Below are 144,179 nucleotides of genomic sequence, written 5' to 3' on the forward strand. Positions count from 1 at the left end.
CTGAGGGTGGGTTTAGGTAGACTGGATTCTGGGTCATCTGACTTTTCAGTAGTTCAGCTAAACCCTTATTAATGGAGTTTACAAAGAAAGTTAGGGAGCCAATTTCAACTGACCTAAATCACTGTTATTTCTGATGTAATTTCCTCAGTTAAAAAAACAAATACTATAGGTAAGTATAGCACTCTTTTCTCCTTCAGTTTATTCTTTTGCATCCCTTCTCCACCCCATTTCTACCTGTGCGGCTGCCCCATGGTTCAAACCTCACTATGCATGGGATTCCCAGCCTCCTCATCCTATGGCCAGGAGGCTGGCCCTCAGCCAAGTTAACTATTACTAAAACACTCAATAAACCTTGTCTAATACACCTAATTCTTTGGTATTATTCCTTGTGAACAAATGCGACGAAGAGAAGAAAACTGACTTGGTGTGACTCGCATGGCTGGGAGAATGGCAGCCTGTCCATGGGAATGAGGCTGATGGTACCCTCTCTCGTCATGAGGAATGAGCCAGGAAGCTGACACAAGGGTAAAGGTGGAGTACAAGAAAAGAGCACAGGGGAGAGCGAGGGTAACTGTTTATGCGTTGGAGAGTGGAAGTGGGCAAAATTAGAATTTTCCCTCCTCCCAAACTTTTGTTTAAAAACAGCATTTTGCAGAGGCAAAGTCCTACCATATTTGCCTTTCTGAATGCTATCACTTAGGTTCAGATCCTCTTTAGGGCAAACGCTAACAACACATTTTATACAGCATTTCACTTTACTGTACACATTCCTGAGATTAAATATGTTGGGTATGCTGGGTTCAGTTCCTGGGGTGCTATCTGCATGGAGTTTGTGTGTTTTTCACCATGTTCATGTGGGTTACCTCTGGTTTCTCGATTTCCTTCCAGTCTAAAGAAATACTGGTAGATTGGTTTCTGGGAAACTGGTCTTGTGAATGTCTAAGTATGTGTGTTTGTGTGCGCCCCGTGACGGACTGGTGTTGCGGACCCTGCCTTGCGCCCATTACCTGCTGGCATAGCCTCCGCCTCTCCCGCGACCCTGTATTGGATAAAGCTCTTAGAAAATGGATGGATGGGTGGATGCTATGAAACTAAATAAGTTGGCTGTTATTCAAACATTTCTGTTTTTAAAGAGCTTTCTAAAAATTATTTTTAAGTGATCAGGCTGAAGACATAATAAAAGAGATAATAACTAAAAAGCACCGGTGTGAATATTGATTTGCATGCAATAAAAAAACATATTGAGCCATTGCACAGGGCTGGTTTAATGCATTTTACATTCAACACTGTAATTTTCTTAAAATTACACATTCCACGCTAGTTTTGCGACATTAAATTCCAGGCATTTTCTAGATAAAAATGACATTAGAACACTGGAATGTATTACAAGCTATCAGATATATACTAAGTGTGAGAAACAAAACTGGAGTAGATACAGTAGAATGCCACATGACAAGACTGTTTTATCCTTTAAAACTTTTATTTTCTGTTTTTGTGTGGGCTGACTTCTAAAGTTAAGTTGGCACTGAGTGATGGCGTTACATGTCACGGCCTTTTGAGACCTTCAGGGTCCTGGATGATCTGTTGATGAAATATGGCTTCGGAGCTCTTGGCTTATTTTGGCTCTTCTGGTATCTGAATTGGTGCAATTCACTGACCTTGGTCTGTGTTCTTTGGCTGCACTTTTGTCCTTTTCTATTGCTACTAAAGTGTTTAATGGAAAAAATTGCAATTTTTTCTGACAGGGAAAAAGTAAGCAGGCTTGGATTTCCTGAACTTTAGGACGTTTGATAAGGGAAACATAATGCCTTTAAAAGGATCTAAAACTTTGGACAAATATAATATAAGCAAACTGTCTTCACATTGCAAAGCCACCTTTATTATTCTGATAAAAATGTCAGTAGGGATTAATCTGAAGGTTAAACACATATAATAATACAATTATATATACAATATTACATATTTAATTTTTAAGTATTAGTTTCCTAATTAATCTGATGCTGTGAATAAAATCTGAAAACAATGTGGTTCCATAGCAAAGGTCAAAACTGTGTAAAAGTAACACCTAAGGAAGACAGTATGAATACTTTACCTACCATTCCTCAAGTAATGTTCAGCATAACAGCAGTCAATATTTTCAACAAACATACTTTGTTCTCCAGCAGTGTAAAAAGAATAAGCATAAAAAGAGCTAAAGAAGGGTTATACTGTATGTGAGACAAGGTCATTCAGTCAATATTAACACCCAAACCTATTTTATCAAGTAGGAAGTTGGCTTCATTTGGCTCACTGTTTCCCAATTTGTATTTATAGTATTTACAACCTGCACTAAAATAATAATTGCTTTGATCCATGTCCCTTGTCTTAGTTTGCTTTTTCTTGCCTATTGTGCTTTCTTGAAACAAGAAGCCTGTTCTTGCTTATCTTGATGTACAAAGTTAACACTAAAGACATCTGTGTTGCCGACCACAAACACAGTAACCAGTGTGGAGCACATTGAAATGCCTGAACTAAAGAGACGGGAATATGAACCATGTAAAACCAGTACACAGACTATTTTCTCAATATCTCTTTTCAATGATGTCTGTAAAACTGAAAATACTAACATGCAAATGCACATATTCTCCCTCAGGTGCACCTTCAACATTGAAAATGCACATACTATATCAATGGTGTTCTGCAGAAGAAGCTTAAGTTTAAAAATATATATATATATTTTACAGGTTTTAGATGGAAAAAGTGCTACTGTACTTTTCTTTGAATGATTTCTTCAGGAAATTCTCATTTTAAAAGGAGAACGTTTTGTACAGCAGGATTTGCTTAACATAAGAGATTTCAAACACAATGAAATTGCACTGCTACAATCGACATGTAATGATATAATCTTTTTATGTGATACCTAATGTAAACTGTGAATATATATGAGAGCAATGAATCAGTTGTCTATCATTCATCTAGATTTTTTATGTCAGGGATTCCTGCAAACCTTTGTTTTTAAAGGCCATTTCATGCAATACAGGCAAAACAAAATAAAATGGGAAAAATATTCTATATTAATAGGATTTGAGAATGTAAAGACACATTTTTCAGCAAACCTTCAGAAAGTTCAGACCAAACATGATGCAAAACAAAAGGCTGCATACACAAAAAGCATACTTAACTAATTTCCTGTCTATGGTACAGATAATAAATCAGGGCTGCTTTTCACAGGACTGAAAACCAGTAAAATAGGTTGGCATTTAATCTGCGTCATTCTTCTTTTTACATATATTAAATCACAATAACTTACACAAATTACATTATCCAAATGATACACTACAAATGTTTGGACCTTGCATTTTGAAATAAAACCAATGTACAGTGATGATGGATATTTAGATTAACACACATAAATTAATATTTATCATGTCTATCATCTGACATCGATGGAGAGCTGTTATACTGGTATTATAATGTACAGTACATGGAATACACAGTTACAGTACATTTAAATTTGAATAAACCAATTAAACAACAACAACACATTTAAAATATATACCTTGTAATAGAATCATGACATACAATTTATACCAGATTGCACATTTATACATACATATATTTATATTTGTCATTTATTACCAGATATAGAGTCTAAACTATATTGGAACCCACTCCAATTTTTTTTTAAATTATACAAAAATCTTCACAAAATCTACAACAGGTCAATGTATCTTGAGCGAAACAAAAAACATGTTTGAGTAGTTGTGAAAGCTTCTACACTGACAATGTTTTGTACTTCAGGTTAAGAGACCTTGGTTTTGCAGATTAAATACAAATGCTGTAAATGGGCGATTCTTCTGTGAAGGCAAGTTTCTGCAAAGCTACAGGTTTTCCAGGTCAGTACGAATCCATTCAGTGATCATTGAAGCCACGTCTTTGCTAGCATCCAACACAAAGGCATGTCGAATCCCTTTCTCACAAAGTTGAATGTTGCCTTCTGGGAAATCTTTCTTTATGTCTTCATAATACTGTACTGGGCACCAGTGGTCATTTGCACCATAGTAAAATATGAGCTAGGACAGAAAAAAAAACATTTGGTAATGAACAAAGATATACAGTAATTGTCTGTTTCACAAGTTCATCACATAAATGACAGATAAGTGCAAATTCAGTGAGGCCTGTTTTTCTCCCCACAGTAGAATTTAATTTGTATTCTTTTTTCCTGCATCTCACACAAGTAAAGCAATTGTATGGACAAGTTTGAACCAAGCTACCTAAATGTCTACCAAATGAGCTAGATAGGCTGAATGGTCTGTTATCTGTAGCCTTTTTATGTCCTAATGTCACTAAACAAAAGGTTAACTGGAACTCCCTGACGTCCAACGGGCACCTGTCAGCTGCTGGTACGTCTCATTCAAGTGAAACCAATCAAGCTCAGCAGTTCACCATTACCAGCTGGGGAGACAGAAAAAGCTTATTTAGCTCTACTTATGGGTTCTTAGCCAAAGTCAACAAGCACTCACCACTGATACATCAACCTCACCCTCCCAATTGCATGCCTTTGTGCTTTGTGTCATTTATAGAGGTGAGGAAATGTTGGGACCTCAGTAGTGTGTGAGGAAGTAAAAATGAAAATAAAATGAAAATGAAAATAAAGTAATCAAGAACAGAGGTGTCCAGCAAAAACATATGAGATAAAAGATGGAATCTGTTACAGAAATGCACCAAATGCATTAGATACATAGCTAATTGCATTATATCCTCCTGGTTTGAACAACTTTTGTATTTGCAGTAGCACATTTAAATAATCTCATAACATGAACTAAAACATCAGCATACTGTACCTGATCAGGGTTTTTAGAGGACCACAACAGTGAAAACAGAACCATAAAAATTCCCCCCAATCCTACATATGAACACATATCTTCTTTCCAAACACACTGTCCTAGAGCAAGATAAAATTCTGTTCAGGTGTCTGCTGAAATCATGAAATAATATAAAAATGAAAATGCATTTTCTTGAAATTGCACTGGACTCTCAGGATGTGTGAAAGCCCATTTTCAACAAACATGCATATGTTGCATGTATAAGGTAGTACATGCAGGAGTTGGAATATCTCTTGCTCTGATTTCTTGTCACTTGTGTTAGACAGACTTCACAGTGCCCAAAGAATGTTTTCCAATTATACCCCACTGCTCTGCTTCATTCACTAAGCCCCTTAACTTAATTTAGCCTTCTGGCTAAAATGATAGAATCATGTATGGGTGGGACTTTCCCAGAGTGCCCAGCAATGGGACATAATCAGAAATGCCAATTACCTCCAAAATCGAAAGAACTCATTTTATCCCCATTTCAGGGTGGTTCAGAAAAATCAAATTAATAGGCTACTGAAAAACCTTTTGGGGCCGTTTTTTTAAATAGCAAGGCAAATAAAAGAAAAATCCTGCCTAATCATTCAATATATAATGAAGGGAATTCAAAAAGCCATATGCTCCTACTTGTTATCAGATAACAGAGAGAAAATGAAAAATTAAGATTTGAATTTAACAAGAATGTTCTTTAAATGCAGTGTAAGCAGCTCTGAAGTGAAACATTTCACTAAATCTTCACAATAATGAGGTCATATTCAGAAAAATTGCTGGCAGAAATGGAAAACCAAATTCAGTTACTAATTAAATTAAATCTGCTGCTTATATTTACTTGTCAATGCATTTGAAGATTTTTTTTCAATGATGGCAGTTTGGAAAAAACAGGGGCATGATTATCCATATTATAAGGACAAAATCATCAGAGCTGTTGAGTCTCTTTTGGGTGATTGTATTATGAGTTGTTATATGTAAGTTCTTGAATAGAGTAAAGAGGCTGTAAGTGGCTCTTCTGCTGTAAACTGGGTACTTTGATTCTATATGAGTTTTGACTGGTCACGGGAAAAATCTCAGACTAAATGCTAGGAATGGCAGTTAAGCGAGCTGGGGTCATCCAATCAGACTATGAAGGCCATCAGATTAGACATGCACTGAGGCTAAGGCCTATATTTTATTAAACTAAATCAGCCAAGCCAGTCTTCCCCAGGATTTCTTCCTTTTGTATACTGGCTGTGGAAGTGCCTCTTGTTCTATTTTGTCTCAAACAGAAGAATGTCACTGCATGCATCCATCACAGAGTGGACAGCCTGTTTATGTTCGATAACAATTTCATAACTTCACTCCTCAGTCAGAAACAAAACTTAATTTGCATCTTTTGTGATAGTTAATTGCTGTAAGTGCCCTTTTTACGTAGCCTTTTCATGTAGGGAATAGACAGTTCCCAATGCCCTATGCTGATGTAATTGTCAGAGACATCCTGGATGCATACTAAATGCTACAGACATGACACTGTCAGCTTGAGTGTGAGCTATGTCATTACAGGTTGGTGCCAAGGGTTCCCAGAGTGCTGAAGTGCCATTGGTGTTGGATAGCCTGGAGCTTAGCTTAGCTATGTGAACTGCTATGTTAGCAGTGAGAACAGCATCATTCATAAGTACATAAAAAAACAGCTCTAATCAAGAGGAGTTTGGCCCACTCTAGACTGTTTGGTAGTCAGTAGCTAATTGATCCAAGCATCGCATCCAGCTGTTTCTTGAAAGAAGCCAAGGTATCGGTTTTCAACAACAGGGCTGGGTACTGTAGCTTGTCCCACGACCCTCGGTGTCCAGACTGAAGCACCTCATCTAGGCTATTTCTTGAAAGAAGCCGGGGCTTCTACAAAAATGTCAGATAGGTCTATAAGTAAAAAGTGTTGGGGAGGAAGGCGGCAAGAAAACTAAAAACGTAGAAATTCCACAATAGAATACAATTAAAATAAATGTGGTATTCAAGATTCACAATTAAACAGATTTTTAATTTTCAACATGCAAGAGAAACATGGGCCTTTCCATTGAAGTCATAAGTGTGTATTTGACTTTTTAGCTGCAAAACCATTTTAGCTGGGCCCAAAAACACAGCCTTCCTGACACGAAAAGACAAACATTCCTGGGCAGTACAATCAGGAGTCTGGGAAAAGCTCACTCTCATCTCACTAAGGAGGGAATAAAAAGTCTCACAGCAGCCAGCTTGTCATCAAGTTAATTATGGTGCGATAATAAAAGTTACATTCAGACTATACAAGACACAAAATATGTAAATATGTAAATACACTGCATTACATCACCAATACTACAGCTATAGTCAAAAATTTCAACTAAGTCAAACAACCTGAAATTCAATATTAATTGGTGTGTTGCTGTTTTTTTTTTGCACAGCCTCTACAAGGTTACATTATGAAGGATGAGGTTAGCTAAGGTCAGAGTTTTAGAGAAGATAAACTTTAAAAATGAAATGATATCACCTTTTTAAATGGTGAGAGATAAACTCCACATACCCTCATGCTTAACACACAGTGCGCTGTGCTCTGCTTCATGTCAGCATTAGAACGAGCTCGTCTGTGTGAAATGTGATCTGCATTCTTTCCTCAATAAGCTCCATTCGTAATGCAGAGTAAAAGCCACACAAAGGGAAGCACCAAAGTCTCAGAATCAGCCTGATGTTTAGGGCCCATTATCAAGGTGAATATTACCAAGTGTAAATATCTCATGTTTAGGGAGTAGTAAGCTGCAGCAGCCACAAACTGTTTGTAATAAAGGACCTCTGATCATCTCTTTTAAATTACTGCATACATGATTATTTCTGCATGTGCACACATTGACACTAACACTGTTATGACTTAATAGAAATAGAAAATTGTCATATAGTGAGGAGTGAGACTTATAATGCCCTCCAAAAACATTTATGGATAGGATTGTGTGTCCTGCTGAAAAAAATGTCATAACGTAGACTTAACAGCATTGCAAATAGGAAAGTCATATTTACCAAAAATCATTAATTTAACTCCAGGAAACATGAGGGTCACAATTACTCACACTCTTGTAGTTAGTATTTTGCAAACCCTGTTTCAGCTGAATCACACTCACAAAACCCCTCCTGTAGTGTGCTATGAGTCTGTAGCAGTGGTATATTTCACCATTCCCCAGACAGAACTACTCCAGATCTTTCAGTCTCTTTAAATTTCCATTTGTGAACTGTGTTCCCAGGTTTGAACCACAAATGTTTGATTGAATTGAGGTAGCTAGTCAACCAATTTGAATGGTTTGGATCATTTTCAGTCTGGGATTTTTAAATAGAATTGGCTTCTATGGATGAAAATATGCACATAAAGTTATGGAAACAGTGAAGCTAAACAAGAGGATTACCTGTATGAAAACAATATCCTAGAGAACAGTCAAAATGTATTTAGGAAAGGTAGGTCTTGCATGACCAACTTGTTATAGTTCTTTGAATAAGTAATAAGAGTGCACACAGGGCATATGATGTGGTGTAATTAGATTTTCAGAATCATCAGCAATACAGTAGATTTAGATTTTCAGGCTTTTGATAAAACTCCTCTTAAAAGTTTAATTCGCAACCTGTAGACAGCAGACATTCAGAGAAACACAAGGGCGAGAATTTAGATTCATGTAATAAAAAAGTTTTTTATTAGATTTTATTTCAGATAAGGAGTGAAAGGACAAATTGAGTTACGATAAATTGGAGGAGTACCAAAGGGATTTGTACTATTGGTATTTATCAATAATCTAGATTCTGGTATGGTTAGTAAACCAGCCAGGTTTGCAAATGATACCGCATTATGAGGATTAGTAAACACTGCAGAAGCTACAAATCCAAATCAAATAGATTTACATAAAATGCAAGACTGGGCAACCACACGGCAGATGATGTTTAATGTAGACTAGTGCAAAGTTTTGAATGCATGTAAAAAAATATAAATTATAAATACAAAATGGGAAGCAATGAGCTACAGAAGAAAAAACCTATGAAAAAAACGTAGGTGTTCGTAAATAATTTGCATCTTCTATAAAATGTGGAGAAACAAAAAGGCTAACAAAATGTTTGTATATACAGTTAAAAGCATAGAATGTAAATCAAGGGATGTGGTGTTAAAATTGTACAATGAGCAAGTAATACCTCAATAACAATATTATGTACAATTTTCAAAGAAAATGCTGCTCTAGAATAAGTCCAGAGAAGAGCAACCAGATTATTTCCAGGGCTGAAGGGAATGCTCTGGCTGATGGAACTGATCCTTTTTAGTCTTGAATAGAGAAGATTGCCTGGGACATCATACAAGTTTTCAAAATCTACCTAGCGGACTTCTTCAGGATGAAGCGAAACAGGGCCCAAGTGAAAACTATGCGAAAATGTATTTTCGTTAACATTAATTAGGGAGGCCCGTCTTTACTGAAAGGCTTGTGGGAGTATGGAACAAGCCTATCCAGGCATGTTGTTAAAGTCAATACCCTGACTTCTTTCAAGAAATGGCTGAATGACATCCTTAGATCAATTATTAACAACCAAGTGAGCTAGATGGGATGAATGATTTCCTCTCATTTCTAGCCTTTCTTATATTCTTATTTTCTTATGGAATTGCCCATTTTGCCCTGTTCATGGCAGAGGGAACCAGGTACTTGGCCAAAATGTCCTGATATGTGTCGCTCACATTTCCAGCACAGGTAGATGCAAAATAACCTCAAATGATGTTAAACCGCCATCATATTTTATAGTGGAAATAAGTGTTTTCTCAACATGGCTCCACTTGACATTCAGATGCAGTCTGGCAAATCTGAGTCACCTCTTCTCCATTCTTCATTGCAGCCTGACCATGAATGCAGGCAACGTCAATTTTTAATTTTTTCATACTCTGTATCATGAAGATGCCAGTGTGTATCCAGCTGTTTTCTTTAGATTTCCTGCCCCACAAAGCACTTGTCACATAGCCTGTATGAGTATACTACTCATACTTATGTACATGTATATACTCTACAATGCAGAAAAGGAAATAAACCCTGAATACTGAATTTTGGAACAAAAAATTGGCCAACAAACCTGATGCACAAGAATACATTAGTATTAGTAGAAATTAGTAGTCCACGAACTGTGCCTTGTGCTTATTTTGAATATCAGTGTGTCCATTAGGCACATTTTTGTGCCTAATGAAAAGTGCATGGAATGGGTAGATGAAAGAATATGGGAAGGAAAACAGGAAAGTCATTTATACTAAGGATAAAACACTTTATTGTCCGGAACTATTCCTACACCTTCTCAGCTGTCACCTGTCTGTTCACAGAGTCATAGTTCAAGTGGCAGTGACTCAGACAACTTCCTCTACGCTGGCTTTCAATGAACTAGGGAACTGGTTAACAAACAACAGACCATTAAAACGCTAGCCCTGGGTTCTTTGCTGAATTAAGCTGTAAGCTATTTAATGGCTGGGTGCTCCTGTGCTATCACCAGCATATCTGAATCACTTCTATTCAAAAGGTTACCAAGAAAATTAACCTTTTGACCTTTGTAAAGAGTTACAGCCAAAGACAGCACCCCTCCCATCCCTAATAAAACCACAATTACTAAAGGGGAAGAGAAACCCATTTTTTGTATTTATCAAGCAAAAATCAAGGATTAATGATAAAGCATCAGTTTTCGCATCACAAGAACAATGATGCAGTAACTAGAGATGAGATTATGGTCTACAGGAAGTCAATCTTAACTTAAATGAGATTTAAATAGTGTTGCTATTGGTAGGACAGTTATAAATAGCAGACTACACCTACACTACACCTTTGGCTAATGAAGCAAATAGCTTTGAAAAAACAAAGAAATATAGAAAGAAACATTATGCATCACACAGAACTTGCATAACTGCAAAGACAGCTTTAAACTGGTACAATATCTCTTCATTTAATGATATGAAACTAAACAGATAACAATAAGTGATGGATTTAAGTACATGTACATTAAGTAAGAACTAAACATTTTATTTCTTACCTTGTCCAAATGTTGTTTTATGGTTGAATTATCTCTGTCCAAAACTTGTACCATTTCTTGGCTTCCCATATACATGGCGTTTGCTGGCAAGACAAAGAAGTACATTGTATTTTTCCAATGAAAAACATCTATCCTGAATATTGCATTGTTAAAGGGAGTAGTGGGGGGCATAGTTACAGTATATTTTCTTAAGAGGCTAAAATCTTCCGTCTTTTTAAAACTGTTCTTGAAGTGAGGTTTCAGTACTTTGTGCTTAGATGAGCTACTTATTTATTGTTTTTGTTACAACACAACATAAAAAATGTGTAAAGATGGTTGATTGTTCCCAAGGAGAGTCAGAATCTTATCAGTAGGCACTGAATTACTGAGCATATTGTAAGTTACCTGTCTCATAAATGACTATACTAACTTTTTATACTAACAGGGCACATAAAAGACAGGGCTCAGAGCGACACTGATTTTTAAGGTGTTTTTAAAAAACAAAATTATTTATTATTTATTTTGTTACAACCAGTACTTTTGGGCCAACACTGCATCTACATTTTGTTGCAAAGCCTTAATACCGTATATGCAACATATAAATACCTGCATTAAATGAAATGAAATTGCATAAAAATAAATACAGTATTTCTATCTATTTCAATCAATCAACTAACTGTCTAAAGACGTGAAAAGACCCCTTTTTATCTAAAGATTCATTGGCTAATAAAAATGATTAACAAAAGAAAATGACTTGACCTTGAGACAATGGCAACCTCATCTCATGGTACCAACTTATTATACAAGAACTGAATTAATATCCTGCCTGAACCCTCATTTCCTCAAAACTCTTCATACAGATCCTTCATTTCCATTCCATTATGGATTTGGGTTCCCTGGCTTTCTCAAATTTCCACCTAATTGGGTCTGTTACAAGATAGCTAGAGGTTTAATGTTAGCTCGAGTATGATATTTTAAAAGGAATCTGAATCTATATACTTTATTGGCTTGTGTCTTAAGCAGTGAAATACAGGATTTCTTTTTTGAAATGAGAGCAAAGCAGTTAAATATGGAACAAGGCACTCAGTTTGTTTCAGCTTTCAGATATCACAGTTTTCCTTAAAATAATTTAGTTTTTCCTTTTAAATAGCATTAAATGTACTTTGTATATACCACAGAACCTGACAGCATTAGTTTCCATGGGTGTCAGAAAGCAAGAACTACATTTCCTCTGATTTACAGGAGAAACTATTAGTGACAGGAGCAAAATGAAGTCCCTGAATACTTGTATTGTGTAAGACTGGGGTGATAGCAAGGCAGTGAAATCAAAAGGAGCTGATTAACAGATGTGAGCCACATATGTTACAAAAATATATCTATCCTTAAATTAAATAAAAAAATTATATTATATTACCACTCAGAGACGTAGGACAAATGCATATCTGTTTATCCTCTGTCTAATGAAACAGTAATTTAAATTTCATCCCAACAGAGTGAAACTGAGCTTCCTTGAGCTAAGCTTTCAAAGAGTCTGTAGATGCCTGGTCTTGAGTTAAAAGAGGAAGAAAACACAGTTAAACTTGATTGAATAATATGAAACCTTAATAGTAGTCATTTTAGACCCCATAATAACTCTGCTTCAATCAACAGTTGTAGCCAGCTACAAATCAAAGCCTATAATAAAATAAAAATCAAATAAAATGCCTGTTTTCATTTAATTTTTTGAACTACTAACTACCATTCTGCTGGATTGTGATTGTAAATGATAGAGAAAGTATTTTCTTGTTAATCTTAGTGAAATTTAATGTAAATCTAGGTTTAAATACACTTCCGGAAGTCTCATAGAAGAAATCTGTGACCCACAAACGTGCACACACACACATGCAAAAACGCAGCTGTTATAATTCTCAGACATGACATGTAGATCTTGGGATTTTTTTTTCATTTAAGACAAAAGCAGTTTTGGACTGCCATATGATACTACTCTGTAAGACATTATATATAGCAATGACAGCCCAAGAGAGTTAAAGCTTCTGTAAGAATTTCTTTTATTCAAATAATGTGAAATTCTATTATTCAGAACAACAGCCTCCTGTATTTCTGTCTGCTGTATTTAAATTATGCTCACTTTCTACAATACCCATTGGTCCAAAATTCCATCTGCAATCTTTCCTCTGCCAATAAACCTTATTCCTGGTGGCTTTCCTCTTCTTTCATGTGAATTATATCATAAGAGCATCTCTGTGCTTTCTAGGCCTTCTTCACTTGTGTTTTAAGCAAACTCTATATTGTCAAAGGTATTGCTGCATCTGTGATTTAAATTATCATGTCTCCATGGCATTTTATGATTTTTCATATGAAGTTAAACATATTTTTTCATGAAAGCAGACTTTTAAAGTAAAATTAATACAAATGTAGCTTCAGGCAATTCCTAATACCGATCTAATAAAAATATCCACCTTGTATGTTTATCATTCGGATATTAAGAAACACATCTTCTGTGAAGTATCTAAAGATATTTCCAAACATTTTAATTCAACATCTATCTAATATTTAAAAAAAAACTATTGTTTTTTAGTTCATTTATTACATTTCTGTAAATGGAGTTGCTCCCTTTAAATATGTTACCTACATTAACCAACAGTGCAATACTAAGAAAAGTATTAAAGAGGAAAATGCCAATAATGAGTCAAATGTATATTTGTAAATCCTGTCTTCAATATAAAACAAAATCCAATGATGTCCATAAAAGATTTCACCTGTCTTTTTATTTTTCTAAAAGGTTTTGAGCTAGGCTTCCTCTAAAGACACAGACAAGAGTATTGGGTAAACTGCACCTTGTCAGGACAAATATGTCATCTACACAGGGAAATAAAATTATTAGGCCACAAAAGTTAAAAATCTATAATTAGGACAGTTCAAACTTTATAGTTTTGCTGTGCACAAATACTGCAATAAACTACCAATCTTTTAATCTCTCTCTGTTGTTTCAGTTTACCTGTTTTAAACTGTTCAACTATCCAAAACATGGGGCACTTTAAGATATGTTGCTCTTGGGAATATAAATTTAAAAACAGACAAGAGGACAAAAAAGGTTTTTGTATTTTATAATATCACAAGACTTGTGCTTACATCTCACAAAGTTTGACAGGCAAAACAAAAGGCAAAATTGACAGTTATAACTGAAATGGAGAATTTTTCTACTACTAGGACAGTAGTTAGTTGGCATGAACGGTTGTTTAAACAAAATTATTACCTTTAAAGGGTGAGAGTTTATAACGGGATTTTGTTGCACAGTAAAAATTTAATGTTTAAGAGTGCCAATTCTCAACTCACCCTTAGCTGCCAAAGTGAAAAAAATTTAATTTGCTTAAGATTCATTTCCATATAGGTATCTTAAATTAGCACATGACTGGTCAACTAGGCAAGGATATAAAAACCTTATACTAAACATGCTGTTTTAGGGGTGTAGGTGTATTAAGATTACTTTTCTGTTTAAGACACAAAAATGTTAAATGGATAACATTTTGTGAAATATAAATACAAATCTTGTGATGTTATAAAATGCAAAAACCTTTGTTCTCTTGTCTGTTTTTAAACTTATATTCCCAAATGTATGCCCCAAACAAAGAGGACAAATCGTAATATTAACAAAACAGAATTTGATGGAATATAATTGTATAACACTTCAAAAACATCTTCCCTGACTGGCTTTGTAGTAAACATTCTGTACAGATTCAATTCAGGAAATGTGCAGTTCCTGTGGTGATGCTGGGGCTCCAACATCTCCATGAAACAGCTGGGCTTGTGCAACATATGATGTAATGAGTGGGGCACCTTTGATAAATAGCCCTTGCCGGTCTCCAAAACAGAATCATGCTGTTTCAGACATCTATCAGTTTCCCTGAATGTAACTCCAGGAAGTGTTACCCTCAAGCTTCTTTGGAAAGGCTCAGATATGCTCCCAAGAGTAGAAGAAACAGACACAAAATAAGCTGAATCAGACTTGGTCATGTGTCCATCAATTCTCATTTTATTTAGAGGTCTAAAGATCAGATTCAACATGAGATTTATTTTCCTCAAAATTAAAACTAATTACAGGCCACCCTCCTTTTACGAAACTGAACCAGAGTTTTCCAGTCATAAGCAGGTGTAGGTGTAGTTTCTGTTCAATATAGAACTTTTTCATGAAAGTAAACTACTTGAAACCCGCAGTCCACCTTAAAAATGTTTACGATTTATGAAACTGATCTCTATTTTTTTTACTAAAATAGATCTGTGGTGTCCAGTTTTTGTTTGGTCATTTCAGTCCTCTTGCTTACAATGAAACCAAATGTATTATTCAACAGTGCCCTTTAATTTTTAAAAATCTGATTTAAAGCACAGCTGAGGTTTTAAAAATGATGCTTTTTAGATCTCTGTGTGCTATTTTCGTAACAGAAATAAACATATGATGTGTCTGAATTTTAATTATATCTCTTACTATAAATAAATATTCCTCAGGATTTTGGCTTACGAACCCCTTGCCCCTTTTCCTACGCAGATTAACCACACATTACTCATTGTAAATGGCAGACTAATTCTGGTTTGTTATTAAAAGTGAAAGCAGAACAATATGTACACACAGCATTTGTACACAGTCCCCATTTATAAATGGGACTTTCAACATTGTGGATCACATGCACATTACTAAAAGGCTTTTGTTGAGAATGACTGAGGCCTGTTCTAATAATCAATTCCCTTCTTGAATGTGAACAACTGTGGTGAGGCACTGGTTAAAAAAAAAGACAGAACATTATCTAGAGTAGAATATAAATGGAAAACATATATTTAGGCTTCATTGGTTTTTATTGTAATGATGATTTTCAGGATTGTCCAGCACTACATTAGTCACTTTTGTAAGAGAAATGCTAATCAGTTAAAATGACTTCTGCCAAAGAATTTAATGAGCAGCAGCTGATTTGGCATTTGTTAGGAAACGGACAACATTGAACTAAACGACTGCATGACTTTGAGACAGCCTTGGCTTTGGTTTTTGATGAGTTGGTTTTCACTGAGAGCAGTGAAAATGGCACTTTCTTCAAACGGTCAAGTTTCACTGGCAGGAACTTCCAACAGGTCATGACAGAGACATTGCAGTCACTTTTAGTAGCCTCAAGTGTGTTTCGCAGATCCCAGAACTTTGAGTTTTATAACTCTGAGCATTGGAATTCAATTAGATGCACTTCAAAACCCTCAACACCCATCTACTGAAACACTGAAACATCCATGTCGCTCGTATCAAAGCTGTCTGGTTTAATCAGAAAAAAGAAAACATTTGACCAAAAAGTTGGAAATCCTAAAACCTGAAAGAAAATTCTGATGCCAGTTCTTGTATGTACAAACTCAGCAACACGGGTTGTGCAATGTTTTGGAAGTTCTTTAAAATGCTGGAAATAGTGGAAGGTGGAGGTGCCAATGTCACAAGAAAAAATAATTTTTTGCAAGTTATGCCTTCCGTGTTTTGAAATGACCCATAACAATTTGATTTACACCCTGTAGACCTTCAGTCAGCACAGAAATTATTTTCTTAATGTCAATTCCTCTTTTCTAATAACAATTAATAAATGTCTTAGCAAATCTAATTTCCCTGTAGCCATGCATGAGTTTTAGGCAGCATAGTTCATCTCAAATTCCATCTGAGTATTGCTAATCATGTTTTATTAGGTTTTACTTTTGCTAATCTACTATTTATACTAATCAATTTTGTATTTCAGATCAAAATATTAACATGAGACAAAAGTATAGAATTTCAGCTTTTATTTCTGGGTATTATTTTGCACAGTGAACATATGAGCCAATACCTTTCTAATTAGAATCATTGCAGATAGATTGGGCATCACCGAATCCACAACACAGAATGTCTTGGAATAAACAATAAAGCACTGGAGGGCTCAACAACTGGGCCAGGCCGTCGAAGGAAGAAGATAGCAGTTCATGACAGAAGAATCATAAAAGCTGTGAAGGAAAAATCTCCAGGGTGCTGGGGTGAAAGTATTTCAATTCAATGTGCGCTGGCAAATTAAAAGAGCTACACTGCAAGATATAAACCTCTCACCAGCACTAAAAACACAAATGCCAGATCTGGAACAAAGTGTTATGAAGAGACAAGACGAAGATAAACATATACAAAAGGTCCAGAAAGGCAGGTGTGGAGAAAGAGGAACTGCAAATCACCCTTAGCGCATTAGCACATTATGGCTGCCAGCAGCCATATCACCCTGCAACTCACAACTGGCAACCCTCTGAAGCTCAGCAGGTGTGAGCCTGGTCAGTACCTGGATGGGAGACCTCCTGGGAAAAACTAAGGTTGCTGTTGGAAGAGGTGTTAGTGGCGCCAGCAGGGGGTGCTCATCCTGTGGTCTATGTGGGTCATAATGCTCTAGTATAGTGACAGAGACACTATACTGTATAGAGGTGTGGCCTTTCGGATGAGACGTAAAAACCGACTCTCTGTGGACATTAAAAATCCCAGGGTGATTCTCGAAAAGAATAGGGATGTTACCCTGGCATCCTGGCCAAATTTTCCATTGGCCTTTACCAGTCATGGCCTCCTAATAATCCCCCTTTATGAATTGGCTTCATCACTCTGTTCTCTTCCCCACTGAGAGCTGATGTGTGGTGAGCATTCTGGTGCACTATGGCTGCCATCGCATCATGCAGGTGGGGGCTGCGCATTGGCGGGGGTGGAGGAGAGTCCCTATTATCTGTAAACTTCTTTGAGTGGAGTGTCCAGAAAAGTGCTATATAAGTGTAAGCAATTATTATTATAAAAATATCTAGAATAAAAGCTGACATTCTGTACTTTTGCCTTATATTTATCTTTTGAACCGAAATACAAATTTCAATTTTAGCAGCAAAAATGATAGATTTCACTGCAATGTCCCAATACTTAAGCTTCTCATTATATTAGACACTCCCACTACATTAAGCATTGCTTTTCCTGCTTTAAAAGTCCAATTGATTACATTTTAGCTAACACACCTGAATGACTGCAGCAAGTGTCCTAATCTGCCCCAACTAGAAACCTGCAATCAAACAGCATGTGATACTGAACTCATCTGCAGCAATAGACCATACGATCAGGACCAGGGTTGGGAATCTCACAACCAATGACTCAGCTGATACAAGTTAAGAGCTGAGTTGGAATGAAACCCTACATCATCCCTGATATAAACAAAAGGTAAATTGATCATTCAGAGACACTGTATTTTTACTGAACACAGCAGCATGTGGCCTCAGTGCTATTTATCTTGGTGAATGGATCACTTTTTTAAAAGCATGTACTGTCCAGGAGCTAAAGCTCCTAGCCAGACAAATATATATATAACAGAAGGAGCTGATCAGAGCAGTGATCTAGGAGACATCCCCTGATACAGTTATCTCATGAGCTTCGTCCTGGCAGACTGTAGCATTCCACCTCATCTCGTCATTCCTCAGTGAAAACGAACCACATTTATTGAAGTTCCTTGTCTTATTACACACAGCAGCACAGTCAAGACACTGTTCTTACCTAAAATATTTGTTTGTCTTAAGAAAGCAAAAACAATGAATGGTTCTAAATTTTCTTTTAAAATTGACCAAAAAATATAAATGTATTTTAGAATAAAGAAAATAAAAGGCTTTCTAAAGAGTGTACCTTCAAAAGTCAGTAAAACAAAAGGAAAAGTCCATAATCGATATCTTGAATCTGTTTAACATGCTTGGAGAGCGACTTTAATAGTTAAAAGACTAGAGAGACATCTGTGACAGCCACTTTCAGGATTTAACTGAGCACTGAGAGACTGAAAATATGTTTTCAAGACCCAATTGTTCCAAGAATAAACCACAATTTATTGAATTAAGTGTAGATTTTCTTTTCACTTGCATTTGTTTTTTGAAAATCAGTCTCAGATGCTATTTCGCATGTTATACATCACAATGACAGGAAAAGAAAAAACTCCAAAGAGTTTAGTTCTATGAACCCCAATTATAGTATAATGTAGCACCTTGAGCTAACCAATCATTTATTATTTTTAAAGTGGTAATGTAATTCAGGTCAGACAAACTCCACTTTTCCCTGAAACTATCAGCTGAGTTCCCTTTGGGCTAATCACAGGTCTTGGTGTATCTTTCCGAAAGGTCAAGGGCTGCATAGGATGAGGCTGGCCTGTTGAGTGAACTGCACTCGGTTCTCCAGACAGGAATCCCTCCGGGCCTTTTTAAGCACTTTGGCAGAGAATGGTTTGGGGGTGCTGTGTCAATAAGATACTTGCTCAGTGATCTTCTGCAGGATTTTATAGACAAGTGTCACCAAACTACAAGCACAACAGTAACATCAAAGTTTCCCACGAAAAGGTCAAAAGCACTACAAAGGTCACGTACACTATTTACATTTTAAGATTTTTATTTCTGGAAGCCCTATAAGGTTAAAAATATTAAGTTTAATAAATCCCCACGGATCACAGTTTTGGCTAACGGCACCTGTAGGAATATGTCTTGTTAATTCAGCTAGATGCCTGGGGTGCTCTTGAAACGCAGCCTGAAACGTATGTCGTATAATGAATTAAGACTCAAAGATGAGCAGAAAGTAAACATATAAAGGTAAAAATATTCAACCTCAGGCTATGAAAAATAAAACGCTTTTCAGTAGATAAAATAAACATTACATTTAGAAAAAAAACTCCTAGAATACTGCAATTTATTATATGTATTGTTTTAAAAAATGAAACATTCGATTGCAAATAGTACTATGAGTGGAGATGGCAGTCATTTTACCACATACAGTGCCTTGCAAATAATTTCAAAGCCTTCCTATGGTGTCCCATTTTGCAAAACTACAAAATAATGCATGCAAATCTGTTAAACTCAAGATTTTACTCAAAAACTGCATATTCAAACTGAATACTAACATTGTAAATGCCAGCAAAAACTAAGAGAAAAAACTGAGATACGTGGAGTGCATACATATTCAGACCTGTGAATTTATTTTGGTGGAAGCACCTTTGGCAGGCATCACAGGCACAAGTCTGGCTTTGTCCAGTTTTTGCTTATTCTTCTTGGCAGATTTGCACAAACTCTCTCATGTTGCTTGGGCTTCACTTATGGACAGTATTTATTGAAATCATTCCAGAGATTCTCAATTCAGTCAGGACTTTGACTGAGTAACTCAAGGAAATTCACTTTCTCATTATTAAGCCACTGCAGTGTAGCTTTTGCTTCGTGTTTAGGATTATTGTCCTACCGAAAGGTGAATTTTCATCCCAGTTTTAGGTCTGAAGCAGGTTTTCCTCTTAGATTTGACAGCACTTTGCTACATATGTACTTTCATTTGTCTGGATAAGCTTCCCTGTCCCTCCTAATAGGAAGGATAGGGCTATAATAATAGGGAAATAGGGCTATAACACAAAGCTGCCTCCACTTGACATTAAAGTATGTATGGTGGCAGTAGTATGACAGAAGTATAGTATAGTTGAAGTGATGCACTTTGATGGGTTTGCATCAGATTTAACTTTTGCATTTAGACTACAAATGTCAAATTGTCTCCCATCTTAGCCACTGAACTCTTTTTAAGTTTCTGTTAGCCCCATGACAGCATCCCTAAGCAGTTTCAGCCTTGTCTGGCTGCTCAGTTTGGATGGACAGCCTAATTTAGGAAGTGTTTGGGTGCCTTTTACGTCTTTATGAATAAATTTCACCATTCTGAGACACATTAAGGGCATCAGAAATGGTTTTGTACTGTTGACCTCCTGACCAATGCCTTTATACAACTTTATCCCCAAGTTGTTCTGAAAGCTACTCCTTCTTCAAAGTTGAAGCTTTGTTTTAACTTCAACTACCTGACTGAGGGACCTACAGAAACAGGTGTGTTTATTTTTATATCACATGAAACACTATTAATACACAATGACAGACACAGAGGTTAATCAACTAATTGTGTAACTTATTAAAGTAATACATTTTTACTTTTTTTATTTTGAATGTGTTGAGTAGTGTATTATATTATTACAAATATTAAATACAAATATTAATGTCTTCTCCTGTCATGACTGCAATCTTTAAAGATTCTTCGTAACGCAAAAACTGTACAAAGGTCTGATGAATTTTTGCAAGGTACTATATGCAAACTTAATTTCATTTATAAATGTATTATAGGTTAAAAATGATCATCCAATGATTGTATGAATAAATTTAAGGTCTGACGTACTGAAAACACAGTGTTATGTAGCTAATCAACAATGGCAAATGTCTGCTGAAGTGAAGCTACATTGAAAACAAGCTAGCTTGTGAAGACATCTCTTTTAATCCAACAGAAATATTGCACTCGATTTCGAGACGGCTGTGCCGACAAATACTACTTACTTGTTAACTGTGCATGCAGATTATGTCGGAACATTTCTGCTGTAAAATATCTGCTGCACAACCTGTACTTATTTGCTCGTACAGCACATTGAATTAGTCACTACAGTGGGGCCACTTCACACTGCAGTTCATGGGAACTCTCGCTCTTTGCGATAATATGGTAACTTACAGTACTTTCACAAATGTCACAATTGTCCAAATTTGAAAAAGCTTTTAAATAATTTTCCACTATGTTCATATTGAGAAGATGTTATAATATTCTTAGGACTATTATTTCTCAAACCATAATTCTATAAGATTAAATTTTAGACTTACGAAAAACTACACATAAATGATACCAGTATACTACACTGTGCACACCATTCAACCACTTTCAAAAGTGACTCACTGTCAAGTTATGATTTCACCCTGTGGATGCATTTTGATTACTTTACAGTGGAGTAATAACAGATACCAAAATAGATTAGGTTTCTGTATTTATTGCATACCTTCACAAACACCTGAGTCATCTAATAGTATAAAGACTAAAACAACAAGGTGATTACTTTATGCATTATGTGTGAAATGATTATATATGTTTATTACATCATTTCTGCATTCTGTAACGAGTTCTTAACTAGCTCAATGTTTTATTCTTTAGAAAACAGATCTTGCCTTTGGCTCTGAAATTAAAAAAAAACTCACAAGCTGAAAGTAAGAACACATGAGTAGCCCTTCAGATGTTCACCGCTCACTGGGTCAGCAGTACAGTCGCTTATGAAGACTCCATCTTTTCTAATATTTTTTTCGGTAGACTCCTATGGAATAAAACATTTTTTTTTCAGTGCGCAAGCCAAGCAGCTGGTACAGAAAGATAAGATCTATCCTTTCTTTGACATCTGCGCATGCAATAAGAAAAGTCTCAAAAACTAAAACTGAATAAACATGCAAGCATGGATCTGAAAACATCCATGCAATAAACAAAAGAATGAGTTTTCCTGCATTGTCGATGCAAGAATCTGTATCATCAACAGGACTCTAAAAACTGAAATACTTAAACATGTAAAGGTCAAACTAAACACGAAAGGCAAAACTGTGCTTTCAAGGTCAGAAGATGGTAAAGATCAGGAGAACAGAGGAAAAGAGCTGACGACTACCAACTGAAGTATTTTGTTAGCCTAGGCTTCCTAGTAACATGATTCACAAATGCAGTTCAAAACCTAGAATAGTGATAGGCCTTAAAAGGAAATATAACCAAGTTCAAAGAAGCCTGATCTTGGACACAGGGCTGTAATATAGAGGAAAGCAGAAGGGTCCTTCCACAGCTTTCTACCTACAGAAAGTATTTTCCAATAAACACTCAGGCAAAGTGTTTAATTCACTGCCAAAAGTGTACTGTAAAAAAACTAAATAAACTGAACAAGTTTAATCGACACAAAGAGAATTTCCTTTACAGTATAACATAACTGTTCTACCAAAAATGACTTTGTTAAAGTGTCAGGCAGCCATCCAGCTCAAGTAATGTTTCCTCACAAGATGTTTCTCAACTTCTACTATATTTTCAGAAGGAAAATGAAAGCATTATGGTTAAGCACAACAAGGATAGCGGAAACAAGGAAGGGAAAAAATACATTCGATAGAATCGACAGTTACCATGTTCAAATTTCCTGATAGCTGAGCTCCTTTTTAAATCCTGTTCTGTATTCTCCCTATGTTATGATGGCCAAGCTGCCCTTCTAAGGCACAGGATGAATTCAGTCATGTCCACTACATTATGAGACTGCCATAATGAAATTGTGTGCTTTTTGTTGAAAAAATAAGGTATGTATCTACAGTATCATACATCTCATTGGTATTTTCTGCATTATTTACATTTTCTGAATTCAATATACTGAATATTGAGAATACTGAATAGGGAACACTGGGCACTGACTGTGTTAAGCACAGGTGCTGAATAAACAAGATTCACTTATATCTTTACCAATATACACAGCAGGAGTCTTTTACCTAAGATATCTGAGTGAAGTACAACAGCAGTACTCCACTCGGGATTTAAATGCTCAGACTTACAGTTACAAATTCAGAACCCTAACCGCTACTCCAAAGCTCTTCACCATCCATTTCGTTTGACAAAATACTTTTTCATATGAAGTAACACTCGTAACTCTCACAACTCTAAATTAGAATTTGTGTCAATTGCAATAATTAGAATACAAAATATTTAAAAGCACTGTTGTTCATTCAGGTAGAGATATCAAACTGATTCATGATCATAGTAATGCCCAATTTCAAAGAGTCTCTAGACAAATGACAATATCTTCAGAATTAGGCATCTAGAACCCAGACTTGGTTATTATGCAAATGATCTCAGAGTCCTTGAACAGGCTTCCTGTCAGATTTCAACTTGATCTAAAACCCTTCTTTTCAAGGCTCTTCATGACATGGCTCACCAGTATCTAGCTGATATTTTTTTTTGTTCTGTTTTCTCCATGTGACCTTCAGTTAGTCTATTCTAGCTTACTACATCTTCCCCCTGTTCGTCTACACTCTGTGGGTTTCAGGAGCCTGTTGTTGCAGTGCCCCAGAGCTCTGGGACACCACCCCAAAAGAATGACTCCATTCTTGACTTTGTATTTTTACATTTTATTTTCGGCAATTTGATAAATATGTCTGGTAAAGTGTTTTGAGTTTACTGATTTTGAAGACACTATTTAAAGTAAAGACACATATTATTATTATCACCTTTAACATGGCTGAATTATATTGCAAATGTTTCCCCTCAGAAGATATTTGCCCCATACAGCAATGCTTAACCACATCTACTGTATGAACATTTATTTTTAATTTAAAATAAATTCTAAACTGCAACATATGGTGCTTAGCCACTTCTCTCAAAAACCAGGACTTTTTTTTGTTTTGGTAACTTATAGAAATGACGGTTTACCGTCTACCATCCGTAAACTGTGTAAGTACAAACTGTGTTTGAACGAAAAGAAGTAATTTGTGTTGTCTTGTGCTGTGTACATGGGTCACTGTGATATTTCCTCCTGCTGCCTACTGTTGCTACTTTTGTGGGGAAAAAAAACAAGATGTTGGCAAATCTCTTTATGACTACCTCAACCTGATCCAGCAAAAACAAGCTCTTAAAAGAGCAAGAATGAACTATATTAAATAGCTGGAAACCGCAGGTGCTACTGCTTTTAATAATGGCTGTGATTTGTAACTTAGCTAATATTATGCTCAGCAAAAAAGATTTAAACATTTCCCATTACTAAAGACAGCCACAAAAACCTAATATATTAGAGAAAGGTCAATGTACAAAATGCTTTGTTAATATTTTTTATTAAATAAATTACATAGTATTACATTGGTCATACACAATATAAAAGCTTTTAAAAAAGAAACATATTTTAAAAACAACAGTTAGCATATTTGTATTTTTGTTAAAAACTAATTTTGTTTGTAATGAATCACTTGAAAATATAATGTGCAGAACCAATGCCAATATTGTATAAGGTTTGTATAATTAGCAGATTTTTTTTCACCATAACTCAAAGTTTAAAATAATACATGGTAGTCAGAGAAAAATATTTTTCCAATCTGGATTTAACAAATTAGAATTAATGATTTGCCACGTATACTACCTTTTCCTAATGGATGAAAAAGAGTACGCAAAGGTAAACTGTGTTCTTCTGATTTATCAGTAATTAGACAAATACTTTACTTGACTTAATTAAAAGGATATGAAACAACATAATTTTAAATAAACATAGGAAGTTTAATCTGCTAGAAACACATATTGTGAAGTATGCCTGTCATCTCTCCATTAATTATAATTATACGTATACAGTATGTGTACCATCATGATAAAAAAAAAAACATAATTTATAAGAACATACTGTAAGGATACAAACAATAGGAGGCTATTCAGCCCATCTAGCCTTCAGGTATTTAGTAGTTAATTGATTCCATGATCTCATCCAGCTGTTTCTTGAAATAAACTATAGTCCATCCTGGAAAGTTCTTTTGCTGTCACAATATGAAAGAACTTTTTATTATTTATTTTAGTCTCCACTGGATTATCAATTTCTAATAGTCCTTTTTACCTGTGCACAATGCACAGTACTCTTTCTTTTTTTTATCCAGGATGCAAGGGAGCTGGAGCCTATCCCAGCAGGCAATGGTGCAAGCAGGACACACACTGGACAGGACGCCAGTATATCGCAGGGCACACACAGACACAAACACACACTCACATCAGGGCCAGTTTTCCCAGATGCCAGGTAACTATCCTGTATGTCTTTGGAATGTTGGAGGAAATTGTTGTACCTGGAAAAAACCCATGGGAACACCAGGATACCATACAAACTCCACACTGAGAGCACCCCAGGAATCAAACTCAGGGCCCTGGTGATAAATACTGCACCACTGTGATGCTGTCTTTCTCTTTATGTCTGTCCTACTTATATTCTTGAACCATCTGGGATACTGTTTTGTGTGTCAAGTAAACCACTGTCATTTATTTTCCACCAATTTCATATATATCTTATCCTATTTTACTTCTCTTAAATGGTGTCTACTTCATTTTAAAGTGACTTTTCTTGAAATTGTAATCTTTTGCGTTGGATGCAACTTAAACAGTTTCACAATATACCTCAAAGCACACTATATTATGATCGCAGTTCCCTAATGGTTACCTGACCTCTTTTTACCTCACTCTGTCTTTATTGCATGAAGAGAGAGATCTGTACAAGCATTTCCTCTTGTACAGTAGGTGCTCTGAAAAGCTGGGCAAGAAAACAGTCATTAACCATGTCTAACATTTCAGTTTCTACTGCAGGTTATTCCTATAGGTCTATCACAATTGATGCTGGAAAAGTTGTAGCTTCTCATAAATACTACTTATTATTGTAATCAACATCAGAATTTTGTGGTCTATAGCATATAACACTGTACCTTTGGAATATTTTTTTTTATTAGCCTGGACCACATAGATTCAGAGACTCCTGATTCCTCTAGCTTAAGTATCCTGAAGATGAATACTCTACTTGACATGTAGCGCTACACCTTTCCCCGTCTGTCTTTCCTATACCTATGGAATAAAGTGTATCCACTAATGATACATTCCTCTCCATCATTTTTGGTCGGCTGGGTTTCCGTGATGCAATAACACCAACATCGCTGCTAATGTGGTCACTTCTTTCCCAGCTGATTTGTTTCTGATTTTAGGCAGAATCTGTAAAAAAAACCCGATAATGTGTTTTTTTCCCTTTGGTTCTTCCTTGGTCTTTGCTCCCCAAGTAACTTCAATTTCTGTTATCTTTTGCCCCCCCATCTAAAAAAAAATTGTTATTCAATTTTATAATTACCATTCTATACTTTGATATATTTCCAAGGCTTACTGGAAATCTGATCCATACTAGTAAAAAAATAGTGAAAATATATTATGCATTATAATACAAAGTTTCTTGCACATCTCTTACGGTGTATACAAATTGAACTGCATAAACAGTAAAATAAACAAAACCGTTTACACAGAAAAGTGCCTCAGTGTGTATATACTGTATTTACAGTGTGTATATGTAGGCCAGATTAACATATTTGGTTAAATCAATCATAGTTATGTACAGAATAAGCTAAAACATATTAAAAGTTTTAAAAATCAAAGTTCAAAAGCTGTCAGTTTTGCCTTCTTCAGTCAATTGATTCAATCCAAGTTAGTCTTTTAAACATACAAGAGATTAATCAATTTAAATAAATTTAAAATGGGCCAAAAAATGTTTTAAAATGGTTTTCATGACAAAACATAAAATAAAAGCACCACAAAATTCAAACCCTATAAACAAACCATGCAGGGAAAAGTCATCTTTTGACACAGGACGAACAAAAAAAAAACTAAAAAATTTCAATCATGCAAGCGAAATGTTGTGTCTTTTTTACTCTTAGTAAGTATCTTGACAAAAACTTCAACGACATTAACATTTTACAAAATCCTTGGAAGAGAATATCATTGATCACTTAAATTCCTCCAATCCCTGCACTGTCGACTGAAATACACTGTTAGCTAGAAAGTGATAAAAGTTTTAGTACCTTGCACTAGGCAGGGGATAGAAAATGTACAGTCAGTCAGTATTATAATATCTGAAAAATCTGACAGTGATTTAGAATTGGGAGTTATTTTGGGAAAAAAAATAGATTCCAGTCAGAATTATCATATAATTATAACCATCATGTGTCATGATATTGAAATACATCTTCACTTATCAAAACCATAAAGATATCTATTTTTCTAGGAGGTTTGTGAATTTATCATTTACTTAATCTTTGAAAATGACTTATTGCCTCATAAATATGTCATATAAAATGTCCATTTCCAGTTTCTCCTACTTGCAACAGAGTAGATTATGGTAAAGTGAAAGCTGTCCCCCATATCATTCACTGACATGAATGCCATAAGACTCTTGGAGTGTCATTCAAGATTTTCAATGTTTAGAAAGAGGGTAACATTAAAAATTGTAAAAATTACAATTAACTACAGTATGCCTCAAGGACTAAGTAATTCTAAAAGGTTTTCCCTTCAGTGATAAAGGAACACCTGAGATGGTGCTTTGCCTTAATGATTATTTTCTAAATGTGAACAACAAATGAAAGGAACAGATGGAAAATGAAATAAAATGAAAACAGACTGTAGACAAAATCAGACTTTAGATGAAAAGGAACACCCAGTACCACACTGTCTGTTGGTTAAACATCTGCAGCCTACTTTTCAGAGAAAAACAACTGGTCTAATTGATTGCTTCCTTTACAAAAACATTTTGTTTTACAATTAACATGCTAATCTGTTTTTGACAAACATATGTAGTTGTGCCACAGCTGCAATGCATTTAATTATGAAGGTGCCTGAAGAAATAATCCTAAAACGTATTTCTTTGTCATGCTCAGCCATTTCTGACAAATGCACTCTCTTCTCTGTGCTGACACTGAAAACAAAATAACTATAGTTTTGAGACTTCTACTACTGTGCTCATTATTATAGCAGAAAAATGATTTCCATCACAACTGATAATAATTATAGTACACACAAATGTAGAAATTAAAGAAGAATCATACCCAAGACAATATACAAAAATATGAAGCAACTCAAATGGTAGATGCTAAAATATGAATTGTAACAATTATGCAGAAATAGTAAGCATCACTTTCCAGAATTCCTATCTGAATCTCTGTCTACTGCTGTAACTATAATCTTTTTCTTAGTGCTATTATTCGTAGCTACAGGAATTCCTGAAAACAAAACTATACGTTTATATACTGTACAGTACATGTATATTACTATACACACTAAAAAATCCTGATATATACAGTACATTCACTGTATCTTTCTCATCGAGTGCCATTTATTGAGCATTATTAATGCAAGGAATCGTTTGTACTGCAACAAATTACTGTACATTTTTGTGAAGTTTATAAGCTAAGCTAATTCCAGGCTTCTTGCAGGACTTCTTCCAGGTTTAACAACTAAAAACAGAAGAGTAATGTAAAAAGTTAATTCAATACTATGAACGCAATCCCGTAAATTCTAAAATCCCATGACCTCAAATCAAGATATTATTCTTTAGTGTAAAACATAAAGGAAACAAACTTCATTTTCATTTTTTCCATAGAGTAGGTGTGATTTTCACAACTGTCTGTGTTTGGCTATTGAATCAGGATAATGAATATACTGTACATACAGTATATACAGTGACATGATAAGGTAAGAGCACCTCAGAGCAAAGCAACAACCGCCTGATTGACCCACAAACAGAAGGGGAGTGCAAAGCCCTTGCTCTGTCTGAGCCAGCTTACCTACGCAGTCCACGCTGAAGAGGCTCACGGAGGCCGGCATGGTAGACTCATCCAGAGACTGCAGGCCTCGAAGCGCCAGCCTCACCATGGAGACTTTGAGGCTCTCGGGCAGGAATGAGAGTAGGAAGACAGGGACATACATGGCATACCGCAGTCTGCAGAGAACGGGCGTCATTAGCTTGCCTTGGGGGGAGTGGGCCATGCGTTCAATTGTTGGGAACAGGAGCACCGACTTTAGAACCTGAGGACAAGAAATAAAAGCAACACAGTTTTTTTTCCCTCCAAGGAAACACAATGCTGCTGAACTGCTTACACTTACCTATTATTATGGACGTCTGTAGCACTATTTCAAATGTAGAGACCTTCTTTTCTTTACGTGAAGCATGGCTTGTCATATACATTAATAAGTTGAAAGGTAATTACATGCTGCTTGAGATTCCAGAGTAGCTGCAGAGTGGTAGCTTAGCAGCGTTTGAAACAAGCCTCAAATTCTACTGACATGTGCATCCGGATTGCTGGTGAACCCACTAGAGGGAGCTGTTTGGGAAAGGAATCTGACTGATGGGGATGACTCAGGAGGATACAAATACAGAGATGGTAATCCTTCAAAGCAAAAAATAAGAACAGCAGTATGAACTGAATGTAATAACTTGAGAAGAAAGCTACTTTGAAGGTTTACCAGGGAAGAATAAAATGACACCTTTCATTCAGAGATGACCTGATATCAGAATTTAAAACTCTTTCCTATGTGTCTGATATTTTCATTATTTTAAGAAATGCCATCAATTATACAACCAGTTAGATTTCTTGGAATGTCCTCTAGTCATTGCTTGAGCATTCTTCAAGAATTATTTTGACATGACCATACATCATTATAATTAGTGGCACCATTATTATGTCTGTAAGTGCGTATAATTCAGTTTCTGGAATGGTACAATAATCCTTCTCACACCGAAATACAAATTTATAAACCAAATACTACTACTAAACAAACTGAAGAAAAGAATTAGCAAGAGCATGCACATTTTCAATCACAATATGAATTAGTTTCTGTCCAAAAATGATTATAAATAAACTTGCAAGACAAATTTACCAATGAGATGGGAAAAGGTATACAAAAGTATGTGCTATGAGGCAGGAATTCAATTTTGATAATTTTTACCCTTTTTTATTGTTTGAGATGGCTTTTATGACTTAACATTAGTTCCACAATTATTAGCATCACTAAGCTAGATATACATATGTACTCCACATACATACTGTATACAACACATTCTCCATAAAAATGCACTTTGCCATGCCAGACAACACATAAGTTGTTGAAAAAGTCTTCTGTTTTCCTGAAACTGCACAGAATCTTCTCCAACAGAGGTCTGGACCAGAGTGAACACCCGAGCTAGAACACAGTGATCAGATTACAGGTGTGATGACTGCCACATAAACCAGCATTACAGTAGGTTTCTCTTCATGACCTTGGCCAAGTGTCGAATTTTGGATATTTATTCTTGTAACCTTCTTCAACAGGACAGGACTAAATCAATCAACCCCTTGGGTGGATACATTTCCATAAGCAAAGTTTTCCACTGATTATCAGCCTCTTTCACACCACCTCCCATGTTTTTCTTGATGATCCGTCTTGTCCAGATTGGTTCTGGCCCAGTTTAATCTGCCTTTTGTGTGTTCAACTTCCAGCTGGGGTGTTTAAGAGTCAAGCTGGAACAGGGAGCACAGGAGTGAAAAAAAAAATGATGGACCAGGGACAGTGATAAATCTGCCCATTACTTTTAAGTTCACTTACAACAGCTGGAGGGCTGGTCTTGGGATTATGGCTTTTTATTTTCCAAATTTATATCTGGCACAAGTACTCTGTTGGCCTTCCTTGCCCTCCTCTGACTTGATGTTTTCTGAACAATCTCGGTGTTTTCTCATTCTCAAACTGACACCTTCTAAGGCAGTGGTGAAATTACATAAATAACATAATGTGTAAGGATCTTCAAAATACTTATCTTAAGGGGCACCCAAGCCATTAAATATTTGAAGAACAAAGCTAACAACCAAATAAATCAAAATTAAGTTACTGAAGACTCTGATTTTTTTTCTTTATAAAGGTTTATAAACAGTCTTCCAGAGACAAGTATTCCCCAAATGTTATTCATTGTGTATTAAACTCAGAACAAATGCTGTCACCTTTTAACAAACAAAAATATATCTCTTCTTTTTCCCTGCCTAACATGTAACAGGTTGATTTTCAATTTCTATGGAACATAAGAACACAAGTGTGAAGAAGCCATTCAGCCCATCCAGCTTATTTGGTAGTTTATAGTTAATCTCTATTTAAAACTAAGAACAGCAGGCACTTCTTTACCAAAACATCTGTTGGAGTATGGAACAAGCTCTCAAGCCAAGCTGTTGAAGCCGATACCTGGCTTCTTTCAAGAAATGGCTGAATGACACCCCTGGATCAATTAACTGCTATTAAATAAGGTAGATGGGCCAAATGGCATCCTCTCATTTATAAACTTCCTTATATTCTTATTTTCACAGTATCTGAGCTGGTCATTAAGTGGCTTTTTGGTTCCATTTTGGTGAAATTGATCCATGGACTTGGACTGCTGATATCGGCTGCAGAGGGCTAGAAATGATGGTTGGTAAAAGAAAAGATGGAACTAAAGGTGCATGATGCACCTGCCAATGTCTGGACTATGCTGCAGCAGCACACAACTGCACGAGACATCAAGGAAATATCCCCCTGCATTTCATTAATCATTAGAGTATAATGAGGTGTCTTTAACTCATGAAGTTTAAAGTTTTAAGTGTCACCACAACCAATTAAAAAAAAGTTCATAGTTTGTCCAATCTGTGTAATATCAAGAAAGGAAACTTGATTTCATTGGTTATTTTCAGGGTAATTAAACATTCACAGGGCCTTCTCTGTTATGCATTCACTAAATTAGGATATTACGATTTAGAACAGCACAGTGAGTATAAGAGGAAGTAAAGAGTATTACTTAAGCTTTGAGATATACAGTACCTTACCTTTTAAACTAAAAGGTTCAAGAAAATGATATTCTTCTAGAGGAAAACAGCCAGCCCTACTGAATTACACCCGCTTTGTTTAATTTCACTTAGGAAATATGAAACGACTACAGGACATCAGCTGCTGCTGAAATCAATTGTTCCACACAAATTAAAATTTTGTGCAAAAACGTTGGACAGTAAAGGATAGACAGCACAAAAACAAAAAGTACAGTGAGCTAGAACTAAATCACAATGGATAAAAATAATTCTAAACAGCTATTCTTAGTCATATACTAATTTTATCGTCTCTGTGCAATACTACACTTAAAGCATGCTCCCTTCAATGGGAATGAAAGAACAGCAGTTGTTTACCTGTCACGTCTCACACTTACATCGATGTATTTCAGTGAGCTGCCGTAGCGGACTTTTATTTTTCATGTTTTTGCCCTTGCAGAAAGAAAACCCATCATCTGTCAGGTGAAACCGACCACATTTTTCAAAGATAACATGATAATGCACTTAATGGTGATCTACAGCGCAAATCTGACAGAATGTCCCATTAATCAAAATTTCTCTTTCAGGCTGTATGTTAGAACTTGCAAACAAAATCTGTGAGGTCAGGGATATATGCACTATTAACACAGCTGTGCCGAAAAGGCATCCAAGGTACCGTAGACAATAAAGCAGAGAAAACTTTCTATGTTATTCGCTCATCAAAGTGGGCACCTTGAGGCATCATCCTGACTGCTTTCAAACAACATATCTAGATAACACTAAACCTACTGTATATGCCTGAACTCTCAGAAGAAACTAACATTACCACCTTCGACTGAATGCGAGCAAATGTATTGCATAAATTAAAAAACGAGACAGTAAAAGCTTGTCAACATTTTATGCAAGGCAATGTCTAGGTGTGTAATTACACAGATCAGAAAGAATGAGGTATTACGGTGCATATTTCACTCTTCTCCTGAGATACAAAAAATGAGCAAGAGAGTGGGCAACAGAGCACAGTGCCCTTGCTAAGAGAGACAATGTACATACCCAGCCTCTTCATAAACAGATCAACTCTTACCCTGAACTCCTGGTACATCAGGACATAGCCAATCATCCAGAGCTATGCTTGACATCCAGAAGCTTTCTAGGAACACACAGCTATGCAGTCATCTTAGTGGGGACCACAGTACAGGGTACCTGCTGGTTTTCATTCCAGCTGAGCTATTAAACCACCGGTGCTAACTCATGTCTTAATTCATCAGCTTGCTTGCTTAACAGTTTTTGCAATCGGTCCTTAGTTTAAAAAATACCCTATTTTGGTCATCCATCCATTTTCTAACCACTCTTCCAATTTGGGGTCGCAGGGGAACTGAAGCCTATACCCCTCATTCAACATACAAGACAGGATACACCCTGGATACACGTTGGATGGGACGCTAGTCCATCTCAGGGCAAACAGACACAGACACAAACACACACATGCTCACACTCACAGGTAGGGTTAATTTTCCCAGAATCCAATTAAACTACCAGTATGTCTTGGGAATGAGGGAGGAAACTGGAGCACCTGGAGGAAACCCACTAGAACACAAGGAGAACATACAAACTCCATGCAGATAGCACTCCAGATGCAGAATTGAACCCAGGACCCTGGTGCACCAAGACAGCAATGCTAAGATCTGCTCCATCATGCCACTCTGTTTTAATCATACTGGCCCCAATCTGTCCTTAGATAGACTTTTCTTCCTTAATGCTGACTAAACAACTCCTAATACCCAGGAAGGTTTACCTTGTGTTTCTCCAGGACCAGGGTTAACTACTGTGTTAGTAAAATGGATGCAGAAAGGGTAAAAACTCAATTATACGTAAACTGTAGCGAACAAGAACCTGGTCACTGACACATCTATAGATCTACCTGGTTTTCTTTTACAGTGCAAATTTTGAACTTTCGTAAACAACATTTGTACATCACATGGTAGGTGCGGTCTCTTACTTACCACAGTTAAGGACTCGCCCTTCTGCAGATGTTTTGAACTACAGCCCATGTGCCCCATCACCATCGATTGCCCAATTCAGTCCACAGGGGACTGGCAGAAACCTAATTAGCTATACCCGAAGTCATCATCTCACTGTAACACTGTTCCCAACCACGTCTAGTAAAATGCTATATACAAGACAAGGAAGAGAATGAATGAGCACTGCACCTTTTTCCAGGGCTGAAATAATGAGCAGTTTAAGAGGTATACAGGTGCACTACTCATGTGAAAATTTTAAACTAAAACATTAAAATTTTAAGGCAGCAAAGTTAGGATTGCTGTCTTGCAATTCCTGGGATGCTATCTGTGTGAATTTTGAATTGTTCTTCCCATGTCCACATGGGTTTCCTCCTGTAGTCCTGACATGCTTGTAGATTAACTGACTTCTGGTAAAATTGGCCGGGTGAGAGTGTGTGCGTGTTTGCGTCTGTGTGTGCCCTGCAATGGACTTCCATCCCGTCCAGGGTGTTTCCGGCCTTGTGCTCAATGCATACTGGGATAGACTCCGGGCCAATGTGACCCAGAATTGTATACACGGTCATTGTTGTAGATGATGGCAATTACAGATGTACCGAATCAGTCTGTAAGGCAATGTGTCCTGGCTTTGGTGCTTGATGACTGCAGTCCAGTGAACTCAGAGAAGAGAGAAGGAATTAAAGTGCTCTAACACAGTCGTAATTGACTAGGCTTAGATGACCCGCAGAAGTTCACACATGAAGAACAAGGAGCTGGGAACAATCCCTACTTTTATCCCTTTCTTATGGACAACCAGCAGCTTTACAAAATAAGTACATTAAAAAATGTTCAAAATGAATGTCTGCCTCAAAAATGAATGTTTTCTGAGACCAGAAGGAGCAGCTGACTTTTATGTGGGGCAACGTTCTTGTAGGGTATGAACTGTTTCACAAATCCATGCATCTGTATAGCTTCATCCCTGCTGCCATCCACTTTTTTAAATGCTGTCAATTCTATGCAGGCTTGCATGTCTACAGAAGTACATTTCAAAAATGTAGAAATGCTCAAAAAATCTGTAAAGGTCACAGTAAATGGCTAAGCCGATGTGTGTGTGCGCATGTGTGTGTGTGGGGGGGGTGACATGTTTGAGAAATGAAAAAAGGGTGTGGAGAGACACAGATTAAAGGGAGAAAAAGAACATCCTAAGTAATTACGATAACTTTGTCTTATTTACTAGAAGATCTTGGCTAACAGCTCCTGTGGTGGAGTTTTGCAGAGGTGAAGGAATGCACGACATGGGACGCAGGTGATCTTTTGATGTGTGAAGCAGAAGCTTTGATGAGAAACAGTTCATCTCCAGTGGGCTCAAGAATGCAGCAAGAATGCAAGGGAAGTGGTCAGTCCTATGAAGGAAAGCCTCCTTGGCTAAGAGCTAAGAGAACAGCATGTGTAAAGTTATGCAAGAGTACAAAACATTTTTCTAAATCTTTTTTTCTCCCTCGAACACATACTTCGGAAACAAAGCTTTTTCCTTGCTCAGGTCACAAGAATGCTTAAATTTCTCCCACTGTTATTTAGCATCTTGCCGCTCACCAAAAGAAAGCAAATGAAGTATGAATGTCATAATAAAAGGGTCGATTTCTAAAGACCCAGGATATAAATATGACAAAAAAGGAATTTTAATGCTCTGCAGATGCTTTGTGGTGCTACAAAATGACAGACAGCACAAGGGTGTTTAGATGTTCCTCAACATCAGATGAACTCCGAGTCTCATTGAGCCAGATTTGAACTGTGTGACACCACATTCCACTTGTCTGCAGCGATTGAAGCTTGCCATTAATACGCAGGCGAGCCAAGGCCACCAGTAGCTTTTGGTACCTAATGTCCTTGTTCGCCTCAGAAATGGTTGTTTTTCGAGACCAAGAGAAGAAGTAGAGTTTTCTGTGGAGCTACCCTCCTGTAGTTCGTATACTATTTCACAAATTCATGTGTCCCTGTAGCTTCATCCCTGCTGCCATCCACATTTTTAATGCTGTCATTTCTGGGCAGGTTGGCATATCTATGAAAATTATTAATATACATTTCCATTTCATTTACCACCACCTAACATCTTTTTGAAGACAGTCCTGTTGAAATGTGAGTTTTGTCTTGTAGTGCCTCCTTCATTCATCCAAGCACAGTAGTGCGTATCATGACTGACATTTGGCAGGACAACTAAGTAAAATGATAGACAATGTTTTTGTGAATGATTTACAGTTGCAGTCAAATTTGCACATTTTTATAGCTGTTACATGCTCTGAGTTCATAAGTAACATTTTATTTGAGAGGATAACAAACATTTGTGACCCAGCTAGGGGGCTGAATTAACATGTTTAAGAACTTCACAGGAACTAACAAAGCACACGAGTGTAAAAAAAATATTTGTGTTCATGTTTGCCATTTTAGACACTTTCATAATGTACATCTCTACTGAATGAATGTAGGGTGGATTCATCGCTAGGAATTTTGTTCTGATCACAAAAATGGGGGATGAGCTAATAACTTAAATGCTCAAGGGATTCACTATAATTTGAAAAGGTTATAAGAGACAGCAAACAGTCATTCTGTCATTACAGAATCTCTAAGCAATTTCTCTCTACTTAAAAAGGAAAAAAAATGTTTGAGCTCACAAATGAAATACTTGACTGCCCTCTTGACGAAAAAATACAGAAAAATGGTTCTCAAACACTGTAACACGATGCATTGAAGAAGTTGCAAATGAATGATTAACAAAGCAAGCGACAGCAAAAGTAGAGCTGAAAAACAAATTATGTAGCTTTGTGATATGATCCTTTTGCCATTAGAAATAAGTGGAACATAAAGTGGAAAGTCTGATGCAAGGATCACAATGTTCCTTATAAAAAAGTTATTCCAAATTTCCTTTATTATTTAAAATATATTAATACATACTTTTTCCTAATGAATGAAATAGAACTCAAAGTTATAGATAGCATAATTACTTAACACGTTCATATTCAAAACTGAATAAACCTTTTTACCTGAAAGACCCTGACTGCACTGTTTCATATATTTCACAGGCACATAGAGGTTATAAAAACTGCCTGAGCTGTTCCCTAAGGAACTTTGATTATCTTCATTCTGTTAGTTCTCAAACAGAGCTACAATATTCCCTCTCAGTAGAGTGGTCTGCAGTTTATTGTTAATTCCATTTTATACATTTTACTTGACTTTAACTAGAATGTTAGACTCTACGTTTGCAGCCTGCTCTTTAATTAAAAAGCCGAAAGGAATTTGTTTAAGGCAATCTGCACTATGTTTACAAAAAGTAGCCTAATTCAAACTAGTAGTTATTTTAATAATAAAATACCAGCTGTAGCAACAAGGTAAATAGGATTAAAATATTATTTATATATACACATAACAGGTATGCCTTTAAGGAAACCTTTAGGGAAAAAAAAAACATTTTATTCTCAATTCATCATTGCCATAGGCAAAACATTTATTGTCCTGAAATATATAAAGAATCCATTAGTCACATTTATTATATTAAGAGGCAGTTTAAAGTTACAGCACAGTTTTATAGACGTTCGGTGAAAGGAAATTCTGATCCTATTTCACCAATTTGTGGATGCTTGTCAAGAACTCCAGAGACTTTTCGTCTTTTTGTGACAAATTTGATAGAGTTTTTTATGAAGACCTATAACTTCAGATTCTGAATAACATCACTTGCATATGCAGCATACAGGTATGTGAATTTTTCATTCAAAATATTAGTGATTAAGGATGCCATTGACATTTAACAATTACTTGGTCAGTGAATCACCCAACCTGACAAAGTCAATTATTCTGTACAAGGGTGTTCTACTATAAATGATCCAATATCGTATATAAAAGATATTTGCAACAGGCAGAAATCTGGCCTTATTGCCCAATCTCATCACATCTCAGAATCTAAGGAAAACTGGGCCTGGCCAGTACTGGGAGAGAAATATCTATCTAAAACAGGTTCCTGCAGAAAGTGGCATTATTGGACACAGTGCTGTATAAGGTGTCACTCTTTGGGAAAGATATTAACTTGAAGTACTGACTTCTTTTTATTAATGAAGCCATGGAACTATTGTTAATTTCACCATTGTGTGCTGTCTAACTTTCTTCCAAAACTTAGTGAAGTGGTTTTTCACTTCTTTACCCGATTTGCTGCGTAGCTGTGCATTCTACAATTCACAGGTGGATAATGTTATTAAAGTTATTAACTAAACATTAAATGCTGATTCAATTGACCATGGAAAAATACCAACACTAAAAGGCAATTTTGTCCACTGTATATTTTGCAAGCTGCAAGCTCCTGTATATAAATCAACTCCTGTTGGAAAGCCACTGAAACTGATGCTAAAACATCTATGCAATGGAAATTTGATCTGTTCCAGCATATTATTAACTCATTAACCACATAACTTGATGACTGCATATTCTGGCCCATTAAGAACTTAAGATGTACTGCAACCAGCTGTATAATGAACTTTGGGTTTATAAAATAAAAGACCGTCATATTCTATCAATATTGTCCTTTAGCTCCTCACAGAAATATTTAATTACACAGTACAACAGATCAAAAGGAAACACAAATTTCCCTGTACAATGTCCTGGAAAAATATGCTTAAAGATTGTTAATATGACTTTTATAATACTACATATAGCAAAAGTATATTATATGTGGTGTTATAAAATTGATGGCAAACACAGAGAAACTGTGAAACCAAACAGCTGTAAGAACTGCTCACTTCAATATTAGGGATTTCATGATGGACAGACATACCACACCCAGTGTAATTTGGAAAACACTTTAAAGCAGAAGCTCAGCAGATGTACAGCATATTGCATGACTGTTAAAAAGGGCGTTCTGAAAGAAAACAAACACCTTACTGTCTACGAAGCAGTGTGTTTATAAGCCTATGATCTATTAACAATTCTCATTATGCATGGTGTTAGAATAGGTAATAGTGCCAAATAATTAAAATTGGGTTGGGTAAGGGTATCTCACTGGAACAGAAAATGATCCCAAAAGGTAAGGAGCTTTGTGATGTTGGGTGGATATTTATGTTCGAAAGCTGTTAGGATTAAAGTTTCTTCCTTAGAAAGAAGTCTGGCAGGCCTAAATGAAAAGTCCAATATCGTTATCAAAAGGGCAGATTTAAAGCAAAGACCTCAGCACAGGAAATTCTGAACTGTGAGAGATTCGAGATCCAACAGAAAATTAAAACGGTAGTAAACTGATCAAACATTTGTGAAAAGGTTATTAAAAAATGACAAGAGATGCCAACTATTACACATACATTTTAATTAATGAAATTGAGCATGATGGTATTTGGTATTCATATCTGTCGAGTCTCTAACCATCTACTACATTTTATTTTCTGTGGAAGGTAAAAAAATATGTTTAATAAGTAATTGGATGTCTCTGTGAACCAATACCTACTGTATATCTTGCTAAAATATAGTGCATATTAAGACAGAATATTGTATTGTAGATTGGGAATATATACCAAAAACCATGAGCACTGCCCAGTGAGAAAAAAGGACATTATATAAACAGTATCAACTGACCCTCAAACAGAACCTAAGAACTGGAAGTGGGACTCCAGCCCGTTTTCTGGAACTGATTGCTTTAAATTTATTATTTTATAAATCCTGATTAAAGTCATCCAGAGAATTACAAGTTTTGGGGAATACAGACTTCTTTTCAACAACTAATGAGTTCCAGAGGAACGGGAACCTCAAAACTCTCCAAATGTTCTATGGTCTTTGCCCAAGCCTGTGCTAATGCAATTTAAGTCAGATGACCAAACTTTTGCAAACAACTTAAAAATACGAATAATTTCGAAAAAGCTGAAAAGTACAGTATACCACATTTCACCAGATACCAACAAATTCCTTCTGTATTCCTTACATGGAACCACAAATTACAGTGCAAGTGGCTTAATTCTTCTTTTCACCTCTGGGATTAGTTTACCCGAGAAACTAATTAGTTCCCTACGCATCAGTTCCTGCCCTTGGTTTACACACCTAACTCCAAAACCGTGGCTGTGCACTCTGCCTTTGTCCTAGTTTATCCTACCCTGATTCCCACGATAACATCACTTACTTCACACACTGCCATTAACAATGTTTATTTGTAGCAGAATGCAGCTTGTAGACACATTCGCCCATCTGTTAAGAATCTCAGTATGAAAAAATAAACTTGTCACTCAGGAGTCATTGGGAATGTTATAACTAGCAGAGGACAATCACAGAGCCTAGGTTTATTTCTCGAAGTGTTTACTGACTGGAGGACACCTATGTACATACAGATCTGGCTCTCAGATACTGTGTTATTCATAACCAATCCAAATTGTTACTCATTTTTGTGGATCGACTAAATAACGAAGCAGAAAACCTTCAGGTAGAAAATACAATCAAAAAGAAAACTATTTAAATTCTAACCTACAGTATACACCTGTTCAGAATATGCTTTCATTCTGCAAGATGGGATGGAAATACTATTCAATTGGAAGTATTTACTCACTGCAAATAGAAGTTTAGGTTGCCTTTAATGGCTCAGGTTGCACACTAATGCCCTTTTAGTGTGACTTAGTTTTCAGTTAGCTGAAACAGTGCTTAAAATGACAAAAAAAAAAGAAAAATGACAACAGGATAAGAATGTTTTTTATTTGTGCATTCCTGATACTCTCACACAAACTGAGATCATCAAAATCTCACGTGAGAATGAGAAACAGTTGTGATTCAGGCACCCTGAACTGTGACTAAAAAAAGTTAAGATTCTATAAACCAAACACCCTGCATCATCAGAATCATCATGTTTTATTCAGAAACATATGGAATTAGACCTACATAAGCCAGTGAAATACTTTTAATGAGGTGAGAATAAAACTGCCTAAGTTATATTTTTTTCTGAGAGTGCCCATCTATTAAAAATACTCCCGTGCATCCTAAAACAGCATCATACATTATTATGCTTCTAAAGTTATGTGTAAGCAAATGTTTCCTTTAACAGTTGAAAGTTAAAATTGCATTAGGCTTGAAAGGTCAGCACTCATGTAACTTCATTCCCACATTTTTAAAACAAAGACATTTAAATCAGCATTGAAGTAAAAGGTAGGAAGCTAGAGCTAATGTATCACACAACAAATATATAACATTCTGTTTAAATACCAAAGCCTAACAGCTGTCCTCTGCTGACTTTTCAGTTTGTCTTCAGTGTTCTTTACATTCTTTTTTTTACCCCTGTTTTATGACTTTCTCTAATTTTTCATGCTTAATCAGATTAAGGCAAGATAAAAGCACTCTTTGACACAATGCTGTCTGGGAATAGCTGGGACACACAGGGGCTGAAGCCATACAAGTGTTACAGCAGTAAGGTTAAATTGATTTCCTTCAGAACAAAAGCATCCTTGTAATATATTCCTCATGAGGGACCCCTGCTGCAGCAGGCATGGCTGATGTGCCTGTAGGCCAGTCTTCAGACAGTACTCTCCCACTGAGTTTCTGCTGGTGTCCATGGAAGATGAGCATTGAAACACCCCTTAGCAAACGATACCAGAACACCTCTCGGCTTGGGACAGGGACACTGAATCTTTTGTTTGTGACAATGTTGCAAATGCACATTACAACCATGGACACACGGCTTCACACCATTTGCAGTTGTGCAGACCTTTGTCCTTTCTGTAACCTGAGAATTTTGTAATGTTACACTCTTAGTCGAATATGCCAAAAAAAGTTTGTGTCTGTCTTCTTTTATCACAATGTCAGTATTAGTTTTGTGGCACTCAAAATGATGTTGTTGTTATTATTTAGTCAATATTAACAAATAGAGGGAAACACTAGTCTTTTGAAGTAAAATATATATACTTTTTTTCTTTTAACACAGCACACCTTACCAACTCCCAGAATGTCTGATCTAGAAAATATTTTAAAATGTCAATACTACCAGAAATGTCAAAACATTTAAAATGCCTCCTATAAATGATGCTATGGCTAATGTTAAGAGATGTTCTTTCTTACCTCTCTTACCTGAAAACCAAAAAACAATCAATTATTTTGTTGACAATTGATCAAGACCTTTCTGCTCAATATGTTCAACAGAAAGAAGTTTTCCTTTTTCTAGTTTTTCTAGGATTCTTACACTGATGGGCGATAAATTGATTTTTGCCCTAGCTGAAAGTCCTGTTTTAAAAATTCAGATCTGTGAAAGATCTGTTTGGGCTGAGCAACATCAGTTGTTTGAGAAACCCAGTTTTCCTAAGCAAAAGCTGCCAAAAATAAGGGATGTTGTCATGGCTAGCTATTTCAACAGGAACTTCATCTAATCTTTTCATTATTCTTTTAACTAATTTAATGTACATTAGGTTAAGAGTTTAATTTCTGCTGGTAAGATGGTAAGTGAAATTATGAATAAGAGAATTACCAGCTTGTTTGTCAGTCTAGTACATCATATAAAATATATCAGGTCAAGCTAAACATCTGCCTGCATACAGCAAGCTATTATTATTTGGAGTGAAACTCAATGTCAGGAACAGATAAATGTAAAAAGGTCTTTGCATGTAACTTTCTGTAGGTATTTTTGTGCTAATGAATGGATTTACTGATTCACGTACATTTTTATACTTCTCTGTATTGCTAAGTCATAATAGAATATTAATCGCACAGAAACGTGTCCAGCTTCCTTTCTCGCATTCTTTTCTATTTGCTTGCAATTTATGTTTTTTTTTTCCTTGTCTTTACCTTTATGTAAAAGAATACACACTTTTCCCAGTTCAGGTACAATTACCACTCAGAGTGTATTCTACACATGCCATTTCCAATAATCAGCAATATAGAAGGCATACAGTAGATGGAAAAGTCTGTCAGAAGCCTGATAACTCTTTTGAGTTCACAAGTAAGTCAGCTTCAGGAATCAAAGTGCCATAAAAACTTTGCACTTATAATTGCTTTCATGGCCTTCACTTCTAAATGACCCAACAATTTGATGAAACTGAAATAAGAGGGAAGATAGTATTGTATCTTTTTTAATAGTGTTCTTTTGGCAAGTCTCTTTCATATTGTGCTGGAGAGTTAGATGTTGGCTATCATCAGTTTTTCTGAACTGTTGCTGTGCATTTTAATGACGTAATTTTCTATTTTTTTTATGACATACAGAAAAAAAATCACTTCAGAAATACTCCTGTTAATGGTTTCTTTAAAAAACATACAAAAATAAATCTCTCAAAAGTTTATTTTTTGTGACTGTGGCCCAAGGAATTCCATCTTACCAAGCATGGTCTGGCATGATGAGTAATGTGGGATAAGTAATTTGGGAAAAGACGATGATGTTTTTACAACGAATGAAAACACTCATCTACCAATTATGACAACCATAAACGTGTATTTTGTAAAGGTCACACTGACCGCAGGGCAAAGGTACCACAAAACCAGCTCTGTTGCTCTATAATAATAATACTTCATCTATATACCTTTATTGCACAGTATATAATTGCACACATCAAATCCACATATTAAATCAAGGGAATTTAGTGAACAAATCCTCCTTTCTGTAGTTTTCACATTTACAGTAAAGTGAATGACAAATAATATAATGGGGTATCTGTAATAATTTAAAAAAACACACACAGTTCCTTACAGTGCAGAAGGAAAAAATCCCATAATGTCAATTTCTGTGGGCTTTTACATTACGAATATTGCATCATTGCTGTTAGTCCCGTTAGGAGCAAAGTTAAGAACACTGTTCTACTTAACTCATAAATGTGATCAGATTTTAAAAAGTAATTATTATAACTGCAAAGGAACAAGTAATAGGTTTATTCCATGCTGAAAAAAAGAAGAAAGAGAACACAACGTTTCGGCCGTGGAGCCTGACACACCTGAAGAAGGCTCCACGGCCGAAACGTTGTGTTCTCTTTCTTCTTTTTTTCAGCATGGAATAAACCTATTACTGGTTCCTTTGCAGCCTACGCATGCTGACGCAGCTACCCACCTGAATTATTATAACTGGACTACTATGCAGTGGAAGCCTACAGTAATTGTAAGGAACATTTTTGAAAAATTCTTGTGAACCACTGCACCAGATAAAGAGAAACCTGGCAAGTTTCATCACCAACAATCAACGGCTTCGAGAAGCATATCCAATCACACAAAGTGCTCCTTCTCAGATATTTACTTGGTTAATTAACTCTACAAATATGGTACCAACTGTACAACTACCAAGAGCATACATACATTCAAAAATAGGATTCCTGCATAAATAATTACAAATGCCTAATGACTATTTCTCTCTGTTTATTGGTGACAAGCAGCTTGTAGCACTTCTTTGATATAAAATTCATTTGGCCAATTAACACCAAGCACTGGATCTTTCTAGTGAGGATACCATTAATATCTGACACACTACCATTCCCAAGAATGCCACAAAGACAACATTTTAATCTCACAATTTAAACAGTGAATCACAACGAACAACCAAGCTCAAAATAAGCTGATGTGATCAATACCCAGCCAACAGTGAGTCATCACCAACTGCCTGGAGAAATGCAGCTTCATATGCAATATGCTCCTGTTCAAGGACTGTTTGGCTAACAAATCCCAAATTTGGTAGTAATCATTCTAGTGGGAATATGGTTAATGTGGTGAAGTGGGATTTCTGCATAAACCACAATTGCCACCTTTTTATTCAGAAATTTCCACAATGTTCAAAAACAACGTCTATATTGTTCAGAATGTTCTAACTGCTATTGTCTTGTAAACCACTGTCCTTATTGACTTGAAACCACTTATTAGGTTTCATTAAACTCTGACTTGCTTCAGAATTGTGACTAATAGATTGCAGCAATACTTTATACGCTCATACAGAGCCATCACATTTGATTCATCTTCAGAAAATGCATGGCCGATTAACTTATGCATGTATCATTCTATGCAAAATAATGTTAACCTATTGTATTGGAACAACTGTTTTTTTTTCCCCGGAACAATCTCTTATACAGTATATATATTTCTGTTTCATAGAAGAAATGCCCCTTCTTTTTCCAGAAAAAAATCCTGTCATGTTCTTGGTTTACAAAAAATGTGTTTTTACAAAAAAAAACCCTCTCCTATGTTTAAAACAAATAGTTTTAGCGGGAAGTTCACAGGCTTCTGTAAAAATCTGGCCCTGGTGTGAGTGTGAGTGTGTGTGTGTGTGTGTGTGTGTGTGTGTGTCTGCGTTTGTGTCTGTCTGCCCAGCGGTGGACTTGTGTCCTATCCAGGATATATTCCACCTCTTGCCTGGTGCTTGCCGGAATAGGCTCTAGCTTCCTCATGATCCTGTACTGGGTAAAGATGGATGGAAGTTTGGAAAGCATGTTGCCAGTCCCTGTGTGGCTGCCATTCTTTTCCAGAACTTAAAACTAACACTGTCTTAGTAATACTACAGTGACTGGCTTGAAACTTTCATTATTCTAAAACCTGCTTCCGACTAGCACTTCCCATATTGCAGTGACAGTTTTAATGACTGACCATTAGCTCGGGGCGCACTACAGGATTTTTGAAAACCTTCAAAATGGGTGTAAGTCTTCTAGTTTTCCTTTTTAACAATTTATTTGGTTGATGCGATTATGAAAAGTAATATATGTTTGTACTCATGTACATAGCTGAGGCAATCTGAGTGAAGTACTGTACCTTGTTCTGAGGTACAACAGCACTAGCACCACCTTGGAACTGAACCCCCAGGCTTCCAGTAATGAATTCAGAAGCCTGACTGCTGCTCTTCACTCCTGCCCAAAATAACTGCATTGCTGGCCAGATATGACTGGGATTGACAGTAGCAGCAGTGAACAAGCCTGGGTATCTCTGGGACCAGTGTAAGCAAAACAATTTATAGATCCTTCTGTAAGCAGTATACCAGGGACTTGTGACTAGATGAGCACCTGCAAGACAATCAGGTGTCTGTGCAGCTGCAGCTGACATCTGGAGGACACTCATACAGCCATCTCAATCTCACGGTACATACTTTAAAAAGAGATGTCTGGTTTGTCTAAGGAAACTGCATTAATATTCACTTTACAAAGGTTACTACAAAAGAACAGTAAGAAGACATACTGTAAGTATCAAATGATACATTCTTATATAGAAAATATTTGTTACCAAGATAATTTTCATCAAGAGAAAAAATGCAATTAAAATGGCCTTGTTTTAATTAGTCTCTAATTTTATGTCCTTTGCTTGATCTTTGATCTTTGCCCTTTCACCTTCTTGCAAGGTGTGTGTAAAAAGACAGCAGAGTATTTTAAGTGAATACTAAGTGCTTCTGCATTGCCCCTTTAATCATTATACCACCAACAAAGCAAGAACACCAATCTGCCTAAGAGTGTAGGTGATTACACAGCCAATCCTTTAGCAAGGGCTGTGAACCAGTGGCATCCATTGTTTTCATAAATCCTTTCTCCTTCGGATCAGACTCGCATTCCTTAAGCATACTTCTGCTGACCCTTGGGCTATCAGCAATTACAGGCTTCACTTTAGACATTTCAGAGTGTCCTTTATTCTTGTCCTTCCCAGTTCTCACGGATTGCTGAAACTGAGCTCTCTCCACAGCGCCGTGTCAGTCAAATGGTTAGGAGTGCATTACTGAGATCCCACAGTAGCACGAAGAGGCACTGGATGTTTGACACATTATCACTGGAGGATTAAGTTTTTATCACTCATCTGTTATGGTACATTACGCCTGCTTAGCTATGATTACAGTACATGGTGTGAAACTTACACTGGATAAAAGACAGACTTGGCACATTTTAACTCTCAACTGTGGCATTCCAGGAAACCACCCTTTCAATTACAGTATTAAAAGACATTTTAAGTAATGAAAGACGTTAATTTTATTACTGCAACAATCCACATGGTGAAACTGGAGAGCCCCTATGTTAAATACATGTTGTGCTGCTGGATATTCTTTTTTATGTACGAACATGACACTACTAATGTTATTTTATTATTATATCTGATTTCCTCAACTACATCTACTTTAACAAAGAAAATGTATGCTTCATATCAATGTATTGTTTGGCTTGAAAGTGACTCTTTCTTTCAGAAACGTTCACTATAATAATGCTTTACCTGGGATTTCTTTTTTTCCTTCTAGAAATAGAGGATATCCATTTGTTTCACATATCAGTGTGACAAAAGTAATAACAAGAAGATTAAAAAACAAACTTAATCAAACACAGATATCTCAGTGAGGTGAATACACTGCCGTTCACCTTTCTGAGGCTGGTAACTGAGACAGACCAATATCAGTTTCTGTCTACACATTGGTGATGACCTCAGTTAGTTTCAGCTTATTAGTCAACCACATTGTTTGACTGCTTTTCTGCAGTACGCATGAGGCTAATTAACCCAGAAAGTATACAAGATCTGAATCGGCTAACAGCCTTGAATTGTGTGCCCAGAAAAAACAGAGAGAACAGCCCAGACAGAGTTCCAGAATCTCATTTAAATGCCAGGCAGGATGCCAGGGCCTTTAAGTATGATAACCAACCCCTGGGCAGCCCCCTGAAAATACAGTGAACTCTGGGTCTTTCCGTCCATAAGTGCTGTCAAATCCAGCCACCGATCCATACCTCTATGCCCAAAGCCATGAGGGAATCCATTAGTCCAAAATAAATATCTAGACTGAGGGGAACAGGAGTTTCTTATTATCGCACATCATATGTTATAGAACATAATCATTTATGTTTGTTTCTTGGCAGCATGCAATCTTCAGCAAAGCAATGTGGCTGGAGCAAGGATTTAAAATTCACTGAGTGATGCACTACGCCAGACCTTACGCGGTGCTTTGGTTCACAGGAACTGGAAGGAGAACGCCTTTAGGTTGTGAGCCAGGCTCTTTAAAGATAGTGTTTATTAGACCAGGTGTACAAAACACAAGCTCACTCAGTCTGCGACTTACAGACAATAAAAATACTTAATTTTATAGGTAATAGTTTATAATAAAGAACGACAACAGAATATCTTTTTTTTTCTTTTCTCACTTATATACAGTAGGAAAACTGTTCCTGCTGAGAAGTATCAATTGGGAAGTGCCAATGACTTAAAAAACCACTAGATAACCAGTCAAAGAAACCAGTCTTTCTTTTTCCTAGAACAAAGATTTCCAAAGATGTAAGGCTACTGAAATACTGAAACAAAAAGACGCACAGGAATAAGACCTCCCTACCCGAAGTCCAGGATCCCTCTTCATCATTTCCAGAATGATGTAGCACCCGATGGAATGGCCAATCAACACCAGCTTCACATCCCTGGGAACATGTTGCTTCAGAAAGGCCAGTTTGTGCTCAATCTGCCCATTCAGCCCGAAGACATCCTTTATCACCATTGTGTCGGTATCTGGCAGAGCATGGAAAAAAAGGCATGATGACACAATGTATGAAGTTTCTTTAGCCTTTCAAACTAAATTCCTTAACTATGCTTGATAATTTCTGATACATACAGTTTAGATTTGTATCAGAACAGTGTTTTTATGTACAACAAAATCAGAATTAATAAGGTATTCAATATAAATTATTATATTATATATTATATACTTATTACAGTATATATTATTATATCTATACAATTATTATACTCGATATATTAATGAAAGTTCCTCAGACAAGTTCCTTAACATCAGCAGAAAAATGATTATTCTATTTTAATACAGTAATATGAATTTCTGCATTCTGCCTACTGTTTTCAATGACTAACAAGGGTTTATTATAAAGAATACATGTAATGCCACAGCAGTCTGTGGAATTTATAACTATCATTTTCCTAGTAGACGTCATGAGCAGTTTATTCACGTTGCAATCATGATATTATAATCATAAAAACACATTTTTTCTACCAAAAAACACTTTTTTTTGCTATGTTGCATATTAATACTTTTGAAAAACATAGCGTAAATAAAATACAGCTGACCCAGATACTCACTAATGTTAGATACATGTTTAGAAGCCTGAGTTATTGGCACTTCCTTTATTATTCTAAATCAATGTTATTGACAGTTATGTCACCATCGCTTCCATTAAAAATACTCAAAATCATTTTTGCATTGCTGCATTCCAGTTCATGCCCAGCAACTATTCTCAATGTTGCTTGAAGACTGACAACAAATAACCCACACATCTGGATGAGAACTGTGGGATTATTCTTCAGAGACCCTAAAAAACCTCAGATTAAAGTGTTGTTTTGTTTGTTGATTTGTTCCATAAAGGTCAACTTGACATAAAACAGGCAACACACTGTAGTAAACCCAGTTCAGCAAGCGCTGTCCTTCTTCTGAAAGTCAGCTTTATGACATCCTGGAGGAGCAGAAATGTCTGTAATACAGATAGTGTTGCAGTGGGTTTCCAGCAACATACCTTGATATACTGTATAATCAAATAACAATTTACCACCATTTTCATTCCTTTAGCACCACTTGAAATATCATCAGCTTGCAAATTAAGTGATCACGTGTATGAAAGAATTCTTAAAAGCTTTGAGGGCCCCTTTTCGGGTTTCACATACAACATACAACACAACCAGCATACATTCATAGCAGTAAAAAAAAAAGATTCCAGTCCCCCCATATCTAAATAATTCCAGACCTCCTTCACAGAGACTAGTTCTCAATTCAAGCCATTGAAAGCAAACTTCTGAAGGATATGTCTTGTGTTTCTAATGTTCTTAGCATGTAAAAATGGCTTAAGCAAGTTACAGCAGAGTTGGAAATTAATGCTGGCGACAGGAAAACATGTTAGAGGTCATTCTAATGGTGAACAGTAACGCTGAGAACTTAAAACAAATGACAATCCCGAAACAACTGTGTAACACCATGCAATTTGATTTATCAAATGGGTTAGCTGGACCCATGGGCTCCCCCCTCTCCTTTGTAACCTTTCTTTTGTTCTTCAAATTGTTTTTATGTTAAGCAACCTAAGAGAATATGTTCAGGTGGGTTGCTGCATATGCTCAGGTGGGTAACTCATCCTGAAACTAGGTTAACATCATCCCCCTTCTCTCAATGACCGACTTCGTTTCGTGTCATCTTCTCTACAGTATTCTCATGCAGGTTTTGACTTCACACCTCTCTTCACCTCTCTCCACTTTGCACTTCCTGAGTGGCCTCTCTGCCTCTCCCCTGCTCCCGCCTCCTCCACTCTCCCAGCTTTTGTTCTCCTGTGCTATTTAATCCTTGCCGTCTGCCCTTTCTTTCTCACACCTGAAGAAGGCTTCACAGCCGAAATGTTGTGTTTTCTCTCTTCTCTTTTCAGCATGGAATAAACCTATTACTTGTTCCTAAGAGAATATACTCCAGTATTTTTGTGAACATATTAATTAAATGTTTTATTTTTCCCCATGCTGTCTTATCATAAAATGTAGCGGGAATAACTAGTTAATCCACACTCTTAGCCAAGCAATAAATTCATCCTACAGTGTTGGCCCTCACCCAGAATAAGTGATAGCACTAGCAGAAGAGATATACTAAAATGTCACGGACATAGTCTCTGGAGTTAAAGAAAAAACAAAGTGAAAGCAAAGTTCTGCTATGCACATTAATATCTGTAACCATGACTCAGTATTCATACTTACATACATAAGGAAAACTGTACAGCACAATTAGACATGTACAATAAAATTGAAAAGAAGAAAGTGTTAGACTATGCAATTTAATTTAAGTAGCTCTGATTATTAAACAGCAGAATGACCCTCCATATTGGTTAATGCAATTAAAACTATCAAAGAGTATAAACTAAGAAAGACATGAACAATACTGTTATCTAATGACCACACAACAGCAATACAAAATTGTGCATATATTACTCTGTTGCCATTAATTACAAAATTATAATATATGAATTTAATGGCAAGAGAGTAATAGAATTTGAATTATTATGCTAGTCCTATCATTAATTATTAACAAAATCTGAATGTCACAATTCTCAAATGTTCAGGTACAAAAGCTCAATATAGGGAAGAATGTTAAATATTAACCAAATCTTCTAAATCATTTTAAAACACAAAAAGGGTGTATTACTATTAAGAATGGATGAAAGACACAATAGTCTTGGAGACAAGAAAATACTATGTAAAATAACGAAAGTTTTTTTTTTCTTTATGGAAGCAGGTTAACAGTAGTTCGGAGGAAACTGTACTTGGCATTTTTAGCCAATAATCCACTATGCTCACACTAACGAAAGAAGAAAAACATGCCCAGAATAGTTTAGTAAATCTGTCATCACAGGGTTTTTATGGGTACCCCACTGCCAGCTGCTGCCTTTATTTCTTCAGTGGGAATGCAATTACTGCTCATTTATCAATATAAAAAGGCCCTGACACAACCCAGGCCTTTTAGACTGACCAAAACCCCAGAGCTCACAACCAACTCCATGCCCTGCATCCTGCCATTCCAATCTGAGTATTCAAGGTCTAACAGCGTTTCTACACCTTCACTCCACAGCGCACGTCTCAGCCCCCTGTGATCACACAGAACGCCTATTCCATTCCGAACCTATCTTTCAAGGGTTGCGAAATTCCCCACAGAACCTCAGCATTATTTTCTTAAGTGGCAGACCAAAAGGACCGATGTGTAACACACATTTTACAAAAAAAAAGAACAACCTGCATCAAACATTTTGTGAGAGGAAAAACATTTTTGGTGTTTTGGCATACCTAGTAATAAGCTGTCTGAATTCCAGCTTTACATCCTCAAAAGGATACTTTTAAACTTGGAAGGCATTCCAAATTAAAATAAAATACTACAAGGCTTGATCTTGATTTTTTATTAGTTCTAAATGGGGCTAAATTATATTTTATGAAAAGCCCTAGGAATTCCGACCCTCCAACTGCTCTTAAAAGATCCAATTACTGTATTGCATGTGTTCTTCAATTCTCAGAAAACAGTTTATTCCTGGTAAGGGCTGTGGCAACCCAGAAAGCACAGGGCAAAAGGCGTCCCATGATAGGGTGTCAGTGAAACACAGACAATTTAAAAAACACCATTTATCCCAACCAGGATTTCTCTGGGAGGTCGTTGGTAACCAAGGCACTGAGAAAACCCACATAAACACAGGGAGCACATGTAAACTCCACACAGAAAGTGCCCCAGGCTGGAATCAAAACCAAGGCTCATGCTTGAGTCTCTGTGTCCCAATTCATATATACAGTGTGCATCTGTACACATCTATGAAATCCCCCGAATGGGAAACTCTGAAATGTGTTTAACTTTTGTGACAAGACACAAACTTGGAATTCAAGTTTCAGAATTGAAAGAATAATCAAGACAGGCGAGAAGAGATAAAAAAGATAAAAAAATATTATTTGAAGTACACCTTAATGTCTATTATAAATTAACAATTATTTTATTTTTGAGTTTGTCTGAAAAAAGACTAATAATTTAATGTACCTAGTAAGATAGCCATATATTGTGACTCTGGTCACAAAATGTTTATTTCCCATTTTCATCCTAGGCTTTTCTCATGTTGTGTTATATCCACACATTCCATAATTATTAGGAGTCACTAGTGAAGGACACAGACGACGAGGGATAACTCTGGAGACATACATTACGATACACACATTTCCAATTTCATGGACTATTCTGTTAGGTTAAAAAATCATTGGGCAGCCCATGCAAGTGGAAACTATTGCTCTGGAGGTGTCAATAGACTTCACTGGGCGCCAGCTGTGGGAAGCACACTGAAGCATAGGCAGACACATCAGCACCAGTTTATATTCCTCATTAGCTCCTTTCTAGCTTACAAGCAATAAAAGCAGCCCAAAACAACTGGGGTTCTGACCTCTGACCTTCTTGATGCACACCTTATTGTGTGATAAGTTCCATATCCTAAACACATACTGTAATTTTAAAGGAGCAAACTTGCGAACAGATCCTTGCTGGCCCATTAGTAGGTCTGCAAGTTGAAAGTTTGCTAAATGGAAAACACTCTGTTTGTTGCTACCCAAATGATTTTACTGAGTGATTCATAGGTCCTTAAAGACATTATTGCTATTCCTAAATTATGGCTCTCCTGCCTGTGTGCAGTGATCATACTGACAAGGCAGGTCAGTCTACTCTGTCGTGATTAACAGTGTATGCTCACACATTTGACCTTTAAGAACTGTTCCTCACTACTTATGTGAATGTGAGGATATAGTTACAGAACAGATTGATCAAATACTTTGTTCTGCTTCAGTGTGTGTCTTTTTTGAGAGTGTTTTAATTTCTATTTGTTGATCATCAAAACTTACACTGCATTGTGCTATTAACAACACTTTTTAGTGATTTTTTTTTCAACAAAACTACAGCACATTTTCTGCATAATATATTCTTCATAACTAAATAAACTCACACTAAAAATAGTACACCCCCCCCCACCATTAAATAAAATAAAATCACTCATCTTGTCCAGCCTTGTAATATTAAAAAAGTGAAATGCAGGTCCTTAATGTTTAAGTTTTATAGCAACTGCAAAAGACTTTGCAAAACTGAAGAAACAACATGAGGCTAAAAAAAAATGACTGTATGCAGTTATTGTTTAAAAATCTACAGAAGCAACCTAGTTTTAACAAGACAACATTTGTATTATGTCTTCAGAGGAATTTAAACTCCTTCAGAAACATTTAGGTTAGCTTCTGAAAGTTCATTAGTTCTATTCAGCTTAGGAAAACTACCAGAAACAGACTGGAAGCGTTTTTATCCCCTTTACAACTACCACTGACAGCTTCTAGTGTTTCTTGTATATACTCATTTGGAATTCATACAGTGGTGTTTAATGTTATCAGGAAAAAAAGTACCCAGTAAAGAGAAATTCTAAGGAAATACTAGGGCACACTTCCGAATAGAGGTTCCAAAGATTTATGATCCTTGACCCAATACTAAACCTTTTACTCTTGAGCATAGTTCTTAGGATTCTTTTAAACATGGTTAATTAGCTTCTTTCTCTGAGTACGTGTACTCAAATTACTAGAAGCAGAAGACATGCCAAGAAAAAAAAATCATGCTGTATTTCCGACCTCAGATTTGAAAATACAAAACCACATTTATACAACATATGTATAAAAGGATGAGATCTAACAGTTGTTTTAAACAATTATGTTGCAAAACTTTATAAGTGCCTTATATGGTACGAATTATTATAAAATTGATTTTATGTTCCTCCACTCAGAAAATTAAATGCCCAGCTGTTCGTCTCATTTTTAAGTATAATTTTATTTAACTACTCTGAAGACTTTCAAAATTTTGGTAAATGGGCAAATGAACTGTTTAATAATACCAGGCTATAGTTATTTCATGTTTGCTTTATAACAAATGGACTTACAGTGCAAAACAGATTTTCAGATGAACTGTAGGAAGATGAAAGTAAATATCCTTTACCACAAACATTTGGATAGGATTATGGCATTTTAAAACTGTTGGTTAAATATTTTGCAATTAGGCACTGTGCACAAAGAGGCAAAGCATCCTAGTTTCACATACAACCTTATGAAGCATGTTTTTGCAAGTTGAAAGTTGGAAGGAAAAACATGAATTGATCATTAAGGATATTAAGTTTCAGTATGCTCAAAATCCTTCATAAATGTTTTATGCATTCTGATTTCTACACATCAAAGTTTACATCTGTCTCAGCTGAACTGAAGACAGGACAGTAGGCATCCCTCAAAGAAAATGAATTTTACTGACCAGCGTAGTTTTGAATAATCAACAGCATGAAAGATGTAGTGCCTGTTTTTTTTTTCCATCTCCTTTTTGCAAGTGTTCCCTGACAGCATCTGTCTATGGGGATGTTATCAATTAAAGCAGCACCAAAGAGCCTGCTCAAAAAGCAACCTGAGAATCTTGTTAATCCGTAAACAAGCGAGAAACAGCTCATCGAGCCTCTTAAAATAAACTGGACTAATGCAAGACGTGCAGTTTGCATCAGATCAAGTGAAGCTGTGATGTGAGAATTTATTGACCAGAACACTGTAGCTGACTCTAACAAAACCTTTGAACACGTTTCCGCTCAGGATAAAGAGCAGTTTAACTAATGTAAGAGATATTTTCATACATCACATGCAACCAAAAAAAAAGCCAAACTAAAAAATATGCATTTCAGAAACTCCTTAATCCAATACAGTTGTAGCGAGTCCGAATTTAACCTGGCTGACCATGGACATACACCCTCTTAGACAGAACATTGCTTCATCACAGGGTTTATACACACATAGCCTCACACACACGGGGATAATTCAGAGATGCCTAGACAGCCATGTTTTAGGATTGTGGGAGGAAACTAGAGCAGTTGGCAAAAATCCATGCAACCACAGGGAGAACATGCAAATTCCACACAGGCTGGAATTGAACCCAGGATCCAAGAGCTGTGAAGCAGCAGTGCTAGCTGCTAACCACCATGCTGCCCACAAGAAACAAATCAAACATAAATATTTAGGATCAAATGAATGGATCCTAGAATAGTAGAAACAGATGAGAATCTTTCATATTTCAATGTTTCAGACAAACACAGACTACGATCTATTGGTCACTGCAAGCGAAAATAATAGCCCTGCTTAAAACTGGGCAGGGCACATTAATGACCTGGTTCTAGTATTGTGCATAAGCTCAAACAATTGAACAGTTTCACTTAATAAAGCAGCAAGCAATCTTGATAATCTTCTAATATAGCCTTTATCGAAGTCTTTGTGCACACTGCAGTTGCTCAGAATTACAATCATTGATAACAAATCAAGTATGACCTGACACATTCCCAGTGGTTGTCAGTGGTGCCTTACGGAACAAGACTTCCAAAATTGTCTGTGGATGTTCACTGCGCATTTACCAGTGCATGCAGTATGTAACAAACACATGCAAGCTTGTATTTCTCATAAGTAATATTTGGGGCACTGAGATTAAGGGGCAAATATTCAAATTAAAATAGAATGTTTTTAACTGGCTAAATCTGACCAAAGCTAAGTGACAAAAAAAATGCCTGTGTGTGTGCTCTGTGGTGTTAAAGAGTTTTCCACAAGGGAAGCCATTAAAACACCATCTGACTGTTTGTTGTTACTCCATATTTCTCCACCGAAACAGGTTAATAGGTGCAATAATTTAAAAAGCCATTCCCTACAGAGCAGTAAAACTGGATGCTCACAAGTCTCCTACCAAACCTACTAAAGTTAAACCATGGGAAAAAAAAAGGCTAAGTGCTGACACTGTGGGTCTGATTTACTTACACAATAACCTCTCAGATTCAGCCTAGAGTTTGTCAATTAAAATTTGAAAACAACATTTCTTGCCTGTTGGTTTCAGTTTTATAGTACATGAGAATACATTGTCCCATTTTGTTAAAGGTAGAGAGGCTGTGATGTTGGCTGGGTGATCTGACCAAAGTTTTGCACATTTAACTTACATTTGTGCTTTAGGTGGCTTCAGTACAATGAGAGTGTACCCAGGATTCAAGGTACTTGATGCTATTTTTAAAGCATGAAAGTTTATTTTTTATTTATCGAGAAATGTATTTTCTATTGCTGAGACTGAATGATCATATAATCTGCACAATAGACTTGAACAACTTTGGTGCATTTAATTCTGATGGTGTGCTTTAGTCAAGATATGATGCTGAAAGCTGCAAAAACGTCATCTCCTGTTGGCAGAAACCTAAAATGTATTTTTCAATCATTTTAAATTAAATTTTACTTTTGGCCTATTTTTTTATTTGCATTGTACTGCTGACTGTTACGATTTAACACACCTCTGAAAAATTCACTGATGTGATGATTGTGATGCTGACTTGGCATGAAAGTTTGCTTTGCTGAATTTCCCTGGAAAATGTGATGATGTATTTACCCCTCTCTCTCTTTCAGGCTGCTTTTTCCTGTACTGAACAGGTGGAAGAGGAACCATTTCCAATTTGCACAATAATTTATTGTTCATTTAGGTCAGCTGGACCATCACACACTGATGAGTTAATTTGGTTTCTACACAGTTTAACAAAGGTATCCTAGGAGGCCAGGCACTTTCTTACAACCTGTCTTAAAAAATACTCCATTTTCTTTTTTTCTAAAAAAAACAGCTTAATTTAAGGGTGGTCAGAAACCCAACAGAATTTTACGTGTTTTATGTGTTTATATGTTGGTAAACTCTTAAACTGTACCAACATAACATAAGAAATGATAAGAAAACTACAAATTTGTATCACTGATTACCTATTGGCAACATGGTTGGTAGATATAGAGATTTGTCGAACCTTTGTATATAGAATGTATTTCACTTTTTGTTCATTTATGCACAATTCTCTAAATTTAATACACAAAAGTGATCTTGAATGCCACTGATATAGAATGATATAATCAAAGACTTATCTTACACGATTACTACATAAGATGAGTACTTTGATCTTCGTGCTTTTTGCTTCAAAAACAGTCTTTGCAATATGGAGGCTTTTAAGCACATACTTAATAGCTGGTCCTGCTGCAGATGAAATACAGCAGACTATACTTCTCACCTGTATATCTAATACTCACAGAAGTAAAAAAATGAAAGTAGGTGTGCAAACCCATTAGCACATAACCCCCCACACATAATCCATCCAACACTAATGATAAATACAGCCCAGGGGGAAAGGGTCAAAAAAGATACAAGCAAACTGTTTCTCCTGACCTCCGCTTTCTCCAGATTAAATTCTTAAGGGCTGCTGCATGTAGCCAGCTGTATTTAATTAGAGGGGATGGTATCAGCTGGTGAACATACCACTGTCATTCGGGAGAAACTGATCTGTAAGCATCCTGAATCCTGCACAAAACCCACTGAAATGTCAAAAGGTAAAGATGTTATCCATAAAAAATATCATATGAGAACAAAATCTGAAAATACCTGCTGTTCTTAAAGATGATTTTTTAAATGGGAATGGGTTATGTTGCTGCTTGTTATTACAGAATCAGTAATAATATAATTCAAGTTTTAAGCAGAATTGTCAAGCAATAAGCTACATTACTTATAAAGACAGCTGCAGTATCTCACCCCAAAGCATTCAGTTATCTATGTTACAAGAGTAACTAAAATGAGCAATATTCTAATCGGTTAAAGATAGCCCTTAACACTTAAAAGCATAATAATATAGTATAACAACACTAAAACACAGATTTTAATCTTCTAAGAACTGGACAGACTTATATTGGCAGTCCAATAAAAAACTACCATCCTGACTTTCTTGGCATGGAACAAACAAGCAAATTTAACTGAATAATAATAATAATAATAATAATAATGAATATTATAATGAAAAACTTGTTTCCTTTGTAGTTCAACAAAATACACATAAGGCAAATGCATAATAGTATACAAACATGGATGGGATCCAGTAACCATGACACAATTTAAAAACAGGAGGGCCTTTTATAATTTAATTTGTATTTTGATGTGTTAAATATTTTAGTGTCATGAGTCTTTTAGGATTAGTCTGGAAAAGCAGGATGCAGTGGAACGGTGATTCTGAAACACGTTTTTGAATAGAAAATCAAGACAAACAGCAATTAAATTTAATCAGGTGTACATTTCCTGTTACAAGGACAGGGCACAGCTAAACTTAGACTAGTAAAGCCTGGCATTGATCAGTTTTAGAATACTTTCAAGGATTTCCTTTATCACCACAAAATTCATTAGCCACATTTTTAACTACCTCATTCTTTTAACTCAGTGTTTGGAGTTTCATTCTTCCCAGGTTTCAAGACTACAAGGCATAGAGTCTCAGTCCTCTTACACCACACACTTTGTTTATTTAACTTTACAGAGGGGCCAATATTAGTTCACCAGCTCCAAACCATTAAAACATTAACTACATTTATTCTTTCTAATAACTCTCCTGAAAAGACCACCCAATTAATCCCTGTGAAAACCCAAAGAACTCAGTTCCTACAGCACGAACACCAAGCTGCACCAAGTTTTTCCTTTTATAAACCCTTTTAAAAATGGCTGTGTCAGCAAGCACTAAGTTTTATGTTAAGTAAATATCCTCTTAGAATTTAAAATGGCACAGCTCACAGAATAGCAATTTGATCACTGTTTTAAAGAAATGATCTGTAAAATGTTAAATACATTTAGGTAATAATGCACTAGCTTGGCATGAAGCGAAATACGGAAAAAAAATAGATGATGCAGTTTGGTTAGGAATACTCAAGTCAGATGGGGTTTTCCAAAGAGCTGGAAACTACCTAGAGAAACATATGTGCATTGTAGTCTTCTTGTTGTTCTCATCTATGCATTGTTGAAAACTTTTTAAAATGGAAAAAAAAATATTGAGCACACAATACAAGTCCAGAGATGTAACAATGAAACTGCAGAATGCACAGGACAGATGTCAACTGAAATACGATATGGAGGTCTGGTCAATGAATATTAAAAAACAACAAAGACGTCTTTAGAAAAGGTTTTTGGAAGATAGAAAAAAAACTTACATTGCGTTTGCAAAGTAAGAATTGTGAAGTACAAACACTACACACTCAGTAGGTAACATCTGAAGAAAGACATGATTAAGATTATTAAAAAAAACAACAATAGACTTCAGAAGTTGCTAATGACTTTTGCTCCTCCAATGGAACATGACAAGGGAAAACTGAGGAGTCCTGTACTGTCTATTACTGTACTGTAGGGAGTACTGTCTGTTCCCTATTAATTTCTGTACTCAGAACACAACACATTTGGCCTACTGATATTAAATATAATTAGTCATGTTCCCTAATGTCCGCTATCCATGCTACAAGTTTTATTATTAAGGAAATAAAGGTCCATGCTTACACTGCACACACTAAGATTAAACTCTATTTTCTGTGTTTCAGATGCTAAGGAAAACCATTAATTCTTGATAATTTATAGGTTAATCTTTCATCAACTGCTTTGTCCAGTGTCTTCTGTAATCATAATACTTTCATAAGCCATAATCTGCAAATTTTCAAAAGTAGTATAATTAAGTTTGACTTAGTCATTCTGAAAAAAAAGTACTTACTTGTACAAATACAGTACATGTTTATCGGTGGTAAGGGGGGAAGAACAGAAGATTTTTGCTGTGGAAATCTCAGAGATTAAAGCTTTAGTCTTCAAAGCTTTTCAAAACAAATTTCCACCAGATGAAACCTTATAAAGCTAAAAAAAAAGTACTCATTCTGCATATTTTGACACACACATAATTTCAGAGTTAAACCAAGATAAAGTGAAAGTAAACAAAAGATTATATTTTCATGTAATTTATAAAGTGTCTTTGAATGAGCTAAATTATATGTGACAAAAAATCTGTTCTATCCCAAAGGTTTTACAAAAATGTAGGAAAACCCCGAAAGCTTAACAACAACAAGAACTGTTTGAATTTCACCCCATGTCTTCATAAAATCATATGGAAAAAGTGTCAATATTTTCATTTGCACCGAGATGAATATCTAACTGAGAAGGAAAAACCAACATCAGGAGTTGAAGACAAAATTGCACAGGGCATGATGGGCAGTAGCTGTTGCAGTTCAAACAGTTTCACTTTTCAGCATCTTAACAGTCATTTCTGAAGGGAAAAAAGTCTGCTCTACCATCTGTTGACCATAAGAGGTGCATAACAAGTAGCACATTATACATGCTGCAAAAATTACAGACAGGATATGTAAAGAACTAATTACGCATTTAGTATGTACTTTCATAATTCAAATCACTTAGACATTCTTTTTCAATTGACAAACCCAGTTAATCAAAAAATACAGCAATACCTAACCATGAGCCCCTGATTTATGATAAGGAACTGGTTAGCACTTTCAGTTACCCTCTTTGGGAAATAAAGTACAATACAATACCTTAATCATCCGGAAGGAAAAACATGGCTTCTGATCAAAACGGAATTAAATTGTGTGACCTTGGAATTACAGAATGAATGCTTGTGGCAAAAGCATGTTTTTGCTATTTAAGATACTGTTGTAAAAGATCAAAGTAGGAAAAAAAGTTACAAAGACAGTGGCGTTGGAGAGATAAACCAATGGATGGCGTTTTCCACATACACTGTATATTACTGAACACAAAGGAATCATTTATCATTACTTGTCTTAAATGAAACTGACAGGTATGATGGTCTAAGCTGCAATACCTGTTTTCTAGGCGCTTTAAGTCTTGCAGTTCTACTCCCCAAAGCAAGCTCCAAAAGATGAGTATAAGCAAGCCTGAAAAGATGGTACTTCTTACACAATTTAGCTTTCTCGTGCACCCAGAAATAGAACACATTATGTAACTCCAGATCAACACTCCAGCCAGACAGACCAGAGCTCTTCAATGACTGAATCAATGAACTACTTAAATCCTTTTTATGTAAAGGCCAACAAAAGCTATGTCTGTTTATTTTTATTTTGGTATGTAATATAATAGATATTTCACGATTACTGTTGCAGCAATAATAAGAGAGCCCTAACAAATAGTACAAAATCCAACATTTTTAGATGAGAGGGACATCACTGAGGTCAATTAAAATCTCTTTATATACAGAATATTTCCAAATTTGTACAGATATGAAACTTGAATTCTCAAACATCCGACAAAAACCTGGCTACACACAACAAGTGAAATGTGGAGAAGAGGGTTGGGAATAACAGAAAAACAAAACAATTACAAATTGTGATTAATGGGACAATAAAGACCAGTAAATGGCAAATCCTCCACAAAAAATTGTGATCTTTTTGCCAGGTCTGCTTGGATGTAAGAGCAGGCTGCTGAACGATTTAAGTCTCTGAAAAAGTGTAAGAAATGTGTGCTGTGTGTGTTTTTTACTAGATTTTCTATGTGTTAAAGAAATCAAACTAGCATGGCGAGCACTAATAGAAATGAATTAAAGTAACATGCTGAGCATAAAAACGTTTAAATAAGACAAATGGTGAAACGAAAGAAGATTTCATCTTAATTACCTACTGCTGTAAGAAACGGACCATCTAAACATCAGCTCTGCATTTAAGATTCATGTGCCTCATACTTTTCAGAACATAAAAACAGATACACTCAAAAGTTGGTAAATTATTTCGGAAACACAACTGGGGGAAAAAAAAAAGTTTTATATGTGCTGTGTATAGTCACCACCCTGAGACAAGAGTAAAAACACTCAAGGGTAAAATAAAAATATGTAGCATCTGTTTCAGCTCACCTTTGCACCAGCTGGCAAGGGGTAATACTACAGATGTATCATGAAATAAATCCTATCAAAAAGCAATTAATCAGGACTCCTGAACGGCTTAAAAGGTAAAGGCATTCATTCAAACACAGGTGGAGCTTTACGACTGAAGGTTCGAGCCAGGGTCACATGCTGACTGTGACCAGGATGCCCCTAGTGGCATCACAAACTAGTTGAACACTGCTGAGGTTAAAGTGGAATTAAGTCTTTCAGCGAGCAGAGCAGAGTCTATCAAAAAGTGATTAATCTATTTGGTTCAAATGAAGCAAGGAGTCAAGGCCACACATGGAAATTACGAAGAAATACCTTTGGGACTGAATGTAGGAGACACTTCTTCACACAGATCGTTCCAAGTGTGTAGAACAGACTGGCCAACCATCTGTGGTCCCTTAAGAAATGTCTGGATGAGATCCTCACATTTTGAAGCTATTACTATTGAAAGGTAAAGGCCCAGTATGTGTTGAATGGTCTCCTCTCATATGTGTCCTTTCTTATATTTTAATATCCATGATGCATTGCAACGCTGTACCCCAAAATTAAAAGGTATCTGATATAGGTGTATAAGAGAACTGAAGAATATGTCAATGTATCTTGCGAATTAAAAGGCATGAACACCTTTGAGCAATATTAATGTGAATCAGAATGAACAAGTGTCATTTTAGTGATTTGTCAGTCAGTCTAATTTAGATCACGTTCCACATTTAAAAAAAAAACTGAAGGGGAAAGATGAACTAAGACTTCAAAATCTATTACAGTAAACATGGTTAGGTTGTATGTAGTTTTATTTTAGCAGGTTCTCACAATTTGTTGTGTACCTTTATGGTTTAAAAGATGTGTAAAGTGGTCACCAGAATCCCAGGTTCAAAAGTCTCATAATAAGTAAATAAGCTGATCTGAAGGGGCAGGTTAATTGGGTGCAGAAACAAGGCAAAAAATGTCTCATTAATATATATTTGCCATGGAACTAAACGTTGGCTGGTCTACCAAGGGGAAAACAACATTTTTTGAACGAATGCTTTACTAGTCTGGACATTAATAGGGCAATTTAGTCATATCAAAGAGGAAAGTTGCTTTTCAGCAGCAGCCTTGCAAACTCTTTTTGACAAAATGAATGAAATTTTGCCCAGGAGGCGGAAACCCTGACCTGAAAGACTTATTGACATTGGCAAGGGTGAAATATTCCTTATGTTTGTATTAAGAGATATTTTTGCTGTAATCAAAAACATCAAGCACAAATTGCTCCACCACAGGAACAGTCACTCCACTGGAAGATTTTAAATATAAACTTAAATACTTGACTCTTTGCTTTTGTTTATTTTTCCAAAACTGAAGATTTGATTTTGATTTTAATTTGTACTAACTGTTAATCACTGCCACTATTTAAATTTACCAGAAGCATCAAAGGTTATCGGAAAACCCTATTAATGCTATAGAGCCTCTTCTGTGCCCAGTATCATTGTGCTCTTATGCAGCTGGCTCACTTTTTCAGAGAACATGAAAAGTTACCTTTGACGTTGAATATAATCTTAAACAAGCACAAATCAATGTAACCTTTCAGAAATGTTAATAGCTAATTACCTCAGTCCCAAAGACAGAGCCACAATATGAAAATGAGCCTAGTGTAAGAAGGTCTGACGCTTTTCTGAGACATAAGGGCTGAACTAAGTGATTTAATTACAGAACTTGAATTTTGTACTTCTCTTATTAATGTGCATAATATTCCAACATTAATTGAGCTACAATGAAGCAAAAGTGTTAAAGACTGAAAAGGTGTACTTATGAACATGCTAATACAGTCAAAACAAGCTATTCATATTCATAACTAAATCTACTGCTTTTTGTTATTGGCTGGGTTCATTGTTTTAAACTTGATTTAACCAGATAGGTCAATTTACATTTACAAATGCAGCCTGGAGAACACACAACTGGCAGCCTTGCAGCCTCGTCCCATCATATCTCAGGAGCTAAGCAAGGCTGGGCCAGTACTGGGATGGGAGACCTCTCTAAAGGAAAACTAGGTAGTTGCTTGAAGTAGTGCTGGAAGAACAGTAATTGTTACTCTTGCCTCTGGTCTATAATTTCCAAGTTCAATGCCTCAGTACTGTGGGGATTGGGGACAGTATGCTGTAGAATGTACCACTAAATCAATATCCTTACTATCTGGCCATTAATGATCCCTTGGCACTTTGTAGCAGCAGGTGTAATAAATCTGAATTAATACCTAAATTACAATCTGGATCTGGACTTTCTAAAGCTCCCTATTAATCCAATTCTAACTTCTCTACCCAAACCACACTATTTTTTGTACAGAATGGCTCATACGAAAGTGGTTTGAGATCCTTTATGATAAAATGTGCTACAGTATACAGTATATGCAATGCTGGACATTATTATAATCCATTTATACATCAGAGCACTTACTTGAGCAATCTGAGTAGTTTGCCAAGTAGTACACTGTCAAGTAATTTGAAATGGTCTAGCGCCCTGACCACTACTACTCATTATGTGTAAATAGGATGAATTATTCACCCATGACATTTACTACGTAAAACAAAGAATAAAAACTGACTGTAAACCTACATTTATAGTTGTACACTCATCCTGGAGGGGATGAAGGGTTAAGTGGAAGATATATGCAAATATAATAATACATTTGAAATAAGCATTGTAATTATTTAAAATATGAAATAAAGACACCTGGACACCTGGTTGAAGGGTGAATGCAATCTCTATGAACCCCAGTCCTGTTCACATTTTAAAGACATGCTCTTAAGTCCATACAAGAGATTTGCATGTTTACAAAATTCAGAGTAAGAAAAAAAAAACAATGCACTTGCAAAACCAATCAAGGAATCTGAGACAACAGCCAGCTGAACATTAAGAAATCCTGCCATATTTTCTTTTACTAAAATAATGCATCATATTTTGAAAACTTCAATATCAGCAGAGCTTTCAACAGTTTTGTGACAAGTGACAAAACACATTCTGATATACCGTACTCATACAATAACCTGTCCTTGAGGACAACTGTTTCAGTTAGTCTACTTATAATTTGGCCATCATTAACGGCGTCCTTTTCATTCTGATTTGGAATAGTCTGCATTTACATGGTTCTGTTTTATCTATTTATTTTTTTCTGCAGACTCGCAACTTTGTAAGGTTTCTTGTGATTGTACACTTGAGCAGATCCAAAAAGTTTGCTCAGAGAACAAACCTTATTAATATTTCGGTGAACAAGAGCAGATGTCGATGAAATGGTACAAAATGTCAAGGTCAGAATCATACTTGCTCTTTCTTGAAGCATGACACACATGTCCTAAATTTCATTAAATGCCTCTGGGAACAGCCTTAATACATCTAATTTCAGACTCTAATTCTTTAAAAAGAGTTTATCATGTGTTCATAATAAAAGTATGACCCATGTAATGAAGTTTCATAATGATGCTGGCTTAAATTAGGACCACCTCCTTTCATTTTTTAATATTTATCAATCTTATGATAAGCTAACCAATACTGTGTGTATCAGGAATGTTTTAAAAGTTGTCTGTTTGTCTCAGTTTTCTGTCTTTTTGGTTGATACTATCTCTGTAATCAACAAGTGTGAGGATCCCACCGTGAAGGGTTATGATAAGCATATCACAACATTCCAGTCACACTCAGAAGCTCAACACGCCTGTTTATGATCCTAAAAATGTTACAAGACCATATAATGAGAAAACAAAACAACAGAAAAGTCAATTATATTTTATACATCTGTAGATCAAAATGCCTGTGTTTAGTAGCGTGAATACTACAATAAATTTAATAAATTCTATCCAATTAATCATATATTCAACAGGATTCAATTCTGTTATAACACTCACAACGGACATTATTGAAAAAGATTAGCTTTTCACAGTATGTGGTAAGGGATATTTTGGCCGAAATGGACAGTTTCCACCTGGCTTTCAACAGAATGTGGAGTCATATCTAGTAGATTATCCTAGGCAGGCAACGTTTAGATTTCATACATCTGCATGTAATTTCACATTTTCAGGTGAGGGCTAGGTAATGTCTTTCCCACGTACAGAGCACAGTAAAAATGTCTGAAGTGCTTTACAGCAGAATATACTGTAATGTTACATACTGACACTTCAGGAACAGGAAAAGACACTTTGGCTCAACTTCCCCATCCAGTCAGTTTACATCCTAGTTCTCTTCATCCTTACATTATACTCCTTAAGATGGGACATGCATACAGACTGCAGTTGCCTTTTACATTCTTTAGATTTAGATTTAGTATTTTTTGTCCTTTTGAATAGTTCTTGATTACATATTCCTATTATATTTAACACAGACAGCAAGTTATTGATGGTGTAAAACTGCAGTCTACTTAAGCCTATTTCACAGCTCAACTTTAGGACAATAGTTCAAAACCTTCAGAGCCATATATCTGCAAATATGTTTACTTTTATTTGTTCATATAATGTAGATCACTGTCTTGCAACCTACAATTTATCTCCAAAAATATATTTCCATAAAGAACTACTGGAGATATTTCATTAAAGTTTAAAATTAATTGTATAAATCTATAAAGAAGGATCCCATTTCTAGTATGGAGACAGACAAATTCTAATATTTTTATTAAAGAGAGTAAAATACTTTAGATTCTGTACTTCTAGAATAAATTGGTAATCTATATTAAATTGTCTACATGGAAAATATACTATTTCTAGTTTCAACAAAGAAAGCAAATTAAGTGTAAAATTGGTACAAGACTTTGCTAGTTTTGTCATTTAAAAGAAACAATTCAATCAATTACTGCCACCTGCTGTCACAACATGAACAAAATTTACAGTGAAAATGTTTCTTTTTTTCATGCCTTCTGCCAAAGAGAGATTGTACTGTACTGTATCTAGATAAGGGAAAATCCTGCTACTGCAAAATACTCTGAGGTAATACTGTTGTGTTAGGCATCATATTTCACTTTAATCAACAGTATGTAGCACCTTTAAAAGCAATAAATGTAATGCTCTTTACAAAGCATATAAAGTACATTATGTAACACAATAAAATGCAAGATAATTATAAAATAAATCAAAGTAGATATAGAAGATAAAACAATCATGAAAAGTCTTACTGAAAAAAGCAAGATTAAGGCAAGACTTAAAAGTACTCAGTGTGGTGGGCGTATGATTTTCTTATGGAACTTTGTGCCCCATCACCCACAAAGAATAACTAGTCACCTGTCAACTATAGTACTAGAGAACTAGTACTAGAGTAACTATCACTAGTAAAACCCTTTTTTCAGCACATTACAGCACGGCCTTACAGGGCTTATGCTTTAAATGTCTGTTATTTGACACACTTTCATAAACATGCTGCTGCACACACACAAGTACTTGTTAAAACGGGACTAAGACCCAAAACAGACAATAAGTGGAAACTATGTGGAATTTATTACCAAGAACAGGAAAAGCCCCCTCTTGTTTGTAACCTTCTTATGCGCTTTTGGACTCTGATATTACCACTTTAACAACCAACACACAGTATACTGCATTTTTTTTTCTTCATGTCACTTGTGATGCACAGCAAGTTACAAAAGCTTGGAACACATCACACATAACTGTCTATCTATAAGATGCATTAACTTTAAATCATAAATCAATCCATAGAAGAGAAACCATGTACTTTCCCAGGTTCAAATATCATCCTACTCAATCATTCAACTGAACTGAATAATTTCAGGCTTGAGCAAAGAAGACTACAAGGGGACCTGATTCCACTCATTTGACAAAGACACTGACAAAGTCAAATCCTATGGACTTCTCCAGAATTAAAAGTGTAACGTGAACCAGATATCACAAGTAGAAACTAAGGGTGCTTAAATGTGCTTGAAGTGTGCTTAAATTTGAGAACAGGAGGCATTTCTTTACAGAAAGAGTTGTGGGAGTATGAAAGAAGCTACCCAGCAATATTGTTGAATCACAATTACTTCATTCAAGGAATACTGTAGATGAATATGATGCTCAGATCAGTTGTGTTGGTGATGCTTGTAGTATAGAAATGCATGCATCAGTTTACTTCCATTATTAAAACACAGGCAAAACACACTTGACATATCAGATTATAGATGATTATACTACTGCTGAAGCACAACACCTCAATTTAGTCTAAATAAGCATAATTTATTACAGCATATTTACAGTACTTATCTGCAATTGCGTAGTATTAGCCAAATATAATTTTATATTTTTTTCAAAATTTTGGAGTAAAATATTAGTTTTATTTAGTGTGTGGGAGCCAGGTTGTTGAAACCAATATCTTGGTTTCTTTCAAGAAATGGCTAGATGAGATCCTTGAATCAATTAACTACAGCACAAACTACTAAACAGACTTAATGAGCTGAATGGCCTCCTGCCATCTGTAACCCTTCTTATGTTCTTCACTGTAGCTGAAATAAACTGCGGGAGAATTCAGTAAGTTACTTACAATGGGAACCTGTCAGAAAAAAATTGTACAAAGCACTAGTTATTACAATACTTCTCAGACAGTTTTTTATTTTATTCTGAAACAACTTGAAAAAACACTAAACAATCACAGTAGATAAATTCTACTTCCAAAATATCGACATTTTATTATGTTTTGGCAAGAAAGTGAATTGTTTGTGAGCTATAAAAGAAGGTTCATTCCTAGTAATTTGCACATTAATGATGACTTCATGTCCAAAAAACAATGTTTTTTTCATTCTTCCTTCTTTTTCTTCTCAGTGTGGGAGAAGCACATTTTCTACATATTCCAAAAGAATTTGCTTAAATTTATTTACTTCTTTATTTAGATATTTTATTGTGATATTACCCACCTCATACCATATATTCATTAAGTATAACAATGTAAGATGAGTCCTACTTACTGTACCATGCAAAATGTGAAATTACAATAACAAATAACTAAATCAACTGAAATTTAAAAAGTAGTTTTTTTAACAAGAATGAGCATGAAGATCATCTGATCACCCAACTCAGTTAAGCAGCCCTGCTTTACTCCTGCGTCATAAGTTTTTAAGAAACATTATTCAAGGAAAAACTGCATTAGATACTAAAAAAACAAACAAGCTGGATAGGCCAAAAGGCCTCTCATTCTTATATATTTATTTTAATCTAATATGGCAAATATTACTGGACTTCTTTACAAAGACTTTACAAAGACTCAGTATATTTTCCACATACTATACTACCAATATGTATAATAACTTACTCCTCATTGATATTGACTGCAAATTTCAATCTGAGGAATGAGCAGTCATGTCATCAAAAGTCTCCTGAGAGCTCCACATAGAGGGATATCAGTTGAATTTCAGTGTACGAACCACTCATCACGCCTGACAATGCATGTTTGCAAGTCCAGTGGAGCAAAGAGCAAAGACTGTGCACTACTAAGTAGTAGAGAAATGTGTCATGGTCAGATGGATCGTCCTATACCATGTTCTTGACAAACAGAAAAGTACACGTGTGGCACAAACCTAAAGACCTCTACACCCCTGAATACTTGGTTCCAACAGAGTAGGGTTCTGGTGGTTCCATAAAGTTGTAGACTGCACTTTTCTGACATGGTTTGGGTGCGCTAATTTCCTTAGGCAAGATCAATGTTAATCACTTCCTAAATGAGTAATCGCCTTCAAACCATGTTGCAGCATTTCTTTCCTGCTGGGAGGGCTATCTTCCAGGATCACAATGCTCCCACCCACAAAGCATGTGTGGTTGCCCAGTGGTTATCCATACAGTATATCATGGCCTTCTCAGTCATTCTATTTGAACACAGTTGAGCATTTAAAGGATTTTCCACCTCCAACAACCATGCACAGGTTAATTGACTTTCTGATGGAAGAATGATGCTGCATCCATCTTGCAAAATTCCAGTCAACGGGTTGACTCTATACCATGGAGCATACAGCCTGTACTCACCACACATGGTAGCTCAACACTCTATGAAGTGACTTTACATTGCTGTTTTAATTTTTTTGTCCACTACCAATATGTTTGTCTAATAAAAGAAACGCTTTTGGGAGATCTAATAAAAGTGTCTATTGGGAGATCTGCTTGTAAATCTGCTTTAAGATAAAGTGACAGTCTGCTGGATGTGCCGTAATGGCTTGGCAGGGAAGAAACAGCCACCATGAATAAAAAAGATCAATGAACAAAATAACAAAACAAAAAATCCCTGATCCCCAGTCAACAGATGTACACTGACTGACTCAGAAACCCTCCTTTCTCCTTCTTTTACGTGGTCACCTGACCATTGGTCTTCTGACAACTAGTCAGGTGACTGGGATCAACTGCTCATTCCTCCAAAGCTTTCTGGGAATGTAGTCCAGAAAATGCTGTCATCTTGTCTGAACCTGTGCTCTAAACATTGCATCTAGGTAAATGATGAAAATCAGAATTTAGAAGGTAATGCCAACATGACAGATATTTTAGAGTATAATATAATAATATAATGCATATATATATCATGTTTATATTAGGTAGTTATAGGGAACAATTGTGTAAGTATAACACAAATACATTTTAAAATGCCAATAAGGCTATCTGGAAGCACAATGCAAGTCTACACTAGGCAAAATGAAACAAACTCTTCATAGAAAAGCAGTAATGAAAACAGAGTGATGTATAGGCTCAAATAGGTTCAAAAAGTAAATCACTTTGTCATTTGAAAGTTAATAATGATACAATACAGTGGAAACATTTGTGAGGTAGTGAGAGGTGGCTTTATGAGAAAGCCACTATTTGGGCTCAAAACCCAAGCCCAATGTTGTTGCCTGGAATCAAGACGGCCACCTTTTGATTGCGGGGGAAAAAAAAAACTTACAATGGAGGCACAACTGGTTCACATGAAATTCCACATGAGATATAAGAGTTCTGACAATATGCTCTGCTTGGAATTAGCCACTCCTCTAGGACAATTAATTAAAGCTGGACAAACAACCGTTTCAGTCCCTGTCTGGGCTTCTGAAGTCAGTGTTGGAAAAAGTAACTGGTTTTTAGTCAAGATCTGATGCTTGGTGAAGACCAAGAGAGAAATTCTGAGTTAAACTCATTATTTTAAAGACCACTGCCATTGGAACATATAGTGTTAATCTAACTGAAGCCTTCAATGCCCTGTAATTAATGAAGATCAAGGATGAGGACTAGATGAGACGCTCGAAGGAAGTGTGATGAGCACAAGCAGTGCTTTCAAGAACCAAGTGAAGAGCAAACCAGGAAGAAGATGACTGGACTGTGCATTCTTCCCTCAGAGGGGAAAAACACTGAAGAGCTCGGATCCCAGAAAAGGTTTGAAAGACAAAGACAGACCACTTATAAAGAAAAATGCTAAGGTGACATACTGAGAGTGCTGGAATTAGGATGGTATCAATGGTTGTCAAAGAAGTATTGAAGGATATATCGCAGAAACGATGCTGTACAACTGGTGCTGTACAAAAAGATGAGCATAGAAAAGAAGCTGAAAGGAAATCAGGGACTAAGCAGTTCTGATTTCTGAGTAGTTATTTCCATTACACATCCCTCACTTAAACATTGTCAAAACACAACTTGTTTGTGAAACAAAACAAAATGTTATTCTTTGGTGTCTTAATAAGAGAACTGCCTAGATAACATAGTTGTTCTCTAGTTTAATTACATTCAGATGTTTGTGGAACTGCAGGTGCCTTACAAATGTAAAAAATAAGCTAAAACTGGAGTTCAGTTCAAACAGTACTGAATGAGGTGTGACAGAATGTGTTTCAGATAAATGTTTGATGGGTTACTGTAGTATGTGCTGCATAGGGAGGCCTCGATCTGAGCTTTGCTTGTACCATGCTATGTACAGTACCAATGTAAAGTGTTTCAAATATTTAATGTGGTATGTCAGCTTTCAAATTACAGTAGGTCACTGGTACTTAAAACTAGATTGTTCCAGATTGCCCTATATTGTCTTTTAAAGTATGTTTTTTTTCTCATTCTTTTTGTTATGTAAGTGAAGGCATACATCTCTTTCACACATTATGTAATTTACAGTCATTTTTTAGAATCCATTCATTACCTTCGATCATATCCATGTTGTCTGGAGGCACACAGTGTCCTGCTTGGCTAACAGCCCACACGGGATATTTCTGACCTAGTTTGTTGTACAAGGTCTGCATGAAGGTTTCATAGTAGCCCACAATCCCTGGGTTCCCTGTCAAAACATCAAGCAGAAAACACAACGTCAATTCGGAAGAATATAGGTCAGGAACTTACATTACAAACACAGGCTGCTCAAGAAGAATTTCTTGACTGTGTAACCTGCAAGGGTTATGTTTCCTGAATGAAACAAGCAAAGTGTCAGCTATCCAGTTTCAAGATAACCAATAACACTGTTTGCTTTGAATCCCAGCCAAGAAAATTACAAAGATTTCAAGTAAACATAAACCACAGAAGGGATATTTGGTGCAAGACACAGAACAGTTCATGAAAGCATGCAATGCCTTTATAAATTAATTATTTTGTTAAAAGGATGTCTGAAGCCATGCACCCATCAAAACATGACTATGTGTTTGTCTAACATTTACATACACTGAATCACTTGTTTCTGGAATTATGCAAGAAAGCATCAAATAACTTGTTTTTACGTGGTTAAAACTTCAAGTCGCAAACAAAAAAGTTTTCTAGCACTAGCTACTTGCTCCAGTCCACAGTACTTACAGCAAACGCGGCAAACGAATACCTATTAAGGGCTTGTTAAGGCTTAACTGCAATATCAAATTAATAAGTCATCATGACGTTTATAGATAAAATCACTATTTAACCATTATACATGTCCATGCACACAAATAATGTAAGTTTTAATACATCTGAAAGTACATATGGGTTATGGTTTTGTCAGCATCTGACCTGCAGTTCATTGGGAGATCTGAACTGAGCAGCTCAACTTCTATCGCCAAGCTTTCAGAACCGCCAAGATGAAATATTATTCTGTGGTGATAAAAGGCAAGCAGAGTAACCCCAGGGTTTGTTTCAGACCTTCTGACTGGATCTTTCATCCTGTGAGCAGTAACAAGATCCACCCACTTTCCTTTGTCCCGAATTCTTGTTCCTTTAACTAAAAGCTGCTGCTTCCACTCCTATTTTCTTCTATCATAATTTAAATAATCTTAACATGCTAGGAAATATAAAATGAAACGTTTTAAAATTACATTTAAATAAGTTAAATATATACATACTTGAGAGACCTCAATGGGAATCTTGTATACAATTTTAAGAGTGGCATGGAGGCACAGTTGTTAGCATTGCTGCCTCACGGTACTTAGGTCCTGGGTTCAATGCCACGAGTACTATCTGCATGTTCTGTGTGGGCATCGTCTGGGTGCTCCAGTTTCCTCTCACAGTCCAAAGGCAAACTGTTAACTTAATTAGCTTCTGGGAAAATTGGACCTGGTGTGACTGTATGCTTGTTTATGTCTGTGTGTACCCTGCAATGGACTGGCATTCTATCAAGGGTGTATCCTGCCATGTGCCCATTACTTGCTGGGATAGCCTCTGGCTACTCTTCCAGCCTGTATTGGTTAAAGCAGTTAGGAAAATGGATGAATGTATAATTTCAGTCAACACTTTCTAGAAAAGCTGCTTTACAATCAGTCCAGAGAAGCTCAACCAGGTACATTTTGTAGGTTAAGGGGATGTCCTACACTGACTTTTTAGTCTTGAGCACTACATGGTGACCTGATTTAAGAATTCAAAATCCTCAAAAACACAAGGTCATCTCAGCACTTTTCATCAGAACTCAATTCAAGAATTAAGATTTGAGAGTGATACTGTAACCAGAGGACACAAGTGGAAACTGTGTGGACGTTTATTTAAAATTGAAAACAGGAGCAACATCTTTACAAAAAGGGCAGTGGGAAATGTGTAACAAGCTACCAAACCATATTGTTGAGGCCATTACCCTAGTTTCTTTCAAGAAATAGCTGGACGACATCCTTGGATTAATTAATAACTGCAAATGGGTTTAATGAGTCAAATGGCTTTTGTAACCTTTTAATGTTCTTATCTGCACCTGATATTCAAGCAGTAATGCCACGAGAATTCTATTTCACTTCCGGAATTACATCCTTAGACAGGTTCCATCCTGTACAAAATTCAACAGCTTCAAACTGCCCCTGAATCCTGTCCATTTGGTTTAGCTGCTTCCTGTGGAAACTGTGGTGATTTTAGCCTATCGAAAAGTAGGTTATGGAGCATTAACTCCTTGCATACTTTCCACTACTTAAAATTGTTGTTGAGAGGCTATCACACACTGATCACACACTAATTGAAAGTACAATAAAACATGAGGAGCACCCCTTGCTGGGCAATTGCAGTCTTCTGTTAAGGATAATATTCTTCCCAGAATTATGTTACAAGGGTTGTCTCCCCCTTGTAAGGGTCACGCACCTTAACCTCAGCTTTTTTAGCTTTTGCGTACTTCCCTTGGATTGGAGAATTTGATGGGATGTCCTGACAGCACCTAGATACATTTGCAAGAAAAGGTTTGTGAACCCTTTAGAATTACCTGGATTTCTGCATTAATTACTCATAAAAATTTGTGCTCTGAGCTTCAACTAAGTCACAATAATAGACTTACACAAAAAGAAAAAGTTTGTGAACCCTTTAGAATTACCTGGATTCCTACATTAATTACTCATAAAAATGTGCTCTGAGCTTCACCTAAGTCACAATAATAGGCATACACAATCTGCTTAAACTAATAACACACAAACAATTGTACTTCTTCTTGTCAGTACTGAACACATCGCTTAAACATGCAGTCTAGGTTGGAAAAAGTATGTGAACCCTTGTAAAAGTCCAAAGCTACGGCTGCAGAACCTTGTCTCTAACTAATACACTAAGAAGCCCCAGTTTTGATGGGAAAGAAACAGAGAATCCAATATGCTACACTTGGCTCTGCACTTAGCCATCAGCGTTCAGGTCAGGTTCACGATCTTGTTCTGTCCTCCTGGAGCTACACATGTGGAACACTCCTTCAGCCATGTTGCTGTTTTTATCACAAATATTTTCGAAGTTATAGTTAGACAAAATCCATTCATCGTTCAAATATAAAAATTAATACAAATATTTATGTTTTCTTTAGATAACTCCCTTCAACGGCTGTGATTTTTTGCATAACTGTCTCTTTCTCACCAACACTGATTTTTTTATTTAGTGTCATGTCATGATCGCTTTATATTTATATCATTTTTTTATACCTCTTTTTTCGTTTAGATCCTAAGGAGGTTTTTTCTTTACTTCTTTCCATCTTGACAACTTTTAGTCTTCATATTGGAGAGTATAAATTCACAGAGAAAGAAATGTATTTCAGAAAAAAATACTATGAGGAATATATAAAGCTACTCTGGGATTAAAAGTCTTATACGCTGAAGTCAGAGATATGCACTGTAAGTAGGCTTAAATATGTCAAGTTATATATGTGAATTCTTTATTCCAAGGATTCCACCATGTCTTTACTTTTCAAATAAATTATTTTACTTATTATACGAAATACCACTAATTTAGCAGCATTAAATTAAAATCTTACTATGAAAACCTTAAACTCAAAGGCAACTAATTACAGATGTGCGGTACCATTACATTTCAATAAGTTCAGTCGACTGCCAAGCTTGCAATCATTTTCTAATTATTGTTTTCGTTCCCTCGTATACTTTGGCATGGACAACAAAAAGAATCTAGATTTGTTAATATTTTAGTAGGAAGAAACAACAAGAGATTAAAAGCAAACGGATTTCCAGAAGGCCATAACAAATTTGGAACTTGACAAAGGAAGTATTTGACAGCCCTTTAAAATGTATTTCTTGAGAGGCCATGAAGATTTACATTAACATTTACAATAATTTCTTATCAATAGTTTGGATGCACAACCAAAATTGGAGAAACTTCCACTGAATAAATAACAATGATGTTTTTTTAATTATATTGTTTCCCATTCAAACAGGGAAAATAAAGGCTGCCACTGAGAAACACTCTGACATAACTGTTAAAGATAATAGCCCTCCATCATTCAAAAAATCATGTACTGTATATTTAAAGTAATACAGAATTTACTGTAGCCAGTAAAAAGGGAATTGGTAAGTATTACATCTGTAGTAGTCTGCTACTAACATTAAGTGGGTAACAGCAGACTAAAGTATGAATACATATGTACTGCATGAAAATGTAAAAGTATTTTTTAAAGAGATACCACGTAATATACCACAAACCAAACCATCAATATTATGAAAAGCTTTGGTATTCATTATGACTTACTTTTTTGTAAGTCATTTGTTTCCTTAGATTTAGTGTTTTAGTGATTATGGTAGACACTATAAAGCCTTCCTGTTATGTGAAAACCTTTCTAAACTACATTTTACATACCATCCCTTGTGGCTGCATTTTTTATTTTGGTTTTCCAAAATAACATTTTACTGTCCAGAATTGTGGTCTTGCAATTATATGTGAATTAAAAAAAAATTAAACACACTTATTCCATCCTTCCATTTTTTAACCACTTCATCCAACTCATGGTTCTGAGTTCTTGCCGAGGCCTAATCTAGCAGGCAGGCACAAGGCAGGGTACACCCTGGACAGGATGCCGGTCCATCACAGGGCGCACACAAACATGCAAACATAGACACCAGGGCCAATATTTCTCAGAAGCCAATTAACCTACCAGGATGTCTTTGGACTGTGGGAGGAAACCAGAGCCCACGGCAAACAACCACACAACCATGGGGAGAACATACAAACTCCATGCAGACAGCAAGGTCGGGAATTGAACCAGGGCCGCTGCGCTGTGAGGCAGCAATGCTGACCACTGTGCTGTCATGTTCAGAAATTAATATTAATTAAAAAAAACTGAGTATAAAACAACAAGGAATTTCACAAAATGGGACATCATAGAAGGGGTCTTGCCAAATATAGGGTGTTGCAAAAGTATTCAGTGAATTAAAAATATTTAACATTCATGGAAAAAGGTTGCATGGGTAATATGTAATGTTAACTTGTCTTTCATCAATGGAAGAAATACCCAAGTCAGTTACAGTACCAAACAATGACAAATGTTGCAGTTACATATACATACTCTTTCTGTAACATGATGCACTAAAAGGTTTTACTTTTGCAGGAAAGTGTTTAAGTGACTTTATAAAAGCACCCCTCCTCCTTGGAACTCTGTCATCACGCAAACTGCCTATCCATTTGCATTGACTTTCTGTTCTTTTTTCCCTTTTAAGTACAGAAAGTCTGTACTTTCTTCTACACTTTGTAGTTCTAATGCATGAACACACAGTACCAGATACATTAACTTTAGAAGTTCTCAGGTCGTTGCCATCAATCTAGCTGTGTGTATTAGACCAACACTTCACAGTGCACTTGTCAGGTTTGGTGTTTTATTTAGCTCACGGCACTTGTGACTAATGTCTTCTCTGGACAAAGGAAGACTTTTATCCCTCAGGTAAATGGGATAGTCTACCTGAGGTTTATTTTGGGCAACCTACAAAGATAAGCTTTGCAGAAGGAGACACAAAGCATCTTTATACACAGCTGCCTGAGAACAAAGGCATACTGTGTGGTCACTTGGTGAAACCCCTGCTCATTTTTAAACATAACGACAAGAGAAACTTCTCCAGACATGAGAAGTAACACAATCATGGGCCTCTTAGGAAACAGATGCATGTGTTATTCTTCCAACAATCCAAGCCCTGTGCGATCTTGCAATCAATGACGTAAAACAGTGATGCAAATGAAAAATCGCTAATAAATCTTTGAAAAACTTCACTCCAGCACCTTCCAGTGAAATAACCATTGTTTGCTGCTGCTGGCAGCAACACGTAACTTGGCCTTCCTAATTTAGGGTCAATCATCTTCTCTGTTTTGACATGGGCTGATGCCCTTTTGAAAATTATTTATGGTTGTGTTTACATTAAGGGGGAGTTACAAGTGTAATAAATTAAGACTGCTTATGACCTAAAGATAACTGCTATTATTAATAATTTTACTTTTTAAATGAAATTACAGCTTAAGTGTTACAAATATCATGATTACCAATTGAAAGCAGTGCATTTAAATAACAATGGACTACCTAATTGAAAATGTATTACTAGTGTGAGTTTTTTGTGTAAAGGCAATTAGTCCTTTTAACTTAATTCTTATTTTGAAATATGAACAAGCAGCCTTAATGCTCACAGTGCATTGCCAAAGTATTCAGAACCTTGCAGATTTTTCACATGTTCTTTAATGCTTGCAATCATAAAACTTAATCGAAAAAAGAGGAAGATAAGTAAGACAAAATATGGAAAAGTCATGATTGCATGAGTATTCCAATGTTGCTGTGGCAAACCGAAATTCATTTAGGTGTATTAAATTACTTTAATAAGCCACACAATTAGTTGAATGTCCTGTTTGAAATAATAGTGTTTTTTATTACTTCTGAAAAACACACTGGTTTCAGAAAGCTTCCTTGTTTAGTTTATTTTAAGCAAAGACTCAACCATAAGGACAAATGGACAGAGCCAACTATAGGCAAATACTAGAGGAAAACGTCTGTCAGTCTGCTAAGGACTTTCAGGAAGGCTATGATCCAAAGCACAAGGCCAAAGTTACTCCGGACTAGTTTAAGAATAAACAAGTGAAAATTCTTGAGCAGCCCAGTCAAAGTCCTGTGTTAAATTCTACTGAGAATCTGTTAAATACTGACCATAAGCAATCCCCAAGCAACCTGAGAGAGCTGAAGTAAATTTGCCAAGAAGAATGGGCAAAAAGTGCACCGGCCAGTGTTCAAAGAGACTTTCCCAAAAAAGTATGGCCAAAATTTCTGCCAAAGGCTTTCACCTTTGTTTACAGATTTGAATACATCTACAATCAACATTTATTTTAGTTCTTGCCGACGGTTTTAGTTCTTATTTACTGTAACTTAACTTACCATCTGAAGTATTCAGTTTGAGCATTCAGGTTTCAAATAAAATATTAGAATAAAAAATGTGTATCATTTTAAAGAAATGATACATTATTTTGTAACTTCACCACACAGGAGAACATAGAAAGGGTCTAAAAACTTTTGCAAGGTACTGTATATTAACGTTAACACATCAGGAAGCAAACACCAGGCACATTCATCACTTTCTCATTACACAGAAACATTAGACTACAGTAAATCCCAAAGCTACACTGTGCCCTACTGGAGACAGCGAGCCAACAGAATATGCAACTGTATGAGAGATCCTGGAGTAAAATAGTCAAAAGTGTTTCTATAAAAACCCTAGCTATAATGGACAACACAAGAGAGTTATTTTCTATCCCTTTAATGTTTTCAAGAACGATCAAGAACAAGAACAAAAAGAACGTTTTGTTATTAGTGGAAATGTATGGAATCAGAAACTTGGTCATGAGATGAGAATTGACGACAATCTATTGTATGTTACAAAAAAAGTACCAAGGCACAAGTATTCCTTTAGGATCTGCTTAGCCCTCATTGTGCTACAGGCTTGACAAAGTTAAAGGGGAACTGCAGTCCCAATTTCTTAGACTAGTTATTAAATCTCGGTAATAAAATAAATTCATTGACATCATATGAAAATACAAATTTAGAATTAAGAACAAAATTGTGAACTTTGTTGAAGTACTGTAAGTCACCATGTCACAAACTAAGTTGCCATGTTGTCTCAATTCAAGTTCCCACCAATTGCGATGAGATGCGGCCCTTCCTGCTCACTAGTCTCCGGAATGACTACTGTAATGTGATGTATCAGCAAATAAATACAAGTTGCACAGCAGACATTTCACCTCAGAAATGTTCCATAAAAATCTGCATGCAGTTAACAAGTAAGAAGTATTTGTCGGCAAAAACGTCTCAAATTTGAAAGCAATATTTCTACTGGATTTGAAAGGGATTTATTCACAAACCTGCTTCTTTTCAATGTCATAGGGATTGCACACGTCAGTGGACATTTTGTTGCTTTTTTCTGAATCGCAGAATACAGTGCTCCGCATACCTAGAAATATGTTTATTTTGTGATGTGTGTGACTTTTACAAGTTACTGTATACATTTTACTTTTATTGCAGTTTGAAATACACTCATCAATGCTGATTGGTTCTAACCCCGAAATATGAAATTATGTTGCGGTTCTTCATATTTCAGTTCAGAGTCTCAGTTCAAGATGATCTTTTACAACTTAAGGATTTATCTCAGATGAACTTAAGTTCATAACCAAACCCAAAGTTCAAGATCTAGGCAAACTGACGCAAAACCTGGTGGCTGGAAGCATTCCCTCATGACTTATAAAAACATTAGAAGGGTTACAAATGACAGGAGGCTGCTCAGCCCACTATCTTCATTTGGTACCTGGGATCTTATTAAGCCTTTTCTTGCAAAACTCCAGGGAAACTGCTTCAGCAAAATCTTGCAAAGCTTGTTAATTTCTGCTTGCATCCTCAGGTTCCAGTTTCACAATCAGTCCTGAAGCAGTCTTCTGGATTTCTTTTTTCATTATTCTTCAAAGAACTAAAACGCCTGTTTTAAGACCTACAACTGAGCTGGGCTCAACCAGCACAAGTCCTCACTAAGAGGGCAGAATTAGCCCCAAAGTCCAGAAACAACGTTAATGGCTAGGCCACGTCATTAGTTTAGTGTGGCCTGATTTCACAGGCAATGCTTCCCCTCCCATGACCTCTGTGAAATTAAAATTAAATGGTAATTCCACATTTCATAAAAGAAGACCACTGGTCAGAAATGCAAATGCTTTTGAGAGTATGGTCACTGTGTTACATATATGGATATTCATTCATAAAAAGGTCAGGCATAGTGCCAATGTTTTAGAATAAACTTACTCGTTGCTCCTGCTCTCTTCTCTATAAAGTCCCCTGTGTGCTTTTCCACTGTTTTTGCAATTGTTTTGACATTTTCACTCACATATCCTGGGTCATTAATCAACTTGAGAAGTGTGGTTGAACAAACGACAAAACTTTCTTTGGTGCAGGATCTATGATCTACAATGGATCGACGTTTCAATATTCTCTTTGCAGTGGTGTACCAAAATAACAGCTTAAGGAAATCCTGTTTTTCAGTCACTCTACGTTGTCTCCTTTGTTTTCTAATAAAACTTTTCTAATAGCTAGCTTTTTACTTGGGCAAACATATGATACATTGTCAGATGAACAGCACCTGCTCCTGCAAATGTTCTTCGCTTCTTAACTTGTTGGCAGCATTCCCAAACTGATTAATGACCTACAATATACAACTAAAATTTCAAAACAACTTGAAGTGTACAGAAGGTGTAGAGAGGAGGAGAGATTAATAACAGGACCTTCTTGCAAATACCTTAAGGCAATGTTCTTCAGCAGGGGGATAATGCGGATGAATATTTAAAATTTTACAAAAAAGGCCAGCATACCAGGTAATTATGAAGTTAGGGTATATTTGCATGTGTGACCTGAGGAACACACAACAGTAATATATGTGAAATACCACAAATCATACACCAGCCATTGAGAACAACAGGCAGAGTCTCTGGAGTGGTAATTCCATTAACAGAAGACTTTAATACCATGACATTCACAACACTATACCATATCTCACACATCACATTTAAGAAACATGTTCAAGAAAACACTGTGAATAAACACTGAGTAAGAAACCAGAGGATGCCAATGGAAACTATTGTGAAAGAGTATTTAAAAATGAGAACAGGAGGCAAAGCCAATACCCTGGATTCCTTCAAGAAATAGCTGAATGAGACCTTGGATAACTTATCACTTACCACCAAATAGGATGGGTTGAATAGGAGACATAATGAGAGGGCCTCCTCAAGTTTGTAACCCTACAGTATGTTCTTATCGATGCTTCCCTGCTTTTGCACTTCACTCCACTACCAGAAAAGATCTTATTAACTGAAATAATTCCACATTTTCAACAAAGAATTCATATTTCTTTGATTTTGATCTAATCACTGGCACTTCATGCATGTTACGTGCATGTTTTTGGATGAAAACAAAAACAAATTCTAATCCAAAAGTTCTTCAAATCAATCCAGTTGGTGACTCAACTGGATAAAAAAAATACTTGCTTAGATCAGCTGGGTCCAGTACTCCAAGATGCTAGAACTGGCTGAGAATCATTAAGGTCATTCTGGTGTATCCTGGGGCAAAACGTTAAGCACCCAGAATTCTGAATGTGTTCAGTCAAAGCCATGTTACAGTAGTTTCCCAGCTGTTCACATATCCCACTGTGCAAACAGCTTTCAAGAGTGTCTCAGAGGAAGGTCTAACAACTAATAATTCCAAACAGGGGGTTATAAAGGGGAAAGCAATGCAAGATTGATAAAAGGATACAGTGCCTTGCAAAAGTGTGCACCCCTTCCAACATTTAATTTGCTTGAATTACAAATGATGTGTACGCATTTTTTAAAGAGATTATTATTTTGATTAAAGTGATTTTTAATCAAAACTTGAATGCTAAAACTGAACAGTGTTATGGTTGAAAGAAGTTAAGTGTCAGCAAAAACTGCACAAAGCAAAATCAAAAATTAAAATATGTTGATTGCATAAGTAGTCACTCCTTTGAGTCAAAACGTGATGGAAGTACCTTTGACAGCAACTGCCTGACTTTCTGGATCAGACTCTACCAACTTTGCACTCTGGGATGGTGTAGTTTTCATTCATTCTTCTTTGCAAATAATTAAGTTTGCTGAGGACCACTAACAGACAACAACTGTCAAATTAATATTAAAAAAACCAAAAACAAATAATTCTGCTGCCAGGAGGGGAGGGCGATCTCAAGATGAGGAAAAGCACTAAGGATAGTGGGAGCATGGAACAAACTAACCAGTAATGTTGTTAAAGCAGATATCTAGCTTCCCTCAAGAAGTGGCTGGATGTGACCAAATGCATTATGCGACCCAAATACAGTACATCCATCTCTTTTCTAACCTTTCTTATGTTCTATTAACCATCTGAATAAACAGGCCCCATCACAATAAGGATAGCTTTCATTAAGCTACACAATTTTAGCACAATGTTGCTCCATGATAAACATACAATGTAAATAAAAAGGCGACATCTGTAACAATGCACAGTGATTTTCATGGCGCACTCTCACATTTTCCGATCAGAGTTTGAGTTTCATTTTATTTTGGCACATTCCTTCTGATGGAACTAAAAATTGTCTATTAAGCATCTGTCTTTAGGTAGCTGTAGGCAATTTCTACCAATTAGCTCCATCACTGTACAGTACCTTAAAATAATATTCCTAATACAAATGGGTTTTTGCCAGGTGTCTTACAGATTCACTATTATGAAATCCACACGAAGAAAAAAATTAAGCCTTCTGCTGGTTTGAGAGTTTCTCTTTCCAAAGCCAAACAGATACTCTTGATTGTGCCGAGACGGTCCAGAGCTATGCTCCACTGCCGCCCCTCCTAGCCTCTTTCATTGATTAAATACATTTGTATGTTTTTTATTCATACTGGGGTTCCAAATCTCTCCCAGATGGCTCCAATATGCTCAAAGAGCTTCTAAAGGCAGTTCACAAGACAGGGGTATTTCAGCCCTGCCATTGGAAATGACATTGTTTTTCAGTGGTCACCACAATAAAGCAAGTTCTCTTATGCTGCTGTTGGTCCTAGGGGAAATGAAATGAAAACCCTTCAAATCCTGGAAAAGCATCTCACAAGGTTTGTATTTGTTTAACTAGTGAAGAAAAGGCAAGTGTGGGGCATAAAACAGGCTGTCACTAACCACCCTTTAAAGTCGATTACAAAAATACTATTGAGAAACCAATCAAAGGCAAACATTCTTCTCTACACACAGCACACTTCTCCTTCATAGTCTATCATTCCGTGATATACAAATGTTTTTTGAGGTTACAGGAATTTACGTGGGAAAAGCAAAAGATGTATAGTCACAGAACTCTCTGAAGAACTAAAGAACACCTGTAAATTTAATTACATTTACATTTTAGAAAGTAGCCATGCAACAAGAACTTCTATTTAAAAGTACCATAACAATAAAAAATATATACTGTACACTAAATGGAATGTCAGTCTGGACAGGTTTATAATGAGCTGGATTCAGAGGGTATAGGACTAGATTATAGGCAACACCACCAGGCTTTTTTCATGAAAGACTCACAATGATAGAAACCAACAGTACTCCTAAGGCAACTTTTCAAGTTATACTTAGTAACTCGACATTAATGTCAGCACGTGGAAAAAAAAGAGGAATGTTTTTGAGGATATGCCTGTTTCCTTGTGCTGTGATACATCACGACATTCCATAGCACTGAAACACCTTTTCACTCTGTCGTCCAGGTTTTTGTCTTTTGGGAGGGAGGGAGTCAAGAAAAAGTACAAAACCTTGTTCTTTTGGCTACAAGTAGCAAAGTCCAGCTGGTTGTGGGCTGAGTCTCAATCAGTAGGATGAAACTGAAATGGGACAAATTATATACAAGCAAATTCCAGGGCACACGTAGGCTGATCTTATTCTAAGCAAAGGAAAAGCATGGTTTTAAAATTATAAAACCGCAATATGTGTCTCCTGATTGCGGAAAGAAAAGAAAAATTTTGGGGGGGGCAAAATTATGGCTGGTAAAGCATTAGAAGTCTGACAGTTTTAACAAACACTATTGTGTTTCAGAAGGAGGAAATCTTTCAATTTTTCAATGGCTAACTACTGTATATATTTTATGGGTAGCAGTTTATTATAGGGGTTGCTAATCACTGTTTATAAGTACTTTTTGTAGCACACACAGCTGTTAACATTAGACTATGCATTAACATATTTATAGATGACAAATACCTGATGTCAGTTAATAAACATGTAATTCATTATTAGTCTGGGTCCCTTACTACCAGGTTACTGACCCCGAATTAATGTTCACATAATTCATGTTATTAGAGGCCGTTATACAAATTTACATCCCCTGCATTACCATTTTAAACTTTTTGCTAAAAAAACAACTGTAATGGAGAACATGGTTGAAAGGGTTAAACACAGCCAAAAGAAACTTAAAGACAAACTACCGCGAAAGCACATATAGAGATCAGATTGTGAACTGAAAAAGTACAGTAATACATGTAGGCAAAAGATTGAAAAAAGCTCTCCCAGAGCTCCTCTTGAACTATATGACCAGTTCGAATTGTATCGGATGTCTCCCGTTAATACAAGGGTGACACATTTGAGGAGAGCCACCACTGATGGTCAAGAGAGAAAAACTGGCAAAGTAGGACTGGTTCACCTATCTGAAACTATTCAGCTAGAGGCTCCACTTGTGGAAGTACACTTCCAGGACACATGATGTTACAAGAAATGCTTCTAGTTTAAACAGTCATGTTACATCTACTGATGAGGCTCATCACACGAACGGAGCACTTGACTTAGAGGAGTGATATATGGACCATCAGCTACCAATCTTCCTAACACAAGAGGGTATCAACAAGAGAAATCCCTAAACGCTGCACTTTGAAAATGGAGTGAAAATGGAAAACTCAATCATATATTTGTATACTGTATTACATACGCAATCATATATTATACACGTAGCTGTGAAGAGCTACAATACCAGGCTGTTGCCTAAAACTTTGTCTTTCCCCTGGGATTCAAAGATAAAGAGAGAGGTTTAGATCAAAATAAGAAGGAAATTCAAGGAACCAAAGTGTTTATCTACAGACTATCAAATGCTAGGTTGGTGTTAAAATAAAATAAAATAAAAAAAAAACATTTAACTCAAAACTCGACCCAATGATTTTGTGTTACACCTGCTGGGAGAGTCAACTCCGAGCAGCTGTGACTCTCCCCAGTGCTCCCAGGCACAGACTGTCAGAGTATTAGCACTGCAGGGTCAGCAGACAAGCCAGCACGGGATATCTCAAGTCCGGCTTCTCCTCCCTCCTCACTGTAATTGAAAGAAGACCCCACATGTCAGAGCTGTGAAGATCTGGAATATCTCTGGTCTCTTGTTTAAGCTGGAGTCCTCTTCCTGGACTTCAAACTCATGGCTGACTCACAGCGGCAGCTTTTATTTTACCACACACCCCCCTTCTCATTTTTGAAACATTAGAGAGCTAAGGTTTTAAACCAAGAAAAAAAAAACGGAACTTCTGTCACTGCATATCACTGAAGTATAACAGACATTTACCAGACTAATTCCAGTGTCTGGCTTCTTCCTTCAAATACCACAAAAACTAGGCTCAAAGGAGAGAATACACACAGAAAAGGGTTGAAAAACCTATTGGGTTCGTTTTTTGCTTTCATTTAAATGCTGTTAAAAATGCCAAGCAATATCATATTAAAAGCCATATTAAACTACATTAAAAGACATTAAATTATAGCTAATATTATTGTCATTACTTATATATTTTTTTTTTTAATCATCAAGGGAAATGAATATGGGAAAGTATAATAAAGTACTGATCTCCCAGCATTATATGATACAGTAATTTGAAGATAATAAAATCACATCATGACCTGCTGTATTAAACTGTGGTTTTGTTCTAACAAGGTCAGTGACGTAAGTCAAATTTTCTGGAAACAAAATTAGAGGACATGAACATGTTCTCTTTAGCAAAATTCACCATATGTCAAGAAACATTTTAAGTTTATAAGGAGTTTACTTTATTAAGCAAGTCTCTTAAGAATTTAAAAAACAATTGGCAATTTCCCCTCTCCTCAGCTCTCCGAAAATTTGAAAACTTGCAAAAAACTCACAAAACATTCATTGCTGAAGTCTAAAATGAAGCCAAAAGATAAGACTTGGGAAAGTGAGTTGATCGTGGTATTTTAATATGCTTTAAGATGCAAGCAACGGACAATCATACTGTTAAAAAAATGTCGACTGATTATATGAATGCATGCTTCATCCGCAACAAGCAGTGGTACTTCTGGTCAACACAATTTTTAAATTGTTTACATTTCATGTGAAATTTACATAAAATACATAAAATTAATTACAAAAATGTAAATATTTCACTCAAACTAATGACAGATATTGCTAGGAAAAAGGTTAACATTCAAAAGTTACTGAAAGACAAACATGACATGTTTATTTTACAGATAGAATGAACTACATGCTATGTAGCCTACACAGTGACCCAGACAAATTATTAGCTCCTAATGGTATTTTATTCAGCCAAGGAAAGAGGTGTTTACTTTCTAAGTCTTTAAAGAGATCAGCAGGTCAAAGTATCAAATACCACTGAAAGTCTGTGTCAGTTCAAACAGCAGACAAGAGTGCAAAAGCCAGGCTATAAGTGCTGTTAGCAAACATGCCTTCACTGTTCTCTGCTAGTTTTTACTACAGCCAGTAAAGCAAAGTTAAATCACTCCCTCTATGGGTCAGGCTACGCAGTTAAATGCAGATAAAGGCGTAATAAACAGCAGTTTAAATAAAACACCAAGTCCATTATGAAGTTAAACACAGTATCGCCTTCCTCAGAAAGAACTCTGTACTCCAGCCTGAGATGACCAACACTGATCCTAGAGACCCACAGTTCTTCAGGTTATAAACAGTATCCCTTATTAAGTATTAGTGACTGTAGATATGGAACATAAAATTGAAGAATTAAGCACACAAGTAACCAAAGTGTGTGTGTTAGTCAAAATGAAGAGCGTTTGCAGAATTCCCTTAGGGTTTCCACTTTATTCTTATCTTGACTGCAACGTACTCCAAGACTACATTTTATCCATGAAACATTTTTTAAAAAGTCATTAATTCCAAGTGCTATTACTCTGTTAAACTCTTATGTATGAGCTCCTTCAGAGCACTGTACTGACAGCATATATGCAGTATGTATATCATAACTGAATCTTATGGTGTTTTGTACTGTATTGTTATCTGTTACATTGACTGGATACTTCATGTAAGCCCATTGATGTTTTTGTATTCTGTATTTGCTGTCTCAGTGAGGTCAAAGGAAAATCTCCACTTCATGTGGGCAATTAAATAGATTCTGATTTTGATCCCGAAAATGGAAGGTGCCAGAGAGTGGAATGGGACTTCCTTATACAGCACAAAATAAAAACTGTTACACAGCCTTCTGTGAAAACAGCCAATGAAATATAGACTCACAGAGAATTTCCTTTTTTCCACAGCTGCTATAAATGCTTAATTTCACGGATCTGCACTTGGTACGGTACTTAAAGCTACTTTTAGGTCTGTTAGTACACAGAACGTGATCCATACTTTTCCAGCAATAAAGAATAGATACTCTGACATAATTTTAATAAATCAACAAATTACTGAAATGAGGGAACATTGGGTTACGTCTCCTGTTAGTTGAGTAAATGCCTTGGTTAGTCGTAACCCAGACACCGAGAAAAACTGTACTCTCCCTCAAAAATCTGCACGCCTGTGACAAGGAATGTGTGCCAGAAGTGACCACAGTGATTTACAGGTAGGTAGAAATATCACCCTTCTCCGTGCTAAATGGAAAAAGAAGCGCCAGGGGAACATTAACTGTAAGCCTATACCGTATGTCAATTTTTCAACTTGGCTTTTTGATTTTTTTTTTTCATTTTCACCACATTTACTTTTTCAAAGTGGCTTTAAAATAATGGTGCAGAAGACCAGCAGGGAAACTACAGACAAGAGAGTGGGAAAAAAAGAATCCCAAGAAAACATTTGCTTTACACTTTACATTCGTGGGAAAGTCTGTGCAAAAGACAACTGCTAATGCTTTATGAAACGCTTAAGAAAATATGTCTAGGCACAGAAAGAAGCCTCCTGGAAAAAGAACTAGTACAGTTCTGAGACATTTAATCTGCATTCTGTTGTGTTTCAACCCGGACGTAAGTTACAAATATACAGTCCTATGCTCTAGTCAGATGAAATCGACTGCAACTGCAACTCCCAGCCACTTTGAACCTAAGTCTCATCCTTTGAACAACAGACTCAAACAAACTTTGGGTCCATCATTCTCACTTTTTTTTCTCCCTCTCTTGAAAAAAAAGTGGCTGCCGGCTCACTCGGTGTCCATAAATATTCCGAAGCTCTCATCCTAGACTGCTCGGCTGAACATTAACCAGATCCCCCTCCTGCGGCTCTGACCCTGATGTGGCCTGAAGTACCTCGGCACTGACGTATTGTGCAGGTGCAGCAGGGTTTGTTATCGTTAGCCTCACATGAGTCTACCGAGCTGCACAGTATTACTGGACCTGTCAGAGACAAAGGGACGTTTAAAAAACCAGCGTCAGTCCTTCCAACAAATGATCACAGTTAACAAACAGTAGTTTCACCTCAAGATTTATTTGAAGTGTGGTTTCTGTAGAGAAGGCCAAATATACAGTAGCTAATACTTGACAGCAATTTGGGGGAAAATCCATTATTTCACCTTTTAAAGATTTAGCTCAAGATCTGTTTAGCTTTCCTCTTCCTGCCCAAGCACACTCTTTCCTTTCCTCAACAGCTCTCACATAAGAAGTAACCTAAGAGTGGCTATTTTGAGAAACAAACATTAACAACCTACCAACGTATCCCATGACAACACTCTACCGGACACACAATTGTCTTTGATTGTTTGTGATTAGAAAAATATTATCAAGTACCTATAAACTAATGCGGAATCACTCCATAGGACCCCTTTTAGAAAAATGCCTCATCGAATTGATTAAGCATTACAATTTTTTTTATAGTGTATCAACTTTGTAGAGACAATGTAACACCTGTAATTTTTAAACTTGACAAGTGTGAAGAATCCAGTTTGAATTTGCTAAACTCTAGAACTAAGTACTTGTTGTCTAACAGAGCTGAAGTAAAAGTCACAAGTTCCTGAACTGACCAAGACAAAATACAAAAATGAAAGCCATCCCCCAGATCATTGCTCAAAATCAGACTGTATTTTGCAGTAACCTGCTTTTAATATTCTTCTTGCGGAGGTAAGGATGGTCCATGCAAGCCATCAATCTCATTTTGAAAAGCACAAACATTTGGATTTATAAACACTGGGGGAAATTCAGTCCCATACTGTGAATTTTATTCCGGCTGGGAGTACAGGAGGGGTAAGAGCAGACAATTCAAGGGGGAGGGATGAAACAAGAGGCAGTGACAATACAGGATGGATGTCTAGCTTTCGCTTAATATCTCATGCTGTCTGACCTTGGTAATTATCTGTTTGTCCATCTAAATCAATCATTAACTTTCTCCCTTCTAATAGATGAGAAGTATTTTAGTGCATGCTCAGCATGCCAATCGCTTTTTTCTTTATAACAGTATCTGTACATCTTTAGTACTACTTTCTAATAAATTCAACCTTGAAAAAACATAACTGATTCATAAGTATTGCATTGCTAGTATTTAATATGTAATTTGTGACTTTTTCCTTAGACAGAGGAAAACAATACCTATGTATGTGATTTTATTTAAAGCATTCAGGTTTATTCTGCACCTAACGCATACCTAATGCTTTGTCTGGCTAGTCTAGTTTTGTCTGGCAGCCACTAGTTATGTAGCCTACGTAGCTGTTAAAGTACAATTGAAAGCAACTAAGAAAGAAAATTAGAAATCTAGAAGTGTTCCAAAATTAGTCATAAAAAATTATGAATTTGCATGAATCCTAGTCATTTAAAGCTTTCTATTTTACTGCTAAAGATGCAGATGCGTGCTGGCAGAGTTTTGTTGTATTTCTTCACATGGGATAAAAAACTAAACAAGTTGCTTTGCTATGTCAGATGACGTGGTCCCCATTCTACTTCTTTGGTTATGTTCACTCTATGACTAAATATTACTTTTAAACAGCTTAGTAACACAAATATATTTTGAGATTGATTTTTTTTCAGAAAAAAAACATTAGAATATTAGAAACAGATTTTGAAATCAGCAGGCAGGATATTTATGAACCACTTGCTGTCTTTTCCTTTGGCATAGGTTAAGTCATGACAGCCAGCTTACGTGTGTCCTACCAGCACAGCTGAAATTTTGGTTACAAATTAACATCCCCACATCGCATTACTTAAACTTGTCAATGACTGTTTTATTAGTCAGTTACGCCAAGAGTGGATTTCTCCAGCTCCTAAAAAAAAAGCTAAGCTCAGGGGAGCACACAAAACAAATTGCGAGTGGTAGGCACATGTACACTATTGGCCTGAAGTGTAATCAATAACTGAGCTGTCACTTCACTTTTAAAGACATTTTCCAATGCCCAAACTCCTGTAAGTAACTAACATTTCCCCTAATTAGGACCACAGAATGGAAAACCTGCAGAATGACCCCTACCACCTGCAGGTTTCTTTTTTTTTTACATACACATTTCCTTCTTTTTTTTACTCCTACGCCTTTAGCCTTTATTAACCAGCACCTGACAAGTAAAAAACTCCTCGACAAACATCTCCTAGCATTGCCGGCAAACATGTACAGTGAAAACATCACTGGATCTGTTAAGAAACAGAGTAACTGGTAAAGCTACTCCACTGATGGGTACAATCCACATTGATAGTCGCTCTAAGCTTGATAGACAAATGTACATGGCAAACCAAAACAATTCCAGTTATTTTTAAAATGTTGAGCCTTACAATATCTCATCTGACTTGACAAAAGTCATTACTTTTTAAATCATGGATGTAATGATGATTTAGTGTAAATCCATCCATACGTAAAGCTCTATAGTTTTAAAAATGTCTTTATTTATAAACTGAAAGCATATGATTAAGTATCATTTTCAGCCTGGTTAATGTGGAAAAATAATTCAGTGTTTTTTAAAAAAAACTTCTTCCCCGGACTGTGCACAGCAGCCAATCCTCTAATGATTTACCATGTTTTACCATGATGTATCACAGAAAAGTGTGATTAGGGATGACTTACAGCTAAGCAAAGCTGGACCTGGTCAGGACTGGGATGGGACACCTCTAAAGAAACCCAGGTTGCTGCTGCAAGTGGTGTTGGTGGACATGCAGGTGGCACTCTAATTAAGATGAGGCGTTTAGCTGAGGACCACACTACTTGTACTTGATCATTGAAGATCTCATGGCACCTTTCAAAAGATCAGGGAATATCCTGGCAAAATTCCTCATGTGTGCACTATTTGGGCATCCTAAAGCTCCCCCTTAATTAAATTGGTGACTCTATCTCTCACTCTCCTACCTGAAGTGCTGGGTATCGGGGCTGCTGGCACATAAGCGCTGCCATGCATTACTCAAATGTGTGCTCCGCTGCAGTGGTGGATAATGTTGGTACCCTTCTATGTGTAAAGTGGTTTGAGATCCGGAAAGATGCAGGACAAATACTATTGTTGTAATTATCATTATTGATTTAATATTTTCAATGTTAAAAAAATAAGAAAGTTTGCGAACAAGAGGAAGCCCTTCTGCCAAAACAGCCTGTTTGCTTAGTAATAAATTTAGTAATAGGAAAGATTGCAAATAAGAGCATAAGAAAACCATCAGTAAAACACATCAGAGGGAATTTGACAGAGCTCATCAGGTGGGCACTGCACATCAGTGGTGGATGAAGTCTCCCCTCCTATACATAAGGCTCAGTGATCTTTATGGCTGAAAAGTGCTATATACTGTAAATGTGAGTAATTATTATTCATTTTGGCAACAAACTTAAGGCTTGACTATTCATTTAAATCTTAAATATAGCTGTCAAGAAATTTATTTTAAGTACTGTACATCAATACACTGAAAGACCAATAAGCCTAAAATGCTCATTTAAAAATGACAAAATTTTATTGTGAAGCTAAGCATGTGTTACTTATTAAGTAAGAACCCTCAAAGTAAGTTCAATAGCAAAATAACACATAAAGAATGCTTGAAGGGGAGTGAGGTAAACCTCTCAGATGAAATTCGTACCCTACAGTTCCATGTAAACTAGAACATCTATCATGTTTTTCTTTAATGAAAAAGAACTGTTTTTTTCAAAAGCTGTACAGCTGTTTGTTTCAGTAACACGCTGTGCTACACAGACAGTATGTAGACTGTAGCACACTTCCATTTGTAAATTAAAAATAGTTAAGGAAATGTCCACCTTCATAAGATCATAAGAAAGGCTGCAAAGGAGAGGCCAGTCAGTTCATCTTACTCACTTGGTAGTTTACTAAATTAATCTAAAATTTCATCTGATTGTCTCATGAAACAACCGATGATATGAGCCCCAATTTTCTGGTTTCAAATCCTTTTCCAGAAACCAACAACTAATTGTGGGTTTTTTTTCTAATTTCCATGCAAAATGAATTCCCTTTTTTTTTCTGTGACTGTTTGCTTGTATCACTGCTGAGCCTGAACTCAGGGTTGATGCTATCTTGTCATGTGTCACGTGATGTGCATGCCATTATATTACTCAACAACTTCAGAAATGACCATGCTTTTCTGCTCTTTGCTCAGATTACATTATAGCTATTGCTTTGTTCATCTTTTTTTGTTCTTCTTATGTTCATCCATCTGACTGTGTTCTCCAGGACACAGTTACAACAAATGTCAAACTACTGGTTAGTCATGGTCTCTCTTTAGATCAACCACAAGTTATTATTCTGTGATATTATTAGTAAAGTATCTTACTATATAGCTATAAGATATAACAGGTCCTGGAGAGCCAAATCAAGCAGGCTTTGTAGGTCATTATTACATCACCAGTTTCTAAATATATGAATCAATCCCACTGAGATAAATTAAACAAGTTATTTGTTTAGAGATTATTTAGAACTAAAATATAAGTATTATTTAACCCTCAATTCTCTTAATTGAGACGGTTTCATCAATAGCTTACAGATGTTAAAAATATTTAAAACAGGTGACCTACTGTATAAGACTAACTCAATTAACCCTCCAGGACTAGGGTTATAAAGCCATTAATATGCATTAACAGCACAGGCAAGAGATATGGCTATCCATTTATTTAATAAACCTCACTCATTAGGGGCAACTGAAACATGCGGGATTTGTAAGAGAATCACTATGCAAAAAGACTTCAAGGTACATCCAGTAAGAAGTATTTTACTACAGTGAGAAATTAACCAGATGTTCACAAAGGATTTTACATTAGCACCTCATTTTAAAGATTACCTCCTACAACACAGTACACCAGTCAAAATACAATTTTCCCTTGAGATGTACAAGAGATGTTGCTTCTGCCAATATCCAGTTTTTGTAAGCTCCTGAAATCCAATGAATGCACACATCAAGCTCCTATAAATGTTGACCGAGATTTGTTTTATTTCTGTTTTTAGGTTGGGAGGGGCCCTGCATGATTTATTAAACGATCACTCCAGGTAAAGAACAGATACATCCACACTTACCATTTATGACAGATGAAATCTTGACTTAGCCTGGGTCTGACATACTAAGAATCAATGATATATTGACATTTCTGAAGCATTTTAAAGGTTAGGACTGCCTCAGTTTATTAGTGTGCAGTGAAAGCACCTGGCTGTGCAGACTCTCGAAACAAAGCAGCGTTTGAGAAAGACTGAAGGTGATGTGCTGCTTATGCACCTGTAACTGATGAAGCAGAAACTGAACTCTAAGCAAACATGAACATGTGAGAAACTCAGATTTGTGTTTACAAAGCTGTGACTGATACTGCCCTTTGTTTGGCAACAGGACCCGTTTAGATTGAAAGAACTGGAACTTTAGCAAGACGAGGCTCAAGCTATGTGGACCTCTGCTAAGTTTCAAGAACAATTTGCTACTTTCTACTGTTACAATTTTAACAGAAGGGATAGTAGGGAGATAATAAAAGACCTTAAGCCATGTAAACCCTCCTAAAAAGCAAGATTGCTGTGAATAACAAATATGATTGCATAAATTTAAACACTTCCCGTTGTCCACCATAGTATGAAAGATCGACAACACTCACAGCAGACTGACAAAAGCAAAATGACTGAACTGTTAAATCAGAAAGTTTTTTAAAAATATATTTTTTGTCTGTTTCCCTCATGTTGTCCCACTTGAAACTCCCTTTGATCCTCTGTTCAGACTGAACCATCTCAAATTGGTAGCAGAAAATAATAATTCAATTATACTGAAGCTTCAGACCATTTTGCATGAGACACAAGGAGCTGTTCAGCTGGTCATGCCATTATTTATGATGTGAAGAAAAGGATGCTTAGAACAAAACTTGAAAATGCTGTCATATTTCGTATTATAGTGGGCAATAGGAAGTGTTCTAATTTATGCATACATACATGTTATTCTCAACACTCTTCAATTTCTTAGTTAATGGGCAACTTGAAATTCCACATCAGCAAAGCTGTAACAAAACAAAGCTTGTATGTAGCTAAATGCTATAAACCATAATTGCCATTAACTTGTGAACTGGTTTGCTATGATGTATTATTGAATTTTCAAGAACACATTATGCTTTCTTTTACTGATTAAGACACTTTAACAAAAGTAATGTGTCACAGCTAATACGCATAACAGATAAAAAGTGTACTTTTTAAGACATAAGTTCATTTGATATCCTTGCAAAGTATAATGTGACAGCATGTTTTGTTTTAGTGGAATTGCATTTAAAACTGAGAACAGCAAGAACTACTCTATACAAAGGGAACAAGCTATGCAGCCATGTTTTTGAGGCTTTTCAAGAAGTGGCGGGATGAGATCATTGTATTAATTAGCTTTTAGCAGCCAAACAAGTTAGATGGACCAAATGTTCTCCCCCATGTGCAAACACTTTAATGTTGTATGCTGAAGATATAAAGAGGGCAGTCTCCTCCATTTTGTTTAACAAATGGGACAATCACGTCAATTTAAAATCAATAAATATCAAAAGCCTTACATGAGACTTTCTGATTTCACTTTTCTGCAGGCATGAAAAACATGAAAAATTACCCGCAGAACACTGTATTTAAAATGAAATAGAAAACCAGAACCAATTAAAATGAGGTCAATGATTTTGGTCATGGTCAGAAAAATAAGATTAAGTACTAACAGCACAACATCATTTGTTAAATAAATTAACTTAATAACACAGCACAGTTGCCTCCATTCCATTGTTCCTGATGTCTACATTGTGTAGTGTTGACTGTTGTACTGTGTATGTCCTGAGAGATCAGGGCGATTAAGAATTGCAATGTGTAAATTAAAAACACCGCTCCCAGAACATTCAAAGATTATAAGACTTGCCAACCGAACGCATCTTATGATTTATTTCCTGACATCAAATTATATGAAGACAAAAAGAAGTTCCCAACCAGTTTTAGCAAGATCGATTTAAATTCTTAAGGAACTTACAGGAGTTCACGGAGGATCCTGGATTTTAAAACTGGGCGTTCAAAATCCTCTAAAACAATAACAGTCAACCCATCTGACTGGAATCATGTCATTACACAAACGGTTGTGGGAGTCTGGAGCAAACAACCCATGCATATTGTTGAAACTTACACCTGGCATCTAGAAGCCTGAAGTCTGATTGGCTACTAAAAACCAGAGGAACTAGGATGGTAGGCCTCCTCTCATTTGTAAACTTTTGCATGTTCCTAATAAAAACGTAAAACAAAGACAATATCCAGGTTTTCTGAAAGCCTGGTACTGGCTGCTTCACAAAAGCTTGTGGCAAACCGTACTTGGAGGGTGGTCCTACCTGGCTGGCCACAGCTTTTAGTGTGTGTTGTGACCTGTCAGAAACTTCTGGCACCTAGCCACCTCTACTGATTTCTTAATATTTTTTTTTGCTAACTGCTTCCAGAAGAAGTCTTTGTATTATTTACAGGCCACATTTACATCTAGTCAAGATTGCCTATGATGGGTCACAGCAGTGTTCCATTTTCGCATGTTTGTGCAAGCTACACCAAATTCACTTGTGGCATATAGCATTTATAATATAAGGCCAGCATTATTTTTAGTTGTTATTAAAGACATAAATCTTGAGAAAGCATAACTGATTAAAAAAATGACATCTCCCTCCAGTCATGCAGAAAAATATGGATATATTTTGCAAGAAAAAAAGAGCTTTGTAGATAGTCAAAAGTTATAAAACAATGTGGTACTTAGGGCTATTAAGTGCAGCTGGGTACAGCGAAACAGTTGGGAAGCAAGTACATAGCTCAAACAGCAGGTTGTTTTAAATAAAAAGCAGCTGGTTCTGCTCTCTCATACTGATTTGCCATTTTTATGGTTTTAATATTAGGTTTAATATGCAACCGTTCTTTCAAATAATGATGCACAGATAAATAGCCTTATACTTGTTTTCTTTTTAGGATTGCTAAAATATTTAACTGCTTGTAATGGTAAATAATAAGCCAAACACTTTTTATTTCCATTTTATAACTACACACAGGGGTAGATTCAGAAAACTGGTTCACTAAAACCAGTGAATCAAATTCTTATGAATTTAGGATCTGTGGCGAATTTACTAAGGGAGTTCAAAACAAAACTGAAAAGGAAACCAAGAGACCTTTTCCCTAAACCTAAAGTAGAGGTCTGCATGGCACACCAAAAGCAGTATTTAAAAAATATAGCTGGTTCCTGTGCCTCGCGATCAGAGAGAAAAGATAAAGGCTTCTGTAAAAGAGGAGGAAGGAGAATTGAAGAGCCTGTACCGGAAAGGATCTTTGCCATGCCTTGCTTCATCTGTTCATCAGTTAACTGGGTACTGCCAGACTTAAACATTGTAACAATGAATTACATTTATGTCATATGTTTCCTCCCAGATGACCCCAAAATGTCTTATAATATATAGAACATACTTTATCCGCAACCAAAGTGCAGCACCTACCAGGGTAACATCAGCTAGCCATTTTGCACCAGCAATCCCATAAGTCTGCACATGATTCTAGCATGTTTTATATTGTTGGGGAGATGGAAAATTTACTTTTTTCTCTTCTGATGCTAACAGTGAAAAAATTATTATTATGTTTGATTAATACAGTATTTTTTTCTCCTTGGACGTGAACACCTAGTTTGCTGAAATTACAACAATATTCCAGAACAGATTTGGTACTCTTTTGCTCACATTTGGTGATGCAGTGAGGCAAGAAGTGACACTGCAGTTCAGTGAAATAAAGTCAGCCTCGTGTTACCATAAATGTCATCTTTAACCCAAGGACACAACATATGTGGAAGAACAGAATGTAATTAGGGAGACGTGGTATAAATGTATATATATATTAAACCTCAATACAGATTGCAAGTTCTGACACTCAGCTATTGAGAATGTCAGCTTCATAAGGACTCCACAGACACAGACAGGTGGTCTGTCCTCTTTCTTTACAATGAAGCAAGCTAGCCTGCACAGACAAACAGATTCTACACTGAAAACAGCCAGATAAACAGCTCACACATTTGACAGAGTTCAGATTTCGGACTCTTGGAAGCACCTGAAACGTATAGTTTCGATTCACTGTTGCTAACAGTGATTTCAATTGCTACCACTTTGCCATGCTGCATTTGCTTTAACTGTCTCCTTCCTTTATGTAGCATTAAAAAGGACAATCTATGTTTTAAGTTGTGATCAACTTTAAAGTTAATTATTGATAATTTTATTAGTTAATTATTGAAACTTTAATCTATTTATACAAAATAAATACAAAACAATGGAAATTCTGTTTCTCCAGATGAAAAATCTCCTTGAGTATTTTTAGCTGTGCGTAAGCCTGAGGCAATACAGGGATCACAGTGTTTATTGCATTGGAAGGACGGACGAGCTACAGTTACATTAAAAGCATTATATAAAAAACCCACAATACAAATAAAGGTCCCATTCAGAAGATGTGCAGTGACATTAGGGAAGGAATGAACACACTTGACTCATGCTGATCTTAAAAAGGCCAGAAGTGACAGTGTTCTTTATGGTCATCTTCCTTGTGGTTCATCTTTCAATATTCAGAGAGAAGAAAGTACAAAAAGCTACACTATAGATCTTTTTCAAGATGTTTATGGAAACAAAAGATCCTGGAAAATGGGTGGAATCAACAGAATCCCATAACTACTTTTTGTTATTTTAGTTGAACAGTCATCTGCTTAAGGTTCTGAATAATCCAGAGGGTTTGCCCTTTTGATAAATAATGACGTGGAATTTTCATGAAATCATGAAAAATACCAAAAATGCTGAGGTTATTATGGACATAATAGGCAGTCTATTTATAAAACCAACACATCTAGAATGGAAACAGGTTCTTGGTCTCAAACGCAGTTTAAATACCTAATTTTACAGACCACATGCCTAATGAGATCAGAAACTGTTTTAAAAAGTAATACCCTCAGCATTCCCAAACCAGAGGCCTAAAGAAAAAAAAAGAATGTCAATAGTACAACCCATTTAGTTTTACATCACTTCTATTTTGAAATCAATTGCTTTCTTTTCAACTGACCTTAGGTTAAGCACTGTCTCCCAGAAATAGCTATGAGAGTATTTCTTACTGGAGTTTGGAAATCCAGTTATGTTACAAAGATTTAGAGGGACAAAGAATGCTTTCCATTGAGGCTCAAACTGGAGGCTAACAGAAAAATAAATAGAAAACAGACACAATTCATTGATATTAAACTTTTTTAATACTTTACAAATCCACAGATTAAACAGAACTGCAGAGATAGTACAGCTTCAAATAAGTATATTCACAATAAACCTTACCACTAAGACAACTGAGCACCCGTTAAACACAGATGTTTAGTGTAGCAGAGTAACAGAATTTGTTACATTTCATAAATTAGGAAATAATGATGGAGATGGAGGGTGACTGTCATGAAGGACTGCTATTGATTCTCACAGCCTGAAATGTAATCTGACATAGACCAAATAATTTCACCTTTCAGGAGCCAGAGTGCCACCGTTTCACACTTGGGTGTTACGGCACGAGTAGTAAAAAATGTAAAGACTATAGTCTACAGCTTTTAAGTTTATGCAGAAATACTATATTTCATTCTTAATGTTCCTTCAGAAATCCATGACTCCATGACTCCAGAAATCCATGACATGTCAGTTTGACTCAACATTCCACTGTGCCTATGGCTGTTTATATCACACACTACCTAACATTTCCCACATGGAAACCTGAGGGGTATACGGCTGTCCTGATTGCTATATTCCATGTCCTTACAGTAACAGCCACAGCTGTCGCACCAGGAACATGTGTTTCATTTTCCATCTCTGGACCGATATATGAGACATTAGGTGCTGCAGGTTGCTTTAATGTACTTAATCTTCTTTATTAGCTTTTACTTGGCATGGTAAAAAAAAAAATACAGCGGGGAAAAAGTTTATAAGTGCAGAAGCTGAGCACAAATTTTCAAAAGATCTCAGCGGGGGGAAGCTGTTGTAATTTTTTTTGCCTCCGGTCGGTAATGAACACATGCAGCTCTAATTGTTGTTATTGACCTTGCACTTAAATTCTTGTTAAACTACAGTGATCTTAGTCAAAATCATACAATATTGAATAACGTTAAAACTGAAGCTGTGAAAACAGATTTCAAATGCTTGTTTTTTATTACTTTTGTCTTAAAACATGGCACTTCCATGTGGACAAATTCCCTTGTCTTGTTCACATCCTGATTCCTTAGATAATTTATAATTAATAGAAAAGGATAAAGTATACATTTCTGCATGTGGGGGAATTTTACAAAGTACATTTAGTGAGGGCAAAAAGGGCAAAATAGATCTGTTTTAATTTCCAAGAACATTTATGAAGGCAGCATAAAATAAAGAAACTCATTTTATGTCCAGAAATTTCTCATTGTATGGACATCTGAGCCGATTGGTGAGTCAAACCCTAAGTGTAGGATCTCGAGTACCGACCGCAGCAAAAGGTTAGATTTCAAATTCCAGTTGTGACAGACACTCAGAGCTCTTATAACTTATTGATAATACGATAATGATAATGTCCGATACAGAAAAAACATTCACATTTAATGGACCTCATCAGAACCGTTTTAAACACAGATTTCAAACAATTACAGAAAATGAGAACAGAACAGCAAATCAAACAACCGCGATATGTATTCAATCTGAAATTTAAACCAGTCCTCACAAAAATATTACAAACTCTGAATCAGGTATGGCTTCCCTGTGCATTCACACAACTCTGGCACTGAAGCACAGACACGATCAGCCCCTGGGCTGACGACTGCCTGACATTCTGCCAACTCTGCAGGTGCAGTCAACTGGCACCGGCTGACCAGTCAAGGCTATGTGCAGTTGATGGCGTGGCAAGCTGGTCCCACAGAGGGTCTGTTGGTTTCAGGAGAAAAATCAGACCACAGCAAAACAAGCCAAATGAAGCATATGGCCCCCCCTTGTTTAAAACTTTTCTTATGTTCTTAGGTCAGGCTAAGCGATAATCTAGGGATCAAAGTGAAGCTACAGGTCCACATAGAAAAAGTACTTTCAACCTTTCAATTAAAAACATTTTGATCGACTGCAGTGCCATAAGCATTTCTTAGGGCTGAAAGATAAGATACTTTTCCTCCCTTGTTTTTTTTTATCATGACCATGACTTTTATTCACCTTACAAACGCTTCATATTGCAATTGAATCCTGTTTTTTTTTTCCCCACTCGTTGTAATGACTTCATACAGTACTTTGGAAGAGCTTCAATAGATGAAATAAATTCAGTACTTAAAACAAAATGCAATTAAAAAACATAAATCTAAGAAGGCAAATTACGCCTAAGCCTGAAATAAAGCTGCATGAAAGGTGTGCCACAACCCATTAGGAAACTTAACCTTCTCAAGGTTAAAAATGTCTTTATTTTCATGGCCAGAAGACTGAAAGGATTTTATGATCAAATGCATTTCCAGCCTTAACATCTGTTTAAGGTCAACAGAACTTTTCCATAAGGTCACCGTTGTTTAGTTTGCATGAATTAACACCACAGCTTGACAGTTAAACCTGACATAGGTGGAGGAGAAAGAAAAAAAAACACCACATTTGAGAATCTTCCATCTAACACTTTGTTGGCTTTTCCCCACAGCATCAGTCAGCACCTTTCAATGTCACAGCGGACCATGCCACCACAGAGCTACTTAACAGCAGAGAGCTGTTTTAATTGATCTGTCTTCCAGAGCTGGTGCAAAAGGCCATTTTATATCCACGTTAATACTTAAAATAGCTATTCACACATAACATATGCAATGATGCAAGTAAGTCTAATCAATTGAGCACTCAAATATATCAGGTGGTTTTTACTACATCTGCTACCTACTGAAGTCCAATTTTGTTGTAGTCCCTAGCAACAAAATGAGATGGTACAAAAACCTGCTCAGTTAAAGCAAAACATTCAGACAAATTTATGGGAAGGTGCAGCAAGAACACTGGTGATATCATTACACTTAAGAGCCTGAAGTAAGTTTGTCTGTGTTTTCTGCCAACAGTGTCACTGTTACAGCACTTTGAGGTCTGGATTTATGGATTGTACACCTTACAGTGTGTTGTCAAAGCACCGTTGAGCAGTTAAGCATTGCACACCCATCATCAACTTGCAATTCCCACTAGAGGAAAATGTGTGTGTATTACAAGTCAAACACACTAGCAGGTGTCAACCAGAAATGTTAAAAAGCAGGTTACTCACTGCCTCATTGATATTTCTACTATATCCCACAGGGGTGCCGTTTTGGCATCAAACATTAAAGAATGTCATTGGAAGAATTACTGTTCAAGTGCCATGCAGGAACCAACTGACTACATGAAAAGCACTGAAACACTGTTATGCTCTGCTCATGCACTTTTTTGAAAGAAAACCAGTCTCTGCTCTGTTTCCTTACATGGCAACAGTTGTAGAAAGGCCATAACTGTTGTACACAGGTGGGCAGAGGTTTCATATTTAGCCAACAGTTAACAGTGCCAATATAATAACAACAATAATAATAAAACTTCATTTTATAGAGCACCTTAGTGCCTCAAAGTGCTTTACAGAACGAGAACAACGAAAAATATATCCTATATAAACAATGAAATTACACAATGAAAGGAGACAGTAGATGGGATACTAAATAAGGTAGGAGCAAAGGGGTATATAACAGAACCAGTTAAGTTAAGGCCCTTTTCAAGAAGAAGGCTTTGAATCTAGATTTGAAAGAGCTTAGGGAAGGTGAATCTCTGATATCTTTTATATCATCATATCTGATATCCATAAGACCTCATATCTTCAAGACAGTTTAGTTAGGATTAACGGCTTTAACAACAAGACAACGTTTCAGACTGGACTGTAGTCAAGAGAAGTCCACTAAAAATTCTACTGGCACTGTTAGAAAAGCTACATCCCTGCCCAAAAAAACAAGTCAAGCAGCCTTTAAACTTGGTGTGCACTGGAGGTCTAATAGTCTGGAGCTAATACGGACTCATACCGTACAATGCTCATGGAAACTGAAGAGGTTTACAGGATTCTAAATTTATACTTTGAAATCCGAGATGAACGATCAAAATCAAAGAGTAAGAGAATTTACAAGATCACCGTTTTTCTACCCTTTATTAGCAGTTAAATAATTTTGAAATGGCCAAGCTACATACAGATGCAGACACACAGCACCCACTCAAAACTCATAGCTGCGGTAAACTGACTGCACCATGTTGTGGTGCGATTCAGCTGTGGGAGTCACTGGCCAAAGGTGATTGAAAGGTGGCACTTGAAGTCACGAATGCTTCATTTAATCTGTTTTACTACTGTACTTCTTTAAATCCACTTAATATGAATATTAATATGGAATCATGTAACTACATGGAAATTCTTGTGGCTAAAAAACTAACCGAAGCATGATAATGTCTCAGACCATGATTAATTAGATTAAAATAATATAAAATACACCCACACCTCTTTTTACAAATGTTTTTAATGAAAATGTGATACTATGAAGCATGTGAATTGTTACCCACATTAACCCACATCTTCATCAAAGTCTTCAATTTGGTCAGTTTTGGTAACTACCAACTCTTTTGTGTTTATTTGCTTTTCAATATATGTTTTAATATTCACTATGTACAATATATTTTACAATCAAAATCTAAATTAAAATTGTTTTCTAATTTCTATTGATAAACAATTACAAATAATTCTGTACACTGCATTTAATGAAATTATGTTAAATTGTAACTATTTTAAAAATTATGTTAGTGTCATTGTACAGTTAGATGTAAGACTGACACAGGAAAGCACTAATGGCTTTATACACATTTAAAGGTCATTCTTAATTTTTGTAATAAGATTTAAAACATGGCACGTTAAGGATTCACTGCACCATCAGACAGTTTTACAGAGTAGTTCAGTCTTACGTCAGATTATTTGAAAAAACAGAAGGGCTCTGGGCGTCATCTATCAACATACCGCACCATGTGTCTTGTGGCATGGTGATGACATCTCAAGTATCCTGAGTGGCTGCATCTGTACAATGATGTGCATTGTATTTAATCAATAAGCAAAAATGCCAATTCCTTCAATCTGACACTGCCCAGAAATGTACATGAAATTCTCTCATATTTTTAAACTCTGAGCAGCTCAACTAGTAAAGACACTGACTTACAGTAACTAGTAAAGATGTTAATACAAACTAAAACATTTTGGGTATAATAAGAAGTATTATGAAAAAAATAAGTTTATAAAGAAAAATTGTTTTTGTCAAACCAGTGGACTTCTTGGGAATGAACAATGAAACGCAAATCAGGGAACAGAAGTGGGAATTTTGTGGAAGTACATTTAAAACTCTTGTGAGGCAAAGGGTAGTGGGAGTATGGAACAAGCTACCCAGCCATGTTGTTGAAGCCAATAACGTCTTTCAAGATGGATGAGATCCTTGGATCTACTGTACTACTACCAAACGGGCTAGATGGGCTCCTCTTGTTTGTAACCCTTCTTAAAGCTCTTCTTATTGACACTGCTGGTAGAACTTGATTGATTTCAGAATATAACATACTGCTGTGCAAGAGATTATGAGAATGCAAGTTAAAATCCACATTTAAAGTGCACGGAGTAAGCAATGCTCGTTTCAACATTCAGAGACCAGTTCCTATGACTAAGGTAATAAGATGTCAGCACTCAATATGTCTAACTGGACAAAAAAACAGTAAAACTCACAGCGAACACAGTGGCTCTGTAAAGAGTTTGGAGAAAATAAAAAGCCCTGTTGGGTATGATTAATTCGATTGCTGGCACGGTCAGTGTTTGTCCAACACGGGATTAATGTAATCCTTTTAGGACTTTAGAGAATGTCAACAAATATGCCTGGAAAGTAGCAGCCGAAAATATATAGCACTATTGCACAGCACTGGAAACTCAGCATAAATCAGAAGTTCAGTGTCAAGTGACGTTACAAGAAGAGATGTTTTCTGGGGAATAGATTTTTTTCCTGTGAAGATTTAGTCAAAATACTCCCCGAATTCATTTTCTGTAAAACCACACAAACTGACTTGCATTAATTAGACTATACACAGAAAAAAAATACTATTTTCAGACTACCGTAAATAAATAACTCTGTGGATCAAGAAACCAAGAACACAAAATATTGGAAGAATTACAAATTTAAAACCAAGGTTCCTAATATATTTTAGGTGAGCCCACCTTCCATTTTTTTTCATCACACAAAATGTCTGGAATATAAATCATTATTAAATCACCTGCCCTGGTAATTTCCACAAAGGAGGAATAGAGGAATGGCACTGTCCACTCAAACTCTCAAAAAAAAGGTGTAAAATTTACCCAGCATGTTATATGTTTAATGGCAAATTGTTTCATTCAATCCAATATTTCTACTTAGGATTATTATACTTCGTATAATAAATATACAAATTAAAGTTGTTGTGTTGTTGTCACAGGGAGGGCAGGAGGGGTGCCCAAGTGAGTCCTTTTAAAACAAAATGATGGCTCAGCCGCAATTACACTTAGGTGCAAAGATGATGGTATATTATGACAATGCTTCCCACGGACAATTATATATAGCAAAACAAAAAAAAACAAACAAACAACAAAACTGAACTAGTACACACACACAAAAAAAACAAACCCTTTCTTTAAGAAAGAGATCAAGAGTTCTACTACAGTTAAGTCTTATCAGCTCCACACTAGAGCGATAGCGAGACTCAGTTCCCTTAGATCTATCTCCCCCTTTCCTAAATAGGTACCATATAGCCCTGCCCCCTTGGACTGTACCACTGTTACAAAACTATGGAGCTGCATTTCAGCCCAGATAAACTAATTTCCCTAACATGGGAATTCCTTTTTACTTTTAAAAGAATAGAGTAAACAGAATGTACAAAAGAAAAATACCAACTCTGAATACTTTTTGCTTATCTTTAACCTCCTGAAAAAATGGTACTTCCTTTAATGGAAGATGTGCGCATGCACCATTCCACATTGACAATATAAAGCCAAGTTGACAATGGGTATTGGTTTAGACCAATGAGGCCACCATACCTGGAAGTCGGACAGCAACATGGAAGAGACAGACAAACAGACAGAGTGCTCTCTCTCACAGATAAGTACAAATAAAGAGAAAAATGACAATAGACTACAGAGTTTGTGTTTATGTATCTTCATGAAACAGGAACTGGATTTGAAATAAGAGGTGTTAATGTATTGCGTGTATGAAATAAGAGACTGCTAGCCAAGCCCCGAGTGTGCACCCTCATGAGCTAGCTAGCCGACAGGAAAGTGTATGCGAGATCGTGTGTAACTTAAGATGGATAATGAGTGTCTTGTAATGTACTGTCTGCGGACGGTGAGAGAGATCCCCCTGTCATAGTTGTCTTGGGTTTTATCGACACTACTCATAGGTTTTTGACTAGTCTTTGCTATGTGCACTCTACCCAGGATAGAGTGTTAGGAGGGAGTGTAAATTAATGTTGAAGCATTTTGTTTTCGATGAACATGGAGCTCTTCCCTAATTGGTTAACTGCTTTCCTTGTGAAAACAGGGAAGATGTGATTATTTTAATTTATTTACATTTTATGTGAAAAGCCAACAGCACAATAAGATTCAACTTTATTTTTCAGTTTTAGTACTGTTTTTAGAATTATATAGTTACAATATGATCGGTAAAGTTTTACTCAGACAATGTCAAAAAACACTATCATAACTCCGTCATAAACACTACAGAATATAATAAAACTACACAGATAAAACCATATAGCAAAATTTCACATAACATTACAGGACCACTGCGCTGCATCTGCAGAAAGGCTTTATCAGCTCGGAGTGGTGTCCTCCATCATTTCCACCTAACCTCTTTACCAACATTTCTGTTCTTAGCATCCAGATTAAACTATGTCAGGAATAACTGCAAGCCTATAATGTTATTTGCACAAACGGTTATACAGGATTATGCATGTCGCTTTATCCTGTGGTATAGAATTTATTAAGGAATGGTGATGGTATTTTGTAGCCTCATTTAAGCAAAACATTAGAGTATATGTACTCAGGAACCGAATGGCTCGAGAACAAAAATCATAAAGAAAGCTACACTTCCATGCAAAAACAAAAAAAGCAACAGAAATGAACGGTGAAGTAGAATGCAAATGGACAATCCAAACATCTTGGGGAATCTTTGCTTAAAAAATGTACCTGCTTTTTTCAATCTACTGTATGTAGTAACAATACATACAGCAAAACTGTGGACCAAAAAAACCCTGTATTCGCCAACTTGCATATGAAATGTGTTAAGTGTGGCCTGAAACCAATTAAGAAGTTGCCCCACAATATTATCAGTGCAAGCCGAGCAAGTTAGTCATGCTACATATGAACACCAGTCATTCAAACTTGATTAATGTTCTTTAGAAATACTGTATAGTCAATCTTATTTAAACACTGATTTGTTCTCTAAAAAAGCAGAAACAATCACTTTTCTGTATGACAACAAGAACTGAGAAATTAATGTGAAAACTCAGCCACCAACTTTTTAAAATACAGCAGTAAATTTCAAGTAATGCACAATACCTGGAATAACCAGAAAAAGAACTTCAGGAGTGTTTTCACTTTTCTTCGTTGGTTTCAGTTCCCGTGGCCCAAACTTCAGAACCTCTGTTGCCGCTCTGCAGCAGTAGATGCATTCTTTATGTCTTTCAGACTTTTCTTTTCTGCTAGGTGATCCCATTATAGGTGCTAAACAAAATAACAAAACAAAATAACTCTTACAGACAGAAGCAATATGTATGTACATGTAGGGAAATGGATTGAAAGCTGGACAATGAACATACTGTAGGACAGTAAGACGTCTTAAGGGGCACGACCTCTAATTGGGCAGATGCTCACATTTGTGTGCCACATAAATTTGGTTTAGGCTCTATGTTCTTCCTAGATCTGTATCAATAATGAAGATTCTAGCGTACAGTAGTCGGCAAACTAGTTAAATTTGTAAGTCATGAAAAAATAGTAAAGATGGCAAATACAAAGAGAATTACAAAAAGATGTATATAAATTCATGAATTGGGTAGATCTTGGGTAGAACTTTAACCTTGATGGGTGCAATGTGATCTACACAGGAAGTAGAAACATACATTATCCCTAATAAATGGATGTGTCTGAGTTACAGGAAACTATGCATGAAAGCAATCTAGGTAATTATGTCTTATGTTTTGCACTCATCACAGCAAACTGAGGACACAAATAAAAAAGGAAATGCAATGCTTGGGTTTACATAGAAAAAAAAAGAGGAATTTAAATACAGGCAAATTATGTTAAAGATTTACAATGAAGTAGTAAGATCTCATTTAGAAATCTGTAAACAACTTTACAGATGTTCACCACCACAAAAATAATACTAAAGACTTAGAAACAGTTTAAGAAGAGAAATATAAATGACTGCTGGAGTCAGGAGATTGCTGTTTACAGACAGGTTAAGGGAGTCACATTTCTTCAGTCTACAACAAAGAAGATTGAAAGGAGATTTCATCCAAGTATATAAAATATCCCATGGGTATAGATAGGGTTATCCCATGATAGACTCAGTAGTAAAATATCAACTTGGGGTCACAAATGGAAACTTAAAAGGAAATTCACTTAGAATGAAGAATAGGAAACATCTCCACACAAAGAGCTGTGCGTATGTGGAAAATGTTTGCCTGCGAAATGATTGAGGACCTAACTTTGGGTTCATTCACAAAACAGCTGGATACAATTTTAGAGTCACTCAGGTAGTAAAACTACAGAATGAGCAAGACTGGCTGAATGGCTTCCTCTCAATTTGCATCCTTACTTATGTTCCTAACCTGTATCTTTATCATGCCGAAGAGACAGACCTCCTTCTAAAAACGACATGGAACTTACAAAGCTGACGACAACCATATGGCTATAAGTGAAAAACAAAAGTGGATCAGAATAATTTTTCACAGTTTATCAAAAAAAAAATCCTTCTTATTGATAAGGTCGCAAGAACCCACAACCTGTCCCAGAAGTGCAGGATGCCAAGCAAGAATAACCCTTGAGAATCACCCCGGACCGCACATCATTCCACAGCAGTGCACCATTTAGAGACACCAATTATCCTAGCCAGCATATCTTGAGGAGGTGGATGAAAAACAGAGCAACTAGAGAAAACCAACACAGACATGGGAAGCATATGCAAAGTCACATGAAAATATGAGTCAGTTCCAGGCCATGACATTTGAAACAAAGTATATGGACAGACGAGACCAAGTTTAATCTTTAACAAAGGTTAAAGTAGTAAGAAAGAAAGGAACTGCAGACACTCTAAAACCACCCCTCATGTTCAAAGCATGGCCTGGAACTGGATCACGTATCTCTGTTGATGATGTAACTAATGATGGCAGCAAAATGAACTCTTAAATGTAAAGTAACATTTGGCCTGTTTATGTAGAAGAACATGTTTCTGTTCCCTTTGGGCTGCAATTATCTACGCGTGACAGTAACCCAAACCATGTAACAAAAGAGATCATCAGGAGAAAAAAAGTAAAAAATACTGAACTGGTCCCTCCATCCATACATTTTCTATGCTATCCCAGCAAGTAACAGGCTCAAGGCAGGATACACCCTTGACAGGACGCCAGGGCATCGCAGAATATACACATGCACGAACACGCACATGTTCAAACCAGGGCCAATTTTCCTAGAAGTCGATTAAACTACCGCCTTTGGACTGTGGGAGGAAACTGGAGCACCCAGAGGAAATCCACGTGAACACGGGGAACAAATTTCACAAAGACAGCACCCCAGGAATTGAATCCAGGGCCCCAGTGCTACAAGGCAGCAATGCATCACCGTGAACGAGCCCAGTCAATCCAAATTTAAATCCCAGTGAGCATGCGTTTTACATGCTGAGGAAAAAATTAAAAGTCTGAACTACACAAAACTCAAAGTGGCCACAGGAAAGGCTTGGGAAACCATCAAAGATAATTATATAATGTTTGGGCTGCAGACTTCATGTAGTTAATATCTGTAACAAAAATACAACAAAATACCTTTTTTTAAATAAGAAGATCTCTTATCTTATTCAGGCTACTGAAAAACAAAGTGATACATTAAATAATATTGGTATTGAAGAAGCAGAGACGTTACAGGTACTAGAAGATTCATCTCCAGTGTCTTATGGTATTCTAGTGATTCATCTTAAAAAAACACAGAATAAGAGAAGAATCTTTTGAACAATCACTCAAGAGAGATGGCAATACCTATTGATTGGAACATTGCTAATGTAAATTGTGTCCATGTAAAGCCTAACAAAGCCCAATCAATTAATTGACCAATAGATCTTACTTCTCCATGTTAAGTCTGGGAAAGGATAACACAGAGGTTCATCTGTATGGCACTAAGAGCCTTTGGGATAGTCAACATGCATTTAGCAGGGGTAAGTCCTGGAAAGAGGCTCTTCTTTACCCAAAGGATTGTAGGAGTATGGAACAAGCTACCCAGCCCAGTTGTTGATGCTGTAACCATGCCTTGTTTCAAGAAAAAGCTGGATGGGATCTCAGTTCAATTGAATACTAACTAGATGAGTTGAATGGCCTCCTCATGTTTGTGAACACTCAAATGTTCTTACTATTGGAGTTGTTCGAACAAACATAGAGAATACGATGTGGTATATTAAGATCTACTCAAGACTGGGAAAGTTGGCATTTTAATGTAGACAAGCACAAGTGAACATTTAGAATACTGTGTACACCTTTGACCCCCATAGGGCAAGAAATAGTTACTCTGAAACCAGTCCAGAGAAAAGTAGCCAGATACATTATCAGACTCCAGAAGACATTAATGAAAATTAAGAGGAAGTTCATTTAAACCAAGAACAGGAGATCCTTCTTTACACAATGAGATGTGAGAGTCTGGAACAAATTAGTGAGATCTTCACATCAATTAATGAGCTAGATTGTGTCCTCTTATGTGCAAACTTACATTCTCATGAAAGCCACTATTTCTTTGCTTCTCTTGGAGAAAGGGATACAGTACTTAGACTCTCTTGAGGCTTATGTTTCATCAGGCACTGGAACTGCAATGCACAGATGTTTAAGGGAGGTTTCATAAGTACATGAGAAAGGTTCCAAAATTGAGGCCATTCAGCACAGCTACCCTATCTGGGTTCAACAGAAATGAAAATATACAAAGAGTTAATACTAGGTCTACAGACAGAATATTTTACTCATGATAGCTTTAGCCATTAGAGGCATGCAAAATGATGACAAAGTGTGCTGCAGCAGGCCCATAACAAGGTTTCAGGGGAGAAATAAGGTTAACACTGAAAATCGGGCACAATAAAACAATCGCATGAAAAAAAACTAAAGTAAAAAAAAGGTTAAAGTCATTGATTCACACATAATGGATAGGAAACACCGCACCTCTGCACTTCTCTGATGTCTGATCTGTTTTTTAATGAGAAGACTACGCCCATCTCAAGTTGATCACTAGAATGTGATCAACTTGAGATCATACCCAAATGCCTGAGCTGAAATGTCATGTTCTCACTCATTTCAAAAGAAAATGTGATGGTCCACCCGTACGAAAAGAAGGCCCATACGAATACAGTACAACAAATGATTTAAAGAATAAAATCAATGAATCTTCTATAACTATTTACCTTTTCGTTGTTGGCAGTTCTTAGCGGTTCCGGTTTTCCAAAATATCGATGTATTTGTTTTCCGAACAAGACTGGAGCAAAACATTGAGGTGTCTTAAACGTGGTGTTTGGTGCAGAGTCCATAGTCTACTCAGACGATGATCCACGTATCAAGATCATTTCCAGTTCAGTTACCTAATTTTCAGAAAGGGCGAAAAAGAAGAATTATACAAAAGTTTTATGCACACGCAAAGTACTATGTAAATACAAAATGCACTAATTGTCCTCACAGTAAACACTATTTCTGCTACACTTAACTAATATTATAATACATTACATAAAAATAAAAAATCGGACAGAAACTGATTATACTTTATGCATACTATTTTCATCCTTGTTGTCTCAAAATGTCAGCGACTCTATTAAGTCCAAATAAAAATAACTAGCATTCGATGGTACTACGCAGAAGTTAAAAACGATATTTAACAAGAACTCGGCTTAAAACATTCTCCATCACCTTGCTGGAATAAAATTTGCAAACCGCAAGAGAAAAAAGCGCTACGGCAACTAAATACCTCCGACTGAACAACAAGCGTTGCAGTGATAACGTTCCTATTAAAACAAAATCATTCTTCATCTTCTTTCGCTCTAGAGTTAACTAATCCTGTTAATACAGTATATGCATGCCGATATGCTTTAAATGTAAAATTTTAACAAGGTTGGAATTCAGTTTATTTACTTTCGAATTTATAAAGGATAGCGCGAAATGAATTACTGGGCAAATTTAGTAATGTTCTATAATAATATTTTTAAATATAAATAATAAATTTGATTTATATAATGCTTTTCATCCAAAAACGCTTTACATGTATGTATATGTATATTTGATGCTTTCTAAGTAACCTGAAAACAGCCTAGAGTCTAAAGCAGAGAGACTGTCTCTCACAGACTTTGTGATTTGTGACAAACCATAGTTTAGATTTTCATATTTATGTATAGACTTCTGTAAGGAGCTCACAGACATACAGGAGCAGTCCCTCGGCTCATCAGTCAAGATTTGTATATTATCAATTTAGTCACTAGTCATAGTTCTTCAATTAATTGCTTCCACTTATATAGCACTTTTCTGGACACTCCACTCAAAGTGCTTTACAGGTAATGGGGACTCCCCTCCACCACCACCAATGTGCAGCCCCTCCTGGATGATGCGACAGCAGCCATAGTGCACCAGTACACTCACCACACATCAGCTATCAGTGTGGAGGAGAGCAGAGTAATGAACCCATTTCATAGATGGGGATTATTAGGAGGCCATGATTGCTAAAGGCCAATGGGAAATTTGGCCAGGATGGCGGGTTCAATGCCAATATAAAAAGAAATAGAGCAAAGATTTTTGGATTACTGTGAAACAAAATATAAATTATGAAAAATACAAAACAAACTTTTTTAAAACAAAACAAACATTCTTAAAGCTAAACAATGTTTCGGCTGTGGAGCCTTTTTGAGGTGTGTGAAGCCAACTGAAGAAGGCTCCACAGTCTCTTTTCTTTTCAGTGTGGAATAAACCTTTACTTGTTCTTTTGCAGCCTACAGTATGCATGCTGACACAGCTACTGTACCTACTTGAACTTGCTTAAAGTTCATTTTTTTATTTAATGATTTATTTTGTTACAGAGTTGTAAAACATATAAAAAACATGTTCATATTTTTTATTATATCTTTTAATACTTTAATGTGTTAAAGCCATTGTGCACAATTTAAATTGGCACTAATTCCACTATTTCCATCTATTCATACCAAACTTTGGTTATACAGCTACAGAGCATTTTTCTAGGCATTTTAATGACTGTAACGGATTGTTTACAAAATACTCTTTTACAATGAGCATAGAAGCACAAGGTATCACAAGAAAAACATATCTAAGGTTAAAAAAAGAGCATAAGAAAGGTTACAGACAAGTGGCAATCTGGGTAAAGGGGCTACCATGCCCAACTCGCTGTCTTCGCCGCTAGATAATTGACAAGATTTCTCCTTCAGTTGGGTCTTAATGTTTACTAGAGAACTGTAATGAAGAAATCATTACACTGATACAGAACAAAAAATCAGAGAAAAGTGTGTATTATAGAAAGGTATACTACATATGAATATAATCATACTATATATGAAACCAGGGCTTCCAGTTATAAAAACAAAAAAAAATGCTGAAAGTTCCATTGTCTGTGGGCTCGCGTCTGACAGACCTCTGCGGATGATTTTGTTAAATAAAACATTTACAAATAGTAAAGCAATTCATTATAAACATACTGTAACGCAACGGGGGCTCAGGCGGGCGCCCTTGCCGCATCTGGTCGGCCCCATCCCGACTGAGGCTCGAACCCGGGACTTCCACGTCTCTCTGCAGCGACCCAGCACCGTGAGCTAAAGAGAGATCTCTCTACAGCCCAGTAGCTGTAGTCCTGCTATCATAGGGAAGGGCGGTGACGTCACCTGCTCTGGTACGCCGGCTCTTACACAGTACCTGACGGCCGTAAGCGTTACACTCTCCCCCGCTTAAATCGCCGTCCCCGGCGAAGGGCTATCCCACCCCGCTTCTGACACCAATGTAACGCAACGGGGGCTCAGGCGGGCGCCCTTGCCGCATCTGGTCGGCCCCATCCCGACTGAGGCTCGAACCCGGGACTTCCGCGTCTCTCTGCAGCGACCCAGCACCGTGAGCTAAAGAGAGATCTCTTTCCAGCCCAGTAGCTGTAGTCCTGCTATCATAGGGAAGGGCGGTGACGTCACCTGCTCTGGTACGCCGGCTCTTACACAGTACCTGACGGCCGTAAGCGTTACACTCTCCCCCGCTTAAATCGCCGTCCCCGGCGAAGGGCTATCCCATCCCACTTCTGACACCAATGTAACGCAACGGGGGCTCAGGCGGGCGCCCTTGCCGCATCAGGTCGGCCCCACACTGTCCGGGGCTCGAACCCGGGACTTCCGCGTCTCTCTGCAGCGACCCAGCCCCGTGAGCTAAAGAGAGATCTCTCTACAGCCCAGTAGCTGTAGTCCTGCTATCACAGGGAAGGGCGGTGACGTCACCTGCTCTGGTACGCCGGCTCTTACACAGTACCTGACGGCCGTAAGCGTTACACTCTCCCCCGCTTAAATCGCCGTCCCCGGCGAAGGGCTGTAGTCCTGCTATCACAGGGAAGAGCAGGTGACGTCACCGCCCTTCCCTATGATAGCAGGACTACAGCTACTGGGCTGGATAGAGATCTCTCTTTAGCTCACGGGGCTAGGTCGCTGCAGAGAGACGCGGAAGTCCCGGGTTCGAGCCACCTATACTTTGGGCCGACCAGATGCGGCAAGGGCGCCCGCCTGAGCCCCCGTTGCGTTACATTGGTGTCAGAAGCGGGGTGGGATAGCCCTTCGCCGGGGACGGCGATTTAAGCGGGGGAGAGTGTAACGCTTACGGCCGTCAGGTACTGTGTAAGAGCCGGCGTACCAGAGCAGGTGACGTCACCGCCCTTCCCTATGATAGCAGGACTACAGCTACTGGGCTGGAAAGAGATCTCTCTTTAGCTCACGGTGCTGGGTCGCTGCAGAGAGACGCGGAAGTCCCGGGTTCGAGCCTCAGTCGGGATGGGGCCGACCAGATGCGGCAAGGGCGCCCGCCTGAGCCCCCGTTGCGTTACAATACGTTAATAGGACACTACGTGCGGATGAAAATGCCAAATGGAAACAGGAGCTTGCGTGCAACGATCAATTTCTCTTTAACATAGTGGATCTATTCACAAGACATCGAAGAAACTACTGTCTCAATACTTGGAGGAGTCTCTGCAGTTTAGAAAAGCAGACACGCAAGTCTTTAAGACTAAACCGTTCACTTAACATTTCAGGAATGCCTTCGATATCCAACAGAAACAGTTTAAAGGAATTTCCATTGTTTCTAGCAGAATCATTTTGGCGGTTCCGTTCCCAGGGGAATGAAAGGGTCAAGGTGAATTGCTCGAGTCCCGTTACTAAAGCGAACGGCTTCAGCGAGTTACCCGCTGTTTATTTTTCACCAAACAAAGGCTTGCGCTGTTCAGCACGAGTCGTTGAGAATATATTTTAATGCACGATATTTGGTTCTGATATTTCATTTTTATTTGATTTAGTGCTATGCTCCTTGCTGTGAAGATCAGACTACAGATGTATTTTCAAATGTGCTCAGCACAAGCTCCAAGTCAAACAAAAGAAGAACATGTTTTATTACTACAATATATTGTTAAGCTAACACACAGGTGTAATGTTTGGAGCAAGGCCAGCGAAAACACAGCAAGCACAGAAAATGAAAAGAATGTGCAACAGTCCATAGGTCAAACTTTTAACCACTTAAAGCACTGCTTGTTTATTCGGAAAGAAAGGATTTTAATCTTAGCAGAATGGGCTTGGGCAGGTGCCATCTTGTTGAAAGTGTTCCTTTTGCATGCTTTCACAAATCTCATCCAAAAGCTGCTAAAGCTGTTCTTCTTTTTTTAAAAAGGGAACAAAGAAAAAAAAACATTTGGGCAATCACTACTTAAGGCAGCAGTTATTAAACTCAATGTGGGCTTAAAAGCTGACAAGGGGGATTATTGGGCTTTTCTGAGTATAATTTTGTTAAACATTTAAATCACAAGACTTTGTAGAAATTCTGTTCAAGGCAGCCTGAGTTATAACCTATACACAGACCAAGCAACATGGCTTTAAATTAAGCTGTTAAGCCTTTGGTGTATTAGCCTTATGAGACAATAGAAAGTTTGAGATGGAGCGTATTATGGAAACTCTGCTCAGTTTCATGTCCTGGGAAGGATGCGGTAAGGAGATTGAAAAATAAGTAACACAATGGTTGGACATTTTATTTGAGCACGCCTTTGGATTCGACTTTATATGAAAGATCTTTCATCTTAATCTCACTACAAGGGACATCACCATTTTTATGTGGAAAGTACTGTACTGCTCCGTCCCCTTTGCTTTGCGCACGCAGGGCAGGCTGGGAACAGCGCCTGAGGTGCGGGACTGTATATAAGGGGGCAGAGCTGTGAGGCGGCCTTTTCCCTCCCGTGTCTGTATTGGTGTAGGTGCAGCGCTGTAACCCCTGTCCTTGTATGTGTACCTTAACTCAGTTTGAGTTAATAAATGTGTCGTTCAACCCCTGTTCCTGAGTCCTACACCTGCTCCATTCCATACCGAACATTACAGTACTATATATTTCACATGTGTATTCTCCATGTAATTTGTGTTTCTAGCAGTGTACAGCCCCTTTTCTCATCACTGTAGGGCAAGGATGGGCAACCTTTTTGTTCAAAGGCCAAAGTCCTACAAGTTTTAGAAATGCTTTTTGATTAATGAAGCCCTAAAACCATAAGACCATAAGGTGATAAGACTTTTTATGCAAATACCTAGTTAAATTAAGCAAGTAATAATAAAATATTTTATTTGTAGACACTACAAGACAATTGATTTTACATTAAAATCAGGGGTGCAATGACATTAGAAGGACTTAAGATCCTTCATGCCTGCAGTCCCCAATAAACTGATAAACTAATGTCACATTTAGTGTTGTAAATTTGAGAAACATTCATTTCTTTGGTTTGGAAGTTAATGTTTAAAAAATTTAATTATTCCCAAGTTTTAATATTTTCTATCTTGCTTGACAGTGTTATTAGAATGAGTAAGATGTATCTTTTGGACACACAGAGCAAGCTGACTGTCCTACAACCAAGAGATGTTTGCTTGAATCTGTGCTGTTCTGAATAAAATCAACTTAGACCCGTCTTCAGGCTCCCGATACACAAATTTCTAATCCAAGTATCTCCTTCGTGACTGTCAGATTAAATCAGAAGACAATTTGCAGAGCATCATTCAGTGGCTGAATTGCAAAACGAATTGCACATTGCTAAAGCAAAACAGATGTTTAAGGATTGTAAGCTCGTCATAAATAGCGCTGAAGCATTTGATGTGAGGATGTAAACCGTGCTTCATACCTTCCTGAAAAATAAGCAATTAAAATGTCACCAGATGCGAACATGAAACTGTTTGGTAACTACGAACTGTACAAATGGCATTGTAGTGTTTTTCTATTTAGCCCATCTTTTCCTTTGTGGGACTGTAATGGTGTATTAAATTAAAATCGATTAATGAAATATAATTGTTTAGCATACAATTTGTAGACAGTATATACATACTCTACAGTACTGTGTAGATTCATTTAACTTATTCATTCATTGTACAGATTAATTTTACTAAGGAAGAAGTCAACAATATGCCTCAGGCAGTAGAATGAAGTTCTGTATTAAACTGTATTAGCATAGAGGAAGCAGAAGTGTTTTAGGTACTAGAAGGACTCAGGATAAATAACTCCCCAGAGCCTGGTGGCATCTTACCAATTGTGTTCAAGAAGTGAGAGCAGTTATTCAGAAGCCATTGATGCAACTCCTCCAACAGTCACTCAACACAGATGTAGTATGCAGGGGCTGAAGAAGAGTTTATGTGGTGCTTACCCATAAGAAGAGTGACAAAACCATCCACATACTGTATACTACATTTATAGGCAATCCAGTTTTTTTACATATAAGCAGTAAAAACATAGCCTGTCAATATCTATGCTTTTGACAATTGACAATATCTACTGTATGTCAATATAAAGAGGGAAACACTGAGCCAGTAGAGGCTACTTATGAAAAAAACTTGAACATGTCTACATGCTGTTTTCATCATCCTGACAAAATGGAGAGCAATAATATATGCCTTAGCAAGTTGTGTCATTAAAATCCAAATCAAGTGATTTTATGCTAAAATTGTGCCTTGGACTAGTTAAGACACTTTTAGAATTTTTGTTGCTACAGTATTTCACAAAAAAGATATTGCTACTCTAGAATCAGTTCAGAGAAGAGCTACCAGATGCATTCTGAGACTTGAAGAAATGCCTTACACTGAGAGTGTGAAAGAACTGATTTTTTTCAGTCTTGAACAGAGAAAACATCAAGGGTACCTGATACAAAATCCTCAAAGGCATTGACAAAATCAGTGCAGTGGACTTCTTAACAATGAACAGTGATACAAGAGCCAGAGGACATGTGGAAACTATGCCGAAGTTCATTCAAAAGTGGGAATAAGAAGCATTTCTTTACCAAAATGTTTAAGAGAGTATGGAAAGAGCTACTCAGGCATGTGGTGGAGATTAATTATAAGAAGGCAGTAATGTAGTTTCAAACAAGATGGAGATACTTGCCTGAACGAAATTCCCCAGAATGCAGTGGGGAAAGAGCTGCTGCCCTCAGTCACCTGACCAATTGCTAGAAGACAATTGGTCTGTGACTGTTGAAAAACATGTCTGGAAATAGAGGGCAGATTCTCTGTTATGCAAAGGGCACTGTAAGGATGCAGAAAAGGAAGGAAGTTTCTGAGAGACCAACCATGTAAATGACAATGCATAGTTTTTTAAGTTCTTGTAAGTAACTTTGTTTTGGAGCTAATAAGCATATGCAATGATACCTGTTAAGGGACAGCACAACACATCTCAAAACACCAGAGACAAACATGACAGTTTTAATAGAATAATTCTAACATGAGTGAACTGCTAATATAAGCTTTGATTTATTGTATGGGGAAGTTGTCTCTTTACTTATTTCAATTTAAATGTTTCATATTTTACAAACTTTTTCTTAAGCTGACAGATTTAATGAAACCCTGACCTACTTAAATAATTTTTTTAGGTGTTTTGGTAAATGCTGAACATTTTTATTGTCAAACGTTATCTTTTTTGGGATGTTGGATTTTGATCACCTGGAAGATAACGAATTAAGACTTTTTTATTGTTTGTGGTCTTTTGTGGGTGACACAAATAAATTCATTGATGTTGATTTTGGATAGATGCTTTCATTTTTCTGAGGGATCACATATGGGTAATGTGTGACATTTAGAAAATAAAAATGTTATAAAATATTATGTATGTGTACTTTTCTTACTATGTTTAACTTCTTGAAAAGGAGAATGTAAAATGAGCTACTGTAATAAAAAGATCTCAAGCTCAGCCCTGTTAATCAATGCAGGCTGAGTAGTTTTAGTTTGCTTCCCTTTAGGAGATCTGCTTGTTAAAAGATATGTCATTTTTTATCACTATACCCTCAGTTGTGAACTTTTAGCCTTATTTCTGGTCTACAGTAAATCAGTAAATGCACTTCCTCTTTGAGTGATGACCCATTTTTGGAGGAACTCCCCTATGTTTTCCTCAAAGGGGAAGAGCTCCAGATACAAAACTTCTTTCTCACATACTGAGTCGCTGGGAAATCTCCAGTTCCCAAACCTTGTTCTCAGTCAAGCAAGGATTATGCAAAGATAGCTATCTTCCTTATTGCAGATGTACAGTATGGAGTTTGGTCCCTGTATTGAGTGTATAAAGGACCATATACAGTACATATGCTGTTTAATAAGATTTGGATCTTTCTCTTTCATTTTCAGTTAGCGTTTGTTTTCAATAACAAATGTTCAAAGTCAACAAGAAAAAATGTATGGTATTAAAACAACTTGGATGAGATCCATTTCAGTATTTCCACTGCGCAATATTCTACATGCTGTTGAAATGCTCACAGCAAGGTGGCAATTTATCACTATTTCATCAGCTAATACTTAGTGTTACAGTTTTTCATGGAGCATGAAAATATTGAGAGAAGACAATATATGTACTTAAAAGGGGAAACAGCAGTTAAAAACTGCAGTCTCTGCTTATTTTCTGGCACTCTTCATTGGCATCAAGACAGTCTGGAAATAAAAAAAACACTTAAAAGTTTCTTGAATAACATATGATCTCCAAGTGAGTGAGCTGCAGAAGAAAATAAGACAAGGTATAAGTTACAAGTGAAAGGGTGCCATTCAGTCAATCTAACCAACTGTATTTAGTAGCTATTTGATTTGAGGATCTCATTAAGCCATTTCTTGAAATCTGCTTCAGCAACATGGCTGGATAGATTGTTCCAGACTCCCACCACTCCTTGGGTAAAGAAGCACCTCCTGTTCTTGAATGTCAAAACATTTCATTTCACTTGAAATATTACATTTACAATTATTTCTTTTCCACAATTATCCTAATCAGTTTTACATTCAAATTTAACATTGACATATTGAAGATGATTAAGATGAAACTACATCAATATGCAAGATAAGAAAGGAACAAGCAGGGGTTAATTTCACGCTGCATAGTGTAAACATTTTGGCCGTAGTGTCTTCATCTGGTGGTGAACGGCAAAACATCCTTTTAATTGCCGTGTTTGAGAAATAATTTTAACACTTTAATCTTTCTCGTTATATGGTGCTCTCAGTTACTTATTTAAACAAATCTCTGTGAATAAGTTACTAGCTCAATTATTTCATAGAGAATCTACCCTAACCCCCACACAGACAACCAATGTGTAACGATCAGTTCTTTCCGGACCCTATGCGGACGACACAATCCAAAATCGTGAGGAAACACTAGGAAAAAGTCATGCAGGAATACGGGGATGAAAACAGGGGGGCGTGTCCAAAGTGCGCTGGTGCACGGGGGAGGTGTGGCCGAGGCAAACAATCGCAAAAGTAATCCAGAAGGGGAGTCCAAAAAACACAAGAATAAGTCCATAGCCAGGTGATCCATCCAACAAGGAGTTAAAACACGAACCGGGTCGTAACCGGTGGACAGGGGACGGGGACCTTAACGGGACCAGGCGCTTCCAGGTCCCGGACTCGCATGGTGCGGAAACCAGATGCAGAGCCAGGATGAACGTCAGCGCCTGGCTTTTAAGGTGGACTGGGGACAGGGGTCAGGTGCACATAATCAAGTCCGAAGTGAAAGAGCCAGAGCGCCCTTAAGGAGGAGGGACTACAATCGTGACAAAATGGTTAGCATGTACTGTACTATGTTGCCAACACTCTGCTCTACTAGAATTAACCTGATTTTCAGTAGGTTGAAAATCCTCCTCAACCCCACTCAGCATTGCTTAGCTTTGAACATCTTTTTAGATTATGCTTCAAATTGGTAACAATACTGGAAAAATACTGCTAAATTGTATCTTTGGATTCTGAGATATTGTTAGGTTATAATTGTCCAACGTTTTTCTATTTCTTTCACAGCAGCATGGCAACATTGGCAGTGGGAAAACTGGCTTCCAACTCATTATAAATAGGGACCTTGTACAGTACGTCTTACATCAAGCTGCTAAAATGTGTTTTGAATTAAAATACATATTTGATCTGATTGAAACACAGGCCTCCTTGGGGTTTTTTTTTCAGTAACAGAACACGATTATACAGTGAATTAAAATGTTCTGAGTCTAGAATTTATGGAATTGCCTCATTATGTTTTTGTCCCAAAACAGCTGATGAATCTTGTAAATTTCCTACGATATGTTTTTGCTAAATATGCACTGTAATGTTTTAGTAAATATAATTTCTCCAAAAACTATTGCATTTCCTCCCCAGTGACCATGCTTTTATTGTTAACATAACTCTGCTAATAGCTGGCTCTGACTTGATTTTTCCGAGCCAAATATCAGATCAAGTGCTGTCAGCCTTTTTTTTTTGTTGTTGTTCCTGTATGTGAAACTAATGGTTTCTATAGTTTAGTAACATTTGCCTCATGTACAAACTATGAGCCCATGAGCTCTGCTATGCAGTCCTGAACTCTCTGAAGATCAACGGACACCACACTTCAGTCTGTAAGGATGTTTCGTGTTTGGCCTGCAATCCTTTAAATGGGTAATTGGTTATGAAATCTGAAAACTGACAAAGAGAAATCTGTGTATATAGTAAAATATCAATCATTTATTAGTTTTAAACTGATGTCAAATTCCCACACATATATCTAAATACTTGGCACTCACAAAGCAGTTTTTCATTAAAAAGAAATTCCTAAATTTCTCTTTAGAGACCATTTTAATTTTTTATCTGACAGATACATACAGTACTAATAAATTGAATTCTATTGTAGTAGTTAAAATCAACCCCTGTCCAAAGTTTACATCATTACTTCCCCTCCGGCTTTCATCTGAGGGAAATAGATTTAAGTCACCTTTGGATTCTATGTTCATTCAGCTTTTTTAAAGAAACTACATATTTGAAAAATCATTTAGTGTATCTGATGTGATTGTCTAATGAAGTTTTAAATGTTGCCTTTTTGAAAATGAAGAAAAAACATTTTTCCTTTCTTGGTTTCCTCCTTTCTGATGCCTGTACCTCTGCCTTCTGCAACAATCATAAACCTACTGTATACTGTACATCTACACACATAATAATCCCTAAACTGGAACCACAGTTACATAAATTCAGAAGTTTGTGCATTTAATTTTCGAATGCTTTAACATTCCCTTTCTTTCAGTGGTGATTTACCCATTTTGATTAAAAGATTGAGGTTCGCTGTAGAAAATCCACAGGGGGGAAACGTACTCTAAGCGGTTGCCTTAAATCCTTGCTGTGCATTCAACTGGATTTACATCGGTTAACTTGGGAAGTTTGTATTTCTAAAAAAATCAGTTTATTTTTAAGGTAATTTCCTACCTACTATATGTGAATGTATTTTGTGAGTTCTTATTTATAGTTGTTTTATAGTTTATAGTATAATATAGTGCTTGATATCATGTTTCACTTCCTCTGGGAGAACATCTGATGTATCATCCATAAGCAGGACTCTGAGTCAGGCTTAACGTTGATGTGATCTGTACTGGTTCTGCTATCTTTGCATAATGTCTAATAAAATTTATTTAAAAAATAAAAGCACTTTATATGCTTTCTAAATGCGGTCCCATATTGCTGCTTGATCAGAATATTTTTATCATTAACCTTTTCTTGGACCGTATGGTATGAAGCGGTTTGACAAATGAAATGACATGACACAACATGACTCTTGGATTTCCTCGCTCTTTCATGTTCTCTAGTTGTATTTCATACCAATGTCCTCCCAAGTGATGGGATTGTCAGCATATTTCATTCCTTTTGTTAAACTTTGTTGTGCTGTTTGGAATCCAGTTTTCAAGGGAGGTATTGCTGACATTCTGTGCCACCATATTGTACATCGTGTTTGTGTCTACTGTTTTCTTTTTTGAGACCTTAAGGCAGGACTATCCATTCCTGATCCTGAAGGGCCGGTATGTATGCAGGAGTTCTGGGTCTCTCTATAGCAGCAGGACAAAGGTGCTTACTTTTAAAATTGCATAGCTGTTATCTTCACTTGCTCTTTGCTCTGAGTTGGTCTGAGGATGAAGATGCTATGTACTATAATGAATCGTGTGTTTTCTTTTTTGTTTGTCACTCACAAGGTCTATCCATGTCTATTTCCTGTTGGGATTTGTTTGGGAAAGGAATTAGAGATTAGTAGGTTAGTGTTCTCTGTGAGTTTATCTGGACTGTCACTTCTCTCATTCTTAATGTCATGGTCATATTTTCCAACATTAGTCTATCAGCCATGTTTTAGTTTTAGCACTGAAGTGCCAAACACATCAAGTATTCCATAACACAGGTATCCTTCATGTTATCTGTCTTTATTTACATTTTACCACTGGTATGGATCAGAGCAATACAGCCTCTAGGAAAAGTGTCCTGTACTTACAGATATTTTACACACACATATGTATTAGAGTGTTATATACTGTATAACATGCTTCTAGTTTAGGTAATATAGCTAGGGTAGGCCATATAACTCACTTAATTCCCACACTAACCTAGAAAGGTGTTGATTCAAAAATTCAAAAAGTCAGCCACTGGTCAAAGTTAGCTACAGTATGTCCTACTGATGGTGCTTAAAAATGGTGAAACAGCTGTCTTTGCCTGCAAGCTTTGTGTTTATACAGAATGCACAGAAAGGTAGAATGAAAATTTGTAAGACAGTTTACATCATATTTACTTTCTTAGGTGAATATGTAAAAAGCACTATGGAAAGAAAGCAGCTACATACACTTAAAGTAAGGCAATCTTATTTTGAAATAGTGCCTTGATGTTAGCTCATTCAAGCTGATCTCATTTTATTGTCAGTGTTAGAAAAAGAATACCAGAGACTTTAGTTGGTACCATATGGTGTGTTAGCTTGTAATTTTGTTGTCACAACAGCTTGAAAAATATCCTATCCTTTTAACCTGACGCTACAGTGCCTCTGTGGTACAAATAAGTATGTGGGGAGCGATAATCACTGGCAACATATGCACCACCACACTGTTAAACTCGGGATACATTTTTAACTGTTGTGTGAAGGAAAAAATGAGAACGGAATATTTGGTGCACCTGTAAAAACATATTTGATCATAATGGCAAGCACAATGTTCTTAGTGGGATCCATAACCAGTTTTCAAACAAGAAAAATGTTTATAATGTTAAGTATTTCCTGAATTTATTTTGATGGATGACAGAGTAAGTATCTTTCACTCATTAAAGAGCATATTGATATAATTTAATAAATGAATTTAATACACAGATGTTCTGCGCTGGTTTTGGGAAAGGAATTGCATTAATCAAATTCCTTGCAACCTATCTATTTTTTGTAAGAAGGGGGAAAAGCGTGACAAGAGGCCAACAATTTATTAGATTCATATGTAAAACACCGCACTGTGGAATCGGATGGCAAGTACAGTATATGGTTCGGATTATTCCTTGTAATCAGAATGATGGTTTGTATATTCATTTGTAAACAGGCGAATATTGGAAGGACCTAATTTTTGCTCCCTATATTATACTTGTCAAAGGGCTGAAAAAGAGCCCTTTTCTGTAATGGAGGAGACCAATGTGAAGGTGTTGCAGATTTATGCAAAAGCTAAACAAAAGTACATCACACAAAATCCAGTTTTCTCCAGCTCTCTGGGTAAAAAAAACAAAACAAACAAATATATAATTTAACTTCACCAGTAGTTACAAAAAGTGATAACTCTTTGAAATTACTTCAGAGCACTGTTACCAGTTGCTAGTGGTACAGCATAATATCCTGATATGTTCTATAGGTCAGCACAATGAAATAAAAATGTAGTGCCCTCATTGTATTTTCAATGAGGAATTCTTGCAGTTTCTTTCTTTTGTATTTCCCAGAGCTCTTTTGTTCTAACACTTATTTTCTTGCTACAATCAATATGACTGCTATTGTTGCTAGTGCTACTGATACTTCTTTTACTACTACAAATTATACTGCTGCAACTACTGTTATTATGTCTACTGGTACTGCTGCTGCTACTGTTATTACTATTACTGGTCCTATTATTACTACTGTTATTACTACTGCTGGTATTGCTACTACTAATAATAATACAATAAGGGCAACAATGGGATCCCCAGTGACTTATCCAGTGCTTCTTACGTTGGTAATTCCGTACACCCTTAATGTCATGTTGCTAGTTTATCTTCTGACTATAACACTGTTGTCACAGGGCCTCCACACAGAGCAGCACACAATTAACTGAGTGTTACTGGAGTCTGAATGGGGTGGAGTTGGCTGGGGGTTCCTCGTCAGGAACGTGCAGAAATCATTTGACACAATATTCTTTCTAAATAGGCTCTACTCCTGTCAGCTGTGCACCTCCACCCCTTCAGCAATGCATCATTATTGGGGGTGGACTCACTGTTTTTGCTTTCTGCTTTCGGAAAACACATCTTGTAATTGCAAGGATGATTTCATGCAACAGTCATGTTGTCATATGTATTCTAAATATTTTAGGAATACCCTGTTTTTTCCACTTTAACTTATGTTTCTATATATTTTTAAACCTCATCACAGCTTAATTTTCTTAATTTTTTATTACATATGGCAACCTTATATGTAACTTGAGAGATCATACACTAAAATAAATATACTGTATTTACAGTATGGGCACAGACAAATACAACACTGCTACATCATATGACAAAACCACACTTTATCAGCATTTGCATATCCTCATATTTAATTTTTAATCAAAATCATGAAGGGAATGGAAAACATGATTGTTTAAGAGCTGAATCAAAATAATGGATCATATAATTCCAGGAACATTTGCAGAAATAGCTTGTTCTCCACAAGCAGTGGTAAATCCTCAATGGAAAGCATGTTCATAATGGGAAACAAAAAAGAGGTAAAAAAAGGTTTTGGATTTAATATTTCTAAAATGCATATGTCGAATGAGGTAAAATCCTGAGTTGTGATCGACGGAGTTTGATACCTTTACTGTACATTAGGGCAGTTTCACTTTTAGAACCAAAGCTTAACCATCCAAAAGCATTTACTGTATAAGTCATTGTTAGGTGGACCTTCGGCTACTTTCATTGAGCTGGAATCTTGATAACTTGGATTTTATCTTGCTGTATTTTAGGAGGTCTTCTTTTTTGTTTTGGTCACTTGCAATTCAGTTAATTAATTCTATTGTCCAAGAATATTCTTAATGTTTGTCTACCCTATTGCCAATATATTTCCTTTACTCTTGAGGAAATAGTCCTTTCACCCTAAACTGATTGTTTCTTCTCTCCCTGTCCTTCCTCACACAACTTTTCTGTTCTTTGGGTCGTCTCTTGTCTCTTGCATCCTTTTTGTGTTTCACATCTATTGTTGGTATTAATACAGGCAGCATGTGTTAGTCAAAGGCTTTGCTTTTAAAGCACAAAGTGAAATTTCCCTTTTAGAATCATACCTAATTACCCAGAAGCACTGCCTTCTCTTCACTCCTTTTTTAAATTTTGGTTTTCAGCTGAAGCTTAATGGACCAGAAAAAAAACCATAACTGTGGACCACTACTAGCTTAAAATCATTAAGTCCACTTCTGTGGGAAGTGTGTTTACATTAAAACTTAAACTGAGACACACATACATACTGCATACTGTATAGCGGCAGCACGATTACTGTCTCAACACGTTAAAGGTACCAGTGACCTTTCAAATTGACTTTATCTCTTCATGAACTAGTCTTTTCTAACTTTAGGAAGAAGTTCATGTTCCCAATTATTCTTTAGGAGCACAATTTGTTCCATGGGTGTGTTCTTGTGTTGCACGCTGCTACAGATTTCAACTGCTGTTCTCCCTCTCTGTAAACACTAGGAATAACATATAGATTACTTTAACATGAAATTGAAAGGCTGTTGTGCCATTTTCATCTTGCTTTTGTCAAGCTGATGGTAATACGAATTATGCTGTGGCTTTCAAGATACATCATCACAAATTACAGTAAATTAAATTAAATAAAGAATCCTTCCTTACCTCATTAATCTATCTCAAATAAAAATCTGTAGTGTATTTATCTTACATACTTGGAACAAGTTGGAAATTCATTAAGGAATACTTACGAAGTTTTCAACCAGTTGTCCAGTGAAAATGTTGAAGATGTATACAGTATACTGTATTTGTGTGTACAGTATGTACATATTAAATGACATAAGCATGTAATCATCACACATTCTCATTTTCATTTAAAAAGATTTTGTAGAAAGATGAGATTCCATTATTAAAAAAATCTTATTTAGGGATTCTAAAAATCCATCTACTGTACTGTTTTTTTCAAAAATACTATATTGCGAAAATTATTTATGAAAACCCTTTTAGTCCACTTTGAAAGGACCACTTTAGTGGTGAGAAAAGGGATATGAATTAGCTTAAATCCACTTGTTCTAAACTATGGTTACTAATTTTAGAATATTGTCTCCCACAATATCTGGAAAAAGAAAATCAACAATCTTTGGAGGTTTTGGAGTACATTCACTTACATTCCGTAATTTTCATTATGTTGTCAGATATTTTCTTCCATTCCAAGACAATGTTCATTTAAATGTAATTTCTGTCTTAACAACACAAAACTGGCTTTAGTAGCCTTACTATAGACCTTCCTCTTTCAAAAGCATTTACAGTAGACGTATACATTGTTGCACGTCACAAAATCCTTTACAATGCTGTAGCTTTGCTCCAAATTATTTCCAACAGTATGAAATGGTCCATAGATGGATATCTTATAAAACCATTAAATTGGTATATAAATTGCATGAAATTTAGTACTTCAAAGTATATAGGTAACAAGAAGAAAGAAATCATTGTGAAATCTTTTTCCTAACTGAAGTGTTTACTGCCACCCACAGCTGACTTATATAGACATTCTAAAATAAGATTTATTATTTTTAGACAAATAGTTTGGTTTGACATGAGACCACTTCAATCTGGATCTAATTAATTCTTTAACAATGCTTCCATTATGATTTAATACCTGATAAACGCTGTTGGAAAGCGATCAATGAAATCTTTCATGCTTGAAACAGGGGAATGACTTTACAGCCTGATACCTGCTGTTGCTCTACATGGAAGTACTTTGTTTCTGGTGTGACTCAATGAGAGAAAAATTACCAATGAGATGACGCACTGACATAACTGAAGCCTTTCTTCCCTCTTTATCTTGTAATGGTATATGTCACCGAGTTACGTGTCAGTAACTGTTGGAATGAGAAGGAACAAAATCAAAAGTTGGGTTTAGTCAGTGAGGCCAGTGTATTTCATTTACCTTAACTGTTTAAAGAACTGATAAAGCACTCCAGGTCACACCACTAACATCTTTGAAGAACTTCTGAAGTATTAAGGTTTCCATGATATTGATATGACCAGAATGAATCTGACTTTTGCTATTTACATACCTCCATGTACAGACAAAGATTTATTTTTATTTTCCTATTAACTTTTGGGAACATTTTGTTTGTTCCATGTTGGGATTTGTTCTGTTTTTGAATCCTTTGCCTTTATCCACTTTTGACTTCAGATCTAGAGAATATATGAATTAGTGGAGAGAGAATACCTTTATTAATATAGAAAACCTTTCAGTGTTTTAAAAGTCCTGATTGAAACAGGAGGAAATATATGAACTGATTTACTCAAAACAGGTGGAAAGGAAATCGGCTCATCAAGCAGATTTTACTGTGCAGCTTTCATAATCTCCCTGGATCAAGACTCATTAAGCAAGTCTTGAAGCTTTTAGTTCCCTTTGGCTTTAAAGAGACAAAAAGTTACGTACTGTATTCTAAAAAAGAAGTGCCATCCTTTGAGAATAATCAAGTTGCTTAACTGATATTTTCACTTGATCTTAGAGAAGGGACTAATCCAGTTCTGCTTGGGGAAAGGCAAGTCATATGCACAAGTGACCCTGAATGCATATATAGTTACACATAGAAACAGTGGAATCAGTTTGCATGCTTGCAGTGTTCCAAAACTTTTGTAATCCTCAACTGGCAATTTAGCTTGTATTATATATTCCCTTTTCTGGGTACTGATAGCTTGAAAGGGAGACGTTAGTATTATGGTAATTGCTGCCACTCTTCTTTTATGTCTATGCCAAGACTCAACAGTTTTGCATCACATTTCTGGTATAATTACAGCAATATTAGTGAAGCGATGAGTGAGGAATGATCTAATTACGAGTGAAAGGCACTGAGACTAATTATTTCTTACACAGGTGCCTGGAGAAGTGCCCTCTCTGTGTGGCTTTTTGAAAAAGGAGGAAACATTGAGCCTGTGCAACACTAAAGGGGCAACTTCAAAGCATTTCACAACTTTCAAATGATTTTTTTTTGTTTTAATTTCAAATTACAATTTCTCTTTCAAGTTTTTTTCACTTTCTTAATTCTTTCAGTCTTTTGGAGGTTTTTTAGTGCACAGAATCTTTTTGCTATGAGTCCCTAGAGTTCAAATAACTGGTTGTAAAATCATAGAGAGGTGCAGAGGAATGTACAATCTTCCAAAAGAGACTGTTTATTGTACTTGCTTTTTTCAATTTCAATAGCTGACAAGTAATTAAAGGAAAGGGATTGCGTTCTATCGCTTGACTCTGAAATATGCATGCAGGTTTATTTTCCAAAGTGTTCTTTGCAAAATGAACAAAACCAGAGAGTCAGTTGATTATAATCTCATTTGAACAATTTGCAGGGTTAAAACAGGTGAAGAGAGGCTTCTTAATGCAATTTAGCAAACGAAACAAAGGAATTCATGTGTTCAACAGACGTGTTCCTTTACAGTTAGAAGTGTAATTATATGACTTTATCCAGGCATTATGAAATCTATCTGTACTGTATGCTACATACCTGTATATCCTGGAGCAGCACAGTGGTGCAGTGGTTAGCTTTCCTCCTTTGCAACACTGGGGCCCTGGGTTCAATTCTGCACCTGGAGTGCTGTCTGCATGGAGTTTGTACGTTCTCCTTGTGTTCACAAGGGTTTCTTCAGGGCGGCCCTGGTTTCCCCGCCCTGGCTACTGGGAAAGTTGGCTGAATTGTCCCTTTGTGTGTCCGTGTGTGGATGGATCTTGTCCAAGGTTTATCCCGCCCTGTGCCCATTGCCTGTTGGGATTGTCTCGCACTCCTCCTCGACCCTGAATCGGATTAAGTGTTTAGAAAATGGATGGTTTGATGTTATATACTATACATATTTGGCTGTAGCACTGGATTTCTTTCACTTTATATTTTTATTTTTTTCTAATTGGGGCTCAAACCCTGACCAATGTCTTTATATGGGTAAGAGTGCTTGAAAGTTCATTAGAAAAGTGATGTCCTGTAGCTTAAGGCATTCTGCCAAAATTCTGAAAACTTTTTCTCAGCCTTACTTTTCTGCTACAAAATGAAGAACAAGAATTGTAATAATTATCCTCTTGTGTAAAGTGGAGCATATGTAACATACAAAAAAAATTTAAACTATTCTTTATTCTTCTGTTCTTTACACCGCACCAACTATGAATTGTACATTTGCACAAAGATTCACAATTAATTAGAGGTTTTGACCATCAATTCTTGATTTTACTGCTTAAGAATGCTGTATAATTACAAAAGGAAATAGCAGGCAATTATATCTGCCAAAGGAATTTGTAGGGTCCAATTCTACAATAAACATCAGAACAGCCACAGATGAGAACAGGCCATGCGGCCCATGGCGTTCATCTGGTTAGATATCTCTACAGTTCCATAGCCAGCACTGGTAGGCTGAACACACTCACCAAAGTAAAAAATGAGCATGAATGAGACCCTTCCCCCCAGAAAAGGGACAATTCAGTGTAGCCAATCAAACATAACCTGAGAGGTGGGAGGAAACCACAACATCCATGAAAAAAACAGGCAGAACAGACAACTTCCACACTAACAGGTGTTCCAAGCTGAAACTGATCCCAGGACCCTGGAAATGTTAGGCAGTAGTGCCAACTCCACAGCTGGCTGCTAGTCAATCAATTTGTGTAATTTGTTTTTATTTATTGCAGGCAACTAAAATATATTGCTGATTTTGAAGCCAATGGTGATCATGAAAAGTTTCAGTGCTTTATTAATGTGTGAATAAGGGAAGATCCTTACTGTATCAAGAACAATGTTGAATGCCAAAAATACAGTTTAAATTTTCTGAATTTAGTTGATGCAGAAGTAAGAAGCCTTTAATATATAACACTGCACAGAAGACACCAGCTTAGTACTGTCCATCTGTCGAGAGAACAGGTATGCTACAGTATATTGTGAACTGAATGCACTGTGATTCTCAAGTCTTTAAGTTCAAGAAGGAGCACATACAGTGTAGTGATGGAAGAAGAATAATGACAATGTAAAACTAAGTTTTTAGGTTGTTTAGTTGGTTTAGAAATAAACCAGCTATTTCTAGATTCTACTACCACATCGTATTTCCTCTCAGTGCTGGGCAATGTCTTGTCAGGCTGCCACATTTTCCACGAATAATTGAGATATCATGATATAGAACAGAGTAGCTAAAAGTGAACAAGCACTGCTCTTATTGACCTAGTCCTTTCAACCAACAAGGATATAATGAAGGGAAGAGACATATATGATGTAGACCCGATGTTTTAAATCTCTTAAGTCTGAGTCTAAAATCAGGGTATATAAATCTAGAAAAGCAGAATATGAAGGAAAGAGGAAGAGCTGACAAGTAGGAGACCAAAACAACATGGCAAGAAATGCAAAGAAATGCAATGTATTTTTTCAGTGGGAGTCCAAAATGTGCCCTATAATAAGAACCTATTAATAGAAGATGATATATATTGAATTGCCATGCTAAATTAGTAATGCAGGTTTTTGACAGTACAACAGAAGATACAGTAGCAATAACATGCACCAATGGTCTAGAAAAAGCCAACAATAATGGCAATTTTATTATCGTCAACACCATGGTTGTAAAGGAGCTAGAACATCTTAAAACTAATAAACGTGAATTGATGGTATTTTCCCACTTGCCTTGAATGATTTAATTCATAAATCCTTAGCTTAGATATTTTAATTCACTAAAGATAGGAGTGGGTATTTGCAAATATAACATTTGTAAGTCTCTGCCTTATCCTTACGATTTTTTCCTCTCCTCAGTTAAGGTTTCTGAGCAACTACACCCCCAATGTGAACATTTTTGGTTGATCTTTTGTCACACCCATATACTGTATACAGCATGGACATTTAAAATCTCTTTATTGGATCATTCTGAGAACTTACTGTGAGCAATTTTCCATTGCCTTTTGAGAGTTTATGTTCTTCCTCAACCTCTCCTTTTGCCAACAGTACCAGCTTCACTAACCCGCCTCAAAGTCTTAATGACAGTACAGAACTGAGTGAAGTGATGGGTGTTTAGGCAAACAGTGTTCCACTCAATCTGCGATGGTTGACATTTGCTGTACTGGTTGTGCTAGTGAGGCATGATGACCTAAAAAGCAGAGGGAAGTGGACACAAGAGGAAAAAAAAGACCATACCCTACAAACACTGGCTGTTACATGCATCACTAAAGTAAACAACATTCCCAAACCTCTGCCCTACTTCCAATTCTGTCACTCTGTAATGTGAATTTCACAAACTCGTTAAAAAACTTGTGCTTCACCCAACAATTAGTCATTCTCTCAGCAACTTTTTCCACTGGTGCTGGGCACTACAGTGGCTCTACCGTCTGTGTCTTGACAGAAGATGTAGAACTACCCTGGAATTCTCAGTTTCCTGCTTTTTAAATTATCACACACCCAATTTCCTTTTTCCAATTAGTTCTGATGACTGAGCATAGCAGGTTATTCCCCACAGCTTTCTAGGGAAAGTAGTTCAGACACGTTGCCTTTCATATAGTCAGGCACATCACACCAGTGAAACGACTAATCCACATCGCACCTCTGTTTCATAATAGTCAGAGTTTGGCCAACTGTTGAACTTGTGTTTGGCAGCTCATGACTATGACAATGTAGCAGTCTGCACCTCCCGGCGCTGGACTGTTGCCGTGATCTCTGCCCTTTTACCTCAGGTTCACCCTTTCCCAGCGTTGCCTTTATAAAACCAGGGAGCGATCTCCGCCCTCTCTTTCCTCTCCTCTGAGTCCAGAGAACATTTGCTTTATCTCTGCCCCTCTAGCTTTACCTGTCCCTGCGACTAAAACACCCCACTGTAATGAAAAGGGTAATAAAACTGTCAGTGAGCCTGTAAGTCATCCCCTGCCTGTCTTTCCTAATGTCTCTGCTGCTGAAATGGGAGCATTCAAGAAGTGGGATACTCCGCCCTGGGTCAAAGACAGAATTGGGAACACAGCAGAATGACTGCTGCCCATACAGAGCTGAAGCAGAGTAGCCTGGAGAGTGATGTACTTTATGCAGTGGCTCCCATGTACCCAGCTCACCAGAGGTGGAGTCTTGCACGATTCTCATCCCACACAAACCAGAGACAACACAATGCATCTGGACCAACAGTGTGTGCCATCCAGTGCCTCTCCCATGAGCCATGGGACCTGCCAAAGCCCAACTGAAGATGCTGTTCAGCACCACCCAACAGCTCTGCGCTGGAGTGAGGCCCCCCACTAACCACAAGCTGTGGCACCCTGCTTCCTGAGCATGTGCTCTTCACAGAGGACAGCAGGGGTGCTGAAACCAGGCTCCAGACACTCACAGAGTAGATGCAGAACCATGAATACGTCATGTGAACCGTGTGAACCAATGAGTGCCCCCCAACCTACCATGAGCTGCCACACTCTGCTTCCGTAGCATGTGGCCTCCACATAGGACGCTGTCCAGCACCGCCCTGATGACTCTGCACCCTTTACCAACCCAGGATGCAGGCCGGCACCACCTGATGAATCTGCGTTGAGATGAGACCCCCGTCCTCACGGACTGTGAGCCAACAGGTACTGCTGTCCTGGGACAACAGCAGGGTAAGAAGGCAGCGCCCCCAGGTCAGCATGTGCACTGACAGATGGTTTCTTCTATGGAAGAAGACCCCTACAGAGCTTGACAGTCCCAGCACCAGCTGATGAAGGCAAGGCCTCCCTCGTCTCTGTACGCCAACAGCCACTGTGTGGTCTGGTCCTCCCCAGATGAGATCCTGCTACTTCTGTTTACTTGGAAGACAATAAGTCCAACTCCTGACATTCAAAATGTCCCTCAGGACAATGGACTTGGGCCTCAAGCTGTGTAGCAATACACAGTCCCCAGCATTGAACTGTCCACTTGAACTTTCCCCATTTTTACCTTGGGTTCACTCCACCGTTCCCTTTGTAAAACCTTCAATAGAACTGGGCAGTGAACCCCACTCTCTCTTTCCCCTCTTCAGAGAATGCCTGCTTTCTCTGTGCCTCCCTAGCTTTACCTGATCCATGACTAGCTCGCCGCTGTAATGAACAGGGCAATAAAGCTGTCAGTGAGCCTTTAAGTCAACTCCAGCCTGTCTTTCCTAATGCCACTGCCGCTGAAAAGGGAGGGTTTATTACAATACGTTTGTATGAATCTTGCGGGCATCCTTGTTTAATGGAACAACAAACAAGCAAAGGTTCATGTTTGCTTTCCGGGTATATTTAGAGTTTCTATTCAGGAGAGACGAACAAATGCTTTTAAACACAGATTATTCCAAGATCTGAAATGTCTAAAGTTTGTTTACAATGGCAAAAACATCCCAAATTGTCATTTGAGAGTTACAGGATTTAAGACTGTCAATTTACCATAGCTCTTACAACATTCAATGTTTTTTCCAGACTGAAGCAAGGTGACAGCTGTCTAAGTCATATAAAAGACATTTCTTAAATGGGGTATACAGCCTTTCGAACTGTGAAGGACTTTCAGGAGGCACTGGTCAATGAGTTATGTTGCTTTAATCAGCGTTGCTGTATTTACCAGAAATTTATTAACATGTTTTGCTCCAGCTTATTGGAAAGTAAAAGTTAAAATCTGGGAGAAGAGTTTGTCAAACTTTGCTTAACATTGACTTTTGCTCTTTTTTCACATGCGTGTCTTAATATATTTGCATATCACTATTTTGGCTGGTCTTGAGGTTTTCTAATCAATCAATCCAACAGATTTATTTTTGAAAGCACAGTTTTTCTTCTTTTTTAAAGTCTGTTCAGAGTCTGTGTTAATTGCACTTGACTAATTTTTAGAGACAAAACTAAGTTGTAAGCACAGTTTTGGTAAAGGATGTCTGAAGTCAAAATGTTATCTTCTTGAAAACTTACTACGTTGTTGGTTTTTGGACATAATCTTACTGGTTGCATTTTAAAGGAAATATAGCTAATGGCAAACAGCACCAGGAACAAAATTAACAGTCAAGAATAGAAATTTGGAGATGTTTGGTGAACAAAGTTAATGTATTGCTTTCTTTAGATTACATATACTCTATGTGGTGCTGTCTTCAGTTCTGTGAATCTCATCATAAAAAGGCCATAATACACAAGAGAAAGCTGAAATAATCTACTAATTTTAATTCTGAAAGCCATGATTTATGAGCTTTGATACAGTGACACAATTTTTCATACACAGAAAAGTAAATGCTTTGAAGAGTTTACCAGTACACATTGTTTAAGAAAAACAGTTAAAGTGTCATTTCAGTTACAGGACTCCAGTGAATTTTGGCACATAGACCCGAGTGTGTTTGGAGGTCTGTGTTCTCATGTTCTTAAGATTTCACAAATCACATTTGGTGATCCAATACATTTTCCACATGTTTAAGGAGTCATACAGTAAGTTAAGTGGAGCTTAATACACAGCTGAGATATCAGAAAATGTTCAGACTGCAGTCTTATCAAAAGATGGTGCAATCACAGATTATAGAAAGGTCTATATTTAGGGCATAGAGCACTACCTGTAATTTTAGCAATGTGCCGAACATTTTCCTAATACCTGTATGCTTATTAAATTAGTGATTGCAATTGATTCATATAAGTATTTTTACACTGATCTTAACTTTATGCAGTTTGCATAAAAGAAACAAAATATTAAGTTATAATGTATATGTGTGGCATCGTCACCAATGTGCTACAGTACGTGCATCATTTGTCGCAAGTATTATGCTGATTTCCATATCTGAGCCACTTTAGCACATCTTTGTTTCCATGGCTTTAGGAGGGCAGGAAGCACCCTGGATGGGATGCCAGTCCATTGCAGGGCACACACAGACACAAATGCACACACTCACACCAGTGCCAGTTTTCTCAGAAGCCAATTAACTGCCAGTATGTCTTTGGTCTATGGGAGCAAACCAGAGCATCTGGAAAAAACCCAGGCAAACACGGGAAGAACATATAAAGTCCAAGCAGGCAGCACACCAGAAACTGAACCCAGGGCTCCAGCACTACAAAGCTATAATACTAACCTCTGTGCCACTCTGCTCCCCACAAAAAGTAACAACAACAACAAAAATCTTACCCCTGATGTTCAAAGAGGGTTTTTAAAAGAAATGAAATAATTTAATTTGTTAAATGACATTTTTATTCTATATTTTTTACAAAGGATAAGTGGAAAATGTAATTCTGAAGATATAGGTTGCTACGTTTTGCTAAGTTTTGGCCCAACCTGTTGACACAGAAAAGTATGTAACCCTTGTCCATCAGGGTATCAGTGAAAAGCAATGTAACCCAGACAAAGCCATCTGAAGCTGTGGTTCAAAAGACCCAAACTTCTCACACCAGCCACTCTGTCAGCTTTGCTTTATTCTACATGCAGCACCTCCAGTATTATTACATCTTGAAGAGCTAGGCAACTGTAGCTCACTGAACCGAGAACCTTCGGTCAAACCGCAGGGTGTTAGATTTACGTGGGCAGTCAGATCATTGCTTCTCCTCCCAGGGGCCTCATAAGCGCAAGAGCCGAGGAAGCACTGGTATAATAAACACATTGGTGGGCAGCAGCACCTGCTCAGGAAGCTGTGATTTTGAGAAATAGCCCTGTCACAGGTTTAAGTATGCCACCTTGTGTGTATGGACAGACAATTCATGATATGGTTGAGATCCACGTGCAACACAGATGAAAGACCGATTGCCATTTGCTTTGAAATATACACCTGAGTCAAATGTTTCAACAGTTCAGTGTTGCTTTAATGTTATGACTTATTTAAACTGAGTTCTGATGTTGTAGCATTCCATTCACAATATATGTGATCAATAATTCTTAGGAATTCATATCTTGAAATGTAACTAATAAAGTAAAAAGAGAAATATCTGGTAAAGAAAAAAACAAGTCATTCAAGATAGATAAATTAGCAACAGATAGATTCAAGGAACAATTTTGTAACTGAACAGCAACAAATACTGTATATATACATACTTATATTTAATGCATTTGAACATTTAGATCATTTATCCAGAAATCCAGGATATGTTTCTAAAGTGCTCTTTGGTGTGGTTTGTTTTCTACGATTAGCTTAAGGCAGTCATACAATAAAGTTTAGGTTTGGTTAAGTGGCCTTGGTTTGAACTGCAATTATTTTTAAAAATGGATTATATTTATTGCTTAAATATAGTACATATAGCCACAGAACCTATAAAAAACAAAGCTTAGATTCTTGTGGCTGAAAGTACCTAAAATGAAAGTTTTTATCAAATGTTGAAAGAGGTAAATGGTTCTTAATAATAATTTGTTAAAATAATTTGATCATTGATTCATGGAAAACAACAGCAAACACAGTTTAATTAAATCTAAAAAATAAATGACTACTTTTATCATATCATTGATGAATAGATAACTTACAAATCAGATGTAAAACCAATAGTCCTCTTATTTTTGAGACCAAAACACACATTTTCTTTTCAGATTTTCAGTTGGCTGCAGTGCTTTGCTTACATGTCATTTCATGGAGTGTAAGGAGGCTTCTCTGAATCCTCCTTTGTGAGCAAAAGCACTCCTGAACCTTCTTAAAATAACATTCGTCACTTTAAAGGGGAACTGGAATCTACTGTATCCATTTGAACCAATCTGACCTTTCAGGCATCATTGGTTGTACACTGAGGTTCAGGTAAAGCACAAATAAACAATAAAATAAGCATAAAGTGGACACATAAATATTGAGTGCCTTTACTGACTAAGTCCTTGAGGAACATCTTTTGATGTGTTTCAAAGTAAGGAAAGATGCATCCCATATTTTACTTTTAAAGGTGCTCGTGTAGTCTTTTGAAAGAAACATTTGAAAAGTGAATGGTATTGCTGTAAGCAAACTTCAGCTTTATCTTTGTCCATTTACTGTGACTATAGCTTTCGATCCACCAGAATGTGTTCATTGTCTTCATGAGATCAAAATTTCTCCCCCTCTGAAAAAAAATACTTTTGAGCTTTATTTATGTATTTTTTTTACTCCCATGACCTCATAAAATCTTTATTATATAGTTCATCTTTAATATATATTTCCATTTATATTTATGTAAGGTCAGCACAGTGGTGCAGAGGTTGATGGGGCGTGCCTGTTTGCATGAGTTTTCAGGAAGTGATCCTATTTCAATCCATGGTCCAAAGACATAATGGTAGGTTAATTGGCTCCTGGGAAAATCTGCCCTGGTGTGCATCTTTGTATTTGTGTATCGTGTGTGCTGCGTATTTGTGTATCTGCGAAGGAGTGGTGTCTCATCCACCTTACACCTGTTGCTTGCCAGGACAGGCTCCAGCTCCCACGTGACCCTGAATTGGATGAAGGAATAAGAAAATGGACGGATTTGCTCACACAAGCAATTAAGATCAAATTCCAGTTCTTTTTAATTCAAACCCTGATAGATCCCTACACTTGTGTCACTTTACTTTAACCCTTACTTAACAGAATGTTATTGGCCAACTAGAATTGGTCCTGGTACACATGGGCCAAATGGCCTCTTTTAATTTTTTAACCATTCTTTTGTCTCGTCACAGAGTGGTGGGCACTGAATCCTACCAGCTACTATTCTGTAATTCCTTTATTCATCAAGATACAGAAAAGGATATCCTGTGGAAGGACTAAGTGGCTATTGCTTTCTGTTACTAGGTCTTCAGTTTAACTGCTAGAAAGACTAACTTGAAATTTCTTAGCAGGAGCAACGACATGATGGGAAAAACAGTGGTTCTGCACTGAGCTAGATAACGCATTAGTTTAACATTGATTAAAAGCTAAGTTTTATTTTGTTTTTATCAGTATTGTCCTTTTTTAATCTCTTTGAGAAACAAAATACTTTCTAGATAGTTCCCCATTATCCATTTGTTATTATGTTCATGTGAAACTTACAGTATCATTCAAATCCACATAACCACATGTACGACAATTTATATGAATGGGTCTACTGAGCCATTTTCAAAGCTAATTATGAATTTTAAAAAATAGGTCAGTAAATGAATGAGGTTAACAGCGGGTGGAAAGACCATAGCTTGTATTTGATTCTGCTTATTGGCAAATGTAATAGTTTATGTGGAAATTGTTTGCAGTGATTAAATCAGCAGAAAACGCATTTCCTTGTGACAGAGGAAGGATGAGAAGAGGGAGCAATAAAGTCCAAAGGAGAGATTTAAAACTCTCTTCTCCTCAGAAATTTTCTTCTGCAGAGCGCAGCTTTGTTCTGGCCAAGTGGTACATGGAGGAGAGCCAGGAGGGAGAAAGGAAAGAAGAGGCAGGGTGAGAGGTGAGAATGAGCCAAAAGGATGAGGTGAGAGCGGAGGAGAGAGTGGAAGTAGCAGATTCTCCATAAAGGGTTTAGGGAATGAGTCAACCGGGGGAGGGGAGGCTGGGAGTGTGCAGTGGAAGCAAAGGTAGATGGGGAGCGAGAGCAGAAGGTGACAATGAGGGCTGGTGATGGGATGGAGGAGTAAGAGAGACAAAGAGATGAAGATGAATTCCCGCACTTGCCAGAATCAGAACTGCTTCCAGTCCTATTGGGGGAGGGAGGAGGAAACTCAATAGTGCTGGCTGCCCAGTACAGTATGTGATCTCCTGTCACATCCTGAGGAACTGTGCCTGTGAAACAGTAATGTTTTAGGTAACGGCTGTGAATATCCAATTATATGTTTGTACTTTAAATGTCTGTAAATATTGTGTTAATTGTATCTGCTTTGGCAACACCGAAACTCATTTGTCATGCCAATAAAGCTCTTTGAATTGAATTGAAGCAACGGTTAGAATAGTCAAGAGGGTGACAGAGAAGGTGGAGTGGGAGCATCCCCAAGAGAAGATGAGATTCAGCTGGGTGAGAAGGGGGAGATGGGGAGATGGAGAAACTGAAAGAATGCAGAGAGTAATCTGGAAGTAATCCGATTGAGTGATTGAGAATGAAAAAAATGAATGTTGAAGTCAACTTCCAAGGTCACTGGGGTAGAGAGAGAGGGGAGGGAAGAAAGGAGAAAATGTAGTTCAGCAAGAAAAGAAATAAGATACCTTGCACAGTGAACAGAAACACACTGGAAGACACAACTAACTACACACACATTGGTTTGAGATCAGGTCATCTTGGAGGTTCGACTTGGAAGTGAGGCAACAGAGAGAAGGCATGCAGGGTTATCTACACTATGAGAAGGAGGCTCTACAAAATCAGTACCCTCGTAAAACTCTGCTTTTTAATATTTGATTGAGTAATTCAACGAATTGCCTTATTTGGTAGTGAGCTGTGTTGTCCAATCATGGACCAGCATTCTACAAAATCAAACAAATAAAAGCTCTGCAAACAGAATTGTGTGGAGAAATTCTGTATGTACAGAGAAAACATCAAACAATGTGTACAGAGCTGAATTAGGCCAATATCCAATGTTAATCAATGTACAGAGTTAAGCATTAAATATTAGCTACCACCTAAAAAGTAATGACTATGACTATGGTTAGTCCTCTAACCATATCATGAGCCTGCTGAGCCCAGAGAAAAGAAGAGAATCCCAGGGGAGAGCTGGTCCTTACCTCAGCCACACCGCCTCAGGACAGCACAACTAATATAGCAAAAGTCAACCAAATCAAAGTACAAGCTGAATAACACTAGCTCACCCACTGGAACACCCACAAACACAACTCAAACTGGAATGCTACAGGACCCTGAAAAGACGATAGACACTGGCTGTGTTTCTGAAAACAAAAAGGTAAGAAACAAAGAGATTCAGACCCTGACAAAGTACAGGGTCAGTGACTACAGCCTTACCACAGACACTAGGCGACAAAGTCAAGCTTAGCTACCTAGAGAGGACACACTGTGCTCCAACTGCCTGCTGTTAGGAAAGACAGAGACAGAGCTGTACTGTAAGAAATACTCCATATTAGCCAAACATTCATCCCTTAAATGACAAATCTAATCCCACAATTCCCACACCTGCCAGAATCTGAACAGCTTCCAATCCTAGTGGGAGAGGGGGAGGAAACTCAACAGAGCTGGCAGCTCAGTATGTTGTCAGAGCAAGGGAAAGGGAGTGAACCTGTCTCACAATAATGTTTTTTGTAAATGCCTAATCATTTGTTTTTATTGCAAATGTGCGTAAATGTTTTTGTAAAATGTTATTGCTTTGGTAACATTCCTTGAATTTGAATAAAAAGTTCAGGGAGTGGTATAGGACAAGAATAATAGCACAGCCTAAAACTCAATTATGGTAACATTGGGAGAAAATTGAGAAAATTGGCCAAAGAAAAATCAAGGGCGAGATAGCAGAAGAAATACAGGGTAAGTGAAACAGAACATAGGGAGAAAAAAGGGTTACTAGGGTGGGTGAGCTGTTGAGATGTGATCCAGGTGTTGCTAAGATCAAAGAAATCTAGAACATTATGTGAAAAATAAAAGGAAAAGAGGGTACAAGGTGTGGGTATTGGAGGGGGAAAGAGAAAAGGAAATCCGATTAAAAGAGGTTGATCCACATCAGCAGGGGAAGAAGAGAGAACAAGAGGAAATGGAAAATTAATCATAACAGAGAGTGACAGAGGAGGAGAAAGCACAGAAACGAACCTGAAGTAGTGAAAGCAGTGGGAGAAGGAAGAAGGAATGGAAGTAGTTTAACATGTAGTTTAACATGGGGAAGAAGCAGTAAAAGCTGTGTAGACAAAAGGAAAGTTGTCCACAGTGTGTGCACTGCGATGTGGAATCTGTGGAATTTGTCCTCCACATCACAGTAATATTTCATTACTTTGGCAGCTATAAGGTGGTTGCAATTGGACATGGCTTGAAGTTTTGGGAAGGTCTTAATGTTTATTAATCAAACTCTTCATGCTTCGGATAACACGATTTACTGATAATGTGACCACAGGCCCATATACTGTATAGTATCTGGACAGAGCCGCAAAGAAGTTTAAGCAATCTATAAAGTATTTGCTTTCTAAATAACACCATTGACATTTTTCCAAACTTGCTACTGCATATTTTTAATTTATGCAAAAAATATAAATTGTAAAGAAATAAGAAAATAACATAGCTCTTTTAGTAAAATAACGTAGATTAACAGTATAAATGTATTTAACATTTGATTTGTCTCCATTGATGGATAGATTTCCATATTATCAGGGTTCTAATTATGTTATGAATACAGTTCTTTGTTGTGAGATTATTATTTGATCAGGAATGCACTCATATCTGAAGAAAAAATAACCCTAAATGTGTAAAATATAGTCATCCATATTGTATGTATACCCTTTTAAAAATGTTTGAAATTCACCCTCAATACTGATAAATTACTGAATGGAAAAAGGTGCTTTAACTGGTAAATTATGTTTCATTTCAGAAATTCATCCTGTGTGTTTTCGTGCTTTCCAAGATTAAAAGTAGGGCCTCTAGGTTTCTTGTTAGTTTTTACATTCCAAATTTCAGATTGCAATGATGCTCTCCTAGTGGATATTCTGTCAAAGCGGAACCACACGGCTGAATGAATGAGAAAATCAAAGGCTTTGAGTGTATGATTGTAAGTTTTCATAGTTCCGCC

At 36.8% G+C, this 144,179-nt stretch overlaps 1 protein-coding gene across 2 annotated transcripts; it reads right to left on the reverse strand.

Moving 5' to 3' along the window:
- Positions 1-1,857: 1,857 nt before the first annotated feature.
- ldah (lipid droplet associated hydrolase) lies at positions 1,858-112,706 on the reverse strand. 2 transcript variants are annotated; one of them, XM_088909711.1, is made up of 8 exons: positions 112,652-112,706; positions 112,156-112,329; positions 108,066-108,230; positions 72,328-72,462; positions 48,306-48,475; positions 29,061-29,301; positions 10,875-10,957; positions 1,858-4,052 (listed from the first exon to the last, which is right to left on the reverse strand). In XM_088909711.1, the coding sequence occupies exons 2-8, from the start codon at positions 112,238-112,240 to the stop codon at positions 3,861-3,863; spliced, it is 1,071 nt and encodes a 356-aa protein (XP_088765837.1). In that variant the 5' UTR covers positions 112,241-112,329; positions 112,652-112,706; the 3' UTR covers positions 1,858-3,860. The 2 variants fall into 2 exon arrangements, with proteins under 2 accessions (XP_088765837.1, XP_088765838.1); XM_088909712.1 differs by lacking the exons at positions 1,858-4,052; positions 112,652-112,706 and adding an exon at positions 4,397-4,434 and having other exon boundaries at positions 112,156-112,562.
- Positions 112,707-144,179: the final 31,473 nt, after the last annotated feature.

Source organism: Atractosteus spatula, chromosome 2 (genome assembly GCF_055471065.1).
Source record: "Atractosteus spatula isolate fAtrSpa1 chromosome 2, fAtrSpa1.hap1, whole genome shotgun sequence".
NCBI lineage: Eukaryota > Metazoa > Chordata > Actinopteri > Semionotiformes > Lepisosteidae > Atractosteus > Atractosteus spatula.

What these genes read in the sequence shown, in the direction of transcription:
- ldah (XM_088909711.1), bottom strand. Translation starts at nt 112,240, where the DNA reads ATGTTTTGCTCCAGTCTTGTTCGGAAAACAAATACATCGATATTTTGG. An exon ending in GAACTGCCAACAACGAAAAG is followed by an intron (nt 108,231 to 112,155) that starts GTAAATAGTTAT and finishes TATTTTGTTTAG; the next exon opens with CACCTATAATGGGATCACCT. An exon ending in TAAAACAACATTTGGACAAG is followed by an intron (nt 4,053 to 10,874) that starts GTAAGAAATAAA and finishes TTTCTGTCCTAG; the next exon opens with CTCATATTTTACTATGGTGC.